The sequence below is a fragment of the Bombus affinis genome, chromosome 13, assembly GCF_024516045.1.
Source record: "Bombus affinis isolate iyBomAffi1 chromosome 13, iyBomAffi1.2, whole genome shotgun sequence".
Classification (NCBI taxonomy): Eukaryota; Metazoa; Arthropoda; class Insecta; order Hymenoptera; family Apidae; genus Bombus; species Bombus affinis.
Window position 1 is genome coordinate 3,500,453 of NC_066356.1, and position 144,179 is coordinate 3,644,631.

At 35.8% G+C, this 144,179-nt stretch overlaps 1 protein-coding gene across 1 annotated transcript; it reads left to right on the plus strand.

Annotated features, from left to right (window-relative positions):
* The first annotated feature begins 1,067 nt into the window (after positions 1-1,067).
* Positions 1,068-119,159, plus strand: LOC126923704 (lachesin-like). Its single transcript, XM_050737419.1, has 11 exons — positions 1,068-3,525; positions 3,709-3,911; positions 53,305-53,396; positions 66,590-66,696; positions 81,812-81,997; positions 92,138-92,221; positions 96,489-96,612; positions 100,626-100,763; positions 100,878-100,997; positions 104,513-104,680; positions 107,673-119,159. Exons 2-11 carry the CDS (start codon positions 3,886-3,888, stop codon positions 107,966-107,968), a joined length of 1,341 nt encoding a protein of 446 aa, XP_050593376.1. The 5' UTR covers positions 1,068-3,525; positions 3,709-3,885; the 3' UTR covers positions 107,969-119,159.
* Positions 119,160-144,179: the final 25,020 nt, after the last annotated feature.

The window sequence follows — 144,179 nt, forward strand, 5'->3', positions numbered from 1 at the left end:
TTCGTAATCATTAAAGCGTACTAAATCACACAACTGATTGATAACACGAGTTGCTTTGAGAAATAAGCGTCGATTTGATTATCATTTCTTTTTGAAATCAAACAAATCTCGTACATTAGTTAAACTATTGATCAATAATGTTCAACAGCTAATAAATATGTAAACGACATTTTATTTGAGTAAAGTTAAATAAATAATACAAAAATAGTAATCAAAGCCTTTTTAATGCAGCTTGGCGTATTTATAAGATACAACATATTGTATCTATAAATTATGTATATATAAATATACAATATACAATGTAAATTAATGTAAAAGATACAACAAATAATTCTTATGAAGTCGTAAAATACGAGTCATTGTTCATTGTAACTGATAATGTAGTAACGTATTTGAATTTTTGATAAAACGAGAAGTTAAACCTATGAATACTTTAATTTTCAAGTTTGCCAAATTTTACCATTTTCGTGTTTATCTTCGAATATGAAATTTCACAAACGTGTCGCATTCGAAAATATTTCCCATTTCAAAATTACGAAAATTTCGTATACGCGATATTCAACGCCGCGCGTTGATACAATATCACAATCCAAATTAGTCGTCGCACACATTTGGTGAACTCGAGTACAATTTTCAACGATGGTATTCCACACTGATTGACGACGAACCACCAACTCCGAGATTCCCTCCAATCAAGCTTTAACCAACATCTTCGCATATTAAGATTTCATAAATCTAATAACGATAATGCACTTTCCCCTGTGGAGCGGAATTCTCTTCTCTTCTCTGTTTGTAATCGACGTCGACCAACCTTCGCGATACCAATTGTCTTTCACGTTTCCCCTTGTCTGCGTTTCGGTGCAAATTACTGAAGCTTTTTATCCTTTGAAGGACTGCAGTCTTTGCGATTAGATCAAGACTGGTTTCTCTTTTTCAACTTTTTCATTCTCTCTCCTGTCCCTTCTCTTTTCCGGCTGCTTCCCATTTACTTCTTTTTTGTCTTTTGCTTTGATTTCGCGCATTTCTTCTTCTTTTTATTTTCTCCTTTTTCTTTCCGATGGTTACCCTGTTATCCTTCCAAGAACTTCCTCATTCTATTCCTCTTTAACTTTTGAATTTTGTTCTTACTCTCGTTTCCACCTTCCACCGTTTAGTTTTGTTTAGACGCTCTTTGTATCAGTTTCCGTTGTTTTTATGCAATGATTTTCTTCAGTGAGCAATGAATTGTGTAATGAAATGTTAACTACGATAGAAAATGTACAAAAGGAGAAAACAATATCTCGATCCTTCTTCGTTCGTAGTCGTCGATAATTAATTTAAGTCACAATGCTATATTTAAAAAGGATAGCGCAAAGCTGGATTTACATTAGTCCAGTCGCTAGATCGAGCAACTGCATTCCAGTGGTTTGATTAGAAATCGGTCGATATCCATTATTGCGGACTTTCGATTCAATTGTTTGACTGGATTACTTGCTGGAATGATGCATTGTACTGGAATAAAAACACTGTTTACATTAGTACGATTGCAATCCAATGCTGGATTGGATCACTGGATTGGAATGCTACTGGACTAATGCGAACCCAGTTTAATTCCAATTTTCTTTAATTTACGTATAGTCAAAAGTCACGGTTCTTTTATTTCTTCTTCATTTAAGAACAAGCGAATTAAGTTCTTTGAGAATTGAACGATAACAAAGTACGACTTATTTCTTTAGGCTCTTGTTCCACTTGTCTTTGTCTTCTCTTTTTTTCTACCACTTTCAACCAATTTTCCCATCTTCTTCACGTATCCCCTCTTTCCATTTTCTTTTGTTTTTGTCTCTTTTGAGCCTTCTCCATCTGTTTCCTCGACTTTCCATTAACTTCCAGCGTACGCTGTCCTTCCATCTCTTTTTATCTCCATTTTTCACCAATCATTTTTTCCGATCATCTTCAACAATCGTTCCTCTAGTCTGTCACTTGGTCGTTTCCTCTCTTCACATATTCTCCTCTCACGTACCATCTTTCTGTATTCTTTACTTTGCTATTCTAAACTTTTCATTTTCTTTACTTTTTCGTCTCAGCTTATTACTGAGTTTCACTTTTCAAGACGTCTCCGTTATTTCGTTTATGCTTTTCCTTTAAATATTCTTCGCTTCTACAAATTTTATCGTACCTACCACTTTACTGGTAGTTCACTCTATTATGTCATAGCGTTTTCATCTATTATATACATATCTATTCTATGGCTGACTTTTAACTTTGTCGAATAAGTTTTTGCACTTTCTCTTCTCCTCTTTTGATTAACTCTCTTTAATTTTCTTTCCTTCTCATATCTACAATTTTACCAGATCTTTTTAGACGATAGTCATCTTCACTCATCAGCTTATTTCTTTTTTTTGTATTTATATTCCCCTTCCTCAAAATTGTTTTATGATCCTTAGCCCTACTGGTATCTCTATCTCTATCTCTATCGTTATTTATCACACTCTTCCATTTTCGTCGTATCATACTATCACCCTCACCTTTCGCCTCCAAGACTCGACTTCTTTCACTTCTTTCTCCACTTTGGCCCTCATCCTAGCCCTCTTCTTACCCTTCTTTCTTTGTCGATCATTTCGATCATTATTTGCCCATTCTCTTCATCCTCTTATTTTTCTCTCGCTACGACTTAGAGACTTCCTACCTTACCTACAGACTTTCGCAAATCAATCAATTAGAAAGATATCAGTTTGACATAATTAGTCGTTTCGATTATTTTATCATTCCTACTCTAAAAATAACATAAGAGGAAATTAACTTTATTTCATGCTGCGAGATAACAGAATCAGAATGTGATTTGAGAGATTATTTCGAGGAATATTTATTTGAGTACGAAATATCAAATAAGATAGCTTAAAAATGAAATAATTCTAAGAATAATAATTTGCTTATTAAAATAGTGTAACACGTAATAACATTTACTGTTATTATTACTACATTTACTATTATTATTTAATTACTTCCAAACAGTTTTACTGATATAATGACGCATGATTTTGCTATATTGGGCTTTCGCGTATTTCAAACGTGGTCCAACGCCTTCTCGAAGTGGTCTCCCTTTCCTACCTTTTACACCCTCCGTTAGTTTCATTCTCGCCAACGTGACGGTCCTCCCTCTCTCGTGACCGCGTGTTACTCTTCGTCACTCCTGCGCTCCAGCGCTCCAGCGAGCTTGCGCGCCTCATCCTGTACAGAAGAGGCCTCCTCGACGAAGGAGGACCACCGTCAGGATTCCGATCAGTTTACCGGCATCCCTCAGTCCGTACGTACGCGTCTGGTACCAGCGATCCGCGTGCCGTTGATCACGTGCATCCACGCAAGACGCCGACTCTCACCGAGGCGACCGTGCAACCGTGCAAGCAAATAGGAAGAGAGAGAGAGAGAGAGTCCTTGGTTAGTTTTCACACAGGATTCAGGATGTTGGAGAAGTTTCCACATCCGAGGAATACCGACTCGCGATCCTCTGGGAAACCTTGAGAAACTTCTTCGAGGATAACGGTGCAGGTTTGAGATAAATTCATTTAGTCGGATCAGTCTGGTCCCCTTTATTTCACGCGTGAAATCTAGAAAGGGGCCGTCATTTTCGCATATTGGAAGATCTCCGCGTGTTCGTCGTATGTACATACGTGCAAACACAGTTCACTTGGTGACGAGTTGTTGACAACGAGGACGGGACGAATTTTCTAGGTTCGTTCAGGGGAATGTTTTTACATTGGAGGTAACTCTAAGATTCTGTGAATCGATGCATAACGATGGAGATCGATGGAGCTGAAGATTTACGTAAGTTTCATCGAACCTCGCACGGAACTCCGTCTCCATGCTGATAACTCGATTGCGGTGGTGTTAATGGAAGGCTGATCGGGAATGAGGAAACCATCCAACGTTTCACCGTAAGTAAATTAACGCGTACAGAGAAAGAAAGTGATAGATAGATACATAGAAATAGAAAGAGACAGAGAGGGAGGGAGAGAGAGAGAGAGAGAGACAGAGAGGGAGGAAAAGAGAGACAAGACCCAAGAGACAAGAGATAGAGAAATGCCCTTTCCGATCCGGTTTAAACATAAAGAAAAGAATTTCTTATTTCTTTATTTCGAAATAAAAATTAGTTTGTGGTAGTCATTGGTCATTCATGTTCAGGTTGGAAACGCGCGATCTTTATTTCCATATTCACGGTTATTCCTCGATCATTCCGTTTAACCTTACAACGTAGTCAGCTTCTCGTGTCATTTGTTCCATCACGCGGTTGAAACGATTTAAGTCGGATACACTAAACACGAGTCATGTGTGTTTTGGTTGGTGTGTTTTGAATAGATATATAGATATATAGATATATAGAATATAAAATATAGAATATACTTGGTGTGTTTTGAATATAGAATTTTATCTTGGAATAGATCTATAAACCTGAGGAAAAATGTAAATAGGTTTAACTACCATTACTTAGAAGCTATTTATTTTGGTTTAAAATATTTTGCAATATCTCACAAAAATAATTATAACTACATATGTATATGTATAAGAAGATAGTAAATACCGGTTGTAGCCACTAATTTGCCGTTTTTACTAGTATTCGCAAATCGATTAGAATATTTAGGATACGTAAGAGTAATAGGATACGTAAAATTAATTAGACTCGTCCAAGTTACTTTACTTTTTACGAAGCAAGAAAAAGGAGAAAAGGAAGGAAAAAAGTTTTATTAGACGACGCTAATGATTACACAGATGATATCCATGATTTAAACGGATTTAACAGCATTGATGTATCTAGTTGCTTTTTACGACAATTTATAATTGGAAAAACACAGGAACAAGTCAATGAATTACAGTGCAACGAAACTCGAATTTCCATCAAGAGGCCTCTCTTCGTGATTTCTCTCTACAGACTAGTTGTTTCTATCCCCACCTTATCTGGAAACTTTTAAACAAACCCATTCTTTTCGGCCAAGAAAACGCGCCTGCTCGTAAGACCCGTGGGATCGTTTCGTTAATCTATAAAAGAGCGATCGCGTTAACGTTAATGAAAGCTAGGCCGCGCGTCCGTGTGAAAATCATTTAATTAAAATTGCCGATTCGATGCGATACTCGACGGCTGGTGTAACGAAGTAGACTCGTGTTTCGGCCAAGAGAAGTTCTCTGGATTCTCTGAATTTTCCGAGCGAACTCGACAGATTTTCTCATTCTGTTAGATACCGGGCACGCATCTGTCGTCCCTGTTAGTTTCAACTGAAACGAAAAAAAGAAACGAGAAGCCAAAATCGCTTCCTCCTCCAAAAAAGAAAATCGTAAGAAGCAAAAAAAGAAAGAGGGAGAAAAAAGGTTGAGGAAAAATTATTGACCTCTTATCTCTTTCTTTCAGAAGTGTGTATCGAAATGCGAAGAAACACTGGTCGTTGAGTCCTTAGTCCTTAGACACAGAAATAAATGGCGAAAATGCCGCGAGGAATAATTGGATTGGTGCTTCTGCTCGGTATCTTCGTTATCTTTTTTAATTGAGACACATTGTACACGGAGGCACGCGCTCGCCAGGCGAGTCTGTATTTGCACGCTTGTCCAGGAAATATACGTACTAGACTGTAGACTACACAACGAAGCAAAGAGGATGGTTGGTATCGTTGTATCGGGGCCGGTTGTCGGGTCTTTGCGAAAATTAAAATTCCACGGCAATGTAGCTGCCGCGTCTTTCGAGGCCTCTCGATCGTCTCTGTAATTTACGATAATTGAGCAATTAGTAGGAGCCCTCTAATCACGGGGGATCGCGTAAAACAATACGGGAATTGATTTACACTGCACACGCCTCCATCAGATTTTCATGCGCTCATTTTCCTTCAAATTTTCTTGTCCTCGAGTCCGTATATGCGTTTATTCGTGTAATCCATGTGTGCAAGAGAGAAAATACGCCAGACACAAAGACATAGAATAAAATTTTGCAGTTCCTCGTTCCTCGCATTTCGTATTTATGCTTCGACGATTCTGAAATGTAATTCACGACACGGTGCTGTGGGTTTGTGGCTCTATGTTAACGATGGGTTCTGAATGCATTACTTTCGCAAGTTTATTCGCTTTTCGGATGCGTTTCTTCGTGTTCTCGACAGTTTCGTTGTTGAGAACGTACTTGACAGCACAGACAAATTTGTAAATATCAACGATCTAATCGTTTGTTTTTTATGGACCTAATTAACCATGCATCGATGAAGTTATAATGTGTAGTAAATATAGTGAAATAAAGTGAAATGTGGTGAATACAATGGAACAATGCGTTTATAACGTTACGTTGCTGTATATACAACTTACAAGGTATCCCGTCTATAATGCATATGTACAATTGGTGATACGTAATAACTGTCATTCCTACTTAAATGAAGCAGAATAGGATTATGCTTGTTCCTGAATTCAGTTCCTTTCAGTTTTCTTTCACGAGAAAAGCGAGATTTCTTTAACGCGAGTTACGTTATATTCGAAACAGAAGGAAAAGGAATGTTTTTTAATATCGAAAGTTTCAAGTATCAAGTTTATTGTTATATAACAATTTGTGGTTTTGCTAAAAAGGGCGATTAAAAGTTCGAATATATCCATTTGGAATTGAATAACTCTATTCTCCCATCGCCAAATTATTTTTAAACATGTACAGAATCGAGGTATTTATTATAGGTGTTGTATAGTACGTATAATTAGTAAATTGAAGCTAATTAGAAAATCGATATATGTATTTGTTATATGTTCAACATATGGCGTATTTACGTTATTATCATTCTAATATGAATATAAACGATTAAATAATCTAGCACTCGCTAGAATTACTGTCCGTTGTACGTAACACTTCCTACCTGCTTCTTACAATTAGTATCCATACTTGCTCGATACTTTAATTGGTTCAATTAATTCTTTCCTTTCTTATCGTCTTCCTTACTGTTTGCGCTTCTGCCATTATTTCGTAAAAATTTATCTATAACAAAATTGAATATAATAGTTATAATGGTTACCCTTAATCGTATCTACGTTCGTAATCGTTCAAATAATCTTTAATTACATTAACGAAATCGGAAGATTGAGAACAATACATCCAGTTCATTTCGATGAAACGATGACAGGTAATTCGCACAATCTATTGTACAATTACCTATACTATAACAAAGACTGATCAAATTAAACGATCAAATTACACAAACTATGTTTCAATACTCTCAATGGAAAATTTTATTTGTTTATATTCGCTCGATGCAAACTGTAATAAAAACAATTCTTGTTCCCAGAGAAATGGATCGCAAATGCTCGATCATTTCCCCTCGAATCATTAATTCCGTTATTTGTTAAGAACGTCGCGTTGCACCGTTTCTTTTTTCCATCCATTCGTTCATCCACTCGTTCATTCATTCGTTCATCCATTCGTTCATCCATTCGTTCATCTATTCCTTCATCCATCCGATCCAGGAACAACAACCACCGTAAAAGGCCCAGAACGCCATATTCGCGAGGAAAGGAATTATATAGCTTCTTCTGTTTCTACGTTCTTTGTGAATCGCTAGATCCGATGTTCACCGATGTACAAATTCGCCTTATAAATTTTACGGTTGTTTCGTGCTCTCGGATCCCGTCCAAGCGTATTCGCGAATTTCAAATACGGTTCACAAGTTTTTCCGACGCATCCAGCATAAATCAAACACGATTCACTTCTTTCCAGGTGTTTTTTTCGCGACTGAGAATAATTGCCGAGGCTGTACGTTCAAACGTTTAGCAGAATTTGGAAATCTTTCGTTTATGGCCGATATCGTAGCGAGGAATTTATTTATAACATATAACAACAGGACGCGTAGAACATTGGGCCGGGGTCGTTGAAAAGTTTTGTTAAAGTTCCTCGAATACGAAAGTTTTGTTTCACCGGGATAAAGTTATAATAGGAGGAAAGGAAGAAACAGCGATATTTGATCGAAATTACTCGTCCTTGTAGGCTCGTTTAATTTTAATAGAACAAAGCTTAAAGATTCTAATATGAAATTGTCATTTCAAAGGATTACGACCGATAAATTGGGAAACTTCAATGTAGGAGAAGCAGCAAGAACCAAAGACGAATCATTATTACACCAGAGGCATAGAAAGCCGAAAAGTAACTCAACTTGAAAACTTCCTTATCCCGAGACTAGTTTAACACATGAATCCCTCTAACCAACGCATTGCAACGTCCAAAGGAATACCATCGAAACAAAGGGATCGAAAGAAAAGCAGCAACTAGCTACGATTTCACGTTCCTGCACACGTTCACCAAGTTTTCTCGACAAATTTCTGAAGCGAAACCGGTCGATTATTCGCAAGGACAACGTGCTTACTAGAACCCACTATACTAGGCAACGAAGAAAGAAAGAAAGACCAGCAAGACGGGATAACAAATAAAAAACTTCCTCCGCAGCAAAATTTCGCGATTCGTTGAACTCTCCGGAAATTCACGCCCGGTTGCAATACAAACTGTGAAAAAAAAGACTTTCCTTCTACATCTATTCGGTTCACTGGTAATGAGCAGTTAATTCCTTTTTCTCTAGGCTACGTGCATGACCCACTGTTTCGAACTAACAAGTTAAATTGCGTTGTGGTTTATGGTTTTTCTGCTCGTGGAGCGAGTACCGATAATACCAGTCAAAGACCAATATGTATTCTTCCTTTAGATTTAAATAACCCATCTTAATTTGTACGTGTGTAATACCCATTATAATAATGAAAGTTGTATTACGATATTAATTTTAGATTCTTCCGTGTAGGGGACTATCTACTTTCAACCTAATTTAGTCCGTTACATTTAGCGTTGCACCAATTGCAAATAATAATTTTGTAAGAATAATATATTCCATTTTGTTGTTTTGTAACGCGTTCGTACTTTCACTGGTCTACGGGTATACGCGTTGCTGTTCTTTCTGTCTATTTCTGATCATGGATCGAAAAAATCGTGACGATGTTTTCCCTTTGATGTTCTCGTCGATCCTTTATTCGATTCGATAGTTATTTGCATAAATATCTCGAGTCTGGATGAAGCAACACAGCATGGCGGATGCTTGAATATCATTGTCAAGTTTCGATGGTATGGAAATAATATTTTATTATTGTATAAAGAAGAACGTGAAAAAAAGTTTCTCTCGCTTCTCATCTTAATCGATTTAATGATAAGTTGTGAATCAGCGATTAAATTGATTACGAACCGAGTAGTTTGTTAAATTTGAACAAATTTAATTTGTTTGTGAAATTTGAACAAACAGCTGGATATTTAATTTGATGTTACAGAAATTGTCAAGAGTGTCGGGGATACTAAGATCATTATTCCGACAAGTGTTTTCAATTTTTTAAACTACACGAAATTTCTTATTGCCGTTAAAATTAATCTTTGATCGGTATGGGTGGCATATTATACTTTTTATTTGATAATTTTATTGATCGAAATACTTATAAGCTATTAGCGTCTTTATTTTCCCACGCACGAATCATTCGTAATTGGTATTACAATAATGTAAAAAATCTCGATTTTCCAAACTTTTCTCTCAATTCAACGTATATTTTGCACAACAAATATAATCTGATGCAGTATCTTGCTGCATCCGATATGTTGGCAAAAGCCAGCACTTAATTGTATTATTCTGAAAATCAGCTGTCCTTGGTCACTACTACACACTTGTGGAGCTTAAAAAGAGAACGGGAGGGAGGGAGAAGAAAAAAGCTATAGTTCTATCATATTTCAAATAAATAGCTGAAACAGATCATCGAGTCGACGTACTCCCAAACCAGGACCAGTGTTCACGTCCAGGAAACTCGATTCCTTTAAGCTCATTATTCGTACCCGTTGCTATTCTCATTGCAGGCCCACGATTTATCTCAGCGCCCGTTTACTCACTATTTTGTAGACACACAAGAAACAACGTTCAGAAAGAATAACAGAAACAAGAAGGAGCATTTACCTTTCTTTCTGTAATTCCCTAAAATGCCCTCCCGTGTAATAATTATTTAGCAACCTTGTTTTTCTAGGCCATGGGTAAGAAACATCATTTCATTACTGTTAAGCCCGTTCGGCAAATATATGGGTCGAATCATCTTGATGTAATACCTTAAACGATTTCTTTATTACTAAAATTTTCTGGAGAGATTTGCCGGAAATACGATATGTATATATCTGTGAAACACAGAGTTCTCCCAATTCTTCAAACTTTTTACTTCATTTTTTAATATTTTTGAAATAATTATATATATATGAATTATATATAAATTACATATATAATAATTTATATTAATAACAAGATAATAGACATAAACAGATAAATATAAATATAATATATATAATAAAAAAAAGATTAAGATGTAATTGATATGCTTAGTTAAAATTAAGTGCCCCCCTCCCTCAAAACAAGAAGGGAAGAAATTCTAAATTGTTCAAACATACAAATGAGAATCTCTTTGCTTCTTTATTCCAAAGCCCTATATAACGTAAACCATTTAGTTAAACTACACTGAAACATCGTATATAGGGACATTGGCTGTTAGGAAACGAAAAAATTTCGATATTCATTCATTACACTTCGGTTGTTACCATCACATTTGTGCCATATATATTTCTATGAGATATGAAGCGTGGAGACCAGTCGTAACCGTTTCGGACAGTGAAAACATTTTTCTAGCATATTAAAGGCCAGGAATGCAGTGAACACTAAGGAATTCCAACTTCGTTTCCGAGCTTACTGTTTATCGACGAAAAAACAAAAAATAAAATAGAGGAAGTTAGGGGGAAGGAGAGAGGGGAACAGAAGGGGACGAAGGTAGCAAGAGAAAGTTCCACGAGCACAATTGCGATTCATGTTTATTATATACATAAAAACGTTAATAACGTTGGAACCGCGAGAATGGAGTTCGTTTCGTAGGGAAATAAATAACGATAGCGAATCGGTATCTTTCGATATTCATTTATCAGGAAAGAACGCTTTCCGGAGTTGCGGCACTTTCAGCTTTTGCAAAAGCTTCTTGCCTCTTTTTCATCTTTCTTTTTCTTTTTCCTACTTTTCCACCGACCGAAAAGAAGAAAGACGAAATGTTTTATGAACGGGATTCGTTTAATCCTGTGCACACTAATTTCTTCGGCGAATTATGCGTGCGGCATGCGAGAAACTCGATTACCTTGTCGTGAGCCATAATTATACTGCTTAGACAGTTTAATGAAACATAATTAAGGTTCTGATTGTAAGACAGGAAACAACGTAAATAAAAGAAAACGATACAAGATCGGGGTGAATCGTAATTCAAAACAAGTCATTACGAAATTATTTGTTATAGATAAATAAATAAATTCAGAAATAAATTTTTAGTTATAATAAAATAACATTTGTTTCCATTTTTGCTTCCCTTCCCTTCTCATCTTTTGTTATTCTTCTTTTTTCGTCACGATTTTTTGTACATTTTTCTTCTTTTTAGGAAATTAAACTAAACTTGAAAAATTATTTTTTTGCTGAATGTATATTTCTGATAGACAAATTTATCTTTCAATCCAAGGTGTTCTGTTACCTTCAAAAAATTAGTTCCCAGAACTCAGGGAAGAATTTTTGTAATTATGCAGAGCGCAAGTTCTCTCCTGGGAAAGTTCAGAATAATTTTTCAGCTTGCCAACGTTCAAGGAAACCAAGTGATTTTCAATGTGAAGTTTATTCAATTACAAAACGTTCTTTAAAATTTAAAGGGTTTGGTACATTGCATTACTTTTTAACTATACAAAAAATCTTCCTAAATCTTGGTAAACCATTAAAAATTGTATTTTCTTCGCTACTATTCTTATATTAAAAATGCGAAACAAATCTTCCGTTTGTTTAACAGAGTAATTAATATCATTTAATAAAATACCTAAATTCATATTTTAGAATTATATTTACTGAGACTTCGACATAAACAAATCGGACTATATATTTCAATAATATTATTACCCATTTATTATGTATTTATTTTGAGATGCGTTCAACGATACGATATACATGGGTATGAAGTGTATGTTTGAATAATAATTCATTAAATGTCATGTGTCAAGTTTGGTTGATATAAAAATTTGCGCATGATGTAAAAGTTAAATCGAAATTGAAGCAATGTTAATCACACTGAAAAAACACAGAAAGAATTTCTAACTGATGTCATCGAGACAAATTCAAGTGGAAACAAAATTAAGTCGATTTTCAAAACGAAATTAGATTGATGTCAAAAACCGACACTAATTTTATTAGAATTGATACTATAAATATTGCGTTGGACAGTGGCCAGGATTTATGGCTATTGCAATGACCCTTAATACTTATGAGTAGTTTGGCTGCATAACCCTCATAACTCTTACCAGGAGCAAACGTTGCTAATTTTCTTGCTCGTCTACCGCCGCTTAGATTGTCTTGTGCCACTAACCTACTCTCATTTCCGTAAAAACGTAAATTATACCGACGAAAGGTGAGATCATCGTTTTCATTCTTATCTGCCGTACCACTCGCCCTCGGCTTTAGGGGTTGATTCACGCGTGTTAGTGGCAATTGCGCTTAAGCGATCCTTCGTCTGTTCGCTTTTACGTGGTTCATTTTTAACCGTTTCGGTAACTCAACCATCAAATACAAATTTAAATTATCACTAGCCTCTATGATAGCTACATTCGTTCATTTTTGAAATCGATCGTGCCAAACTTCTTTAAACCAACAGACAACTTCAAAAATTTAGATGAAGCATTGCTTAAAGAGAACAACTGTTGAATTCTATCTGTTCGGTTTCGGTCATTTGAAGTTTAAACTTTCCAAATTTATTCGAATTTGTAGATTCATAATCGAATAGATTGAAATATATCGATACTGACAATTTAAGAACTTCCTTTCCACAACTTTGCATTTTTAACATTTCACAAAACGAATCGTTCAATGACTTTTGAAATATGTACGAAATTTAAACGATGGAGATTGACAATGGAAAAAGAAGTTTAAATTACCAATGTATCTTTTGAATTAAAATTAGAGCTATTATATAATCTACAAGAACTTTTCAAAAAAGATAATTGTCTAATTAATTTCGCGTAATGAGTCGTTAATAAGATGTGTCTTCTATGTTAATAGTGAATATAACCACTTAGCAAGGAATATGCGTTGTTTGCAGAAGGTGTATTATAATTTCGTGATGTCAAGTTTGGAGTATTAATTCCTCGACCATGTGCGTTACGCTTGGAAATAATTGTTACGAGCAACCAAATTGTTTAAAGCCAAGTTAAAAATATATAAAATTCAGCAAGAAAGAAGGGTGGATGGTGGAGATTTTGATGAAAGCGAGAAGAGAAGAAAATTGCAAACACTCGATCACTCGTACACAAGAAAAACTGAATTTTTTATGTTATATTAAAAGAAAGAAATAAATAATGACTTGGTTATCGATTATTAAAAATCTTACTTGGGGAAAATTTGATATTATTTGTATGTAACATTTCTACGATAAAAGTTGCAGATATAGAATAAAATAAAATGTCGACCAACAATAGGGTTTTCATTCAATTTTCATTACAAATTTTCACATCCTCCAAAAATGCAATAACAAAGGCGTTATTTGAGTTTTTAGTTTCCATATCAGTGGCATCGACATTCGTTTACCACGATCTCTGCCGTTATATATTGTAATTTCGGACGCATTTTAATCTCGTTAATTGCACCGATAATGTTGTAATCAGAGGATCGCAATTAATAACGACTATAAAACGAAACTTATCAAACGCGATCAATTTTTCTCCCTTTCCTAACAGCGAAATAATATAGATTCGATACACGAGCAAATACCCGATATTAGTTGTTAATTTTCCAACGATACTGCTACAAAAGACGGTACGTAACAGCATTTGATATCGATATATTGCTATGATCGACGTCATTCGTGATATAATTTGTGGCACTTCCGTTATTCGCTTGAACACGTGTACCACTGAGTAAATTATATATAATGCACGGATTCGTGAAATTATTTCCATGGTTTTCCTATTCGTTAGACATATTTTCCTCCCCTTTTCCCATTTTTTTAAATAACATTCTTTTCGCGTTTTAGTTTCTAAACATTTGAATTTTCATACGTATGTTTAGATCATCCGTTTGAATAACAAAATTTCCATGGAGAGATTTCAACTTTTTAATAGGTCCAAGGCAGTACACTGTATGCGATCTGTAATCACGATATAAATTGAGCGTCGTATCAACTATATCATAACTAACATCAAAAAATGGGAAAACAAGTTTTAAATGAAATTTTTTGTGTTTTATAAATCGTTAGAAAATTTAGTGAAAATTTTCCTTGTAATCGTGGGTGGTCTCGAGCGATGTACTCTCGTTGAAACTTCGACACAATTGTACAAAACGTAATATTTCGCCGCGTTGATAAATTCGCCAGGTGAAGATAACAAAGACAGTATGAAGGTTTAACCACTTATGTTTACATTTATGGCCGTTATGTGAGACACATTGGAAAGCTACAGTTGATTTTCCTCACCGCGTTTTTCTTAGGCGATGCTTTCGTCCCTTTTACCGAATTTTCCATCAACCTTTATTCTTTCTTTTATTTTCAATCTTTTGTTATTGATTTTTACGAATATAATAAGCAACTTCAACTTTTCTTGTATTTCACGTTCAATTTTTGATAATAATAAAACTCAAATGTAGAAATAGACGACAACGAATAACCGAAACAAATACTTTTCCCAATTTGCTAACTATACCATTATAAATATGGAATACTATGGAAGAGATACAAATTAATATTTTATATGCAATTTCAATCAAGGCGGTCGAAGCCGTTTTCTATTCGCATAAGTGATTATTGTAACTTTATTCTTAATTAAAGTCACAAGAAATGATAAATAATAGGAATAATTTATAAAAATAAGATATTCTTAATCGAATGTCGATTGAAGAATAGATTTGTATGAATTTGCTTAATCCAGAATCGGATCCATTTTGACCCAAGTCTCTTTCATTAAATCGCGATTGATGGAAGATACAACATAAATAAATAACTTTGCTTGCATTAATCGAATATTTGGAAAATTTTTATTACTTTTAATGGAAGATATCGATATAATCTGATTTCCAAATTAAGTTTATTAAAGTGTTGCATACGTAATGCGATTTGTGCAATGGAGAGCAAAGTAATAAACGTAAGATAGTTGCCATATTTCTGCTAGGTTCTACATAATATGTAGGTCCGTCGCTATAAATTCAATTCTCCTCGTTAAAGTACACATAACTTGTGGGATGGTTTAACAGATCATTCGAAAGAACCATTGTATTTTCGATCAGTCACGGAGAAACGCGATCGCGAGAAAGCGCGTCGACGGGAGTCGTAAATTCCCGTTACGATTATAATAATCGACGCCACGAACAGATCAATCTCCTTATTTCTTTCGGAATAATAGGGGTGTTTGATGTGATATAACACTGCAATTAACAAGTTATAGTATCTATATTTCCAATAACTTTCTTTTTTATTTATTAGAATATTTACAATCAATTCTCGTTGAGAATTTTCAGTTCACTTCATTTGGCATGATACAATGACATGGCTTTATATTTTTGGCTTTAGTAGGATCTAAGGATTTAATCTAAAGTGTATTTTCTTTTTAGTCTGCGGATCTGGTCCGTCGTGTCTAGTAGTTGGGTGACTAATGGGTTGTGGTGGTTGTTGACTCTTGCGTTATATCTGCTTCTGGACTTGTGTATTTCATCTTTGACAGTAGGTATCTTGAGGACGGGTTGGATTGTTTCGTTGGTAACATACCAGGGGGCATTTATTAGGGATCTTAGCGTTTTCGATTGGAAGCGTTGGAGTATTTCAATGTTGGAATTACTTGCTGTTCCCCATAGTTGGATTCCGTAGGTCCAGACAGGTTTTATTACGGTCTTATAGATCGTAATTTTGTTCTGCGTGTTTAGGTTGGAGCGACGGCCAATGAGCCAATAAAATTTTTTGAGTTTGTCCCTGAGTTGTTTAAATTTGTCCACGATATGTTGTTTCCATGTTAATCTCCTGTCCAGAGTCATGCCCAGGCATCTGACTGTGTCCTTGTTAGAAACTATTATATTGTTAATGAAGACCTGTGGGCAGATTTGTTTTCGTAGCATGAAGGTTACATGTGTGGATTTTTTTTCATTAATTTTGAAGCCCCATTTATAGAACGACTTTTCCATTGAGTCGAGACCTCGCTGGAGAGTGGATGAGGCAATTTTCGGGTTGGCATGGGACGCTAATAGCGCTATGTTGTCAGCAAATGTTGCTATAGTTATTTCTGTTGATATTAGTAAATCGGCAGTGTAGACGGAGAACAGAAGAGATCCGAGGACACTACCTTGGGGTATGACCGCTTCTATTGGGAAAGTTGTGGTAATGGTGTCTACGTATTTAACCATGAATTGTCTTTTGGTTAGGTAGGACTTGAGGCTGGAGTAGTAAGTGTGTGGTAGGACTTTTTTAAGTTTGTAAAGAAGCCCTTCATGCCATACTTTGTCGAATGCCTGTTGAATATCAAGGAATACCGCTGAGCAGTATTTTTTCTTTTCGAGGGTTTGGCTGATATTGTGTGTTATTCGGTGGATTTGCTCTATTGTGGAATGCTGCTTCCGAAAACCGAATTGATGATCTGGCAGTGTTTTCAAATCCTCTAGGAGTGGAAGGAGTCGATTCGTTAGCAACTTTTCAAATAGTTTTGACAAAGTGGGTAGAAGACTAATTGGGCGATAGGAGCTAGTTTCGTGTATTGGTTTTCCGGGTTTTGGGATGAGCGTAATCAGTGACGTTTTCCAGATTTTGGGATAGTATTCATGGCGAAGAATTGCGTTGAAGATTGAAAAAATGAGTGCAATCCCTTTTACGGGTAGTTCCTTAATTGCTTTATTACTTATTTGGTCATGTCCCGGTGCTTTCTTGGGGTTCAGACGATGGATTAATTCTGTAACCTCTAGAGAAGTAAAAGGTTTAATGGGGGGAGACATTTGGAAGGGAGAATGCAGGTATTCTGTTATTTCCGGAGCGGTATTGGAGAAATGAGGTTTAAAAACGTTGGATAGGTAGTTAGCGAACAGGTTGGTTTTTTCTATAGGGCTTCATGCCCATCCGCCTTGCGGACAGCGAATTGGAGGGATTATTTGCGGGGGACGCGTAAGTTTCCTGGAAGCCTTCCATAGTGAGTAGTTAGAGTCGGCAGAGGGGGACAAATTGACGAGATACGTTTGGAAACAGTCATTTTTGTATTTTTTAATGATTTTGGTTAACTTCCTGGTTGCGTTGTTTAGCTTGCGTTTGTCGTCCGGTGTTCTATGGGTTTGCCATACTCTTCTTAGTCTTCGTTTTTCTGTAATTTTGTTTAATATGTAATGGGGATATTTGTGTTTACTGATAGAAGTCTTAGTAGGCGTTGAGGAGCGGATAGCGTTTATTATGCTCGTGTTTAAGTATTCTGTGGCTGTTTCGATATCTTCCTTTGTTTTTAGTGAAATTGAAGCAGAGGTTGAGTGATTAAAGACTTCTCTAAAGAGTTGCCAGTTGGTGAGTTGGTTGTGAATAATGCCATTAGGTGGGTTCTCGATTATTGCTGAACTGACTGTTGCTACTACGGGGGAATGGTCGGAAGAGAGTTCAGGAGAGTTCAGAGAGGAGTTGATTTGGACATATCTCGGCGAGATATTTTTGGTTATGAAGAAGTCGAGTAAATCGGGGATTTTGTTAGTGTCAGTGGGCCAGTATGTGGGTTCATATGTGGTGAGGTAGTTGAGATTGTTGGTGGTTATGCTTTTCAAAAGGTTTGTGCCTCTTGCTGTGACAAGTCTGCTGCCCCATTGGTTATGTTTGGCGTTATATTCTCCTCCAGCCATGAATCTATTGCCTAGGGCGTCAAGGAAGCTGTCGAAGTTCTCTTTAGCAATCGAGTGTCTGGAAGGGCAGTATACTGCTGAGGCGGTGAGTGTACCATGGCGGTCTTCTATTACTACGCTTGTGGCTTGAAGGTAGTCTTTCTGGAATAATGGAAGCTCGTAGTGCTTAATGCTGGATTTGATGATGATCCCTGTTCCGCCGTGTGCCTTTCCATTAGGGTGTTGGATGTGGTAGAAGTTGTAGCCATGTATTTTGAGGTTGTTTTTGTCGGTGAAGTGGGTTTCAGATATGAGCATTACGTCGATTTGCTGTTGTTTTAAGAATAGTTCTAGTTCAAATTTGTGCTGAGCTAGACCGTTGGCGTTCCACAGAGCTATTCGCATTGGTTTTATTTTGCTTCTGTGCGTATGAATTTGTCCATGAAGAGTGTGAGTAGTGACAGCAAGTGGTTAATTTGCTCAGTTTGCTTCTCGATAAGTTTTTCGAGTCTGGTGAAGTTGTCTGTGTTTTGTGGGGAGGGAACACTATTTTCTGAGTGTACACTGTAGGTTTTCGAATTATTTATATTTCCTTGTGCTGCCTAGGCATGGGAGATTGATGGTGTGGAGAATTTTTGGGGTCTAGATTCTTGTGTGGTTATCTCCTTGGGTCTGGGTTTAGGGTACTTATTATTGTGCAGTGTTTCATAGGCTAAGCATCCTTTGTAGTTCGCATGATGCTCTCCTTGACAGTGGATGCACTTCGCGGGGGTTTCTGTGGATTTAGTGCATTGGTCAGTGGGGTGACTACCTGCACATTTTACGCACCGGAAATTATGGTTGCAGTATTTCTGCGTGTGCCCGTACCTTTTGCACCTTTTACATTGTACTAGTTCTTTCTTTACAAGAGGTAGTTCGATCTTAACTATAGAGTTCATCAGCCGGTTGACGTTGTAGATTTCTTTGTTATTCATTTTTTTTTATATCTATGAAAAATGGCGATAGTGGGTTTTTTGTGATTCTATGCCTTATGTTGCTGATGTTAGTTACTCCGTGGCCGTACTTTAACAGTTCGAACTTTAGTTCGCCTAGATCGGCTGAGTGGTGGATGTTGCGTAGCACCACACGAAATGGTCTTTCTTGCTTGAGATGGTAAGTGTGAAAGTTGGCATTCAGGGTTTTTAACAACTTTGTTAATTTTCTATAGGTGTCTGGGTTGGTCGGCAGGATTTTTACACGGTTGTTGCTGATTTTCAATTTATATTCCTCCTTGCTGATTTCTTTTTTCGATAGTCTTTGTCATTGTTTGAATGTCAATGACATCGTCAATGAAGATTGGTGGGGGAGAGGGAGTTTTTTGGGTGTGTTGTGTATTTACCGCTTCGGTTATGTCCATAGCGTCTTCTGTTGCCTCCAGTATCGCGAACCTGTTGTGAGTGGTCACTTGGCTAGCTGGTGGGTTGGTTTGACTCTTGTTCGCATTCGTCTTGAATGCTTCCAGCTTGCGTTTCTTTGTGTGTGGATCGTTTGCAAAGAGGGATGTTTTGCCCCTTTGCCACTGGAGAGGAAGAGCGGCGCTGTTGTAACTGAGCTCCGTAGAGCCCGTTTGGGATGATTGGGCCATCATCGATCTAGTTAATTCAATATGAAATAACTAGTCGAGAGGATGTGATTCGGGTCAGAGCTTAGTGGCGTTGGATTTTTCACTAGCACGTTTGCGAACACTTGGCTAGGTTTGTTAGATTCACTTTCGACAGATGGGCGTCACGTGTTGTTTTGTGAACTTCACAGGGCATTGGACACACTTCTGCACGCTTCGGCACTCACCAGCAAACTCTTCAATAACCTAGTACAAGAAAGAGTTACGCCGTTGCATAAGGTGTGTAAGTGTTATAGACGTTTGACGGGTGAAGACCCGATAAAGAGACGCTGATTGTTCTCAGGTTATAGAATCAGTGTAGATATGCTGACTGATCTATAGGCGCGATCGAGTCCGAGAAAATACGTTGACTGCCCTGTCGTTGTAGAACAAGTCCTGAGCAGTTGAATGTAGTAATGTAGTAGAAGCAGTACGAGATGTTGACCACCACTGATCACTTGTGGGAGGAATCCTGGGAAACATGGGAAAACCCGGATTTCCCCTATTTTTACCTAATCGAGCAATAACCGTAAGGAACTTGCTGGGTCGAAACTTTACGGCAATTCAAGAAGCCTCGTTTTATGGCCGTGCCTTAGTCTTATTGCGACCGGCTTAATTATATATACACAGCTTATAGACGCCTTGACCGTAGAGAGTCACCAGGCGTAACAACCATATTTCCCTTCGTTATTTTGTTTCTAGTTTACATTAACAAATTTTAAGAGTCTCCACTGTTCCACCAAAAAAAATTCCATTAATGGGTATAAGTTACATGTTTGCATACAGTGTGCAGCGTGGCGAAACGATAAAAATTTTTCCAAGATTTATGGGAGACGGTACATACACATATGTATAGAAGCTGCGATTTATATCTCTGAACTTAGACGCAAAGAGAACGCGTAGAAAACCGCGTGCTTGCGAATGAATAGTCGACAATGACCTGTCGTCATGGTAAATAAGACCCTTAACGTTGAAAGCCATTTTGTCAATATGCATTTATCCAATTTAAATGCTGCACGGATACATTCGTTCTGCACGAATTATTCTTTTCTTATTATTCTATTTAATTTTTAAAATATGTAAACGAAGTCACTAAAAAGTAGTATATCCTGCTGTGGAAATTAAAAACAGATGCAGCGTTTGATAAAGGATTAGTAAGTTATATTGTTTAGTAAGTTATATAAAAGGTTTTTATTTTCCTCTGTTTGCTGCGATATTGTCCAATGCTTTTTGTAAACGATCAATGCAAAATTCAACAACAAGCTCGTACTTCTACACAAGTTTTAGTTACCTAAATACATTTCCACCTTTCCCTCCGGAAAACTTGATTCCCTACAATTTGCCCTGACATTTGGGCGAATTCGAAATAGAATTCACTGCTAGAGCAGAAGAAGTGTAAAAGTAAGGGGAAGAGGAAGAAGGATAAAAAAAGATCTTACGGCATCGGAACGCTTTTTTCCATTTTTACGATTGCTGGAAACGGAGCGCGCAAAAGGACATGACTGTCAGTACACAAAGTTTCAAGGCGTGTGTGTTACAAAGAGCTCCAACCGAGAACTCGAACAAAACCTTAGTGGATAAGGATCTGGAGAACTGTCAAATTTTTTTCGCCAGAACTGCTGTGGAGATGCTCTTGAAATAATATAAGTCAGAATTTTCCTGTCTCAATGGCGAATGATTTAACTTTCGACCTGTTTCGTACGAGCTTTGTCAAAGAAACTAACATAAACCACTATTAATGTACGAAAAAAGAATTCAAAAATTATTTTTGCTACAAAACCATTGGGTAAAATTCTTTATGCATGTCGTACACATCGAAATATCCTCGATAATAAATACAGAGTGGAACTGTAATTGTAGTATAACCCAGCAGAGGGTGATTCTACATGAAAAAATAAGAAAATAATTTGGTATAACATTTTTTCATTTAACGCATCATTTTTGAAAAAAATTGACTTTGAATGTTTAGCAACTATACTAAATATTGCTAATTCTGTATTGAATAAGGGTAAATAATCGACAAAAGCTTAAACTATATTTAAAAATGAGGCAAAAATGTAGAATGCCATTTTTTCATAAAGTGCGTCATTTTTGAAGAAAATAAATTTGAAAATTTATCATGTGCAGACGTGTACACGCGAGATCAGCGTATATAATAATTTCGTGCTGGTTGTTTACTCATACCTACTCGGTACTTAGCCAAGTTAAAGCATACTTGACAAATTTTCAATCTTGATTTTCTCGGAAACGAAACGTCATATAAAAAAATTTTATCCCATATTTTCGACTTATTTTTTCTCATAGAATCACGCCTTGTCGGTTGTACCACGATTACCGCCCCATACTGTCTGTGCGATAAGCGCAATAAGAAGAATACGTTAAATTATTATTAGCGCAATTTAAGTAATTGGTGGGACTGTCAACGACAAATGAAAGTTTTCGATGCGAAGACTTTCTTTACTCCAATTTAGTTGTTCGAGTGACTTCCTTAAGCAGACAATCTTCTTCCGCGGAAAAGTTCTATTTAGCAAAAGACTAGTCGGAACTTGGAAGAATTTTCTCTAACTCTTTTCTTCATTCCACGATTGAATCTCTTAACTCTTTCTCTATTCGGTATCCCTCTTCTACGAACCATATACTTAGATAGTACTTCAAACACAAAAATTAACGTATCAGTAATAATTAATTTGAGATCTATCCAGAATTACTTTCCACGCGTTAGAAGCAAAGTTATAACGCTGTTCCAAAGCGGAGAGGTGACTCGACTAAATCCACGTAGTGAAATATTAAGTGGGTTGCTTTTAAAACAGACGCAAGTTGATTGTAGCAAGCTCGGCTGTCATAAAAGATAAAAACCAAGTCACATGGCCTCATACTTCTGACCAATAGAGTAGTATACGAGGAGGCGAATAACTACGATGTCGGAGAGGAATTCTTCTTCAAATATTTACAGCGAAATGTGGACGTATCCTAACTTGGATCGACTTCGACATTAGGAGCATATACAGGCTGACGTGGAAAAGAGGAATGGCGAGAGTTTAATAAGGATCAAGCCCATAATTCACCGCGTCAGACATTCTGACTCTGATAAAATTGCAAATGGAAAAAATTGACCTGATTATGAAGGATTAAATATTGAATCGCACTGTGAATGCGATCCAACGTTCGAAAAGATTCGAGTATTTTCGAACATGATCCTCCGTCACTAGGTATTAGTCCGTATTTCTCTTTATTTCCAGATTTTCACAATTTCTATACCGAACATATTTCTTTTCATTTTCATGCTTTATGCATATCGAAATATATGCACAAAGGATCAACTTTCTTCCCTACTTTTGGAATAATTCAAGAATAAGAATATCATGAACAGAATCCTACACAGGATCATATACCAAATGTTTAAATTAAATGGAAAAGTTCTACGAATAATAAACATCATGTTCTTACTATACGTCAATTTTTTCTATAGGTGCTAGTAAGTTTCATAGAATATTTAATCGTAATTATTTTACTACAAATACGTGAGCTTGAACAACGTTTTTACAAAGCACACCGTTTTGCAGAAATTCCTTAGAAATGTTTTTGCTAAATGTCATCCTAGGAACAGTGCAAACTTAACGTTGCGAACATTTATCATAAAATACGACCTCATTGCTCAGTTGGAATTCAAAGATAAGTATATATATAGAAAGCCACGTATATAGCCTCATGTGAGGATCCACGAAAAGAGGCAATACAATGTTCTACTTTAGGCACGTTTTCATCATTTAGCAAATTTTCATCATTTCAGAGAAGGGTGGTTTCATTTTAGGATGGAACAGAACAATGAAAAGAATGCTGTCCTACAGAATTTAAATGTTAATCGACTCAGCTTTAATTAATATGTATCCATTAATTTTTTTACTTTATAGAAATAGGTAATACTTCCTCTTTCCTATATGCTCTGGTCGAAGTAATACATCGAAAACAATATAGCTGTTCTTTTTTTGATTTTCTGAAGGGGGAATCACATTATTCGTCTTGTCGTTCAAAAAATTTCCAAGAATTACAAAGTGTAAGGATAATCTAGATGAAGGAATAAATTCCCTTCCTATGAATCTCGATAAATGAATATCACGTAGCGCTCTCGCTCTTAAATTACTTGATTCTTACGAAGTACGTATGACACTTGATAATTTGATTCTATTCGCATCAACATCGGGATTGATTGCATTCCCGTGCCACATATTCTTACGAATGCGATAATCGCTCTGAAGCGATGCACTCTTGAATCCAATACTAGTTGAGCTTGCTGTGTCACAGAAATTCAACGCGCAACAACGGCAGTTTGCGTTGTCCATCCTATGTTTTCTGCAAATCGATTAAAAGAAGAAACAAAAAATGTAGCATATTCCTAGACGAATTACAATTGAAAAAGATTGCTGTTATATTAAAACGCAGACACACTGGATCGGTTACGCATATCGCAAATTAACTAAATTTTAATTAATTAAATTTTTTAATTTGGAGATAATTTTTTGTTTGTTTTGAAGGATAGATGAACGAAAATTTTCATTGCACAAATGCGAACAAATCGCGGACGAACGAATATTGTCTGTTTTTTATGCACTTCAGAGAGTCAACTTCACAGATCTAGAGAACTTAAGGAGGAGCATATCTACATCTGACATGTCAGAATATATTATATATTCTAGATATATCGTCCGGTACATTTCTCGGTCTGTACTGTGATTTATTTTACGGCGACGATCTGGCGATAACCCCTTCCCTTGTCTCATCTATAATTTCGAAAAGTCAGCAGAGTTAACATAGCGAGGCAACGCATTACACTGCCTGTGTACGGGATTTACGGAATTTTGGGAATGGATACCTCTTGTTCCGGCGACTTCCCTGTTATTGTGACAGACGGGCGCACGCCTACATGCTAGCTATCACCTCGCGCTAACCCCTTTAACGAAATGTTATCCTTATAAGAGACTCCAGACGTTTGTTGTGCTTGCGAAAACGTGTTCTGTTCTCTTTGATTATAAATGTGGGGAATACCGTATTCCAAAAATTATTCACATGAAAAATGATATACATGTAAAAATAAAATTTGACAGATGTCGCAACCAACCATAGAGATAATATCAGGACGTACTATTCTTAGGATTAAACTCGCTTTCCGCACGCAGAATCGACCTTTTCCCTCCTCACGATGATTATTTTAGATTTCAATAAGGTTTCGATGGAACGATAAACTTGGGATTCGACACGTTCGCGTTGGCAAGAGTAGGAATAGATAGAAGTTTGGAGATGTGAAACTCGATCTGAAACCGAAACTGGCCTCGGAGGACGGTGTATAAGATTCGGTACGTCTGCCTGATTTAATTTTCTCACGGGAGCTGACTAATAGAGCGAACTACGATCGACGAATTAGTTCATTCAAACGTCTTTCACGTGAATTACTTAACTCTTTGCGATCATAATGTATCGTAAGGTTATTTTATTTACTGAAATAATGTTATATCCATTTGAGTGAAATTCAAGAGATTCAAGGTTAATGAATCGAGATAACAAAGGGATCATTATATTTTAAAAGCGAAGGGTAACAAATAAAATTACGATGAATTTTCGTTCTTTTTGACTATTATGAGACAAGATCCGTTTGAAACGTTTCGTGCGTGTAAAAACCTACGATTTGAACACAGATCTATCGCGAAATAGAATAGCCTTCAAAGATTGAAAAGAGAATACAACGTTGTACACGAGTCTTTTATTGTATGACTATTGTCGTCTAATACGTTTGTTATTTTAAGAAATAAATAAAAATACGACACATTCTATGTCAATCGTAAGCTTCCTTTGTAGTTTTTAATCAGAAAATTTTGTTTTTTATTATATTCAATTATTATTGTAATCAGTTAAACGTTAGTCGTTTCAGAACGACAAATTTGTCATAATATTCCGAGAAATAAAATTTTCACTTATTAACACTGAAAAACTACAATAATCTTTTCTCAAACATTTGCGAATACGCATCCGGTCGTTCTTTACAAAGCAAATATTTCCAAGCAAAGAAATTTACGATTCGAACAGGTACGCAAAAAGGTCGCGTGTTTTATCTCTTGAAGTTTTCAACGATCAATTTGATGAAACATCGTATAATGCTATATTTCAACGGCAAGGAAAATAGTAATAATAAAAAGAAAAAAGCGAGGAAAGAATCCCTAATGAAAACTCACTTTCATTAATTACCGCGGCAAGCTCCCTACCGTGCCTCGAGGAGGGTTCCTCCCTTGTTTAAGGAAAACAAAAAGAAACGTGTGTTACCCTACAGGTTAAAAATAAAAGGAAAAATGCTACAAAGATCCCGTTTATTCCAGAGTCAAAGGATAAACACGTATTACTTCCAGGTCCTTTGCGGTTTGTAATGTAACATTTTCGGAATTTTTCACTCTCCCACGTTGCTGATGATCAAACGTTCCATGGAAAAACTGTTTTCTGAGTTTCAAGTTTGTCGCGTGTGTACTTTCTGTACACCTGCACTGTAAGGAGAACCATGCCGGAATTGCCCTAATTGCTCCGAATGCGTTCTCAAGAAATTTAAATTTTAAGTAAACTACAAGGTCTCGAGTTCCATTCGACCAATCTATATAGACACTTGGACTGAGTAATTGTTGCGATTGGACGAGTTTCAAGAAATGAAGTTCCATCCACGTGTCGTATGATTACTCTTCCTCTTCTGGATTATCGTGTTTGATCATCTATCAATCTCTGATGTTGTGCTTGTGAAAGGGAAAGAAATCTAGCAACTTTCCTAATAACTTTCTCGTACCTATTTCTTTTACTACCCAAGCATTACAATTTTGGACAAACAAAGTAAATTACTTTAAGCACCCTTTTTATTATTTTCACTGCTTTATCCTTAAGGACGTAATGATTCTTTACTTATATCGCATTTGAACAAAATATTCGTAATCATATAGAAGAGAGGCATGTCTCAAATTCCTCGAGTTAACTTGGAACTTGAATTACAAACTATGAAGAAAGAAAACGCATAGAAAAGATAAATTTTAAAAGACCCCCGAGAAAGAAAGGACATTTGCCATTTCGGTTTTCGCTGCACGCGAAACCGACATCAAATTCGTTACTCAACCGCTCAACCCCTACGTCTCAATATCGGGATCTAAATTCTACATCGAGCCTGCTGTCACAAGGGGGTCACCAACACGTGGCTACGAGTTTTCCAAAACTTCCTGAAAATCATAAAATTACGAGCTGCAAGGTGTCAGGGAAGGGGTGGCTTTTACCGTCTAACGGTGTTGGTTTTCTAACCAAAGACCGAGAAGCAAAGAAGGGGGAGCGATAAGAAAAAAAGAGAGAAAGAAAGAAAGGGAGAGAGAGACAAAAAGGAGAGAATTGACGGATGGAAGAGATAGACAAGTTCTGGAAAAGTTTTCAGCATCGGACACGACTTCCTTCAGTTCCTTCGGAAACGAGCCTCTATTCCATTATGAGAAGGCGATCTCTACCGCATTTGTTTTCACGTTTCTCCCTTCTTTCTATTCTTTATGCATCAACCTCGTTTCTCTTTTCACCGTTATTTGCTCGTGAAATTTGTAAACCGAGCACCATGGTACTGCCAGTTTTTCTAATTTCGGGATACATTAATCAATCGATCACTAACCACGGAATTCAGCCCTCGGTTTGACCATTAGTCAACAAACGTCAGAGACAACGAGAGACTGAACCTCCATGACGACTTTCTCCTTGACGACTTGTTTTTCCCAACGTAGAACATCGTCCTATGGCGAATCTTGGAAAAAAAAGCAACGTGGTCTCTCCGCTTTACGATTCTTTTTCTATTGCGCTGCAGGTTTGATGGCGGAGTCTAAGCGACATGTGGGCTATTTCGTTGTAGACTCGAAGTTTCAAACTGCTTTACATTCTATTAGGATGTCCTAAAAATTTGTTTCGTTTTATAAGGAAATAATAGATACACGATATTTTTTGTTCCATATTATTTTATTGCATTATATACGATCCATTTTTTCCCAACAAAAAATGTGCATCTGTTATTTCCTTATAAAACGGAAGAAACTTTTGGGACAATGTAATATATGCTTGCCATTTTTTTCCTTCGTTTGATTCGTCCGAGAGTAGCTACCGCTTTGCAAATAGGAAGGTAAGAAAAATCTCCTCTTACTGACGGTTTGATAATTCTATTATCGATAGGAAAACGAAAAAGTTATATTTATCTTTATCGTCAGATAGGACGATTTCATTTATCCTTACTTATGTAACACAAAAACGTCATAAATTAAAATAAAAAATTAACAAGTTTCAGTAGTATTCGTAGGATCTAAAAATATAGTATTTATCAATTAGTAATACATTCAATGAAATTTGAATTATTTTCGATTGGTTAAAAAGGAGGTATTGCATTTGTAATCAAATTATTTCGAAAAACTTCGAATTTGTATTCCGTGAATAAAATAACTATTGTAACAAATATTGTTTAATCTATCTAATTCGATATCTTGGTCAATGTAAAAGTTGAAAGCGGAAAGAAAACTATAGGTGTACGTATGAATTGACTATGAATCATAAGAAAGTGAACATTTTGTATTCCTCTATTACGCTTACCAGTGCATCAGGTATTTACATATTTATTAAAAATGGAAATGGGAGAAATTAGTTTCTTTGTTGTACACTTTGCACGACTGTACAACTCTATATTTATGCATGAGATACTGCTGCTAGTAACAAAATTAATGTTAAGCCGTGCAATTTACAACATGCGGTAGTTTTTAGGTAAACAGCAATCTTTGTTTTACATGTAATTGCAAAAATTCTTTAAAAATCCTAAACTAATATTACAACGTTATGTTAAAATATTTTACACATGTAACCCTCGTCTAAATATATACGCCACGTATTGGAATAAATGAAATCGAATTAAATTAAAAAGTAATAAGACTACGAATTCTATTCTATTCTATTCTATTATATATATTATTATATATTATATTATATTATATTATATTATATATATGTCGGGTTAGCGTTCGATTTATGGGTGTGTAACGAATCTTTATTCGGGCTAGCCATCGTTGTTGTACAATAGAGATTATATTTACGGATATAAATATTGATTTTTACAAAGTTTGACAAATAACTGTGGTGATTAAACACTTGCGATGTTAGTGAAAATGTTCTTAGATTCAATAATGAATCCACGGTCAACGGGGTAACTCTTAGTTAGACGTAGAATATATTTTGAAGCACAAAGTAACGTTTGCTGTGACACTCGGTATAATAATGCACGTAAAGACGACATGTAAAACTCTCCAAGACGATCGCAAGAATAATGGACTGATAAAAATTTTCGTCTCTCCTTACGATAGCGTTTGTTCGTTGCATATTGGCTGGTGATATCAACAAAATTCCAGCCGCCGTTGCTAGGCAGACCCGCGTAGAGTTGACATTGCTCCAGCCCGGAGTTTGATTGTTAATACAACGCGTGTTCCACAATATTGGCACTTCTCTGTTAGATAAAAACATTCATCCCGTTCGGCGACCAGTTGTGTTACCTCGGGCCCAAGCCCACCGTCACAAATCTCGGGTAAACATAATAGGATTGAATCATAACAACTATTTCTAAATCTTATCATTTAAGTACAGCTATAACAAATAGTCGAGACTAAAGTATTGGGATCTTCCCAAAAATTCCAAAAGAAAGGCCCCGATGTTCCCTCATCTTCGACATATATATTATTATATATTATATTATATATTATATTTCATAAATTATGGAAAATTAAAGAAAATATATAGGAACACCAAGTTTTTCCAAAGTGTTTGTCGATAAACCTAAGGTTTCGATTATGTCTCGGAGATATAAAGTACAAAAAATATATAAAGCTAAACGAAACAAATAATGCTGGGCATAATTCAACTGTTCAGAACCAGGACGAACCCTGTCACATTTCGAAATTGAATAAAAGCTTTGAGCACCGCTATTGTTTTGTTTGTTTTAAGAGTAACCCGTAACTGCAACTTGAACGAAAGATATCATAAAAGCAGTGTTGATTCAACGGTGATTCATTTTTCACGGAGATAATTTAATTAAACCAAGAAGAATATTCGTAGCATCGAGTCGAGATCGACAGCCATTACACGTCGTGCTGGGCCGCGTCGTATTGCTCGAAATCGAGAGCAAGATCGAGATCGAAACTGAAAACGAAATGAAACAAATGTGCGTCGGTCGGAAATTTATTCCCTGCAACAAGCGAACATTAATTTTCCCACGGGTACATAAACGGGCTCGAGTTTCTCTTGAAACATTTTCAAAGTTGGTCGGATTGTTCGCTGCGAGCATCCTCCTTTCCTCTCCGTCAGCGCATAATGGCCAATTCGACCTTCATTTTTTATTTTTTCTTTTTTAACCCTCCGCCGTATTCAGCACGACAATTCAAATGTCGAGGATGACAACCGACGGAGGGTCCGTAATCGTAATTTGTTTGCAAGTGCCTTTTACTGAGCCGCTTAACGTCATAAACGAAAGAAAGAGACGGAAAGAAGAGCGGAGCTAACAAAATCGAGAGAAAAGGAAAAGAAAATCAGCGAATGGTAGACGAACAGACAGACTACAATGGTAGATAAGAAAACGCGTATATACATTGATAGCCGGGGAAGTTCTCTATCAAAGTTTTTGTTCGTAATGAGAAAAGGAATCTGTGATATTGTCACTGGTGACCCATGGCAAGGCCAACTCACATCTCCTTTAACATGCTTCCATTTTCAAATTTGAGTTCCACCGATCACGCTCTGTTCTCGAACGAGATCGAGTCACGGAGATTAAAAACCATTAACATCGTGTATTCGAGTGGTATTCAAACAATAATCGCATTCGAACACAATCCGGCCAACTTGGTCAGTTAAAAATTTCCTGTAAAGCAAAGCAAAACAGAGCTTTTGATTATGCCAGTGATACGATAAATGAATACTACTGTATGACAGATTTAATGGCGGATATTAAAGGAGTCTGGTGCAACAATGATTGGTCGTAACAGTGGCGCGTATTCGAAATGGAGACCGGCGCAGCATACCAACAATTGCGAACTTTTTGATAAAATTTCACTCGAAAACGTGGCTGAGATTGTGCTCCAAATGAAAATACATATCGCGGAACTCATTAGTTGAAGATTGTTCGTTACACGGTAAATGTATAAACTAATGAAATATTATACCAATGAGCAAAAATAAAATTAATAGCAAAATTAATATATAATAATATTATATATAATATTATATATAATATTATTTATAATAATATAATAATTAATAGCAAAATTAATTAATTAATAAAATTAATAGCAAAAAAAAGTGAAGTAAGTCCAAACAAGAACTATATTCTTTTCATTTATTTATTTATGGTTTATTTTCTACTTTACTTTCAAACCAATACTTTACAACTCATAACAACTTGGCAACTCAACTCTCGACTCCTCACAACTCGACACTTAGTTAACGACACTTCAAAATTCGACTCTCACTTAACAACTGCCGATTAATTCGTCTTTCTCGCTTAAACCTCCCTTTGTCTTTTCTCATACCCCCACCATGTACGTGTTCCGTAACCGTCCACGATCATGGTCACGTACGCCTTCTTCCGCGTAACTATTCGACTGAAGAACCGACGATACTTTGATGAGTCGCTTGGCCTATTGAAGTTTCCCGATCCTTTCGGCATTTAGGCTTTCTCGTAACATTGTTTATAGTTCACCTGATATTTCTTAGACAATCTGTCCACGATATTACAATTATATTATTGTATATATATATTATATTATATATATGAGTTACATTATATTACATATATAAATACATATATATGCCGGGTTGACGTTAAGATTCGAGTTAGGGTTAAGGGCGTGAAACGAATCCCCATTGGCATTAGACTTGATCATTATGCAATGGATATTTACTAGTGCAAATATGATTATAATAGAATTTGACAAGTAATCGCGATAATTAGAAACTCGAGAAGCTAATAACAATGATCCTAGGCTCAATAACGAATCCGCGGTCAACAGGATGATAGATGTACGTTCTCACAAAGTCCAAGTCTGACTCTTTGCTAACAAAACGTGAAATATTCACTGATCGTAAAGACGTCAGTCTTTTCGTCGATGGGGTCGCACGAGAGAAAGACTCTCCGTCCCGATGATGCCACCGAGGAAAAACTATATGGGGTGTGTCTAAGGACACGAGATCCTCGGATTCGTCAAGGAAAGCCTTCGCTCGGAAGGTGAGGGAAATTGGCGTTGTTGCTGTCACGACCAGCATACTTCGATGGAGTCGGCATCGGCAAATCCGATGGACCGGTGATGGAGGTAAAGATGCGGCGGCCTTGGCGACAATGTATATCGCCGAAGTGCCTAATGAGTCATCTATATCCTAACGGTCCTTCCACCGAATGTTCTAGAAGCGTGGCAACGGTCACGTACTCCTACAGGGTAGTGGGGATATTGAGGGATGACAAACAAAGAAGAAACAGATCCCACCGAAAGCCAAATTGTAAGAGCTTCAGTCTTAGAAAGTCACGGCTGGAGCTCAGAACCAAATCGCAGTCACTGTAAACTTAGAGTACAAGAAATAAATTCTCTTGTTTTTTTGTTACCTTTTATTTTTCTTTTCGTTCGAGCTACCCCTTTTTTCATTTTACGTGACACGAGCACTGAGAGACGAGTAGTCGACTTCCGATAACCTGCGTTAAGCATTGGTTGTTATCAAGCGTTGTTAATCGTTAACTGTTGTCAATTGTTGTTTGTTGTTAATTGTTATTAGTCGTCAGTTATTAAAAGTCAATAAACGTTTTTTGTTGAACATCTGAACATTCCTTCTGCACCTATCACGACTTACCACTTCAAAAATATTGCTGCTTTTCTAAAACTGTCAATTGATTACTATCCCTTTGTTATTAATAACGAAGTATCTTATTTAGAGAACGGAATATATTTAAAACATCATTTTTCTATTGTAATATATACTTCCTGATACATATTTATTTATAAATATTATGAATGTATTATTAATCTATTTGAGAGAGTTATGTGTACGTACTGTGAATATTCGTTATCAAATCCTGAAACGTAATAATCCATGTCGTGTTTTACAAATGTAGTATCGTGGGCAAAAGGCCTAAGATATCGGCCGAACCATAAACATGTCGCGAGAGCCGCGGCATCGTTGGGTACATCAATGTGTCGTCGGTCCTTTCAAGTGAATAGTTTCGTGGAAGGGGCCTGCGTGACTCTGGCCACGGGCGTTTTCGGGACACGTGCGCGATAGGGCGGGAAAAGACAAAGGGATGCTAAAGACAGTGTTAGTTGAGAAGCCGGAGAGAGTGAATGCAGAAGCCGGAGAGTGTGAATCGGGAAGTCGAGAGCTGAGTATAATAATAAGACGTGCGACAATATTGTAATCATTTCGTTGTTTTGAATATTATTTATTAAATCAAAACATCATTACTTGTCGTTTCCTCTAAGACCCATTTAAGATACTACACAAATATTCAAGAATCCTTGCAACAAATCAAAATTCCTTAGTAAACATAAATCCCCAAGGGCATCTCAGAGAGAACAGTGCGGAAAAGGAATATTTATTTTTTGTATCGAAACATCTCTTAACGCATCTAAAAATTGTTAACGAATATTTAACGACTTAATTAACGATTAAATTAATATTGAAAATTCGCCATTAAAATATAACAAAGTGTAAAAGTTATTTCAAGTTCTTTCAAGGTCTAAATATGACAAAATCTATATGGTCTATAACAAATTTAAAGATTTATTGAAAACCAAAGTTGAATTATTTTCCAAGCCTTCCTTTTCTAGTCGCATTGCATGTTGAATATGCATTATGAATTATTTATCCAGTCTATATTTATAATATGTTAATTATTTGTATATTGAATAGTTATTACGCATGGTTAAAAAAAGACAATAGAAACACATACATACGTCTGCCTTGATTGTCATAAATCAAATGTTATCAAATGTGCGTGAAAAACCGTCGAATATATTTACTATCAATTATCGACTATAAGTTTTCATTCCTTTCAAGTTATTTCTGCGATTAGTCGATGATATGTACAAAAAAAACTAGAGCTTTCACATACATAAACAAAACGGCGATAAGTTATGTATGTTCAAATAAAATAATAAATCATCATATTCCGTCTGAAAAACATATGATACAGGTTACCGATAACCTCAACTGTCAAATAGGCGATCAATGGAAACAATTATTCGTTTGTAAATAACGTTTAATAAATTAGTAACTTTTAATAATTAACGAACTTAGTAGTAGTGTATGAAAAGTAATGGAATAACGATGAAAGTATATGTAGTTCAAATGGCACACTTGAAATGAGGTGACATATATTTTGATACATTTTTTGAGCCCGGAGTGATACTCTTCGTTTTGCCAGTTCTTAATTGGTTGAGCCACTTATATTGAAATTCATGCAAGAAATTGAAGTGCTTACGTCGCGCTGTAGAAATTTTTCCAATGGATTAATTATACACACTTCTGATTACATACACATAAAAACCTTTTGCAATTTTGTATTTTCTGTTTGACAAAAGTGTACATATGCGAGTGCGCAATTTTCTAGGAAAGTTGAAATTGATTTTTTTGGAGAACGGTAGCAGGTTAAGGAACAGAGGATAAAAAATTGCAATTGTATTGTATTCTAAGTTTTGAAAGATTCTTTAATATTTTTGAAATTAATTTTTTTATCTAAATCAGAAATACTATTGCAATATGAAGTGAAATTGAAGAGTAGAGAGTGAAAAAAATTGTGAATATAAACAGCGATAATGTTTAACAATCGAATTTGAGTGTTCGATGTAGCAAAAGAAATGTTATTACTTTACAAAATCTTTCAATTGTAAACGGCGTGATAAAACTTGTCCTTTTTGTTTTGAACGATTGATATTTTAGAATATACAACATACTAACCTAACCCTAACATGCTAGATTTATTTTGTATTATATGTTTAACAAAGAAAGGATCTGAAAGATAGCTTTCACAATCATCAACGTAATTTAATCTCCCGTTACTTTTTATTCGAATAATATAGCAAAACTATGGAGTTACTTAGTACATAATTTTATAGAAATTTTTTATTTTGGTTAAATTCTTTGAAGAAAACGACACGTCATCGCGTTTCACTCGAGCTCAATAATGGGTAACATCACTGGTAAATAAAGTGCAAAACTGTGAGAACGAACTTCCCTTATCGCGTGGAAACATGCTAACTAAAAGTAATTAATTAACCTCTTTTTGTTCCGCGCAAAGTCGACTTGTTTGTTCAGCGGAAGTATGGCTAGATCACGATTAATCTCATTACTCATAGGTCACTAAACTTTTTGTCAAGTAATTGGGTTACTTTTAAGCATTACATCATGTTGAATATTTACAAAATTCATTCATTTATTCGCGCGATATAAAATTTGTTACGAAATATATATCTTGTTCCCTATTTGTCTCTTTCATTTCTTGAAATAAAGTGATGTTAAATTTTTCATAACGATGATAGAAATAACAAACTATATAACTTTCATCGCGTTCATTGCAGCACGGGACATGGAGGCGCCATGACGTATCGTACCTTGCTTGCTCTTGTACAACTTGTTTTTCATTGAATCTTTGCTACGTATGGAACTGATATTTTCGTCATTCTTCTACTATTTTTACCGCAATAAACATTACTTGAGTCTTTATAAGATGAAATAACATAACATAGCAAAAAATCGGGATTTATTGATCCCGTATTACCAAGAACATAGATATACATACATATAACAATTCGTCATAGGGGGCTTATCTCACTTCTAGTGGTATCATAAGAGGAGAGCGATACCTTTGCTTGTTCGACGTACGACGTACCAAACCCATACGACCTTGCGGTAACTGTATGGCCTCAAAACACAAAGACATCCACAAATCAATGTAAATTAAGAAAATGTATACGAGGTCACGTTAGCTCCGTCCCGTCAAATAGGGAAGTCCCTGGAAAAGTCGTCGCCAGTGTATTGTATTATAAGATGAAATTTAACATTAATTAATATGCCTTATAATATATTTCACAATACATAATTTATATTATTTTTTCTTACGTATTCTAAATTGGACTAGAATATTTTTTAAATTAAATCAATTGAAGAAACATGTACATACATCTCAAAAGGTACTTAGAATTCCAGTTGCACTAGATTAAAATTATTTGCACACTCTATTTTCTCTATAAAAGCATTTATTTCTCTACATTCTTCTCTTCCAACATTCTTCTCTTCCAACACTTTCTCAAATATTAATACACCGAACACAACCTTTTTTAAAATATTCGTCGTAATCTTTCATTCGTCAATGAAACAGAGAGTTTGGTTTTTCTTTTTTAATAAAACCGTTTCGATCATAACATGGTATTAGTTTTCAAATAAGGCAAAGACTATCCAATATCAATTAATGTCCATCCAACTGGAGTGACAGAGGGCTTTTTCCTTTTCTCTTTACCACGTTTCATTCGTTTCGACGTATTATAATACCATTGAAAAGTCGGAAACTGCGTTATGATACGTTGCCAACTAGGATTACTTTATTTTAATGAAAAATATCGACAGAAGGAAATCTAGTGAAAATAAAATGTTGAGGAAGTGGCTTTGAATCTCGAGTAATTCGGAAAATCTGTAATTATTAATTGAGGGAAGCGTCTTAATCGCTTAATCAATTTTTTTCACTTTCTGTTATTAAACACCATGGTAATACATCACGTTAAGTCTCGAAAGAACTTTATTGAGTTTTTGATAGAGAAATTTATTTTAGGATTTAGAACAACGCTCCAGAATAAATATATTTGTCCCAAATTTTCTTGATATTGGCAGATCAGTGAAAAATTAACGAGAGTTGAGTTAAAATTACATTTTTCACACAAATTTTTTCACACAAAGACAAAATTTTTCTTCCATTCATTCTTTTCCTGTATCTAACATTAAGTGGTAGTTGTTGTTTTATTCAAGAGTAACAATGATCCATAAATTAATATGTATCGTAGATGCAGAGATGTAGTATATATGCATAGAGTCTATACTCTATGTCTATACATACATATATGTATATATATACATGTATATATAAATAGGTACGTTAATACAGGTACGTTAAGCAAATATGTTAGTATAGCGAGTTAAGCGGTAATGGGGATAATGCCTCCAACAGTACCGAAGGGTACCGAAAATCAGTGACAATAAACAGTTTGAAGTGCGAATATATCATGTCTCATTACTTTTTTGGACTGACGCTAGAATAGCGATCTGTATTTATCGTCGCAGACTAAATGAGACACTTTTATCACTACTTCGTATCATTTTGAAAGATTTCATTTTTTTCGTAGTTATTTTCTCACTATCGTATAGCCCAGAAATAATAAATTATTAATTTCATTTATAATTCTATTTTTATAATGAGGGATATATATTTAAACGATATTATAGCAATATTATACCCGCTATGACAGTTAGGATATAGCATAATTTATTTTTGTCAGAAATGATAAGACGCATTAAAATCTAGGAAGTCTATACACATAAATGAAAAAATTGCTATATCCAAGAGATTGGCAATTCCAGGGGCATGTCCTCTTTGGTTAAACGTTAAAATATTCATAAAAAATAATATAAAATTGATATTGCGTACGAAGTCAACTTCCCCTACTGGAAAAAGTGTAATCACAAAGACAGAATATAAATTTCGTTTTAATCACGAACCAAATTAAAATTCCACGGGGTAAATCACTTTTCACGTGTTTTATGGGAGAGGAGAAAAAAAATATATGGGACGCGTCACATTTAGGCGAAACTTCGGTATATGTATGTATATGTAGGTACAATCTCTGGGTGGAAGCAGGATGAATTTCCCTTCTACACGGCTGATTGTTCGTGCGGTTTGATGTACGAGCGAACTTTATTTGAAAATTTCCTTAAATTAACGGATCGGTGGAACACGCTCAAAGAGGTCGGCTTGCCGGCAAGCTCATTCTAAATTCATCAGGAATGAAATTTCAAACGTGGATTAGCTTCTTGCGCGACTTTCTGTTTCCGTTTTAAAGAGATACGGAAAGTTACGGGAATTAAGAATAGACTGATGCAGGTAGTTTTAACAAGCAGTATTTGGACAGTCTTGAGGATACAATGTTACTTCGGGTCACGCGAACTCTGTCCTTGTAATTTCGTAATTCGCAACCATGAAAGAGCACATACTTCTACAAAAGCGATATGACACGCGAGCTTTGTCAATTTATTTCGACGTATTATTTATTTGCCGATATGACAAGACAAGAAACATCGATCAGATAATATTAATACGATGAAATATTTTTATTTTTTATTTTCGTTGAATAAAACTTTTACGAATGTAAGTAAATGTGAGGTTATACTGATTATAATAATAATATTTTGCTTTAGTTTAATGATATTGACTTAATTGTTTTGCTTAAATAAAATATATCGTGTTTAGTCTTAATTTAATCAGAAAAATCTCACAAGTACATTAGTAAAAGCTTAATTAAAAGAAAGCCGAAACTAAAGAAGTTTCAACATTGAGTTAATATTGTCTTATCGATATTTGAATTCGAATCAGTTGTACTGCCGCGTACTAAAGAAAACCCTGATGGAGACTTTTGACTTTTATTGCATGTATTTAAATATCTAGTAATCTTAAATAACTGATAAATACCTAATATTCAGTACGCGTAACGCAACGTACTGTAGTAACGTCCGAGAGTGTTGCGGTACAGCGTGACATGGCTCGTGCGTATCGAAGAAGTTGACGCGCAATTTTAAAGAAGTAGTTGAGGAAGGGTTTTAGGTGTAAAAGTGTTGTCCGTGGTAATTTTAGCTGCTGGCTGTAGATGTCGCGGCTGGGGACTGCTGTTTTTCTTTTAATTTAAGAATCGTGGAAGAAAAATCGGACTCCAGTCGCCGGGATTTGAATCCGAGTCCCGAACGTTCGTACCTAAGGCGCTAACTATTGCGCTGTCGTCGTCCAACACTAGTTAGTGTCGAGTGGTGGTATTTGCTGTTGAGTGCTGCCACAGGTCATAAATAGGTCTCGATATTCGCTAGGCAGAACTGTCTGAAAATTGAGTTATGAAAAATCAACATGGAAGCCAGCAAAGTTCTCGTTGTTGTGAAACAGACAGAGATGAGTAGAGCATCTCTGTTTCCATCTGAGATATTTAATTTTCGGATTGTTTCTTCTATCCGATTAATTACTTCTATCCTTTCGATATATTAGCGCTGAAGTATGTTTATGTGATCGTATGTTTATACATATTCTACTATGCTATCTAGTGAGCCATACGTACCGTTTCTGATACATGTAAGATGCAAGATATAACAAAAAGATGGCGAGTAGTGAATTTACACGATGATAAATGGCATTTAGAGTTTTACCTCACCGATTTCAATGATTTTCAAACATGTTGTTCGGGACATTATTTTCAGCAATTTCACTTACATATAATCACCGGCTTTAATCTCCAAGATATTGATAAAAATAATTTTTATCTTGGTATCAGTTAGACTTGGGGTAGCTTTATACACGAGGGGAACACGAGGCGGGTACAGGTTCTCAGGGCGTAGGACCACGCCCTGGGAAACCCCGATCAATCTGCGTTCTCCCATAGTTGGGTGGTGGCTGGTCGGCGCCTTTGGCACCCGCCTATAGTCGATCCGGCGTGGAGAACTTCGGAGAAGTTGGTGGGCCCATATCTGCCAAGACCACTCACCTCACCTTCTTGTGGGGCTGCCCGTCATCCTGCACCGGCCTTGACCGGAGTAGGGTGCGAAAGAGTCAGTGGTACCAGGATGGAAACCCTTGTTTAAGGTGCAGGGGAGGGATACCCCAGTACTGAGGCAGCCGCGGGTTGTAAAGTGGGCCCCGCTGCGTCGTCATCGAGCAACCGTGGCCGTCCGGGAGTGGCCACCAGGCCCCCGGACGCGTTCATGCGTCTGGCGAGGGAGACACGCGAATCGATGGGGTCTCGGAGAGGGTCGGAGGAACCCGACGTTATGAACATCGGCCCGGGATCTTCGTGGGATGGGGTGGGTGTCCCCTGAGAAATCCGAAGCAATGGTTCTGCTGCAGGGCCGATCACGGGACGCCTCCAGCGGGCTATCGCCTGAGGTTGGAGGGGGTTGAAATCGAAGTCGGAACTAGCATGAAGTATCTGGGCCTGACCATCGACAGCCACTGGAGTTTCGGCGCTCACTTTGAGTGCCTGGTACCGTCTGTCGAGGCGACAGCGAACGCATTAGGATGTTTGCTTCCTCGGCTGGGCGGGCCCGGCGTCAGAGAGCGCCGGCTGTACGCCAGCGTGGTGCGATCGAGGCTCCTCTACGAAGCTCCGATGGGCGGAGGATCTGATGGCCAACCGCTGCAGTCTCCCGAAGGTCTGGAGGCTGCACAGGACGGTGGCCATCAGGGTAGTGAGGGGCATCCGCACCATTTCGGCGGCAGCAATGGCGGTGTTCGCCGGGTTTCCCCCGTTCGAATTGCAGGCCCTGAGGTGTTACGAGATTTATTTCCACACTCGGAATCTGTCGGACGGGATCGGCCCTGTGGACGCCGACGTTAAGGTTCGGGCTCGACGGGTCTTGCTCGACAGATGGCGCGCCAGCCTCGACATGAGAGCGGGCGCGCCGGGGTCCTCGAGGCCGTCCTCCCAAATTGGGACGTTTGGTTGGACGGGGGCGGGCCTCTCCTGACCTACAGGGTGACGCAGGTGCTCACCGGACACGGGTGTTTTGGTGAATACCTGCACCGAATCAGGAAAGAGGCGACCGCACGTTGCCACTACTGCGATGCGAGCATGGATTCGGCGCAGCACACGCTGGAGTACTGTCCGGCGTGGGCGCAATCGCGTCGCGTCTTCATCGCGGAAATCGGATGGGACCTCTCGCCACCGGCGATCCTCGAGGCACTGTTGGTGAGCGATAGAGGGAGGAGGGCCGTGACCTCCTTCTGTGAGTAGGTTACGCTTCGGAAAGAGGCAGCGGAGAGGATGAGGGTGTGGAATTCCCACCCCGAGAGGATCGGCCGGCGAGGGCGCGGCAGAGGCCGTGGACTTGTTTCGACGAGGCGTGCTAGGTCCGCCGCGCTCCCCGGTGGGGGTCAAATTTAGGCGCTGGTAGATCAGCGCCTCGGGACCGCCAAGCAGTCCGGTAGGTGAACCAGACTGCCTTGCACGGCGGCTCCGACGACGAAGCGCGGTGTGACGTAACCCCATACCGCTCCATTAGGGGATGCATTTTGTGCGCGGGGAAGGGGGGCGGTGTATCGTTCACATCGGTTTCCGGGCCTCACTTGATCGCAGCCGGGACGGTCATCGTGGAGGTTTTAGTCGGTTGGAGTCCGGCACTACCATGCCGCTTCCCCCCAGAAGCGGCCTGGTGTCCGTGCGGATTTCCTCCACGTTAATAAAAAAAAAGCTTTATATACGAATATGGTGATATTATATGTATGTTTCGTGGCTCTTAGATAGTTAAAGTGATAATGAATATGAATATATCGCGGTATAAACACATTTATAATATCATCACGTCCATACGGATATATATATATACATAAACCTAACCCATGCTTAACTCATATTAAGGTAAAAATGAATACATAACGAAACATGAAGCTAACCCATACATTTTCTTTAAGACTGAACCTACCGGCGTGATCAAATTGACCGCTCTCGCGACTTGTACGCAAATTTAATCATATTTACATATCGCTTCACAATTTCTGACTTTTCCTAAAACATGCATACAATATATTTTTCGGTATTTACTTTTAGTTTGCTCTTTTATTTTCTGGGAAGAATTTGTACTTTGCCTCGCCTACCGTGAGCGGTCATTTTGACCGTCCGACAAAATATTTTCGTTATTCTTAAAGTAAATACAATCAGTACAAATAAAAGGTTATCTCAAAGTCAAATGACAAGCAAAATCAGTAATAACAAATAATAGTAGCTGTTACACCCGTAATCTTGTCATAAAATATAATCTATCCTTGATCAAGATGGACACCAGCTGTCAAGACATATCAACTCAGGTCTATAATAATCTTAAGGAACCGCCATAAAATTTAGCATTTTTTACAGTCTATTGTTACAAACATTTTAAAAGTCGAAAAGTTTCTTAGGGTTATTGCTTATTGCAATAAAACACGGGAAAAGCTTTCCCAACTCTACCCTCGAGTAACCGTTGATGGAGAACGGCCAATATTCATTAATATTTTTGTATAAATATCGCCGTCACAGGCCATATTCTTATTTGCTATTGTCCTTTCGACCAGAATACATCTCAGTTTGTTAGTCAATTAGTCGACATCTAAACTTGTTATCTCTAAAACTCAGACAGAAAGCATCTCAGAGCGTTTTGCGTAAAGTTGTTATAAAAGGAAAAGTAAAGCATATCAAATTTGACAATAATTTTGTATTCCGTACATGATATTATTCTGTGATAAATATTTACCTTAAAAATGGCAAGACTTTAAAAAAAAAGTTATAAAAAAGAAATTACGGACATAGAAGAAAACTGTTCAGTGTGTGATGAACAAGAAACTTCAGCAACTGAAAACGGCATGGAAACACATGAAAAGCTTTTTACAACGGAATCAGAGTTGAATATTATAAATAAGTCCAGGGCTGAAAGGTATGAAATTATCGTTGACAACAAAGGGTGAGACTGATGTAGAGAACCAACGTATCGAAACTGGACCCGATGGGACAGTTTGGAGGGAAATAAATGCAAGTCCCAAACCTGGCAGGACATCAATCCATCAGTTCCGCCTGTGCAGGCGACCTAAACGGACGTGCGAAACAGTGCTCCAGTGAAAGTGCGGCAAGAGGTAAACGCCCATTGACAAAACGTAGAAACATGCAGACTCCACCAATAAAAATAACCAACTCAGGAGACACATATTTTATAAATAGAGCTACAGACTCTACATATGTAGAGAAAAAAGACGATAACATGGAAACAACACAATTCCACGGAGAGGACAATGAACCAATACACCACGAAGAAAGCTGGACGGCGGCAACTTCCAGCAAAAAACGCAAGGTAACCCCGGTCGCAAGCGCGAGGAAAACTGAAACACTTAAAAAAAAAAACAATGGCTTCAAGATATCAAACTGCATAATCCATTCAGCGCACTGCCAGAAGAGGCAGCAACGGGCCCAACGGAAAGTCCGGCAAACCACATTCCTAAACCACCACCAATATACATAGATGCGAAAATAATTGACCCCCTCATCGAACTACTAAACAACACTGCAGGGAAAGATAACTATGTTATCAAACAGATAAAAATAGACCAGGTGAAAGTGCAAACCAACACCCCAGAAACATTCAGAAAAGTGACAAGATCACTAAAGGATAAAAACGCAGCGTATCACACCTTCCAGCTCAAAACTGACAAAAGCTACAAAGCAGTAATCAGGGGATTACACCCAAAAACAAATACCGACAAAATAAGCGAAGAACTTGCAAAAATCGGACACCAGGTAAGGTCAATTAATAACATTAACAAGTACGATACCAAACAAACATTACCGCTATTCCTAGTTGAACTAGAACCTAGAAACAACAACAAAAACATATACGATATAGAAAAATTACTAAACACAATAGTAAAAGTGGAGCCACCTAGACATAAAAAAGATATCCCACAATGCATAAGGTGCCAGCAATACGGCCACACAAAAAACTATTGCAATAGAACCTCGACATGCGTTAAATGCGCAAAAAATCATCTTACGATACACTACCCATCCACGGGAAAAATAGAGGAGGTTAGATGCTACAACTGCAACGGAAAACACCCAGCCAGTTATAAAGGTTGCGAAGCTAGGAAACAACTACAACGCAAACTGTTCCCGCCCCTACGAAGCAGGATAATCACTAACATACAAGCCCAACAGGACAGCACAAAACCCGAGATAATACCAAATACAGAGCAAGCAACAAACACCAAACCCATCAGCACCAACACCATTGGTAGTCGAAGCTACGCGCAAGTAACCAGCCAATCGACACACTCAGACAACCAATACCACAACAATAGTAACAACGACACTACAGAAATCAAAGAACTGCTCAAACAATCCACAAAGAACACCGAAATGCTAACCAGAATGATAAGCGAACAAAACGCAGTACTCAGACAGCAAACCCAACAAATCACAGGCGTGCTACAACTACTTACAAACGTGCTAAGCAAAAAATAAAAACGGACACGCTAAAAATAGCAGCCTGGAATTCAAACGGCCTACAACAACGGGCCCTTGAAATTAAAACATTCATATACAATAACAATATAGACATACTACTTGTCTCAGAAACACACTTCACTACAAAAAGCTACATGAAAATACCATATTACACCATATATGATACCAAACACCCCTCAGGAAAAGCTCACGGAGGGACAGCAGTGATAGTCAGAAACGATATCAAACATTATCTACACAGCCAAGTTAATAAAGAATATTTACAAGCAACCACCGTTACAGTTCAAACCAGCAGCAACTACTTCCAGTTGCCAGCAGTATATGTGCCTCCGCGACACAAAATAACATCACAAATATGGGTCAGTTTGTTGGTGAGTGCCGAGGCGTGCAGACGTGTGTCCAGTGCCCTGCGAAGTCCACAAAACAACACGTGACCATCCAGTTGCTGCTGAGTGCCGAGACGTGCAGACATGTGTTCAGTGCTCTGTGAAGTTCACAAAACTCCACGTGACGCCCATCTGTCGAAAGCGTATCCAACGAACCCAGCTAAGGGTTAACAGCCTCTCGACTAGTTCTTTCACACTGAATTAACTAGCTCGATGATGGCTCTATCATTCCAAACAGGCTCTCCGGAGCTAAATTATAACACCGCCGTTTTTCCACCCCCGTGGCAAGGGGGCAACACATCTCTCCTGGTAAACGACCATCACTCGAAAAAACGGAAGCGGGAACCAACCAAGACAAATGTGAATAAGAGTCAAACTAAACCACCAGCCAGCCAGGTGACCACTTTCAATAGATTCTCAATACTGGAGTCTACGGAAGACCCCATGAATACAACCGAAAAGGTAAATAATCTCCTTACTCAAAGAATTCCCCCTCCCCCCCAATATTCGTTGACGACGCAATCGACATACAGTCAATGATAAGGACCATTGAAAAAGACATCAGCAAAGAGGACTACAAGTTAAAAATTAACATAAACCACGTGAAAGTTCTGCCGACCCACTCAGACGCCTATAGAAAGTTAAATAAGTTGCTAAAAACGTTAAACGCAAAATTCCACATATATCAGCTCAAACAAGAAAGACCTTTTCGTGTGGTGCTACGCAACATCCACCACTCAGTCGACCTAGATGAACTAAAGTACGAACTTCAAAATCTTGGCCATGAGGTAACAAACATAAGCAACATTAAACATAGAATCTCAAAAAACCCACTATCACTATTCTTCATAGATTTAAAACAAAAAGGGAACAACAAAGAAATCTACAACGTTAATCGGCTGATGAACTCCATAGTTAAGTTCTAACCACCTCTTGTAAAGAAAGAAATAGTACAATGTAAAAGGTGCCAAAGGTACGGCCACACGCAGAAATACTGCAACCATAACTTCCGGTGCGTAAAATGTGCAGGTAATCACCCCACTTACCAATGCACTAAATCCCCTGAAACCCCCGCTAAGTGCATCCACTGTCAAGGAGAGCATTCTGCGAACTACAAAGGATGCTCATATAAAACACTACATAATATTAAGTATCCAAAACTGAGACCCAAGGACATAACCATACAAGAACCTAGACCCCAAAAACTCACCTCACCATCAGTATCCTATGCGTAAGCAACACAAGGAAACGTAAACAACTCGAAAACCCACAGTGTACACACAGAAAATAGAATTCCTACCCCACAAAACACAGACAACTTCACCAGACTCGAAAAACTTATCGAGAAGCAAACTGAGCAAATTAACAACTTGCTGTCACTACTCACACTCTTCACGGACAAAAAAAATACGCACAGAAGCAAAATAAAACCAATGCGAATAGCCCTGTGGAACGCCAACGGTCTAGCTCAGCACAAATTTGAACTAGAACTATTTTTAAAACAACAGCAAATCGATGTGATGCTCATATCCGAAACCCACTTCACCGACAAAAACTACCTCAAAATACACGGCTACAACTTCTACCACACCCAACACCCCAGCGGAAAGGCCCACGGCGGCACCGGAATTATAATCAAATCAAACATTAAGCACTACGAACTTCCACCATTCCAGAAATTCTACCTCCAAGCAACAAACGCAGCAATAGAAGACTGTCATGGTACAATCACCACTTCAGCTGTATACTGCCCTCCCAGACACTCCATCGCCAAAGAAGACTTTGAAAACTTCCTGGACACCCTGGACGATAGATTCATAGCTGCAGGAGACTACAAAGCCAAACACACCCAATGGGGCAGCAAACTGGTTACAGTAAGAGGCAAAAACCTTCTCAACAGCATAATAACCAACAACCTCAACTACCTTACTACATACGAACCCACACACTGGCCCACTGACACAAACAAAATACCCGATCTCCTTGATTTCCTCATAACTAAAAATATCTCGTCAAGACACGTCCAAATCAATTCCTCGGCTGATCTCTCCCCTGATCATTCCCCCGTGATAGTAACAGTCAGTTCAACTATCATCGAGAATACACCTAATGGCTCCATTCATAACCAACACACCAACTGGCAGCTCTTTAGAGAAGTCTTTACACACACAACTTCAGCCTTAACTTTACTAAAAACCAATGAAGAAATCGAAGCAGCCACGGAATACCTAAACACGAGCATAATAAACGCTATCCGCTTCTCCACACCGGCAAAAACGTCCATCAGCAATCACGAATACCCCCAGTACATATTAAAAAAATAGCAGAAAAACGTAGACTAAGAAGGATATGGCAGACCCATAGAACAGCGGAGGACAAACGCAAACTAAACAACGCAACTAGAAAACTATCCAAAACCATTAAAAAGTACAATAATGACCGTTTTCACAAATATCTCGTCAGCTTGTCCCCCACAGCCGACTCCAACTACTCACTATGGAAGGCCTCCAGGAAACTCACGCGCCCCCCACAAATAATACCTCCAATCCGACGTCCGCAGGGTGGATGGGCGTGTAGCCCTATAGAAAAAGCCAACCTATTTGCCAAACACTTGACTGAAGTATTCAAACCCCATTCCTCCATAGCTGCAGCGGACGTTACCGAATACCTGCACACTCCCTCCCAAATGTCCCCTCCTATTGAACCCTTCACTTCTGCAGAGATCATAGAAGCAATCAGTCGCCTAAACTCCAAGAAAGCAGCAGGTCACGACCAAATAGGAAATAAAGCAATCAAGGAACTTCCCATAAAAGGGATTGCACTCATCGCATCAATCATTAACGCTATCCTCCGCCTTGAACACTTTCCTAAGGCGTGGAAAATCTCACTGATCACCCTCATCCCTAAACCCAGTAAACCAATATATGAAACCAGCTCCTATCGCCCAATCAGTCTTTTACCTACCCTGTCTAAACTATTCGAGAGGATGCTCACGAATCCTCTCCTTCCACTCCTAGAAGAATTGAAATCACTCCCAGATCACCAATTCGGCTTCCGAAAACAACACTCAACAGTAGAGCAAATCCACCGCATAACCCACATGATCAGCCAAACCCTTGAAAAGAAAAAATACTGCTCAGCGGTATTCCTAGACATCCAACAGGCATTTGACAAAGTATGGCACGAAGGGCTACTCTACAAGCTTAAAAAGATCCTACCCCGCCCATACTACTCCATCTTAAAATCCTACCTAACCAACAGACAATTCATAGTTAAATGCCTAGACGCCACTTCCGCAACATTCCCAATAGAATCCGGCATACCCCAAGGTAGTGTCCTCGGACCTCTACTGTTCTCCATCTACACTGCCGACCTACCTATATCAAACGAGGTAACAATAGCAACATTTGCCGACGACACAGCACTATTAGCTACCCACGCAGACCCGGCAATTGCCTCATCCACTCTCCAGCGACGTCTCGACTCCATGGAAAAGTGGTTCCAAAAATGGGGCTTTAAAATAAACGAAAAAAATCCTCACATATATATCTTCACGCTCCGAAAACAAACCTGCCCCCAGGTCACCATTAACAACACAATAATCCCAAGCAAGGACTCCGTAAGATACCTGGGCATGATCCTGGACAGGAGGCTAACTTGGAAAAAACATATCTCAGAAAAATCAAAGCAACTAAAGGAAAAACTAAGAAAATTCTATTGGCTCACGGGCCGACGCTCCAAACTAAACATACAGAACTAAATAACCCTCTACAAGGTCGTAATAAAACCTGTCTGGACCTACGGAATCCAACTATGGGGAGCAGCAAGTAATTCCAACATTGAAATACTCCAACGCTTCCAATCGAAAACGCTAAAATCCCTATTAAATGCACCCTGGTATGTTACCAACGAAGCAATCCACCGTGACCTCAAGATACCTACAGTCAAAGATGAAATACACAAGTCCAGAAGCAGATATAACACAAGAGTCAACAACCACCATAACCCACTAGTCACCCAACTACTGGACACGACGGACCAGATCCGCAGACTAAAAAGAAAATACCCTCTAGATTAAATCCTTAGTTTCTACTAGAACCAACAATATAAAACTATTATAATCCATGTCATTGTATCACGCCAAATTAAGTTACTGAAAATTCTCAACGCGAATTGATTGTAAATATTCTAATAAATAAATAAAAAAAAAAAAAAATGTGGGACGAATACTTCCAGGACCTAGGGGACAAGTACATCGCATCGGGAGACTACAACTCAAAGCACACGCTATGGGGATCAAGAAACACTACACCTCGAGGCAGAACACTGGAAAAATACATCAGAAATAATAACCTCAATATATTATCCACAGGAACACCGACACATTGGCCGACTGACCTGAACAAAAAACCAGATCTTCTGGACTTTGCAGTTACAAGGGGACTAAACACAAATAAACTAAAAATGACAACCAACCTGGAGTTCAGCTCCGATCATACACCCATAATAATTGAATACAGAAACAAACCAATACTCTATGGCAAACCAGAAACACTATGCAATAAAACCACCAAATGGCAAACTTTCAAAGAAATAATAGAGAGCAAAATAAACTGCAACACCCCGTTGAAAACTCCTGAACACATAGAACAGGCAATAGCAACATTGACAGCAACTATTCAAGAAGCAGCAAGGACAACCTACGCAACTACAAGGACTACACCCGAATCAACCAGCAGACAAACAATAACAATTCCGCAAGAAATACTCGACAAAATTAGAGAAAAAAGAAAAGTGAAAGCAAAATGGCAAAAACACAGAACTCGAGAAAACAAAAACACCTAAACAAACTCGCAAAGGAAATAAAAAACAAAATAAAAGAGCACAACAATAACGAATTCACAAAGTTCATAAGGATGCTCTCTACACATGAGAACATCAACTACTCCCTATGGAAAGCCACGAGAAAAATAAAGAAGCCAATAATACCCGTCTCAGCAATCAGAAAGGCAGATAACAAATGGGCAAGAAGCAACGAAGAACAAGCTGAAGAATTCTCCAACCACCTCTGCAACACATTCACACCACACGTTATCAACAACAGCAACCTCAAAAGTCATATGGAGGAGGATGCGCAAACCACTATTATCACAACCGACAAGGAATACACCATACCTAAAACAACAGCACAAGAAATTAGAAACATAATCGATAAAACAAAAAACAACAGAGCACCAGGAATCGACCTAATCAATGGCAAAATCTTGAAGAACCTTCCGCAAAAGTAAGAAGACTAATGACAATAATATTCAATGCAATTCTAAGAATTCAATACTTCCCCAAACCATGGAAATTAGCACATATCAAAATGTTACATAAACCAGGCAAAGACCCGCACCAAACTGCATCTTAAAGACCAATATCACTGCTTCCAGTATTTTCCAAAATACACAAGGAAGCGTCCTAGGTCCAATACCATACACATTATACATGGCGAACATACCAACAACTACCAACAGCACAGTATTGACATTCGCGGGCGACACAGCTATACTGGTCAGGCATACGAACAGAGAAACGGCAGTCAAATTACTACAAGAACATATCACAAAAATAGAAAATTCGCTACAGGAAAAACAAATAAAAGCAAACCCCAATAAATGCAACTATATTACATTCACGCTACGAAAAAAGATACCACCAAATATCCTATTAAACGGCACGCATATAACACAAACAAAGCATGTCAAATACCTAGGACTCCACTTAGATACACAACTCACATGGAAACTACATATCAAATCAATAGTAGAAAAAATACAGAAAACAAGGAGACAAATGCATTGGCTAACAAGCCGAAAATCCAAATTATGCATAGAAAATAAATTAAAAATATATAAAACGATCGTAAAACCAATCTGGACGTACGGAATACAATTATGGGGGACGGCAACAATGAGCCATATAAACAAAATAGAGGTAATACAGGCCAAAATCCTTAGAACTGTAGTAAACGGACCTTGGTACGTCAGAAACGAAGACATACGGAGGGAATCCCAGCGGTCAAAGTAGAAATTAGCAGATACTCAGAAAAATACAAATCAAGAATAGCAACACACCCAAACCGGCTAGCTGCGGAAACGTACAAAACCATAAACATGGACAGAAGACTAAAAAGGAAGCACCCAGCATACCTCATAAAGGACATAACCTAGCAAACACGAGGATGGTACCCCGCTGGGGGTAGCCACCAACATGCTAATTTAACTGTTAAAACATTCCACCAAATGTCCAAATTGGACAAATTGTGAATTTCAATAAATAAATAAAAAAAAATCAATCCATAATATTTTCAGGAATATGCTAAATGGCATATTATGAAAAGACAAGTAAAGACGGCATTTTATCTTATCATTGATCACCGTATAAGGGATCATATAATAAAATGTACGGAGGAAGAAGAATTTAGAGTATTGGAGACTAAGAGGGAGCTAGATGCAACAAAACTAGATGTATTTATTGCTCTGCTATGCTATATGCTATATAAAAAATTTAGATGTCTCATATTTGTGGAATAAAATTTTAAGACCTGCATTTTTTTTCAAAAACAGTGAGCAGAAAAACTTTGCTGAAATTATGAGGTTTATACGATTTGATAAGAAAAGTGAAAGAAGCCAACATTTACGAACCAATAAATTTGCAATGGTATCTACAGTATGGGGCTAATTTACAGAGAATTCACAAAATTGTTATAAACCTGGTGCATACATTACTTTTATATAAAGAATCGCGGGAAAAAATCATGTAATAAAACTATCAAGAAGTTCAGACTCATTACTACAAAAAACTTGTCAAGTAAAAAGTTGTAAAGGTTTCAAAATTACGAAAATTTGTTTAAGATGCGGAAAATATTTATGCGGCAAATGTACATTTGATAATAAGATAATTTGTAAAAAATGCAGCAAAATTGAATAAGATATATCTCTATACAAATAAAAGTGTATTTCTATTTAAGTTGTATTTTCGAGCTATCGCGGGGAGACGCGGTCGTTAGACTACGCGTCAACGGGAGTCGTAAATTCCCGTTACGATTAAAATGATCGACACCACTAATAGTTTGATCCCCGTATTTCGGTTAGGATAATATGGGTGATTCAGTTAGTATAACACTGTGGTTCACAGAGTTAAAGTATATATATTTCCAACACTTTATACAATCACACAAAGTAGTAACGCCGTTGGTTAAGATACAGATAACGAAGAGAAGGATTATTCTTAGATGAGAGAGTGAGAGCTATAGGAGCTCTAGGCCCGTGAGAGCTATAGGAGCTGTCGGACTTGTGGGCACCGCGAGAGATGATGGAAAACTCTGAAGTTCGTTCTGACGTGATTACGGAGGAAAGCTCGGTATGGGTGTGCCCTTTGAACGAAGGACGCGGATTTGTTGCTTACATTTTTAGTTAGGAAAGGTGAGGACAAGGATCCGCGCTACCCATTGGCTAAGACGTTAACTCTTGAAGATGGGAGATGTAAGCACCCCATCGGCATGACTCGTGGGAAAATCCAGACATTTCTATTCTATAAATGCCTGGTTTTCCCTATCATATAATTACTAGTTCTTCCCGTTATAAATACCAGCTTTCTCCGTAATCTTTAAGCACGCTCAATAGACCTAATGACTTGTTTAAGTACCAGATATAAACCCAAAAAAACTTGCTGGATTCAAGGTTCCTGCAAGCTAATGAGACTCGGTTTATGGTGGGCCTTAGGTTTATTGAGGGTTTCTTTAACGACGCTTGGGCCTTTACGGTCAGACAATAGAAGACGTCGCGCGGACCTCTTCACGCGACGTAACATAAGTCTATAATTGAAATTAAATAAAAGTAAATTTGGATGAAATTTTATGAAAGTTCATCATTTTATATACATTTAGTTATAAATTAACCATTATCTAAGTTAAATCATAAAAAATATTACTTCTTTAATCAACGGTCATTTTGACCGCACACGGTAGAAATAGTTAAATAAGGGAAATCTTCAAAAGTCTTCTCGGGGAAGAAGTCGCTATTTTCATTTACTGCGTATCTACCAAATATCAAACAAATTTATTTGTCAATTTTTCGTGACTCGAAAATAGTTATCGCCAGTTGTTCATTTAAATGTACACACAGTGATCTATATTTTACAATCGATATGTAATCGATTTGTCCTTAAAGGGTTTCGTTATTCCCTAAAGAAACTGATGAAGAGTATAATAGTTTATCACTATATCCCCTATAAAGTAATCTCTTTCGCTTTTTCAATTCGGTTTAAAGTTTCTTCTAGTTTTGACTTCACTCAGTCTAATCGAACTATATTACGATTACTACGAGAAAAAAGACATCCGTTTTATTTCTATCGAGCTTTTTTCACCTCGTCTCGTAGGTAGAGGAAGAGAAACGAATTGGTATCAAATCGAAGCAAATTGCGGATTTTCTGCTAATATTTCGCATTTAATCAGATATTGATCGAACCAAATATTAGATTATCTCAAAAGTTTCTTTCGTTTCGTAAGGAAATATTAGATGCACAACATTTTTTATTTTATATTATTTTATTGAATTATGTATGATCCATTTTGTTCTATTGGAATTGATCCATTGATCCATTTTGTTCTATTATTTCCTTATAAACGAAAAAAACTTTTGGGATAACCTAATATATCCGTTTGAATGCTATAACGAGATATTTAGCGAACTCTGTTCTATGTAGATAGTTTTTAAAAGATGATAATCATTTTTTGGCGATCGGCAAATTACATTTAGTTTTGTGTTGTGTTTGTTTCTTTCGATCATTTATTTAACATATTTTCGACAAAGTGATAATGAAATATTCAAATCGTTTTAACAAAAGATGAAAGTTTTTAATTTATATTATAATAATAATGAAACCAGACGGAAATTTTAATACGTAAAGTTAAAAGTTCTGCTCATTAATAAGGGCAGAAACAATTAATTGCTGCTGTTTAATTATTTCAGATGTTGTGTTACCCACTTTCTCATGCCTTTAATTAACTTTTTCTATTGTTCCAGCTGGATCGATGACCGTGACAAAATGGTGGATCGGCAAAAAGCACTTCTAATGGTGTTAATAGCTCTCTTAATTTATCCAAATGACATTTTTGGTAAGTATCTCGCAAAAGAAAGATTTAATAAAACATTTTTATTTCACAATATACTTGAACATGCTTAACGTTATAAACATTTCAAATAATTCAATTAGTTGGCGCATTTTTTGACAAATATTAAAAATTACATGTACGATATATGTCAAAATACTACTTGAAATTTTATCAACGGTCCGGTATAAACACTTGGACTACGGCAACGGCAGTTATCTTATATGAAATAATCATATTTCCATCGACAAATATGAAATATAAATATTTCAAATAATATCAAGTAATTTGATTAATGTCCAACAAATAATGTAGAAACAATAATCAATGTCATTTTAATATATAGAGGACTTGTGTAGAGGATGTTTGATCATGAGATTCATTAGACGAGGTTGCTCGTTGTTGAAACCGTCGAAAATATTTAAAAACAATCAAATAAACTAATATACAGGTAGTATTCGCTGAGACGCTCGTACAGTGTATAAGTTGCAAAATAAGATCGCTGATAAATACTCGATAGATGCTCGATAGATTTTCGTAGATACTTGTAGACTCTGATTAATAACTGATGACTACTGATTATCTAACTGGATGATAACTGAATCGCAGGACTAGCGGATAACTCTTTTCGGTTGCGTCCGTTTATTTATGCTGATCGGAGGAGAGTCGAAAAATTCAAATTCGTCTTTGTTCGACGGTTGCACGTAGCGGCGACATTGTTTTGTCCGGAGTTTATTATTACATTACGTGTATCCTAACGATCTTGATACTCCGAGGCAAAACAACAACATGATTTGAATTGTCCTCTAGTTCATGCGTTGCTATAAATAGATCTAATAGGTTTAATAGGAAATTTTAGGTTTAAATAGGAAAAATAGGTTTAATAGGAATAAAACTTTCATACCGATACCTTGATTAATTTAAAACATACCTAAAATATTTTTTAAAAGGACGAGCATTATTTCCATCTGTTTCTTATCGATCTTGCTAATATCTCCAAATAAAACCTACAAATTGATAATATTTCAAATTGCAATCTCAACTTGGTCAAAATTTGTTGGTAAACAGTCACAATATCTCAGAGCTCTTAAACTGAAATTAAGCAAAATGACAGGTGTACCGCCGCGTGATTAATCTTCTGTATATATATAACAAATTATATAACAAATACAGTTAGATTTAAGTGGAAACAGTTAATCATTGCATAATATCACAAGTTCTTTTCATTCGTTCAAATAATACGATACTCCCACGCGATCAATTTTTTCTCATATATTTTTCGAAAAAGAGAAATAATATTGTCTCTACTCACAATATTCAGCAACCAGCTTTCGAGAGCGTCAATTATCGTGAAAAGTTGTTTCCATGAGGATTTGAAAAACCGTCGGAACACAACGAATGCCGCGAGTTATGATGCATCACGAACCGCACGACCAATTTTGCAACTAAGCCGTTCACTTCACGACCACCTGTAAATACAATACCGGAACTAATCCGCTTTTGAAACGCACGCTGTCACCGACGATATACGCTGATATTGGCCTTACGACCTTTCCTCCCGATGAAATATTACTTTTTACGGACCCAGTCAGCTATACCGTTCTCTTTACACAGACAAACCGGATGAATCGTCAACTTCTCGAAAATACTTATATCAACCGCGCGAAAAAGACACGGAGACCACTCTCGTTACAGATTCACACGCAGTTTACGACGCGTTTTTCTCTTTCTTCTTTTCTCCTTTTCTTCTTTTCCTCTACGCGTCTCGCGACTTTTCTTCAGAAAAGTTTTCAGTATTTTCGTGTGCATCTATATGGTGATTTTTAGCGAAAATTTTTAGGTAAAATAAATTTCTCTATATCTTTGGAGTGAATGCAAAAAGACAATCTAATATATTTACAAGTGGTGTTATAGGAGCTATGTGCTTCATAGTCGGAGAGATTCGTATTGTATATTCGCACCAATGTTTTATATCTTTTTCGGTATGGAATTAATCGTTTGCTTTTTCCAAAAATCTCTTATGCTCCTAATGTCAAGTAAAATTCATGAAAGAAGTGGCCGTTGATAACTTAAAAGTAAGCAAAAAAAAGAAAAGAGGACAATTCTTTAAAGATAGAGTCAAATGAAATCTCAAAAAATGGAAATTGGACTTGTAAAAATATATCGATCGTTCGATCTGTGAGTTTCAATATTTTCGAAAGAAATATAATGAAACTAAAACACAAGAATCTATCGAGAAATATTAAATACAATGCAATGCGCCGTTCCTAACAAAGGAATGCGAAGAGATGTACCTGTAATGTCAGATGACATTTAATTACAAACATCGTTCAATTTTTGCCTGCTTTAACCTGCATGAAAAATGAATTCATCCAGTGGAAAGACGCTCACTTTTTATATATTTTACATGTATAATGTAATAATGAATAATAAACTCGAGGTGCTCATATATTATATCCATCATTATGCATTGTGCAATAAAAGAGATAAAAATATGTTATCGATATATCGTAGTAAACTCAATTATCAACATCTTATTATTCTCTTTGAATATGTATAATTACTAGTTATTGTTTACAAGTAATCTAGCTATTTAAGCATTTATTGTATACGCATCAACAGCAGTTTATATGAATGTATTTCTCAAGTTTGCATTTTGATATTGAACCCATGTGCGGCTAAGATTATTTGTTTTCGAATACAAATTAAATTAACAAAGTCATGTGCATACAAGCAAAAAAGTCACAGCAAATACAAGCTAAAATCTAAGATATCGTGTAAATCGAATAGCTAATCCGTTTTAGATTATGCTTTACCGCTGATACTCCACTTCGCTGACTGTTGATCCATCCTAGTTCTCTACTATTGTAGAATGACGTTCGTCGCATGTTCTTTTCTCCCAGCAACTCACCGCGAAAGTAAGTTCATAGTTGGATCGCTTCCCTTTCACGCGTTCTGGAATCTTCTCGAAAAGATCCTTGCTAATTCGTTCCGGACGAATCATTCGTTCCTTCTTTTTCACGACTTCCTGATAAATAAATGAAGGACAACTGGCTTTTCAATTTCTCATTTAGCTATTTACAGAGTTCCATTAAGTAGAATTGTTACGAAAGCGAGTAATACAAGCGCGCATCGTGCACTCTTCAATCCAATACGTTTCTCGGAACGAATTGTGACTATACTCCAACTTTTCCTTCGTTTCATTATCCGTTAATTCTTTTGTAAAAGTTAATGAATATGGAGCGATCGTAGTAACCTTTGCACAGGTTACCAAAGCCTCGTACGATCAGCGAAACTCCACCGTGCTCCTTTTCGCGCTTTAGTTTCCATGCTTTACTTTCCGCGAAATTAATTATATTATCCTTGAGGCTCTGACAAGGGCTAATCCGATTGAAACTTCAGTAGAAATCATCGCGTTTGGAGGCCATTTACGAATGGTCGTCGTTATATTGCCGTCGAACTTACTCTCAATTGATACGTGTATCGATACGTGCGCTGATGTTGAGTATATTTATCAAAAATATAGGAAAACTTAATATCCATTGTCAGAAACGGTATGAACCTCCCAAAAATTGCCATTTAAGAAGGAGCACGTAATAAGGGAATTACAGCAGAGAAGCGCATATTCCTGTAATTCGAGACGCACACAGATTTGAATTATTTGACCATTTCACATGTTGTGTTTCCATTTCTTAAGCAATTTACAAACATGTATTATAGTTGCATTTAATGAACTAACTTTAACGAACTAACATTTCGCGATCGCGGTTATTTCGAGTACATATGTAGTTCCATTCTCACAGAAGCATCCATTCCGCAATAAGTGCAGATAGCATTTCTACGAAGAAAGAGAAAGAGGATGAGAAAGAAAGATACGGTGAAAGCGTGCAGCTCGATGATCCGCAATGACATTGCTTCCTCGGATCGAGTATCGATTCTTATCGATTAACCGAGGACGGCAAATTCACATTAATACTATAACAGAAACAATATCATGATTTTGTAGATTTTTTAATAGTTTCTTTAGTAGAAATGCCTGTTTTGTCGCGTGATGTGATTAGATTTTCCCCTAGACCTTCTGTTTTTGAAACAAATTGAAAAATATAAGGAGAAAATAATGCGTATTAGATGTTTCTTTCACTTTGATCATTATTTCAAAATATTGAAATGCTTGTAATATAATAACAATCCATATCATTATATTTGGAAGAGTCCAAAGAATTGTCATGTAAAGAAAAAATGCAAGAAAATGCAAGAAAAACGCGAAACATATTTACAGTCGAATATTTGAAATTAAAAAAAATTGATTTTTTTAAAACTGTACGTACCTGCTTGTTTGTAGATTCGTATTTAGCTCATAAAAATCTATAGAATCACCTACTGAAAGTTGCGAAATTAGGTATGAATCGAACGGTGTTATTCAACCGCACGTGTATTTCAAACTTGATTTTCTCGAATAAAATACAATGTTATTATTTTCTTCCTACTTAACTTTTTATGTAACATTACCCTTTGCTCGGTTGTATCACTCGTCCGGTCATATCCTACATACACATATATATGTATTGTATGTATGGATATACATGTAAAAGAAATAAATCCTTAATAAAATTATCATTGCTCGGGTAATTTTATAAAATCAAAGTTCTTTTGTAAATTAGATACAAATATACAAATATACATCCAAAAGGATATATAAGGAAAGGCTTGAGTAAATCATATACAGGATCCGATCCAATATCATGTAAAAGCGGACGCGACATGATCCCTTATGGAAAAATAAAATAATAATATACAATACAATTTTTTCATTTTCGACTTAGTTTTCGATAAAATTGACTTTGATAATCTATCAAGTATGCTTGAACATAGTTAATTATCAACTGGATGAGTTAACCATTAATAGGGTGTTATTGTCGATGCGAGAATAAGTATAATAAGAAATGTAAAATAAAATTTTTTCATTTAAGATTTTATTTTGAAGAAAATAGAATTTGAATATATTTAATTAAGAATTGGTTTAGTGCATGCGTGTAGTAAATTTTCAAATCTGTTTTTCTTAAAAAAACAAAGCGTCCTGTGAAAAGCTTTATTCTACATTTTCGATTTATTTTCACACATAGAGTGACTTTTTGTCGATTATTTAGTACTATCTAGTCCAGAATTAGCCATGTTTAAGTATAAATTTTCAAACTCGTTTTTTTCAAAAACTAAGCTGAGACAGAGCAAATTTTATTCTACATGTTTTTCTTATTTTTCCACAAGAAATCACGCGATGCGCGCTGTTACATGTTATTTAACTGGAATCTGTATAAAATGATTTTCGAGTGGGAGAGATTTATCACAAATAATAATTCCGGCTTAGTGAAGAGTGATAAAATTGTGAAAAGGTCAACGCGAAGGGTTCGGCATTTTCGTTTTATCGAATATCGAACGCTAATGGTCGATAGTGAAAGGGATAAATAAGGTCCTGAAGGAATGTGCGAAGTGCTGAAAGCAGACTTCCGGCCAATTGGGAACTTGTGCTTATCGGCTGCTTAACGAACGGTGAAACGAAAAGAGAGGGGCTATTCAACTTAAGAATAAGCAGTTAAACTCAAGACCAAATTAAGTTGAATCAGTTCTGGCTGTCACTTATGTACTTGCTCAAGTGTCGTTTTGCCAGCTGAAATGAAGAAATTTTTTATGGTTTAAAATGCAATCGAAAAAAGGTAAAAGCAGAAAGAAGAGTGAAGAAATATTTCACTCATAACATATCCCTTCCTTCTCTCTTACTCTCTATAATACAATATAACGGTATAATATCATAATAAAATTATGATGACTTTGTTTTTTTATTCAACCTCCGATTGCCTATTGCATACCCAACCTATGTATATAATTGTGTATTTTTGTTGTACGTAGATATGGATTTTGCTATTAGAACTTTTGAAATTTAGTATACAACTGTATTAGATATACAGACAAATTTTTATTTCAATTCTGTAACTGTTTGGATGGTGTTTAAGTTAATATAAACAGAAAAGAGCCACAATTTTGCACCACTTGCACTCTATTTACATTTCATAACACATTTCTTTTAAACATAATCCGTGTATTCAATTTTTCCAGAGATATCTTTATATCAAAATAAGTGTCATCTATAATGAAATACATGGAGACATTCTATAATTACTGTATAACACGTATAAAGAGGGGTGTTCTACCGCAGAATTTTGAACTAGAAAAATATTTTTTTCTTTGCATTTTCTTTAAGGAATATCATTTCAAAAGTGTAAAACTCTTATGTCAAAAGCTCCAAAAGTAACAGTGCGATAGTTACTCGTAGCTAATCGAAACTTTTCGAATTTATCGATCAAGTTAAAAAAAGAAAAAAGGTTCTCAAACATTCTTTCATAAAAAAGGTTCCTAAAAACTTTCGATTTTCGCAAGTTTCTTCTATCTGTTCATAAACACTCGCGTTAAAGGTATTGCAAACCTTTTCTCCAGTGTTAACATCGATATTTACGATTTGTGCAATCGAATGCGCCTAGCGTTAGCATGAGTGTTAACGTGACAGGATCGACTTGAAATCGAATTCATGCTCGTGTCCCCTCTTATCGTCTCTTTCAATCGGTATCTTGTTAGAATGGCCAAGGAAAGCAAATAAAATTTCGAAAAACAAGAAAAAGATAGAAAAAAATAACAAAATGAGTTGGATGGAAATAAGAAAGAAGATATGGCATAAAATACACAGAAAAAATTCGTAAATTAAGAGAAAACAAGCTAGTTATGGATCTGTGCAAGCGCGGAAGGAACTGCAAAAGGAAAAATGTCGATTAAAAAAAAAAGAAGCTGAGCGCATTGGAAAAAGACTAGATGGATTGGAAAGAGGCTAGATGGACAAACAAGACAAAAAGTGGAAAATCAATTCATTAGAAAGATGACAGAACTTTTGCTCGAAGATATTAAAGAAACTAAAATATAGAAAAGCAAGAAAGATGGACAAGTTGTAGAACGACGGAGAAACTGTTACGAAGAAGAACAAAGAAATTATAGAATTCCGAAGAATTGAAACGTCCAAAAGTGAAAATATAAAAGTGCGAGATTCAAAATGTGGAAATATATAGAAATAACAGTTACTGATATGGTTAAAGTGGTGGAAAAATGTTCCTTAATTTAGCAAGTATCAAGTAGGTATAGGAAAGCATGCAAAGCTACTAAAGTAAAGAAAGTAATTTTTCAACATTTTCACAAATCGACTTTGCTAACACTTTTCTACCTAAATGTGAATAACCGTTTATTCACCGTGCTCATAAAAATAGTTTTTCAGACAATTGTTGCATGTGATGTTATGAATGCTATGAAAGATAATTGGAATCTTTCTTTCAAACATTATGACTATGCCAATTCGCTCTCATAGAAATATTTCAGAAAATTCGCGAAAATTTCATAGTTTAAATTTATTTAAAGATTGCAATATTCTTAAATAATCTAGTTTGTAGTCTCGTGGAATTTTTTGTCACGTTTCTTCACTAGACTAGCGACAGTATAAGCATAAGAATTCAAAGCGTTCACGCCGCTTTATAAAAATATTTAGCTTAGAATTCTTAAGATAATTTAATCTCTGAGCATTAATTCGATACATAAATCTACGCATATAAAAAAGTCGTTTAAATATAATGAAGCAATGTCGTCGTAACATTATAATGTAATTTCTATCTTTTTATATTTTTCACTTTGTCAAACTGTTGATTTCCGGATATCAACGAAACTTGTACATTTGATGAAATGTGTCTAACGAATAAATAAAGATATAAATAAAGTTGGTCGCGAGCGTTTGGTAACTCGTTTATATCATTTTTTAATCTATTCTAACGTGGATTTATTTCAAGGAGTTAAAAAATTACAGGTCGATGACCCGCATGAATTTCCATGTACATACGTAACATACCAAAAGGAATGGTGTATTTGCAAAACGCTCTTAAACTATTTTCGGACAAATATACATAGAAGAGGAATGAAATGCCGCTTAATTTAATTCTATAGAAATAATTTCACGCCAGTTTCGCAATATTCTACCATGATACGTGATTGTTCTAGAGTTAAATGTTCACGCTTCGAAATATCGTGAATCAACGCTCTAAATGCCGATTGTGTGTCGTCTTATATTCTTCGGATTAATATAAGTAACGATTTCAATTTTATTTTTCAAGAGCCTTGCATTTCAATCGAGAATATACAACACACGAGCATTAAAAAAAATGGACGTATTGCGTTTTCATTGCATCGACTTCGCGTCAGAACATCTTCAATTTTACACTCAGCACGGTGCACATACTTGGTTCTATACTCAACGAACTTCTTTCATCGTAAAAGACACCACCAAGCTTCCGGAATAAATAACTCACGTGAAATCCTTCCACAGCTTTAATTAAAGTCATTCTTTTGGGTAAGAAAAAAGAAGGAAAAAGCCGGAGGAGAAGATAAAGAAAAAAGTCTATCATTAAAGTAGGCGTCGACATAGCGACATAAGATAAGTTAGCTCGGTAAAAATTTCAAATACTGGCATTAGCGAGTCTCTAAGCGTTTACTTAATCGTGTATATCACTTAGCTTAAGCGGGTGCACAGTGTACAGTGCCCAGTGTACATGCAGAGGAAGCAATAAAAACTGCAGGTTGCCATAATGCCGTATTCCGTACGCCTTTATCGTTGCGATATTGCGTATCACAGATTTATGGTTTCCTCTAGAACGTATTCCTTTAATATTGTTTGCGTTCGTTGCACCGTGATCTACTTTTCAGTTAAAGATAATAACGGATGCGGGGAAAACTTTTACTGCGCCTTGCGTATTTTCTGAGGCGAGGGACAACGAGCGAAGAAGGAAAAGTCTGGAAGGCGGAACAGAAACAAAGGAAACAAACGAGACAATTTCAATCTCGATTAGAAACATAAGATTACTTGAAAAGAGAACGATCAGCATGTTAACGACAAATAGATCGATAATGATAAATAAAAGGCTTATAGTCGAATTCGAGAATTTTTCTTGTCTCTTGGGTCGTACGAACACGAAATTATCGCAAATAGGTGGAAAATACCGTGAAAATCTTGCTGTATATTTCGAAAATATTCACATTCACAAATGTCGTATAAATTTTTCTCACGTTTTCTTAGGAAACCGTACTTTCCACGGACAGGTATAAACGAGTTGTTCTTATTTAATCAAAAGGAGGAACAATGCCTCGGTTGCTCTCATAAATCTCTCGTGTCCAACGGATTTATTCAGTATATAGTCGAGCAACAGGCAACTATCTTCCGCCACCAAAACTTTTCACGAACAGCTTATTATCGAACTTTCCGAGGTAGCTTATTACCTATATTAAATATCGTAAAATTCTTAACTTCCGCGGAATGTTCGCGTCAGCGTCGGATTAGTATCTTGGACATAACGTGCACTTCCTGTTTCGTAATAAGCCACTTTATTAATCGTAGCACGACAAAACTTTTCACTCACATTTACTATGTCCTTTTTCCTTTTTCAATAAATTTGTTCCCTTTTCAATAAATTTTTCTCGGTCTTCCTTTGCTCTATAATAAATTGGGACGTAAAAAAAATGTACCTAAAGAATAAAAAATTAACGGAGTAACTAATTTATTACACATACCTATAAGTATGGAAAGTCAACGTCAGAACACGAGATACACTACTGTTCAAAAATATCTACATAGACACTTGGTTATGTTTCACGAAATGTAATTCATGAGAACAGTAATATTATGAAAAGACATTTATACTATAAAGCTATTATCCTCTTTACGCAAGTCATATTCTGGAAGTAAAACGATTAGAAACATATCGTGGGAGATGTTTCGTATTCTCGATATATTTGACATAAAATCATTTAAAATTGAGCGGACCTGGTCGGGAATAACGCTTTATAAATAATTTAAGAAGCCATCCAATCGAGCAGCGGTATTAAGAAAGAGCAGGACTTGTCTTAATGCTTCGTCGTTCTGATATTTCAGTATCGGTATCCGATAGAAATTCAAAATCGATAAACTAACTCGTCTGAGTCGACGAATTTCAACACTTCTGGTATTTCAAATCCTGCCTAAACGTGTCAACCTTGCTAGTCAATCGTCTTCTTCGCATTGGTCTTAGTTCGATCATGCCAAACATAAGTTATTTACGATATTGCGCAAAAGTAATAGAATCAGCAATCAAGTTTCTCAAAATGTATTTTTAACATTTTAAGGATAGAACGTCCTTATCTTAAAACAAGTTTTCTATAAAGAGATACTAGTAAATACACATTTCGAAAATAAGAGTACTATGTAATATCAGATTAAACTTTTAGTACTCGTGTTTTTAAATTAGAGAACCGAAGTACTTTCAAAATAAATTAATGTAGTGACATATTCACATGACATAAACCGACATATTCGTTCAAATAACGGCTTCGAATACTTTGTTTTTGCAATTATTTAAACATGTAAATGTTGTCGATGCAAAACTATAATCATCTACATTCAATATATCACAGTATCTACGCGCTAATAGGTACACACGAAAGGTAATTCCTTCGTTCCAATTATTTTTTCAGGTATATGTCACTTTTTGAAAAATTGTGTTATCTTACAGCTATTATATTTTTTCTGCTTTTCGAGTGGAAAATCCACCCTTAGCGAGTGACTCTTGAAAATGGCTGGCACTCTGGTTGTCGGAGAAATGTAAAAACCCAGGCCATTTTCTTGTAACTTCTCGAAACCGGGACAAAACAAAGGATGTAAGCGCATCACGGGTCATTCGAGAATTAAATACCGACCTTAAATTACAATAATTTCCCGAAAGTTCCCGTTATAGACTCGATACAAGAATTTTATTTTTCCTCAGCTCGGTGTTGAGTAGACATTTATTCCTTGCTTTCATTTCCACGTAATGCCGCCACCATCAATTTACTTTGCTCCCGGCCACTCGACAGGCTGCTTGTCCCACGGCGATTGTCACTTCTACTTATAATACTTTCCGATCCTATTACCGTTGTTATGAGACAAATAGGTCAAGCTTGTCTCCTTCAGGACCCCACGGCTTGACTTTGAGCTTATCTTTGTTCCAGAATTCCTCTTTCTGTCCCTTTTGTCCTGCAGTTTACCTCACGAGTGCTACCTTACCCCCTTTAATTCAAAAGTGTCGTGCCTCTTATTTCATTATTCCGTGATTTCTCAGTTCGGCTCTTTTACTTAAACTTTCCATTCTTCTCTTCCTTCTTTCCGTATTTTCCTTTTTGCCATCCCTTTCCTTTCATTTTCTTTACGTTTCTTCTGTTTCTTTCCTTTTCTGTCGGTTGCTGTCGCTTAACATTTTTTCCTTTCCTTCCTCTGTACTTTTGACATGGCGCGGAAAAGAGGTTTAAAAGTCTCCAGCACGAACAGCATCCAGCTAATTATTGTAATTTCATGCTTTTGGGATACGATCTCCCGCTGGCCGCGGCGGCTTCTAATTGGACTTGCACTCTGTTCGTTGACAGCAGCTTTTGAATAGGAATTTTGCGCGACAGCGACAGCAAACCGAAGATTTATTCTGCCGCTTTTTCATCCAAAGACGTGATTCTAATAATTGTTATGAGAACGGTGGCGAGACGACATTTTCTCACCGGATTACGTCATGTCGCGTCGCATCGTTTGTGAAAGAGATCGAGAAAGAGTAGTTTCTAACACGTCGATATTGCGGGTGACAGTATAAAGGAAAGAACGGAACTAGTATTCTTATTTATACGATTTTTCGACTTTACAAAATTTTGATCTCTACAGTGGTTTTGTATTCTGAAATTTCTCCGAGTGCATTAATGATTTATTTACTACACACACGCAAAAAAGGAAAGCTGTTTGATAAAAAAGAGCGACCCAGGAAGGAATTTGATCCTTGTGAATTTTCATTCAATATTTCTTGTAGTTTCGTTGAACGATTATTATAGAATATTTCGATTTATTTCTTGGATACCGATAGGAAAGTTTAGCATTATTGAGGATCGAGGCGGAAAAACAGAGGGAGCAATACGTTCCCTAGATGAAAAGAAATGACAAGCAGTTACAAGTTACAATCAAATTGCATTCAACAGACTACGAAAAAGTCAGTATTTTTCTCCGGATTCGTTCATCTTGAAACAACCTTAAGAAACCACGAAACTTCTTTGCACTCAGACCTGATAGTTATATGTATGTATGTCTGTATGTAGAACGATTTTAAAGTTTTTCACGTGGAAAACAGGTTGTTTTCGAAAGAATAAATTAATAAAATTGGAAAATTTTATATCACGATACCAAATAGTACATTTAATAGATTGAGATTATCCAACAATAAGTGGAAAATTTGAATAAACGGCGATACCCTAATTTTTACCAAATATGTATGTATTTATGAAATTACATTTTTCTAAAATATAAATTAATCCCACATAAATAACGTAAAAGAAATTACTTTTAAATTCAGTTTAGGCAGTTAGAGCTATTAAAAGAAATAAAGTTATTGTATTATAATAAATATCGTAAATATCGTAATTTGTGTTATTACGTATGTCGTAAATGAATTAAATGTCCGTATCATTTTAAAATATATTAAATTGATGTCGTGTTGTGCTTTATCGCTTGTACTTCATCATTTCTGATGTATGTCTTTAAAGATTTATATGTTTGGAAGAGGATACTTTGTTAAACACCGAATGTACTACTACACATCAACGAGGCAAATAGTAACTGATACGAAACGTAAAAACATTTCATTAAGTCTAGATCAAATATTCCATTTGCCGATCTAGTAGCTTTACAAGTTTCGAGTCGACAAATTTTGCAACTGATATTGGAAAATTACTAGTAAATTTTAAATAAGGAAGGAACTTTGTTACGATCGAAATGACAATTAAAATTCCGTAAATATCTGGATGCTTTAAAAATTGTGTTTCATATTAACGTTGAGTTTGAGTAACTTTCATATTATTTAGTTATTAATTAGAATTACGGGATCGATTTTTCCAGGTCTTAACGACTATGAAATATTCTGTTTACTGGACAAAACTAATCTCGTTTCCTGCTCTCCGCTTCGGTTAGTCTTTAGAGTTGCTAAGCCTTGCCTAGTAAATGAACGTCATGTTGTTTTTTCTTTAAATTACAGCGAGCAAGATATGCAAATCTAAAAAGTTTCTCACATGCATATCTGTTTCAGGCGGTGCTTTTCCACCCGAATTCGCTGATACTATACAAAATGTAACAGTATCGCTGGGAAGGGATGCAACTTTTACGTGTCTGGTCAATCATTTGGGGGGCTACAGGGTAAGTTTCCCTTAGTAAAAATTCATCAACCGCAGACATACAAAATTCTTCTGACGAAGAATTTTCGTGTGGGACATACGATACTAACCACATTTTTGAATGAATACATTTAACTTTCTTTTCTCGTCTACCTTAGTATCATTTTATCCATCGCATAAAGGTTTTAGGAAAGATTCATTGCGAATCGCAATCTTGGAATTGCGATTTATTCAGATCTTTTTACGTTTCAGGATCAGACACAAAATCGTAGTAGCTCTTGAAGTAAAGGGATGAATTGGAACTTAATTTCTTTTATACAATTTTCTTTTCAAACTTTCGTTACATCTGCTACGCGGATTTATAAATGAAACACTGTGTAACTTTGTTTTAAGGAGATTTTCATATGATCATAAATATAATAATAATAGAAATATTTAAAAATGTCCTCTATCTTGTATGGTGCATCTAATCAATAGTAATTCAATCAATAGTAAATGCACATTAAAATAAATAGCTTATTAAACCCATGACTAGTAAATGTAGCATGTACTTGAGAATCTTTTCTGTACAAATCATGGTTTGGAATCTATTTCTCTGGACCGAATATATACGCACAGAAAGAAAAATCGATCATGGTAAATTTTAGACCACATTCTTTTGTCCAAGTAAAGAATCTTTGTCACGAAAATCAATTTCTCAAACAACTTATATGTCACTAAATTCACAAGCACTCTTTTTGATTCGATGTTCTTCCTGCCGCCACATCCTTATGTTTGAACACAAAAATAGAGCCATTTCCCCTGTCGTATTGGATTTCATATCCACAACAACGAAGACAATTTCGTTACGCATCATCGTGTGTACATTACTATCTACCCCTCCCTCATGAAGAGGAATATTATGACGGAAGGAATAACAGATTGAAAAATCTCAATTTTGCGCTTTAACAAGTTCGGCTGGAACGGTGTAAATTTAACTATATCGTTATCCATGTTATATAGATAACGACGCCAGATTATTCTTTGCGCGTTTTACCATTTTGTTTTAAGGAGGATTTAAATCGTAAACATAAGAACGCAGCTAGTATATCTTTTGGGAACACTAGCTAAATTAGCTAAACTAGCTAAAGCTCTCTTGCTATAATCAATTAATCAGTTGCTCCGAATCGTCGAAGCTTGTTTGACATCGAATACAATTACATATCCTAGTTGTAAATGAGTTTAAATTTAACGACTCAAACGCATCAAATTGATTAGAGCTAATTTATCGACGTTACGAATATGATTCAAGTATAGGGCTGTATTCTAATCGAACATCGCACAGCGACAAGTCTGAATGACTGTCTTACTATCGGTTACGTAACAATACGGCAGTGCCCATATACGCCAATCGCACGGCAATGTGAAGAAGAACAGCGCTGCAGATAGGAAAGGATAACAAGTTGGTCCTACGACAATATGATATAAAAAAAGGATAATATGTCGGTCATACGACAATTCGATGGGGAAAAGGCTAACCTAGAAAAAAGACTCGTAAGCCGAATCATTAGCGACCGGTTTATTACGAAAATAAATATTGACCAGATTCTAGGCACCTGAAAGTGTCGTACAGCAAAATTATACAGTAAGATCGTTTTTGCCTTTGTATCGGTGAGACAACATTAATTCAACGATATCTTTTTTGTTTTAAATTTGTTATTAATAAAAATTTCATTAACACATTGGTCAGATTTTTCTGCTTAATATAAAACGAAATACGATGTTGTCATAAAATTCGACAATACGACTGTATCCAACCTATATATTTATATAAAATTGCATAACATCGTATTTTTAATCAGAAACATTTCATCAATATGTTAATGAAATTTTGATTAATAACAAATTTAAAATAGAAGAGTTACGTCGTTGTTTTAGTGTTGTTCCGACCACATGATGGCGAAAGCGACCCTCTCGAGTACCCGAAATCTGGTTAATGTTTACAGCTTGTTATGAGCTTGTTGTCAGGTTCGAACGTTGTGCGTGAGGTTGAACAAAAAATAAAATGGTTCGATTTCCGTCGGTTAATTGTACAACAACGCCGCTACTAATATCTATACATGATATTAGTACATACATGATACAGTATATGATGTTATATACTAATTAAGTCCAACTACTTTAAAAATTTGCTATCATTTTTAGTAGCACTCTTAGGATTAAAAAATTTGATACTATGAAAACGGAATATAAAAAATTATAAAAAGACGCTCTATCGAATGGATATGTGCAAATAAGTTTTGTAGCCATTGCAAATCTTTTTTGTACTTAACAAATCAATAAAGTATGATTTCTATTCTATTACGAAAGTGTGCATTGTGATACGAAAGAGGATCAAATTTCAAACAGTTCGAGCAAGTCGAAATGCTGTTGCATCGTATGCGTTGTCAGTTTTGACACAGTTATAGAACATGCTATGTATATCTGTGCGATGTAGAGTTAGTCGGTCGATCGGTTTTGTCGTTGTACGACATTCAATTAGAACATGGGATAAGACTAACTTTTAAAGAAATTCTTTAAAGAAATTAAACTCTTAAAGAAATAAGAAAGATAGGACAACGTGGTGGGAACTATAACAGGATTAATACAAAATTTCTGTTGGCTATTATTAAATTTATTATTGCTCAGTTTTTCCAACGGCAGCTTTAATATCTTCTACGTTATCAGCATTTAAGCTAGCAATTTTCGAAGAAATTAGAAACAATCAGGTGAATAAATTGATGTTTGTTCGTTTAAAACAAATATCAGCCTATAAGTATCCGATTACACGTATGGAAGATCGCACGGTTTATCATAATGAGGACCGTCCGTGCAACGCCTGTTTTAATTTCGACGAATCAGAAAAATGGATAGGTGGATTATTATCCACTATTACTATTGCAAAGAGACGACGTTGAAAATTCAAAGGGTAGCGTTCACAGAAGATGAGGGGGAGGAGTTGTCTAGCAACAAGCCTGTTCCCTCTCGTTAGGAACGCTTTGGCACAGCTATAAAGAGATAAATAATCTGGTTACGAGCGTCTAATGACATTATGCGAGAGTAAAGTGGTAACGAGCAACTGTTGCTAATTTTTCATTTAAGGCTTAATGCTCAGTCATAGTAAGTCTGACGATACGGATGAAGCGTGCATTCGCAATTTTTGCTAGATTATTTCGTAATTCAATACTTTCTATCCGACGAATTTTAGGCCAGCTAATTAAACTGATTGCATCATATTCTGAAAATTCCATTAGAATTGTTCAAGTTACAAATTCATACTTACAGCGATAGAAATAAAACTAATATTAATAAAGAGATTCCAGAGAAGATTCGATTATTCAGAGATTAGAGATGATTATTATTAGAGAGATTAGAGAGAACAGAGGACAAAGTCTCAACTCTTATGAAATTAATTTACTATTTAACGATTTTTAGCATTGAATAGTTTATGTAACTCCTTTTCGTAACTAGCCGTTTAAATTTCTGCATCAGATACGAGTGATTTTACAGGAATGGAAATTATTTGACAGTGGTTGTGTCCATACACTTACTCACCTAATTTATGAATTGTAACAAGCTTCAAATTTGGCGGAGGACGTGTCACTATTGCTACAAAATGACCACACATTTAAATAACTATATGTGATTCTATCGGAACTTTTTTAAACGTTATCTACAGGGACTGAGAAGGTATCTGAGATAAAAATCTCGTTTAATCAACTGTATTTAAGACTCTATACTTGAAAAATAAACAAATGTTTTCTCACATATTTTATCACAAAGAATTAGTTAAAAGGTAATTAATTTTCTCAAGGATTATTTACGAAATTTGGACATCCAATATCATACATCACTAGTACGTAGCAATCACCTAGATTATAAACGAACTAACTATCAGTCTTGACAATTGTTAGTTAAACTTGATAGTGAAAAGAAATAATTAAATTTAAAAAACAATCAATATTTATTAATCATAAATGAAGTAGTTATAAATTTTGACTACTGTTAACACTAGGTTTACGGGCGTTTCGTATATACCTATCTCTACGGAATCCGTCAAATTGACGGGTAAACGAAAATACGCATTTTTCATTAAAAAATCGATTTATTCAAATTAAGTGAAAGGAACAATATTAGGTTTCACGTGTAAATAAATTATTAATAAATAAAAAGTCTTTTTTTTAAATTATCACTAAAAAATAACAATAACATTAACACTAGGTTTACGGAATCCGCCAATTTGACGGATTTTGAACTTCGAAATGAAATATCTCAAAAATCATAGCATTAATTTTCACCATTTTGCATCGTAAATTATCGTAGACATTTCCCATTATTGTCTCCGCTTATTGTAAGTATTTACAATAGGATAATTGAATTTGGGCACAGTATTTTCTTATTTTGAACAATCCCCCTTTTCTAGCAATCATGAGTAAATTCAAGAGATATAATAAGATATTGGACAAAATATCAACATCAATGAAGATTGTACTGAGGATACCTCCGAAGAAGATCAGTATGAATTAGGCCAAAGCGAAGCTGACAGTGAAAGCTTTGAATAAATTGAAAGTGGAGAGATAGAAGGATCTTCGGATAGTGAAGAGGAACACTTCTTGAAAGTGTGTCGTAACAAGAAAAGGATGCGTATTCTTTTTGGCGAAAGGATTCCAAGCATTTTGTGATATGTTCTTGTAGTATTTTGACTGCCGTTTCTGGGTTAGTATGCCTGACTAATATAGCTGTGTCGTCCGTTTGGTGTGGGTCTTTGCCTGGTTTAGGTAACATTTTGATCTGTGCTAATTTCCATGGTTTGGGGAAGTATTGAATTCTTAGAATTGCATTGAATATTATTATCATTAGTCTTATTGCTTTTGGCGGAAGGTTCTTCAAGATTTTGCCATTGATTAGGTCGATTTCTGGTGCTCTGTTGTTTTTTGTTTTATCGATTATGTTTCTAATTTCTTGTGCTGTTGTTTTAGGTATGGTGTATTCCATGTCGGTTGTGATAATAGTGGTTTGCGCATCCTCCTCCATATGACTTTTAAGGTTGCTGTTGTTGATAATGTGTGGTGTGAATGTGTTGCAGAGGTGGTTGGAGAATTCTTCAGCTTGTTCTTCGTTGCTTCTTGCCCATGTGTTATCTGCCTTTCTGATTGCTGGGACGGGTATTATTGGGATCTTTATTTTTCTCGTGGCTTTCCATAGGGAGTAGTTGATGTTCTCGTGTGTAGAGAGCGTCCCTATGAACTTTGTGAATTCGTTATTGTTGTGCTCTTTTATTTTGTTTTTTATTTCCTTTGCAAGTTTGTTTAGGTGTTTTTTGTTTTCTCGAGTTCTGTGTTTTTGCCATTTTGCTTTCACTTTTCTTTTTTCTCTAATTTTGTCGAGTATTTCTTGCGGAATTGTTATTGTTTGTCTGCTGGTTGATTCGGGTGTAGTGGTTGTCCTTGCTGCTTCTTGAATAGTTGCTGTCGATGTTGCTATTGTCTGTTCTATGTGTTCAGGAGTTTTCAACGGGGTGTTGCAGTTTATTTTGCTCTCTATTATTTCTTTGAAAGTTTGCCATTTGGTGGTTTTATTGCATAGTGTTTCTGGTTTGCTATAGAGTATTGGTTTGTTTCTGTATTCAATTATTATGGGTGTATGATCGGAGCTGAACTCGAGGTTGGTTGTCATTTTTAGTTTATTTGTGTTTAATCCCCTTGTAACTGCAAAGTCCAGAAGATCTGGTTTTTTGTTCAGGTCAGTCGGCCAATATGTAGGTGTTCCTGTGGATAATATAATGAGGTTATTATTTCTAATGTATTTTTCCAGTGTTCTGCCTCGAGGTGTAATGTTTCTTGACCCCCAAAGCGTGTTCTTCGAGTTGTAGTCTCCCGCTGCGATGTACTTGTCCCCTAGGTCCTGGAAGTATTCTTCCCACATTTGTTTTGTTATTTTGTGTCGCGGAGGCACATATACTGCTGACAACTGGAAGTAGTTGCTGCTAGTTTGAACTGTAACAGTGGTTGCTTGTAAATATTCTTTGTTAACTTGGCTGTGTAGATAATGTTTGATATCGTTTCTGACTATAACTGCTGTCCCTCCGTGAGCTTTTCCTGAGGAGTGTTTGGTATCATATATGGTGTAGTATGGTATTTTCAAGTAGCTTTTTGTAGTGAAGTGTGTTTCTGAGACAAGTAGTATGTCTATATTGTTATTGTATATGAATGTTTTAATTTCGAGGGCCCGTTGTTGTAGGCCGTTTGAGTTCCAGGCTGCTATTTTTAGAGTGTCCGTTTTTATTTTTTGCTTAGCACGTTTGTAATTAGTTGTAGCATGACTGTGATTTGTTGGGTTTGCTGTTTGAGTACTGCGTTTTGTTCGCTTATCATTCTAGTTAGCATTTCGGTGTTCTTTATGGATTGTTTGAGCATTTCTTTGATTTCTGCAGTGTCATTGTTACTATTGCTGTGGTATTGGTTGTGTGTATGTGTTGATTGGCTGGTTACTTGAGCATAGCTTAGACCACCAATGGTGTTGGTGCTGATAGGTTTAGTGTTTGTTGCTTGCTCTGTACTTGGAATTATTTCAGGATTTGTGCTGTCCTGTTGGGCTTGTGTGTTAGTGATTGTTCTGCTTCGTAGGGGCGGGAAAAGTTTACGTTGTAATTGTTTTCTTACTTCACATCCTTTATAGCTGGCTGGGTGGTTTCCGTTACAGTTGTAGCATTTAACCTCCTCAATTTTTCCCGTGGATGGGCAGTGTGTCGTGAGATGATTTTTTGCGCATTTAACGCATGCCGGGGTTCTATTGCAATAGTTTTTAGTGTGTCCGTATTGTTGGTACCTTATGCATTGTGGGATTTCTTTTTTATGTCTGGGTGGCTCCACTTTTACTATTGTGTTTAGTAATTTTTCTATATCGTATATTTCTTTATTGTTGTTTTTAGGTTCTAGTTCAACTAGGAATAGCGGTAATGGTATCGTATTTGTTGATGTTATTAATTGACCTTACCTGGTGTCCGATTTTTGCCAGTTCTTCACTTATTTTTCCGGTATTTGTTTTTGGGTGTAGTCCCCTGATTACTGCTTTGTAGCTTTTGTCGGTTTTGAGCTGAAAAGTGTGATATGCTGCATTTTTATCCTTTAGTGATCTTGTCACTTTTCTGAATGTTTCTGGGGTGTTGGTTTGCACTTTCACCTGGTCTATTTTTATCTGTTTGATAACATAGTTATCTTTCCCTGCAGTGTTGTTTAGTAGTTCGATGAGGGGGTCAATTATTTTTGCGTCTATGTATATCGGTGGTGGTTTGGGAGTGGTTTGTCGGACTTTCCGTTGGGTCCGTTGCTGCCTCTTCTGGCAGTGTGCTGAATGGATTGTGCAGCTTGATATCTTGTAGCCATTGTTTTTTTTCATATGTATCGATTTTCCTCACGCTTGCGAGCGGGGTTACCTTCCGTTTTTTGCTGGAGGTTGCCACCGTCCAGCTTTCTTCCTGGTGTATTGGTATGTTTTGTTCCCCGTCGGATTGTGTTGTTTCCATAATATCATCATTTTTCTCTACATATGTAGAGTCTGTAGCTTTATTTATGAAAAATGTTTCACCGGAGTTAATTATTTTTATTGGTGGAATCTGCATGATTCCACGTTTTGTCTATTTTTGGCGTTAACTTTGTCCCTTTCTCTTCTCTCTTGCCGCACTTTCACTGGAGCACTGTTTCGCACGTCCGTTTAGGTCGCCTGCCCAGGCGGAACTGGAATTGGACAAGTAATCGCGATAATTAGATACTCGCGAAGCTAATGACAATGATCCTAGGCTCAATAACGAATCCACGGTCAACGGGATGACGAACTCTACTCTTCTTTAGCGTCTAAGTTTTACTCAATGTTAATGCATGGGGCAATCACTACGTATCTGAGAGTTACTTGAATCGTCGTCGAGATCGTACCGGAGAGTGACTCTCCGTCTCGATAATGCCGTCGAGGAAAACTATAGTGGGTGTGTCTATGGACATGAGATCCTCGGATTCGTCAAAGAAAGCTTTCGTTCCAAAGGTGAGGGAAGTTAGCGCTGTTGCTAATTGGTCGATCTCCATATCGGCGTTTTGAAAGAGATGCTGGCCGCCTTTGTGGGGGGGGGGGGGGTTGTTGATGGGGGGCATCGTTCGTGGAAGATACGTTTCTCCTATCTTCCCGTACTTGCAACAAAGTCTATTTGAAGGACTTTGCTTGACTAAATCTTAGGATTTATAGCGGGTCCTCACGTTAGCTAAACATACACTGCAAAGGCATGTCGACACCCAGCGATCATCTTACCCGGAGGACAAGATCTGCGCGTGGCTGGCCGCGGGACAGAAACCATTGAAGTATTTACTGCCACGTGTCGCTACGACTATTTCTTTTAAGGAGAGGTATAGAGTTACTCTGTGCCTTTGTTAGATAAAACGTTCATCCCTTTGACCGCGGCTACGTTCGGCGACTGATTGTCGCCTCGAGCCCAAGCTCATGATTATAAATCTCGAACAAATACAATTAGATTGAATGACGACAGTTGCTTAATTACGGCTATGGTAGAATCTAGATGAAAGTGTTAAAGGATTTTCCCAAAATTCCGAACATAACCGCGGTCAAGAGATGAACGTTTTGTCTAGCAAAGGTATGGAGTTATTACTGCTCTCCTTACTGCTCTTACTTATTACTGCTTTTCTTAAAAAGAAAATGTTGTAGCAGCACTCGACAGTAAACATTTCAACGGTTTCTGTCCCATGGCTCGCCACACGCAGACTCTATTCTTCGGGTAAGATGATTACCAGATGTCGAAGCATCTCCACAGTACATGTTCAGCTAGCCTGAGGACCCGTTACAAATCTTAAGATTTAGTTAACTAAAGTCCTTCAAACAGACAAAGAGTCTTTGTCCTAACTGCGAGAAGATAGGGGAAATCTATTTTTCTCACGAACGACGCCTCCCACTAGCAACTTTCCCTCAAGGGCGGCTAACATCCTTCTCTAACCACTAACATGGAAATTGCCCAATTAGCAGCAACGTTAATTTCCCTCACTTTCTGAACGAAGGCTTTCCTCGACGAATCCGAGGATCTCGTGTCCTTAGACACATCCCATATAGTTTTCCTCTGCAGCATCATCGCGACAGAAAGTCACTCTCTCGTGAGGTCACATTAGCGAGTTACATAGATCTTTACGCTCGGTGGATATTCTGTTTTAACAAAGAGTTAGTTCAGTAATACTTGTACCATAGACAGAAGTTGGATACAACTTTTTTTTTTATTGTTTGTTTAAATTACAATCAATTCTCGTGTTGAGAATTTTCAGCAATTTTTCTGGCGTGGCACAGTAACATGGCTAGTATTTATAATACATTGATACATATTATAGATAAGTATAATTTGTGAGTAAGTATTATAAATAAGGATACAACTTGGACTTTAGAAGAAAACTCATTTTGTTATCCCGTTGACCGCGGATTCGTTATTGAACCTAGGATCATTGTCATTAGCTTCCCGAGTATTTATAATAATTACCACGGTTACTTGTCAAATTCTGTAATAATCATATTTGCACTAGTAAATATCTCTTCTATTACATAACAATAATGTCTAATCCAAATGAAGATTCGTTTCACGCCCCTAACCCTAATCATAATGTGAACTCAACATATATATATGTAGTATCGTGGACAAAAGGTCTAAGATATCGGCCGAACCGTAAACGAAGTGAGAACCGCGGCATCGTCAGGTACATCAACGTGCCGTTGGGTCTTTTTAAGTGGACAGTTTTCGTGGAAAGGACCTGCGTGACCCTGACTACGGGCGTTTCGGGACACGTGTTCCGAAGGACGGAAAAAGGCAAAGAGACGCTAGAGGGAGTGTTAATTGAGATGCCGGAGAGGACGGATGCAAAAGGTGTGCAGAGTGTGAGTTGAGAAGCGAGAGCGAGCGAGTGTAGAAGCCGAAGAGGGTGAATTGGGAAGTCGAAAGCCGCCCATGAGAATAAGACGTACAACAGCATTGTAATCATTTCGTTGCTTTGAATATCATTTATTAAATCAAAATATCATTACTTGTCCTTTCCTCTAAGACCCATTTGGATACTACATATATATATTGTAGTATCGGGGAAATTTAGGTATAAATTTTTCCTGATACTATTTATAATTTATTTACAATAAATTAACTAAATAGATATTAATTAGACAGAAAACGATGGTTGTTTAACTTGAACTAAACGTAACGACCTTATTTTACTTCAACCATTCTCGCAACTCGACAACGCTAACAACTCAATCTCTCAACAACCCTAGCAACTCACGCAACCCGACAACGCTAACAACTCAATCTCTCAACAGCGCTAACAACTCTCGCAACTCGACAACGCTAACAACTCAATCTCTCAACAACGCTAGCAATTCTCGCAACTTGACAAAGCTAACAACTCTACTCCTCGACTTCTCGACTCACTCTTTGAACCTAAATCGTTGTTAAGAAATGTTAAGTTGGTATGATCGCTAGTTACTAAAAGCTAAGTTGGTACGACTCCTAACGACGCTTCTTTGTCTTAGGAGTCGACCACGTGTTAATTGCTTAGACGCATCCTGTGTGATTAGACGTTTTGTACAAGAAACAGAAATAAAAGGTGTGATAATCAATCCGTGTGAATCAGCTTGAATATCAACCTCAACCTATATAAAATAACAGGTTATGGGCCCAGGACAGTAAACTGCGACAGGAGAGATATATATTTTTTTTCGAGCTTTAAGTTTTTGTGAAATTATCCGAGAAGAAAGCACACCATGTCCGACCAAGAGAATGTCACGTAAAATAAAAAAAGGGGGTAGCTCGAACGAAAAGAAAAAAATTAAGGTAACAAAAAAAAAAAAACAAGAGAATTTATTTCTTGTATTCTGAATTTACACTGACTGCGATTTTGTTCTGAGCTCCAGCCGTGACTTTCCAAGACTGAAGCTCTTAAAATTTGGCTTTCGGTGGGATCTGTTTCTTTTTTGTTTGTCATCCCTCAATATCCCCACTACCCTGTAGGCGTATGTGACCGTTGCCACGCTTCTAGAACATTCGGTGGAAGGACCGTTAGGGTATAGATGACTCATTAGGCACTTCGGCGATATATATTGTCGCCAAGGCCGCCACATCTTTATCTCCATCATCGGTCCATCGGATTTGAAGTATGCCGGTCGTGACAAGAACATGGCCGATGTGGACAAGGAGATGAATCCGATCTTGAGGAAAGGAAACTACGAATACTGGAGAACGATGACGGAAGCTTCGTTGGTTTTCCTGGGCTGCTGGGATGCCGTACAGCCAGGATTTACACCAGCGGAAAGGATGAAGACAGAATGCATCAAGATGGACAATAAAGCACGTGCGAACATTTTCCGGCATGTACGCCGCGAGTACCTTGGGGATATTAGAACCCTGAAAACAGCAAGGGAGTGCTGGAAGACATTGGAAGATATCCACGGGAGATCCACGTCGATGTATATCGTATTATGCATGCGGGAACTAGGCACAATTGAGAAGATCCCTAGCATGGGTGTGTCTGAGTACTACGGAAGGATACAAGACCTATGCGACAAACTATCCAGCGTAGGCATAAAGATCGAAGACCACGTTATGGCGTGTTTTCTTTTAGCCGGCCTCGTGGCGGATCCAGACTACGCAACGTATCTCAGAACAATGAGAATCGACAAGGATCTGAGCGCGAAGGTCGTGAAATCCGATCTACTAGTCGAGGAAAGAAGGCTCGACGCGGCGGAGGGATCATCCGAGAGGGGCAGCGCAATGGCGACTCGGAGACAAGGGAAGTTCAAGTAACACAAAGATGGCGCTAGGCCGAAGACCAGGGACGCACATGATCAAAAGTGCTACAAATGTGGTAAGATGGGCCACATATCATATCAATGCTAAGACCAAAAGAGAGATAAAGAGGAGAGGAATCAAAGGGAGAAGAAGAGACAGGAGGACAACAAGAGAGATAGAGGATCGGAAGAAAAGCCGAGGTCGAAGGGACTTATATCGACTTTGGCTTTGTCTTCGATCAGTCACATGAGCAGGGAGAGGATAAGCTACCTTGACTCAGGTGCCTCAAATCACAGGACCCCGGACAGGCATCGATTTGTGGAATTCACGCCTGCGACGGGACAGATCAGGATCGGCAAGGGATACCTGGAGGTCAAGGGAAGGGGAACAATCGTCGTAAAAATGGCCTGTGGTGGCTGGACGCTATCCCTATCAAACGTTCTGTGGGTGCCCGAGTTAGATGTGAATCTAATTTCGATCAGACAACTGACGAAGAAGGGTGTTACCACAGTGTGTACTAGGGATGAAGCCGTTGGAACACACAACGACAGAGACGTCGTATTCAACTCAAAGGTTGGAGACGACGTATACTATCTTGAGACGATACCTGCTGAGGAGCACATAGCAGGTCTCTCTGTGGAGCATGATCAGGAGGAACCTAGCCAAAATGACGGAGACGTTGAGATCATTGAGGCGAGGGCGTACAAGGGTACCACATCGTGGCATGAGAGACTGGGTCATTTGCATGGGAATGCAATGAGGAAGATTCCTATAGGGAGCGTGAAAGAGGAATCCAAGAAACAAAACGAACTATGCGGAGTTTGCGTGAAAGGAAAGATGACAAGGGTGCCATTTCCGAAGACAGCCCACCATATGTGCCAACGTCCTCTGGAAATTGTACACAGCGACGTTAGTGGCAGAGCTCAGTGCAGGTATTGGGCGGAGGTAACTATTTCGTAACATTCATAGATGATTTCTCCAGGTACATGTACGTTAGGATTATCAGTAGGAAGAGCGAGGTATTCAAGTGTTTCAAGGAATAACAGATGGAAGTGGAAGCCTTACATCAGTCGAGAATTTTTGCCCTCCAAACCGATAATGGAGGTGAATATACAGGAGTTGACTTTGAGAGCTACCTGAAGGAGAGAGGTATTCTACACAGGAAGACTGTTCCAAGGAACTCTGAGCAAAATGGAGTTTCAGAACGGGCAAACAGGACACTGGTTGAGATGTCTAGATGTCTACTAATCCAATCAGGACTTCCTGACTACCTTGTGGGGAGAAGCTGTGAACACTGCATGCCACATCAGGAACCTATGCTCATCCACCGCTATCGGAGATAAGATCCCACTAGAATTGTGGAAAGGTAAGGGATGCGACATCCAAGGGGAGATCAACAGGCTAAGGGTATTCGGATGCAAGGCCTGGTACCTGAAAAGCCCAGGAGAAGGTAAATTCGACAGCAGGGCGGATGATGGGATATTTGTAGGTTAGGACAGACAAGTCAAGGGATATAGAATCTACCTACCGAAGACCAAAAAAGTAATAATCTCTTGTCATGTCAGGTTCGAGGAAAATGTATTCCCCTATAAGAGCATGAAAGTGGACACAAGGAACATCAGGAAGAGATTCTCCGAATGGATATGGGACGTTTAAGACTTCGAACTTCAAGGAGGAGGTAATACAAGTGATATAGAGGCCCAAAGTGACGGTGAAAACGATGAAGGACACAGTGATTACTTTTTGGACAACCTAACAAATGAGAACAATCAGCAGGAGGTTGTGAATGTACCAACCGTACATAATAAATTTGGAATATAATACGAACCAGAAGACAGAAAAACTGATTGGCTGCAACAGGTGATTGCAATGAATCAATAATTTTACCTAACCGAAAATGACCACCGATTACAAAATATAAGAGTACAAAGTACATTGACTTCATTAGATTACTTTTGCCTTACTTCACGTGATTTCTTTCTCAGTCATAAATATTCTTTTTTTAGAAATAATTTCACAGGTAGGGAACTGGGACATAAAAGTGGTGACAAATATTGCAGATAGTTCTTATCAATAAAATGAAGTCGATTAAAATAAAAATAAATTTGAATGATAAATATGACTATTGTAAAATATATATAAAAGGAGAAAATTAGTAAAACACTTAAGATTCGTTCACTGAGTGTAGGTTTTAGAATAAATTTTGTAGTTGTGACATAGTAAGGGATTGAGAATTTTATGTATAAAAAGTAATTTTTGAATATTAATAAATTAAATTGTTAGTTCTTTATAATTTGTCTATGAAGTTACAGCTCTTATCTTCTTCTGTCATGCAAATATAATACAATCCAACATTCTTGAAAGTGTTAAAATGTCGGAGCCGCAAAAAACTCCCACTTCTGTAGAACCACTAGTAAACCACAGGTATTGTAGGAATAAATTTCAATTACATCTTTCTAGCAGCGGCAGCTACTCTCCGAAAACAATTTCGAACACCATTACGACATCCCTCAAGCACATCCGGTAACCCCTTTTCTGTTAATACAAGCGTTTCTCGAGATCCCCCATAGTATGCCTCTGCGACTTACCGAGATTTGGAATATTCTAAGGAAAATGCAAATATCACTCCGAAGTTTGGCCAAGGAGATAGAAGACGCGTACGCGCCGCCTATACGTGTCTCTCCGGTCGTGGCGTAGGTATCTGGCTTGTTTGTATTCCGTATTCGACCTATCTATAGGGAAATTGCGGTGTTCTCGACCGTCGAAATCCATGAACACGTCTGTGCTCTCAGATCGTTCTCGTTTGCTCGGTGTGCCACCGTCTCATTAACCCTTTCGATCTGACCGGGGGGAGGACTTACACTTGACTAATAGGTTCAACCTGCGTGGTTCTAGTAAATTGCTCGCTAAACTGAATTAAAGCCAACTTCAAAAAGCCGACGCTTTGCTACACCTCTCCGTCGCAAGTAACCGTCGTTTCATTGCGTCTGAAACGTCGCTTTACGGATGTTTTTTTCTAATTAAAAGCTATGTAACGATAAATAAATTAATTTTGTATGACGCAGCTTTTTCTTTAAGTTGTACGTTTGCTTGTGAACAAAGTTAAAGAATAGGATAGCAAATCGAATTTAGAAGAATAATTGATTTTCTTCCTGATTTATACGAAGAATAGCGCGAAACGATTTTTCCTAATTTTCATTGAATCCATCTTATCGAAAGTTTAAAATACTACAATACCGCATATTCAGGCTTTCAAATTAACTGTTTGCGTTGAATTTCTTGTAATAAATAAATATTTCCACAGGTTGGGTGGCTGAAAGTGGATACTAAGGCGATCCAGGCGATCCACGATCACGTAATAACTCACAATAACAGGGTCTCGGTATCTCATAGCGATCATACCACGTGGAATCTCCACATAAAGAACGTGCAAAAGGAAGACGAGGGGCTCTACATGTGTCAGATTAACACAGATCCGATGAAAAGTCAGGTAATTTCTTCGAAATTATTCTAATAGTAAAACTGTATAATAGTAACAGAAAACCCAACTAAATTACATCATAATACTTATAGTAATATATAAAGAGATGAACCAAAAACAGATAAAAATGAAAGATTATAAAAATAGTTAATTACGAACTTCGAATTTCAAAGATTTTCTATAATATTTAACCTTTCCTCAAGACTGAAAACTAATGCAAGAAACGGAGTATTTATTTAAATGCAGATTATTGAACGCGTTTAGTTGGTTGCTATTTTGAGCATTTTCAGTGATTAAACGGTTAGAGTCAGAACTTTTTGCACACAGTTTAACCGGTAGGACGTATCGTAGCAGGACGAGAAACTTGGTGAAATAACTAATTGGAAACGGTACCACCTACACTATTTAGATCGGTAAAGTTCTAGGATGCACGTCAATTGTGGGGCACATCAATCCCAATTAGGTGTTCGCTTCTGTACCCTTTCTCGAAACGATGTTCTACACGGTTCTTTTCACGTGACTAATGGAATTTGCATATTTTAATTTGTCGATACGCGATTCATGTATGAACAAGTTAAATAAATGGTCTTCGCGGAGTGGTTACTCGGACCATCGAACAAAGTAAATGGTTGAAAAAAGCTTATTTATATTTATAAAAGTAACAAAGAAAAGACACGGGAAATTTTGTTTTTCGGAGAGAAATGCCACATTACTTATTAATTGTCATTGCTCTTATTACTATTACTTTAGGAAATCTTTAAATCGCAGAAATGGGATATAATCAAATTTCTTTAACGGAACTCGTATCCATGTAATTCTGATTACGTAGCATTACTGCACGGTGAAATAATATTAGTTCAATGTTTATCTCATTAGTCGTACAATAATACAAACTATCGAATTAAGCGAACAATGTCATATTTGTGGCAGCTCCTAATGATTTTTATGATTGATGTCGTGATAGACACAAATAGCAGTTGCTATACTACATAACTGAAATATGGAAATTTAGTACGGGTAGCGGGGGCGACTGTATTAGTTACCTACGATGTTACAATCTCTGCAAGTATCGAAGGTATTTCTCTAGAAGCTGTAGGAGCATGGCATACCAGGAAACTTAACAAGCTGTCTCAGCTAGTTCAGGAATGTCAGCTCTCGCTTATGAACACCTTGGAAATAACACTTAGGCTTCGATCATTTTCTTCGTAACGAAGGGCAAACTTTATTAGATACTACTTAACTTCTGTTACAATTAATGAAAAATTTGCTATAAATCTCTTATTAGTATTTTTTATTTAAGAAAGTAAAACATGTCAATTGATTTTTTCTCATACTTAATGTTGATACATTCTTTTTCTAATAATTTGAACAGCGCATGGGTTATTCTACAATTCGGAAAATCATAGAACTTGTCTCGAAGCTAAATCTTATCGATGATCTGCGACACATAATCTTGTGATCTAAATGCGCGCGTAAAATTTGTATTTTTATCTATTCCACAAACTTGGTTCCTTTTAGAAGCGTGCAAGACAAATAACCTTGCATAAAATTGACGAGCAGCGGAACGACCCATTTCCTTTCCGCGCAAAAAATTTCAACGCAGCCGTGGACACAGAATTCACGGTGGAATAAAATTTGACTCTTAAAAAAAAAGGGTATAATGCATTCGTGATTCCAATAAAGCTGTAAAAATAATGACTTCCATGTAATTGGCAAATGACAGTCGCATTCTATTTAAGCAGTATTGATGTTTTTCGAAAGTATAATTAAACAAAAATCTCATCGCATAACTTTTAACGATCTTTCTTATATTTTCCAGATTCTATCATGCCTTAGATTAAACATTCTACGAAACTGACCAAGATTATTATTTATGATTATAATTCCAATGTATTTTGCAATTAACACTTTAAATATAATGTATCGATATTTTATAATGATGAAATTTCTATAAATATTAAGTCAAGTTTACTGTAAAATTAGATGTAACTTCCAATAGAATTGCTTTACTTTTAAACATGGTTGAGAAATATTTATTTCAAACTTTCTTTTATAAGCTAGTTTTCCTGTTGAAGGAACTTGTAAAAATAAAATCTGTTGGATTATCCTTCTTCGATAGCGATGACTACTTTCGTGTTTACTAGATGCGATGAAGCTAACTTTGCCATGAATATAATTAAACCATATATTAGTCATGATTACGCATATCATTCTTTATTGTTTTGTTTCATAAACGTGTATTCATTTATTACGCCACTTCTTTTATATTTCAGTTATATTAGATTCAAGAAAAATGCAGTGTTTTCCAAACCCCAGGCACGAGAAAAGTAGAGTGCTTAGAGGACAAATTTTTCTCCAACGGACAAACGTCATTTTTCGTTCCATCGACTTCTCACTAGACAGCTATACCTTCTAGTATTAAAGCATGGCTGTACTAACATACACACTACTGTGCAAAGTACGACTTTTTTCTATTCCCTATCCTTTCAACCATCTGGCCTGGGCACAGTGTGTTATTGCGCGAGATAGGGTCGAGTTTCTCTTTTGAGATCTAATTTTCTGACATTTCAGATTGAATCCAGGCTTCCATGCCTGTCCAGGAATGTTCCCTTTCTTTTGCTCCCTACCTCGCTTCCTTTCTTCCTTCTTTCCTTCCTTCCTTCCTTCCTTCCTTCCGAGAGAGAGAGAGAAAGAGAGAGAGAAAGAGAGAGAGAGAGAGAGAGAGAGAGAGAGAGAAGGAGCAGTAATCGTTGCCAACTTAAAGATCCACTTCTTCGCTTTGAGTGTTACAAGATCTCTAAGTACTAAACGCGAGGAATACTGTCGAAAATACCATAGTCCGTTGGTGGGAAACAGCTTGAATACAGATTTCATTCATCCCTCTCATTCCAATGATTTTAGACCGGTTTCAAATTCTTCACTCTCTCTCTCTCTCTGTATCTATCTCTATCTCCATCTTTTCCTCCATCCTTTCCTCCCATTCTGTACACTTTGGTCGAGTGGGAAAACTCGATGTCACCTTTCCGTAGGAAATGGGGGAATTTCTATAAGCAGTTTAGTTTCGGTTAATCATATTTTCCTGCTTGTTTTTGTGCGATTTGAACAGTGGTTCCTTTCGGATATACTTGTCGTGCCGAATGCATGGCAAACACAATGCACCCCGGAATGAAATATGTTTATGGGAGAGGCGGTGAAAGGGAATTTCATCTGGTTGCTTTGCATAGTACATTTAATGGAGGACAGTCTCTTTAATTATTAATATTCACGGAGTTGGCTCAAAATGAATGGTTTCAAGCAATTGACTCGGCTTTAGCTATAGTACTATTTTTCGATAATCGTCCCTCGGTAACGAAAAAAATGTTATCAGGACCTCCCATATTTCCCAGGCCTGTCAGCACTTTTACTGTTTTTTACCTGTAGTACATCGAGGTTTTCTCCAGGGGTTTTACCCGATACTACAATAATATAAATTCGATTGTGTGTAAAAAATAACTTTTTATATGTTATCAGACCACATATGTGCGATTTTTTCATGATGTTTTTTGAAATAATATTCATTACTTCCCCCCCCCCCCGTTTCTTTCCTTTCTCCTTTGTACTATTATCATCGAGACGAGCTGTTAATAAATATAGGTTGGGGTTAATATTTAATTGATCCACACAGTTTGAATATTGCACTTTATATTTCACTTCCTCGTACAAAAACGTCTGAACACACAGGATACGCTTAGGCAATTAAACACGTGGTTGACTTCTAAGACAAAAGAACGTCGTTGGAAGTCGTACCATCTTAGCTTATAGGAACTAGCGGTCATCCAACTTAGCGTTTCTCAACACGAGCTCAACAAACTGCGCAATTTTATTGTTTCTGTGATCGACAAATAGTCGACCACGGAAGTCAGTTGTAGGTATTAGCCATATGTTCTAAAAGAAATTGTCATATTGAGACTTGGGCAATTGCGTTATCGCATATAATGTTTCGAAACACGTAAAGATAATATAATAATAGGAAATTCCTAAGTAGTCTGATGTTACGTAATTACCCCTTTATTAATCATGATTGATTAACAGACGAGAGAAACCGTTTTGGAAAACAACTAAGTCAGAGCGGTGTTAACTTTTCACGGAATAAATCGCACTGTGGGCAAGAGCTAGAGAGTTAAACTTACTAACTCCTCGCTTTTTATCTACCATATATACACATATACAAGCTACCAAAATCTGTAAATCAGATGATTCGGAATAGTATTCTGCACGCAATCACAAGGTGCTGTTAGTTCTTTTAAGCAAAGTGGTTTCCATTAAGTGTACTATCTTCTAATTCCTTCTACCTCGGTGAATTTTCTACTTGTTCGTTACGCGTTTGTTTTTATAATTCTGCTTGTATGAATAACAAAATATGTTCTGTGGTGAAATGCATGTAATTAGTGTAAAGTTACTACGCGATATTTTTCAAGTGTGCGCTTTATGCTTGCAACAGAATAAAAGGATAATTAAAACTTGAGAATGTTGAACTGTGCATTGAATGGGAGGTTTAAATTTTGTCAAGAATCACAAGAAAGTACGCGAGGAGATATTTTTATTTTATAATATAACATAATTGTTGGAATACAACGATATTACGTACATACAGACACCTACATAGGTATTTGAATAGGACATTTTCACAGATCATACTCACTACTGTATAGAGAGTGGGGCTCAAAATCTCTAAGGGTCACTACCTACAGTCAGTCTGAGAGTAACTGGCCAACTGTCAACTCACTTATATATTAAATACATCTGATTCTGTAAATTTGTTTAATAAATATTACCTAATATTATTTCAACATAAACAATGTGTCTTCCACAGATTATTTATCTTAATTTTAAGATTAAATTCTAACAATAATATTATAAGAAAACGTGAATCTTTTCACAGTCGGAGCCGACGCCTGGATTTCGTTACCCTCGATTCTAGGAAGAGATAGCGAAGACTTGAGGGTACTGTAAATTACGTCCTTTGGCTTACTGCGTCGTGGACTAGCGGGTCCCAATGGTTTTGCAATTATGGTGCCTATAGTCTGTCTGAGGAGACGAGAGAATAGAGAAAAACGAAATGCGATTGCTGTCGCTATCTGTAGTTAACATCGCTATCAATGACTGCAGCTATTGTCTGTCGACTGGTGGCACTCAATTGACAAAACTAGAAGAATATTTAAATGAATGGGAAGAGGTAACATAGAATATATCTCAGGGTATACAATCAAGTTTCATGAAAAAACTAGTTAAATAGAACATCCACTCGCTAGGTTCAGCTAAACAGAACAAAAAAGGAAAAAGCCTACTTGTTCACATCATATATACATTCATAGAAATGAGGAATTATGCGATTTAAAATTCAATAAATTTAAATTAATTAAAATTCAATTGTACAAATGTTCGGTAGACTGAAGTATGACCTATTTACGACAATCATAAACGCAAAATGCAAGAAAATTTTCTCTTTGTTACTAGAACCAGGGGCTAGGGCAGTTGACGTCTTCACAATAAAATGGGCTGAGTTAAACTTCTGTGCATTTTCGTTATTCGCATTGATTCTGGAGATTCTAACAAAAATTAATAACAAAAAGGCTGAGGCTATCTTAGTTGTACTGGATTAGACTGGTCAACTATGACATCCCGTATTCAAACGACTATATGCGAGCGAACGTTTGACCCGAGCCCCAACCTTCTGCTGTCTCTATATAGAGGACAAAGCAGCACCCGAGAAGGGATTACCTCCAGCTGATTGTAGGAAGAGTATCAGGGACGCATTCCTACTGAAAGGACTACCGCAGAAAACGCTAGCTATCTTATTAGAATCGCTGGCATCATCGACGATGAGAGAATATCATAAACATTTTTAAGTCAATATAATATGGCGAAAATAATAAACTTCTGCGAAAAGAATAACGCAAACACCATAAGCTCGATTCGAGAAACTGCTCAAATTTCTGATGGAACGCTTCGAAATTGACGTATCTTACGGAACCTTAAACGTGCACAGATCGATGATACCACTCATTCCTAGCGACAAAGTAGAAGAAAATGCCATGGTGCTAATTCTCAAGAAGCGCCTACAGTCAATCAATTCTGAGTATACCTTGACATGGAATGCAGCTCTGATACCAGAATATTTAAAGACGTTATATCCATTAAAAAAATCAATCAATAAAGAACTTCATGGGGAAATATGTTGCAATGCTGTTAACACTGGCTACGGAATATATAGCGCATAAACATCACTTAGTATAAAAATTGAGAATATTTATATTCTGTTTTCTTTAGAAAACAGCGAAAAATGTGTAAAAAAAGGTCCCTGATATAATAAACTCCTCGGATCCAAATCGGTATCAATCCTTATTGATACTCTCGAAATTAGTACAGTCTATAGAATTATGCGTGTAACATCGACAATCCTCGAATATCCAGAGAGAACAAGAAAAGTTAGAGGCGAGATCATAAATCTGTTTATTTCGATAAAAGAGATCTATTAAAAAAATAACAACCTTCAGTCACTATTGTAGATCAAAGGAACACTATACAGAAGCGGGATAAAAATATCAATACTTTCGAACAATTCCACAAGGCATATGGTAACTTCAAAAGCGTTTGCCGAAGCTGTGTGTGTTACAGGGATAAAAAAGTATATAATTTCTGTTCGAGATGTAAGTTCACTGTCAAATCTTGTTTTACTTTTGTCGTTTGTGGAGAATGAGATATTTTTGATAATAACATTTAAAATATAAAATACAGATACTATGAAGTAAAAAACTGTTTCTGAACATTTCTGAACATATTCTAAAAAAATGACAATTGTGAGTGGGAGACGCGTGTAGGATAGCGATTTTTTCACTGTCAACGTTGCGACACCTTTATTATAATCGGCAAGAAGAAGATTACATATGTCATCTCTTTAAACGAAACTTCGACCGAACTTTGCTTCAGATAAGTTTGTTTGATCGTTTAATTACAGTCTCTTCCAGTTATTTAAGATGAATCCATAACACGAATTATCTAGTACCTACTTTTCGATACCATTCAAGAATAATGATTTATTATCGAATTAGCTGATTTAACTCTGTATCATAGATATCAACTGCTATCAATAAGCTATATCGTATTATGCAAAAGAAAGATTGATAATTAGAACCTGAAAGAAAAACAAGGCGAGTCGAATTGAACTAATAGCTGAAACAGAATCCGAATTGGATAAAATTATAATATCGGAAATAATTTTAATAGAACGGATGAGTTGCTCGAATGTATTCGAATAATTGAAATACAAATTGAACTTTGAATTCTCCAAATGGTTCAATTATAAATTACACTTGTCAAACTTAATTACTCTGATTAAATTTGCATATATTTGATAGGATCGAATTCTTAATTAATTGAATTCTTTAATGCGCACTTGGTAAAACCAATCTTATTGTTGAGATATAATCTCTGATGTATTTGATCGATATTCACAAGAGAAAGACAAAATAACAACAGCGAAGCATTTTCCAAGGGAATCGGCAATTCCTGATAGGAATTAATAGCCTCGTTGAACTTCGGATTATCATAAAGATGAACGATCCTTTAAAGCCGATTATAAGGTTGGCTCGGATTTGAAGCCGCTAAACGAATTGATCGATTAGGCGTTATTTCGATTAACACGTATATTTATCAACATCCTTGATAGAGTCCTATCCGACTAGACGATAATTAATTCGTGGAATGAAGCCAAGTTTCATAATTCACTCGTGACACCGGCAAGTTTACGCGCTTGGGCACGTGTCTGCCTGTCACTGAACTGTCACGTGGCAGGGATAAAGGATAACGGTACCACGAAGAAACAGAGAGGACGAGAAGGGCACACACCTCTGCCCGCCTGTCTCACCTTAATGACGTATTCGTTGAGACTGTTTTAAGCAGTTCAGTGACTTGCGAGACAACTTGGTTATAACGATTGAAGTTTCATCGTAGCATAGATTACATCCTCGTAATTACGCACACACCTCGCGGTAGGACGTATGAGCAGGTGCCTCCATCTTCTGTCGACTGTTGGATAGCTTCCTTAAATCGTGAGTGGAATGGAAAGATATTATAGAGTGAAACCAAGTCCTTCGACTATACCGACGACGGGACGCTACACGACGCGACGCGATGACCTGTCGTTTGATGCGCCATCATTTCGTAAAATCCAGACGCAGATTGAACTTGCATGTTCTATATCCCTTTCTCTACGAATCTCTGAAAGGAATTATAACAGTACGCTAAATAATGTAGTAGCTTGCTCGTTGGATAGATACTCGGCTAGTAAGACTTCGCGCTTACCGCGATTTTCCGTGTATGGTGCTACTTCAATAATGTCGATTATTTGAAACGATTACTTGCGTCAATAACCAGCATCGTTTTGTATTAGAACCTGCACTACTTGTATAGGTACTTATATAGGACGTTGTCCTACTTACCGAATGTCGTCAGTTCTTATATAGGATCGAAGAGAGTTTATCTTCAATTAAATAGCGTTGACGTTTTTTAAATACTGGAGATTTCAAGAAAATGAGCATTTCAAAATCTATTGCAATAATCGGCATTTATCGTGAAGAAGCGCAGAGAAGCTTACCTTCTTCGCACTGACCAGCTTAGGAATCATTCGCAAAAAGGAGAATATTTTAGTAAAACATTCTCGAACGAATCTTTCTGCAATCAATCAGTGAGCGTCAGGTGTAATAAATCTTCTAATGCAAGAAAGCGACGAACACATAGTTGGAAGAAACCAGTAAAAGACGTTCGTCCCACGTAAAACATCTGCGAGAAAGAGCGGACAAATAAAAGTTGCTGAGTTTTCGAACCTGGCGTAGTCAGAAGCGAAATCATACGGAAAATGAGTAACGAACGAGCGGTAGTTTCGCTGTGCAAATAGAAAAACTAGGTGAATCTATACGGAACTTTGTATTCTCTTTTCGCTGCCGTCTCTTTGTCACACCCATTTGCGTACGTGCAGTTCATGTTTAACCAGCGCGCGATCGGTGCGAGTTATGTGAAAATTCAAGCGAGGATTGTTAACCAGCGCAACAATGTTGGATAGCATCCACGTCGACTTACGTATTACATCGGCCGGTGGTGTATCGTTAATTAACGAAAAGTCATGGCATTCATCGACAACATTGTCGTCGGCACCAGTAGGGTTCGTACACTCCTTCTAGCTCCGCTTTACAACCCCATGATATGTTGCTCAAGCTTCGACTGCAGCAGAGGTTAAGGGAAGCGAAATACAGCCAGGATTTAGGAGATCTTACGTTATTCAGTTCCGCTCGCGAATACAGTAATGCCCATGGATATAATTTAGAGATTCAGTAAGAAAGGACTTGATGCATCGTGCAGCCGTTAAGCGTATCATTAACATTAAATTTCGGCTGGTTCCGGTGCGTGTCGGAAAATATATGTAGCGCGGAGCAAGTTTTGGCATGCTCGTTGAAATACCGTTACTCGGAGGAGTCAGAGGTAAGGTGCAGCAGCCCCCCGATAAAATTGTACGCTCGGCTTCCACCCCTAATTCTATGTACTCACATCAGGAAATTTATCTGAGTGCGTTCAAATTCTTTTCTTTTAGAGGTTTACTATCTTGGGAGCTTGATCGGGATAACAGAGAAATTGCCAATCTCCTATAATTCCAATGAAAATCCTGTTCTAAACGAAGAATGTTTCGTTAGAAAGAAATTTTCGTTTGCGATTTTCCATTTTTTTTTCAACGTGCATAAAATTTTTTTCCATCCACTTGTGGATTAATTAATCGACATAGAAAATATGCGGCAATTATATCGACTAGACACGGTATTTATAACGAAAATTCATAGTTATATTTTCAGTTTTAGCGCTTTTACTCCAAAACAGTAGCATATTATTATCAATGAAACGTGTTTTCATTAGTTATAACACGATGCTTGTTTATGGATTACTAACGCGGCCGATATTGAATAAAATGAAATATTTCTGATGAAATTTTCACAATAGATCAAAATTGATAATCGTTGTCTTTTTTAGAGAGAACGTTTCTTCGGGCTATTAATCCCCCTATTAGTAAAATAAATAAACGAATGAAGTTAACTGATAAAAGATAATGTTATATTTTTTCAGACAGGCATGTTGTCGGTCGTCGTGCCACCGGACTTTATTCCGGAAGAGACATCGAGCGATGTCATGATACGCGAAGGAGGACAGGTAAATTGACACTTAATCAATCCTTTCATCATACTATTTATTGTTAATCAAGAAATACGATGTGCCTACGCTTAACTCGCACTTTATCGTAACAGTTCGTAAAGATACCAATCTATTATAATTGGAGGGTATATGTATTCGGTTTAAAATTCGGTTAGGGTTATTTATTAGGGGTATTCGGTTAGTTTCATCGACTTTTCATTATGGAAGTTACTTCTCGGTTACACCGTAGTATACTTGGATATTATCATTTCCATAGATTAACAGAAATTCACAATGATTTATTGCATTATGAAAGAAGGAAAGAGGAATCCTATTACTAAGAGATCTCACTAACCTGTTGTCTGTTTATGTATCATAGGAGTGCGTATTTTTGAAGCATACATTTAGTGTACATAACGTATACAGATTTCCCTTTTTCCAGCTTTCTTATCAAAATTGATGCAGCGATGCAGGAAATATGTATTACTTCTCTCTGAATATCATTGATAAAATGCCTTTCAAAAGCTCCGTTCATTGTATTTCTTATATTGGTACATACATAGTGTTTCAGCGTATACGAATCGTAGATTACAAAGTTAAAGTTCTGTACGCATAGTCATAACGTATCATGTATATATCGCGTTAGTATCTAATCTCTGTGAAATTCGGCACTTAAAGCTAGTTCGCCTACTACATTTCACGAGAGTACAATTAAAAAATCACGATGAAATGACGTAATATATATTCTCTTTTACGAGAATTCATATAACGAGAGCAAAGGAGAATTTATATTTAGCTCTTGCCTGTTTTGCGATAAAATCACTCACCTAATTAGCGCAGAACGGATCGTTAAGATTTATTAAATTTTCCATATATTGTAACTTGTAACTTTAATAACCATCGTATACGCTAATGTATAATACATGAAATAGTTGAATTGAGATAACTGCTTTTTCCTTGTGGAAACGATGATTATTATTAGCGGATGTTCATGCAAACTCGTGTTTTTATAAATATGTCTAATCAAAGAAATGAAATCTGCGTGAATTTTTGAATAATCATTGTTTAATATTTTACGAATAAGTTTCAGTGTTCGTTTAAAAAATAAATTAAAATTTACAAACCAAAGTCCATAAAGAAAATCATAAGTTGGGAAAATAACAATCTCGGGATAGAGATCGTAGTAAGAAAAAACCATAAGTACATGAAAATAGACATCGACTTCGTATTTTGCTGTCGTAGGAAATATGTACATAGTTTCACGACAAATTTAGGGTCAGGCTTATACAAAACGAAAACTTCAATTGGAATCCGCGGCAATATTTGTCGTTGAAAGTATGGGATCGAACATTGAACCGAATAGAAGATACTTTTTCATCCAAATGCTAAGTATTGTTATTAATGGCACGTACTTAGCGCGGTTTCCACTGTTGCGATGGTTCTCGTGTTTATGAAATTCTCGTTGTGTGTCGAGATTCTCTGTTCCCCGACACGATACGTTTCCTACTTTATCTGAATTTCAATGCGACCTGGGGCTAAAACTTTGAAACTGGCTTCCTGTATCATCCCACATTTAGCATATCGCAACCTACCTGTGTCCTTAATTTAAAACTGATAAAGATATTTGCGAAGACGATCCTACAAACACGAGATGAGATCGAGAAAACGATCCGAGTGTGTTCGCAATACTTTCTTTACTGAAAAGGAAAAATTCCTCCCTAGCCTCGAACAACTCCAAATAACTATCGAAGCGAGTTGCTGAACGAATGTATTTTAACGTTAACAGGGCAAGCACATCCCGGAAACGAACAAAATACTAAGCTGATTCCATTTTCAGATACGCAACGTTCTTCAGATCAATCGAATTTCATTGATTTTCCAGCCGTGCACATGTTACATGATTTCGCTTTTGTTTTTTACTTTGAAACCTTGACTAAAACGAACGTTTGCTATTGTTTAATGCTAAATTGATTACAATTTGATCAGCGGTTACTCGATATTCTTTAAACCAATAGAGGAAACTTTACCTCGTTCCATTCGACGACAAAATTCTATTCGAAGAGAATCTCGATTATTTCAACTGTACCTCGTTTATTCGTTCACCGTAAAATCTCTTTCATCCTTGTTATTCTTCTGTTTTTCCATTTAGTAATAAAAATAAATTAACGCTATTACGTAATAACGATCTTATCTAATTAATTCTACTTCTCATTAAATTAATTCTTAAATGTCTATGCATGTCACACGTTGAAATAATGTGAAATATCATTTTTCACAATGCGTAATCACTTACCGTATTGAGAAATGTTAATGAAAGATTGAAAAGAGACAATTTTCATCGTCGAATTAAGCATCAGTTAAATTCTAATATTAAAGAAGAAATCTGATAAATTAAATCGTCCAATCATATAAATACCTCGATACTAACAACTTGATTTATTCATGTTCTTCAACAATTGGCGTCCTGCTGTATTTTCAAGCGTCTTCCATCGCCTTACACGATTTGAAAACACGTGCAGGACGAATATATTCATATATGGAGTGTAAAATAGTACATTTGTCACTCTTCATACACTACGGCGGACAGTCCGAGTGCTCAGGTGGCATGTTCGCGCGTCTCTCGGGTCCTTTCTTCAGCTGTGTTTTCTCACTGCATAACATACACACAAATACACACACACACACAAATACACACACACAAATACACACACACACACACACACACACGCACATACGCGCGCGGTTCAATGCTATAAATTTGCTTAATCCAAGCACCAAGCGCTACTGATTGTCTTCGACTCTATACGTTCTTTAACATAGATTTTTGCTATGGCCCTTAAACATATAATAATATAAACTAACTCTTTGAATTCGAAAGTGATATTCGCAAATATGAAACAGCGGTCGTGAATTTGGTGCAAAAAGTTGAGAGTAGCGCGTGGATATCGATCAATTTTCATCGAATAAATGTTCATTGAGTAAATGTATATCAAATTAAATTCCGATACTTATGTTACGAATGTAATATTTCAATTTAATATATCGAAGCTCAAAACTTTGCCGACATTTCATTGGTAATTATTGGTAACAACACGTAATATAATTTATGTTATGTGATTTAAGTATCAGACAATTGTAAGATTGAGAAAATCACACAATTTTAAAAGTTGGAGCACTTTTTTATGTCTGACAATTTTTAATTTATGTATAACGTCATAAATGAGATTTCTGTAACGATCGTACGTAATGGTTTTATATTTATTTTCAGCCATATAGATAATATATATGTATTTCCTTATTTGGGTTGTATGTTTCACCATTGAAATATTTATTGACTTAGTGATTATTGAAAATGATAGATTGCGAGAAGTGGTATGTATATTCTTGTTAGTATTGTTCGCTACGTACAATAAAAAATATTGGTTCCTTAGATGGTTGAACAATTTAATTTGTCCGCATGACATATTTTCGCTACAAAATCTCATGACAGCGAACTGGCGAAACAATGTACATTATTAATTCAAGCCACTTGTGGTTTTCTTTAACATGGCTTATCTTAAACAATTTAAAAATTTTTACGTCTATTCAATTGAATAAACAATCATTAAAATGTAGCGATAAAATTTATCATTCGATAATGGACAATATTCGAGAATAAAGTATGAATTTTTATTAACTGTTGTCTCGAATTTAGAATGAATTTGTAAAGAAGCGAGAAGAAAGCTCAACGGTCATTAACGTTCATGTCATACAGTTTTACATAAAAGTTTTGTAAATTTTCATTTCATAGTATAATAGCGTAGTAACATAATATCGGATCATGAAAATTTCGAAGTCAACGGCCTCCGTTGTCATTGAAAATTTATTTTTCACAACTAGATTACCACCTCCCTTTTATTATAAATTTTAGAATTTTTACTTTACAAATTACAAGATATGCTATGCATTTATCTATGTGAATTTTTGTAGAGTAAAATTTTGAATGAAAATGAGAATCGAAGGAACGTGCGTAGGAAAAGAACTAATCTTCCGCGAATTTTATGAGAATAGTGATTGTAAAGCATATCGCAATTTTAAGCATTTCTGTTCATTGGATTCTTAGCTAATTTATCGAATGATTGATTTACTTTGCGCGAGCAATTTTTCGACAAGTGGTATAATTTTAAGCAAATAAAATGGTTCTTGCTCAGATAGCTAATTTTTCCAAACATATTTATACGTGACTCCGCGGTCGGCAATAACGAACTCGATTCTCTTTATAATTTTGGTTTCATAACACGTACAGGTGAAGTTAACGTGCCGTGCAAGAGGCGTGCCTACACCCAGCATATCGTGGCGTAGAGAAGACGGGAAGAACATTATAATTCGGAAGCCATTTGCAGGAAGCGCCTTGAACCAAAAGTCTCATGGTAAGATTTAATATAGATGACGCTCCAACCATTTTGCCGATATAACGCGGAATATACAATTATGTTTTCCTCGAACCCAGTCGCTGGATTCACTTGGTATTTTAATTTCCTTATTTCACCGCGAACCGTTACGCTACGACGGACTCGCCCCAAACTGCCTGCAGGAGACGTAACTTTCTAGAAATTGTTAAGTAACAGTTTGTGCATCACCCTAAGGAATCAATAGAAGTCTTGGTTTTAACGGGTCACGTTAACGGTTCATCTGCGGAATTGATTTATCTTGGAACACAAACACGTTCGCGAATAATTTCGAGATATGCGTATCGTCAATTTACTACAAGCGTGATACTGGTAGAATAAGTTAATTTTTTAGGAAATCATAACACTCTCATGATAGTGTCACTGTACAGATTGAAACACATTAATTAACAACTAAATATCTATTTTTCTGAAATATTCTTGGTTTTGCTTCTTTTTCTACTTTATATTCCCATGCATAATCCATGCTCTGGCGAATTCAACTGTCGTAGTTACTAATTGCAAGGGCAATCAAGATCATGACTCATATTAATATTCGGATACCATGGTATTTCGGATATCATTGTTGTGTATGTAACTATGAAACATCTGCGTCAAAACTAAACATCAAACGAGGAAGAAGGAAAAATGATTTCTTTCCAATACTTAGTCCGCTTTTTAACAATATCATCGGCTATTCGTACAACTGTATAACGCTCTTGAAATGTTGTGTAATGATACGGTTGGATCGTCGTGACGATCGATAAAACGAAACTGTTGGACACCCCATGGCGTTACTTCACGTCGCGTCACGTCGGCGAAAAGGATCGGCCGATAGCGTTCATAAAATCGCGGGACACTTGATAGAGTATAGAGATGTCGCATCGCATCGCATCGCATCGGTCGGAGTTACTCCTCTTTGTCTCTCTACGCTCTGCGTTGATGCTTCGACCTAAACGACGTATTTAGTATTCACTTCAGCATGGTGTTACTAATAGCAGGCGAATTACAACGCCCTGTCGAGGATGCCACGGCAATATATGCGAATGAAACCCTTGCGACGCGACATGTGCTAAGTGCAGTAGCCCTAGCTGCGCGCAAACGGGAAAGCTTATTGTTGGCCTACAATGCCGATAATTATTAGATATCGTGGGGGAAACGTTGTCAATCTAACTACGAGGTCTGTAACTTTATCCATTGTAAGACGTTACTTCGATTTCGTGTATATGTCTATCAATAAACAGTAAAATAACGAGATATGATTCCAAACAAATTGATTACTAAACTGTGGATGTTAATACATTTATAGGAAGTTTAAACGTTCAAAAATCAACGGTTTGCATATAATATGAAAACATTTCGTTTCTTGATCTTAATTTGAATATGGAATTTCATTTTATCGTGACTGTGGGATATGCACTTTTTATAAAGATGAACTTTAACTTTTTAGTAATCTTTCACGATTTATCACACATTTTATAACCTTCACCATATTGTAGGTATAATTCTGTACTAAAAGTTGGCAGCTATTTCCATCTCAAGTCTCCATCTCTGTTGACGAGAAATATACAACGATTCTGAGAAACGTAAAATCTCAGTTATTTGAACATTGAAATATGATATATGCTATGAAATCTGAATTATAAAACATTGTGCAACATTTATGCATAAAATAAGATGTATAAAAATATCTAATATTGTCGTCCTTAAAGTTGCAGTAATAGCAATATCTTTTAGTATATCTTAGCTTTACCTTTATACCTTATTATATAAAAAAGTTAATTATTTGTTATGACGATCCTCCTTGCATTTCTGATTTTTGAGTTATAATATATATTAAAGGTTATCTATATTTTTTATGACAGTAATTATTATTAAAAGCTCCAAGTTTCTTAAGTTGTCTGGCTTGTATTTCCATCTTTAACTAATCATTCAATTTTAACTTTTAATTTGTTCAAGAAACGGTGTTTTCCTGATAAATCGCAGATCTTATATATTTGTAATTACTGATGTTATACCACGTAACATAACCTCGCCGGGAGTTTAAGCGAAACTCGATGATTTATGATTTACTAACTCATTAATTAGCGATTTCCGTTGGGACGGCTAGCAAGCAGTTCGACGGTTTTACGGAAGTTACCTTTTCAGTTACAGTTTTCTCTGTGAGAATTATATGTAACTTATTTAGCGAGTTGCTTATCCACATTTTTGTTAAAGAAGATAAAAAGATAGTATTTGGTTTGGATGTAAATTTGGATGTGAAATATGTATGTATTAATCTCATCTTAATGTGCCATAGAATTATAATTATGTGATGTTATTTAGGATTTGTAGAGAAATTTTCTATTTGTTATGAGTTATAAAAGAACATGTAAAATGGTGAATTCGAATTCTCGCCATAAAAAACACTTTTATTGTCGCGAAGAAATTTAATTGTCATGGTTAAATAGGGCCACCATCTTAATCGATAAGGTGTAACATAGTTTCCTTAATTAATCCTTACGGACAACACCTTAAATAAAGAACAAAAACGACAGCCTGGAGCACATTTGTAAATTTTAGTAATGAAAATTTCTGTTTAACGTCTGTAGATCTTAATAACATTGTTAACAGAGATTTTTATCCATCTCTAGATAGAGTCTTATGATCATTAATGAAACTATAGGAACGCACGATGTATGTTTGCTCCCAGCAAACGACTCTATCATTTTCTGCTCCTATACATTATAGTTAAATGAGAAATTATGATTTTTGTGAAGTAACACACTCTTACATCTCAAAATTATAAGAAAGTTGATATTTTCACGTGTTTAAGACACGGCAATACATATTAAGAATAGCATATAAGGATAGTTCGTTTCAGTGTATATTTTCGTTCGATATTTATTTCGATATTTTTACGTGTTTAAGACACAGCAATACACAATAAGAATAACATATGAGGATAGTGCGTTTCAGGGAAATATTCTCGCTGCCACAGAAAAAGAACAGGTGTAACCTGTTTATTACTGCAATACAACGCTTACATTAGGTATTTTGGTCAGTTTTCCTTATCAGTTTAAATATACTTTAAAAATAATTGAACGTGATGTTATCCTGAACGTGATCCTATTTCAAATTGGAGAATAAGTTTTAATTTTCAATGTCAAGATTTTTTCATTACCATAGCGATTTATTTTAAATTTATTTTAAAACTAAAAATAACCTTGTTCGAAACTATTTGATGAACTGTAAAAACTAAAGTATAAACTATTAAGTCATAACACATTGTCAAGTATATATTTAAAGAAATTTTGTATGTTTCTTAAACTTTCATCTCCACGTAAAAATTCTCTATTCTTAAATTGTTAAATTCTAAATTGTTAAATTAAATAATATTCATAAATTGTTAATACAATGGTAAAGAATTTTCTTTTTAATTTTTTCTTATCGCCTCACCTCTGTCACAAAGACTATGAAAATTCAAGTTAAACTTCGCTCGGTAACTCGATCAGTGTAACTTAGAAATTATTAAGCAGCGTTCTTATATTATTTCATAGTACAAAATCTTTTAATTGCGTAAAATTAAACGGAAATTCCAATTGTATATATTAAAAACGATAGATATTAAATACATATGTATAATAATAAAATAAATCATACATAAAGTACCGCATAGTCTTCACTGTTATGTATTTTACACGTACAATACATAATAATATAGCGTGACTTCATTTTTTTTTTTAATTTTCTGTTGCACTTTAAATTTTCTCCAAATGAATACCGTAATCTAGTTTTTATTCAACACACATTTGTAAGACTTATACTTTTGTAAATAAATCTTTTACGCTTTATTAAAAATAAGAACGCGTCTTTTACGAAAAATAAAGAAAATATCTATTTTATTTGTGTACATGTATATTTAATTGTGTTATTTAATTGTATCGAAAATTTAATTGTAGAAAATTTCTTAATATTGGATTAACAAAATGTTTATCGCTTTTTATTTGGTTTAGTGACTTCAGTAAACGAGTACCACGGCGAAGAACTAAAACTGACAAAGATCTCGAGAAACGAAATGGGAGTTTATCTCTGTATCGCCATCAACGGTGTGCCACCGGCGGTCAGCAAACGTATTTCTATCAACGTTCATTGTGAGTAATAGTGATTATCCTGGCCGATAATTTACTAATTTCTTTTGAAACGGTCGAAGAGAAATACACTAGTGTTCTACGTCTACAAACCCTATTTGAGATTCTGTTTCACAGTTTCGCCGGTAATTCATGTACCTAATCAACTGGTAGGTGCACCTCTGGGTACGGATGTTGTCCTGGAATGTTTTGTCGAGGCTTCGCCCAAGTCGATTAATTATTGGGTCAAGGATAATGGTAATATTTCTCTGTTGGCTATTTAGCTTTGTAATTTGATGTGACTTTGCAAAAGCCTCGCCACGCAGATAGTTTCATTTTCCGAGTTGCGTGTAAACTTCATCGTCTCTTTTCTTCACCTTTTCTATCGCTTTCATCGCTTTTCGAAGGTACCTTTCTCGCTTATGTTCTGCAACAATACTAACGCATACGCTGTTACGGACGAACAATTATAGGCGGAATTCACTGTAGTGGTACCAGTAGTACCTTGCGAATATTTGGGAAATTAGGGCCCAGCGGCACAGCGGTGACACGCAAGAAGAAATTTGATTTCTACAATATATCCAAAAATTATCCATATCAGTGAGGTCATGCCCTTTGATATAAATAATCACCTACAATAATTTTAAGCACGGAAGTATTACAACTTTGATTTGTTCCGGCTACATTTTATTATATACAAGCTAATGAATCGTCACGAAAAGGGTGTCTCTCCTTGGAACATCAATAGAGAAGTACTAATAATTTTGTGCCTTAAAGGACACCATTTCGGTGAACTTTTCGAAAAGCTATTTGTTTCGATTGCGATGATTCTAAAGTACGTTGCAAAGTTCAACATTTTGAACAACCTTTTTATGCGCAAAATATTCCACTGCTCGGCATTAGTTTCCAAGCTGTATTGATTTGGCAATCCGGATGCCGCGCCGTAAGGTGGCTGGCCAGCATTGTTTATATCAATATCAATAAGGAGATTCGCAGAGTCGACCAGTCGCTTCACAGCACGGTTGCTCGGATTAATATTAATATCAATACTAACCTAACCCATCTTGAAAACTAAGGCCGAGCAGCAGGATATTTTTCCGTGTATCTCGGAAACTAAGGCCGATCACCGGTTTTATGTACAGGAAAACATCGTCCAGAATGTTAAGCTCTACAACTTATTTTAATATCATCGAAATCGGACTTTTCGATAAGTTCACAAAACTAGAAATTTTTTAAATTTTCTACGTTTTTTACACAAAATCACTACTGTTATTTCTTTAGTAATACTCTAACAAATGAGGATCTTTTAATGAGAGTCCATCACCGTGCATATAATGAAATGTAGTAAATAAAACAATATAGGAATGCGTGACGGCGGGTGATAAAGAGCAGTACTGTGTCGCGGTGCGAGACTTCTTTCTAGCAATGATAATAGGTACATATTCTTCTCCTGTATATTTATTATTTTTAAAATCCAATTGATTTATTCGCCTTGTATTTTGGTATTTTCATCAAATTTAATTATAATCATTTAGCATAATACTAAAATATTTTATCGCGTAATGGTAATATCTATGCAATAAATTCTAATATTCTTTATACTTGTTGAATTTTGTAAAATTATCTATCTGTTACAACAAAGTAATTACTGTGAAACGATGAAACTGTAGAAAAGAAGATATGTTGTAGAAATCAATTGTACGTCCGTAACAGCGTCGTATTAGTATTCCTTGCTGCAAGCCTTGCGGTGGACGGGTATAGGTACCCAATTGAAACCTAGCATTTATCTTTTATTGTAACACATATGCAGTACATAAACATGAGAGTTGAGTAAGATTGGGTAAAGCTCCGTGCGTATGCAAGATCAAGAAATGTCTGTTTCAATCAAAAATGGATATCATCAATGTATCGGGTTTGAGTTTGCATATATAGACAAATAAGTATAAGTGCTACATTTCGACCAGATCATTCTATCCGACCGCTAATAACTATTATAATATACAGGCATATACGCTGTCACGGGCACACAATAATAGGCAGAATTCACTGTAGTGATATCGATAAATTTTTGCGATTATCACGGAAACTATAAACGACCGACAGTTACATAAACAGGAAAAAGTTGTTCAAAATGTTGAGTTGTACAATATATTAAAAAATCGTCGGAATTGGGCGGAGCTCTTCTACAGTTTCACTTCGTGGAGCAAAACAAAATTAATATTTAACAATCCATTATTTTAATAATCCAGTTGGATTCATTACTTGTCGATGAATGTAAACGCTACATAGCTTTCATCTATGTATTTTACATCGATATATTTTATATAATATAGAATTCGGTATTCCATACCGATCGGTTTACATACCCTGGCGACGCATTTCAAATAGATACGCGGCTTCCAAGAAGCTAAAAAGTACTTTATGTTAAAAACGAGAGATGGAATCAGAAATATGTTCGCAGTTGAAAATTACTACAGGAGAGTATCTTCGTTAGTTAAAATTAAGAGTATTAACTCGCACGATTTAAATAAAGCGGCCAGTAACATTTTATGGTCTTATTCTAGAACGTAGAAAGAAACTTTCACGTAGGAAGAAACAGAGAAAGAACGCGTTTTCTCTTTCCTTAAAAGTTCTAATATTTTCATGCAGAGTTGACAAAAAGTTACAGACAATCGTGAGAGTGAATTACACTCGATCGTTCGCAAATATATTCTTCGAGCATTTGTAGTTCTGGCAGCAAACATGCTTTCGCTTCAGCGCAACTCCTACGGAGCTGTTCGTTCTAATGTATTCGTATGTAATTTTTACCTAACACAGAAAATCCAATGTACCCTTTTTCCCTATCCTATTTATACATATATATACACACACATGTGTGTGTGTGCGCGCGCGTGTACAGGAACGTTTCAAACAGTAATAAAGAGACTCGTCAGAGGCTAAGAAGTGATTTTCGCATACTTTTATACGTCGTTACGTATTCTTTCTGCTTGTTTGTAATATTCTCAGGCTACGCCATATACTACGTCATATGTATTTATATAGATATACATACTACATAAGTACGCATCTTGTAGCCATGAATAGAATACGTGATACTTACTTAATTTATTAGTACTAATAGTACCAATGACTTCTTTTCATTTCTCGGATTCGTATTAATCCAGTAATTATTATTGTTTTTCAATTCCAAATTTGTAGAGTTCTGTTCGCACGTTCGCAGTGATTTTTCTAATGAAAATATTTCTTACAGTACCCTTGTTATCATTTCTTATATGGAGTCCAATTGTGATGTCATTGTAAAAGTAGAAAAACTGACTTCAGTAAGTTCGGTATAGCTTTTATCATGAATTAAAACACACCGTTAAAAATTCATATGGATTATCACTGGTATTCGTGTAGCCTTTTCTGATAATGATCTATATCGCAAACCAAATTAATCGTCAGGATCGATTTCGGTGTAGACGGCGTAGAACGATGAAGATCCAACAATAATTCGGGAAATGCATAAGTAGAAAAAACTATAGTGCATGATATCGCTTTGGTTACGCGTGGCAACAATCTCCATTACGAAGGATTGCAAGAATTATCCTATTCTTATTTATATTTTATTGTTAAATATAGATTAATTACCTTATTGTACATAAGCATATATATATAATGAGTGAAAATCTGCAGGTTTCTGTCAATATTCATACGATATGATTACAATACGTTTATTATGAGTAAATATATGCATATTCTGAATAAAAATAATATAAAATTTGTTTGCATAGCGATGATAATATCGAGTCAACAACATGACGTGCAGATGATCGAAAAATCAAAGTTCGAGGTCCGGATGGTGTTAACAATTCGCAATTTACAAAAAGACAACGTGGGTACTTACAAGTGTGTAGCCAAAAATTCTCTTGGTGATGTCGAGAGCAGTATTCGATTGTATGGTAAGTATGGCTGGAATTACGTATCTACTTCCTATCAATTTTATAAATAGCTATGGTCACATTAAAATTGTTTATTCTTAGTTTTCTTAAGGTTAACATTCTATTTTCATCATAAAAAAGATTTTTAACAAAATATTCATATTTTATTTATATGTATCTTGTTATTCTCTTGTCATTTTCTTTTTAATCGTTATTTCTTTGCTTTTTTTACATTTGCTTTTATTTACTTGTATTTCTTTGAACTATCGGTCCCAAAATTTTAACCTAACAAAATAAATTAATAAAAACGCGCTAATGTACAGAAATGCCCTTTTTTGGAATTATAGTACTTGTCGTGACTCGATCCTTTTTTGTGTGACTTTCGTATTCTCTTTGGCGATAGTTCTATCTCCGATAAATCATGAAATGTAGCTACTGTATTACACACATATATAAAAGTAAATGTATTTTCATTATTGTCATTAGGCTTCATTTTACACTGCAAGAAAAATTTAAAAGAAATGCCGAATCGAAAATTAACGACACGACGACAGTAATTGTGATCGTCGGACTGATACTAAGTAACGAGAAAAGATGAATAGCTACAAAAACGAGAATAGATGATTAGCTACATTCAAATAGCGTCGCACTTAACAAGACCAGCTGAAAGAATCGTTAAGCAAATCAAGCAAAGTAGGGCTTAGTCGGTTGATAGTTGTTACGCTCAATATCGGAAATTTGCCTCCGTTCTGATGTTATTACACGGCTGATAACAGCAGTCTAGGTGACGGATTAACGAATCTTTGCGGAATATCCAGGTGGAAATTGTTCTTGCTGGGTTGCATATTAGATAAAAGACTGATCGCGGTGTGATAGAAATAAGAAAGTGTTTCGCACGTTTCAAACACGCTCGCGTTTACAGGTATCCTCACTTTGTCATGGAATCCTCCAGAGGATTTACCCCCTGGCAGCATTCGGCTTCTTTCGGTCAATCCTTATCTTTTCGCATACGATCCTGAGGATTTCCCAATCGGGTCAGAGTCAGACTCAGGGGAATCACGAGCAGCCCGTGCACTTTGGTTCACTTCGGTCGCACGCTCGTGTCCTCCGTAAATCGTCACGAGAGCCTCTCGCGTTTTAGGAATCAATGTTGTTCCCTGACGCAGGGATTTACCTACTACTTTACTTATCGCACAGTGTACTGCAGTGTGCACATTCTTCTTTCTCGTGAGAGCATCGCCGATTATTCACTGCCACCATTCTTAATGCGCCAAAAATATTTTCTCTCCTCTCTCTTCCTATTCTGACGGAAAGTATCAACTGTCAAAATCGTTACCAACTTTTTGTACATAATAAGATAATTTTGCAAGAAATTTTTCACGTAAACTAATTACTTACCTTCTGAAAGATACTAGCGATTTTACCATACAAGCTGCAAAAAGGAAGGTAAACGAGAAAACTATGACGTATGTCATGAAAAGTATGACTAGAACTTTGATTAGTCAAAGTTTGTTAAGAATTTCATCTAATCGAAATGTTTTCTTCTTCTTGCCAGCCCTTCCCAAAATTTTGGTTTTCTCTGTAATTAATCAACTACAAAAATATTCTGTTTATCCACGATCCACACTTTACATCGACCTTGTTCTTAATTCTCTCATGAAAATTATTGATTTCTTGTTAAAGTTTTTTTTGTCGATGAAATAGGTATCTCTAAATAACAACAATTCGATGTATTATAATCATCACGTACGAAATCTCCGATGGAAAAATAAGAATCAAGTTCAATACGTAATTCTTCAGTTATCGATCATGTTAAAGGAAAAATTTTCTGTGAGCTTGATTATTCAACCATTCGCGGAGAAACGAATGAGAGAGAAAGCACGTCAATGCGAGTTCCCGTTACGATTAGATAATCGACGCCACGAACTGATCGATCGCCTGATTTCAGTTACGATAATAGGGGTGGTTCAAATGAGCTTACATTGAATTAACAGATATAAATTAATGTTTACTCCAACAACTTTGTAAGAAATCTAATTACACTGATACGTATGTATAAGTTAAGTAAGTGATTGATTTAAGAGTAGAAACCCGGTAATTACATGTTGACTATTCTAACGATGAAGAATAAGTGAGGTAAAAGTGACGATGCTGTGTCGGAGGAAAACCAGCGATGGGTGTGTCTAACGCAAGGGACCATTGGAATTGTTAATAACAATTTTGGTTGGGAAAGTATTTTTGGTTGAGGGTAGTAGACATTGCTTCTGATTGGATAAAAGAAAGTTGGTAGACTAGGAAAGGTCTTAGCCGCCCTCGACAGAATGTTGCTAGTGTGAAGTATCATACATGAGAAAAACTAACTTTCTCGTTTTTTTTTTTTTATTTTTTTTTTTATTTATTTATTTAAATTCACTATTTGTCCAAAACTTTCTCGTGTCTGCGCATAGTAAACAATAAGCTTTAGACACGAGTCAGTAAAGAGATGTTAGTTCGGTTTGAAGGACTTTAGCTAGAAAATTCCTGAGATTTATGATAGGTTCTTAAGACTATCGAGGGTACGCAGTGAAGATGTGCGGACATCTGGTTGCCATCTTGCCCGCGGTATGTGGTCTGGTCTAGGTAGAGTGTCGCCCGACGTAACAAAGCTTTTTACGTACATTAAATATTAGGAATATTAATAATAAAAATATCAAAGCCTTGTTATTGACTGTCGCAAATAATAATAATATTTGAGTGATTTTTTTGTATGAGTTTAAATGTGGAAGAAAAGGTATAGTAAGTGTTGCAAGCATAAATTTATCATTCGAGGAGAGTTAAATCTCTCATCTATTCCTTCTAGACAATTTTTCATTGCACAAGTTATTCTTAAAAATGTACCAGAATTTTTCATTCGAAGAATTTTAATCTCTTACATTTGATAAAATTCAAAGGAAAGTAAAACTATTTTTTCCTTTCAACATTATTTTCTAAAAAAGTAACTAAAATGAAATGCCTTTTCTGGTATTTATTTCAGAAATTTCAGGGCCTACAAAAACTCAAACAGTTGCTCGGCCATCTTTTTACGATGAAGAGGATGAGACTGTCTATGGTTCGGCAGAAATCGAGAAAATGGAGAACAAACCTCTATCCGTAGACAATACGATCAGTGGACACGTAGGATATCCATCGGTTGCAACTCCAGTGCCGACCGTAAGGATCGGTAAGAAGAGACCAACAATCAGCGCCAATTCTAACGCGAACCATCGTCGACAAGCCTCTGATCTCCTTATCATTCTAATGCTGATCATTGCTTGTGAGAGATGTCAGTGAACAAACAGGCAGATAAAGGTTTGGAAAATCTGCTGTTATTAGATATAGGGTATTGATATCGTAATAATGTAAGAAAGGATTGATGTACGATGCGCTTTATTTTACATTAATTCTGTGCAGACCAAGCACGTATTCACATTCCTCAGTGACTTATTCTTACATTGTAATTTTGATAAGAGAGCAAAGATGAATTGATTTTGGCGAATCGGTGAAACGATGGAAGGATTTGGATTAAAATGAGATTACGTTGCAATGCGTTGTACGTACAACGGATAGGAACAGGATTTTGAAATTGGGAAATTGTGAATGAAAAACCTTTCAAGACATTAAACGAATTTATATTAAGATCGTGTCTGTGAAAGAAATATCCTATAAAGAAAAGGAGATATCAGTAGTAGCGTAAGTTTTATTCATCGAACAATTAATAATTTTGAATTTAATGCTCAAATTATAAAAAAATGTAGGTGAACTTGTAGAATCGTTTTGTCCTCTCTGATTTTAATGATTTTTTAATATGTTGTAAAGTTCAATATTTTGAAAATTTTTCCCTATACATATAATCATCGGTCTCGTTTGGTTTCCGAGATATTTATATTTATATTTATAGTCTCCTAGCAAAAGTCTGTAGATACTACTACGATGTATTTCTGCCTATAGTTATGCGTCCGTGGCAGCATATGCATCAGCATTGGTTGTCGGTCACGTATCTTCTGTTTATATACGAGAGTCGGGCGAGTTTAAAGCCCTTGTGCACAACTGCATATGTGAGGCTGCAAGAAATGCCTATAATAATTCATTTAAAAATGAATATTATCAATTTATTGAGTTTAGGTTTTGATCTGGTTTAGTTTTTTTTAATCTGGTCATTGGGAGATGGCCGACAACGATTGCGTGAAATAATAACAAATTAATTATAATAGTAATAGGCGAATGAATAATTGATACTATTTTATGAAATCAAACAATCGTTATTAATTCACGCGAACTTAGACGTAATACATTGACGATATTCACTTTTAATTGAGTTATAAGTTATAACAAAACATTTCTTCGCATATGCATATTGTACACGAGGCCTTTAACCTTGCTAATTCTCGCTCATAAACAGACGATAAGCTGCCGATGGCCGGCAACTTATGCATCGTTGCGATAGACACACTATTAGAGGTAGAAATACATTGTAGTGGTACCTGCAGTTGTTTGCGAATGTCTCGTAAACTATGTCAGATCGACGGTTATATGTATAGAAAAAAGTGTTTAAAATGTTGATTCCTCTAAGATATTAAAAAATCATCAGAATCGGGTATGACGGAACACCTATAAATTCATCAGAATGTGCATATACATATGTAATGTGCTTTATATCCCATGACATTTCTGTCATGAGGTTCATACTGTAGACGTATTTTGTGGAGATAGCAAATAATTCTAGTAGCCACTTATTTGTTTGAAAACATCTTTTGTAATTAGTTTTAAGAGCAATTTAATAGTTTTATGGTGGTGTTAGAAAATCTTAAAGACTTTGGGATATGAAACCACCATTAGACGTTTTATTCTAATTGATAATTGATAAATTATTTCTTAAATATGCCCATAATTGGACTATGTTTTTATATTTCTGTAATCAATAATCACTTCTATGTAAGTAAACTTTAATATAAAATGATACGTTTCGTATCCTAAGATTGAAATGGTAGGATCCTTTAGTTTATTCTTTTTTTGCAATTAAATATTCTATTCATACAAATTCAAACAAATAAGTCTAAGTATCCCAAAGTGCTGCAAAATGAAGACTGTTATTCAAAAAATGACGCTTTGATACGTGCAGATGTGTGAAATCCGTGATTTACATTTTAGAGAAAAATCTAAAAAATTTTCTTGTTTTTGGTACTTGAAAATTTCTGAAAATATATCTCCTATAAAGGAAGATTCGTGAGATTGAGAAAAGATATTTCCCATTATAAAATGGTATATCGCTTAACTTTTACGTGACTAGTAGTCTACGAACGGACCACGGAATTTGTATTTTTATGTGAGTGGTATAATGTGTTCTATGCTATAAACATGGGCTTGCATTCTGCTTTTTAAGATCGTCGTCGTTCGAACGTTTCTTAACGCGAGTAAATAATGAAATTAAAGTAGCTACACCCTAAATTGTAGACAGCCCGAGATAAATGCAAATGTGGACAATCTAACTCGAGCATATAAGTATGTTTCACATATGTATGTATGTATTACATAGGTAAGTAACAGAGAAAACGAGACACGTGATTTGCAAGCGTATAGTGAAACGAGATGTTAAAGCTTTACTTTGAGTGAAAACAAAATGGATAAAATGATTATATTAATAAGATCATTCATACAGATATATGCGAATGTTATGTTTGGATCGATCTGATTATTCGTATCGATATGTATCCTGTTTCGTTTACTCGTTGAGAAAAAAGTGAGACTTTAAGACTTTTATAAGGTCTGTCATAGAGAATGCTACACATAAATATACGATACGATTGCATCGCGAATGTTCAATAAAACTATTAGATATATAAAAGTTATATCCTCGTTTCATACCTACACGAAAAATTTCATAAAAATTTATTTTTCTGGAATATTTTTAGCTCGTAGAATTTGATATCTTTAATAGGAAAAAATTTCTTTCCTACAAATCCCTGTTCCTTTATCAAATTAATACACAAAAGTCGTGTAAAAGTTTAGTTTTCTAACTAATTAGTTTTCTAGAAATTCATTTGATTTAAATTCGGTAAACTTTGTGAAAATCTTGATACTTTAACAACTTTAATCGTGAGTAATTTAAAGATTCATCGTTATCACCATTATCAATCCTTGTCATTCTACGCTCTGATTAAATTTATACAATAATAATGACTAATCTAAAAACTCTGAAAAGACACGATTCTGTTAATTTTGAACATGGTAATAAGCTAGCGAAGTAGAAAAGGTTTGAAACGACGATGTAAGAATAAGAAATTTAAGAGGAAACAAAGCAAGGAAGAGTAGAAGAAGATAAAATCTACAATCCTGGCAACATATAGACACGCATACACATATAATACACATACGTTATATTCACAAAACAAACTGCCAGGTGAGTACTTTTTATGTCAGTTTCAACGGCAATAAATTCGCGTGATGTGCATGTATATATGCTTGTACACGTATCTATGTATCATACACACGCAAGCTCGCACGTGTACATGTGTGTGTGCATATTGACACGTCAGGGTAACTAAGTTATCTGTATATGTAAGTAGACCTCGTAAGCAGCAAGTATTAATAGGGTGTATCGCGTTTTTAATCACTGTCGGCGGTAGCTTTTTATGCGTTGAGTATCAAACATCTTGGCCAAGCCGGATGCTTTAACAGACGGATTCCTTCGGTCGGACCAAATGATTTTAGGCATCGCGTATATACGTGTATCTATGTATATGTACACACACTCGCTCACGAACGACAGATCGAATCTTGATTAGGTACGTGCGATCTGTTGATTTAACTACATCAATTTAACGTTATTATATCTTTGTTTAGAAATAAACGTATACATCTTTTCGGAATATGGTACACTGGATAATGATATTATTTCAGATAGTGCACCATTTATGTGAATAGTTACGATTAGGTAGTGTTGTTGTACATTTGTCTTCCCACGTAATCGCCTTTGGTAAAAACTAAAATATTTACTTTTTCATAACTAATTGATTTTTCCATCAATACTTACAATAATCTTTTATTTTCTTTTTTTTTATTTTCCGCATTAAAGTCGAGCTCTTCCATCTGCCATAAACTTTGTAAATGAATGAATCGCGAGTCAATAGAACCGGTTCGGAACCAGTTCACTGTTTAATCGTATTGCAAACTTTCATATCGAAAAGATGAATGAAAAGGTATGAGTATGTGCATGTTAAAATGAAAATTTTCATTTGCGCTGCCTCGATTCGTTTGAAAACGAAGGTTTTCTGAACTTTGTTATCTAAAATATAACGTAGATCTATTTACAAAATAATACCTTTGAACAATAATTTTACTCCTTCTAACAATGCATATATGCTTTCGCATATTTCTAATAAAAAAGTTCGCAGACGACAACTTATTGGTAATCCTTTTCTATATTCATACAGATCGCACGGACCCTCATCGAGGATCCCGTTTGTTCGTTCATTCCTTCTAAACTCTAGATGAAGAGACATAGCGAGTGTATTGTGTTTTCTGTAAATGTGCGAATCCTGCTTTTTCTGAAGGATTTTGGTCGAATAGAAACAGGCGGCAATGGTAAATGAGCGTGAAAAAGAAAGATATGCGTGATATTTTTGTATATATTTTCGACCATTGATAGCGCTTTCTTTTGTGTTTCCTCCCGTTAATTGTTATTTGTCGACGCGGAAAGTTCGGTTTAATCCCTTCGTATCAGCAGGAAGAAGAATGAGAGTAGGAAGGAAAAGACCTTGTACAGCTAGTTGAAAATCGTGTAATCGGGATTAAAGCATGACAAGTTTAACGTCTGATTATGACTTCGCGTCATCGGACGCTTCTGACACGACAGTTACTAAATAGATGAATGTCCTCCAGATTTTTCGGTTCTCGAACCTCGAGATTTCTTCGTCGAGAGGCTGCGTAGATACTTCTCTACTGTGCTATTTCTATCGCTAGAGTAATTTTTTTTTTAGAATGTTTAAGCGTTTTTTTCTCTTGAAGGTAACGTCTTGAAGATTTAAAGAAGTTCCCAAGTCCTCAAATCAAATGGTTCATGGCTAACATCGAAACGTTACTAGGGATTAGAAGTAGGCTAAAAACACTTTTGCACAACAATTTGAACATAATTGAAAAGATGCAATGATACACGCTTTGGTTCCTAATATTATAATACGCATATGTACTTGCATGATATCGCGGTAAAAAAATTTTCCTTTTTTACCATTTAACAGCTAGGATGATAACTATGAGGTGAGACTGAGAAACTCAGAAATTATTGGTACGTTAATTGACTCTTTTTTCGTGTTACAAGTATTATATGTCATACATTGTCTGATTTCTTTATGTTATTTTATAAAAAGTGATAATTTATCATTTGTTTATTTGTTGTTGTTGTTGTAGTTATAAATATCATTTCTAAGAAGAATGTTATATTAAATTATAAATAAATATATTACTAAACTGTTACTTCTTGAAGTTGAAAATAGATAAAATGAATTGTCGTATAAAGGAGAAAATGATAGTACTCAAAAAAGATTTCACAATCAGTATCATGATATCATTAGAGACGACATTCAATTTACTGAGCTACCAAATGACACTAAAAATTTACATGATAATCCCTTCTGATTCCTTAAACGCTATTTTTTCGTAATTTACTTATTATTCTGTTTTGTTCTGACTTCTGTTGTTTATAAATCAATTAATAATTGATTTCTTTTATAATTTATATCGTTGCAATATCGCGTTTTGGAAAAGTAATGACACGATTCGTAAAATTGGATTGTTCTCGTTAACATGCACCATATTTATTGGATTTATGACTGATACAACTCGAAAGTAGGTTAAATATTTTAACATTTGCTTTGTTTTCAATGTTAATCAAACATATTTTTCATTACTCATTGTTCATTGTTCTTCCGTAATAATGGTATAATATTACGCATGTAAATTTTACAATTGAATAATTCAAAACAAAATGATTCAAAGCAAAATGATTCAAAATTGTTAACCGGTACTGTATTTCCGAAAAATCCACGTAGGTATATCTTCTAAATATTATCATTTCTGAACTATTCTATGTTAACGTAACATCAATGGGAAGTTCCTTGTCCTATGTTGTTTTGCACGATACATTTCCCTGCAGGCTGTCCAAGAATTCCCCAAGTTTATGAGTTCAGCCATCAAGAAAGCTAACGTGGCGAGGCGTGTCGACTAAAAGGAAGAGAAAGAATTCGGTCGTCGCAGGGAATTATATGGGCGGAATCCGGCTTTAAGGACTACGCGAAGAAGATCTTAGTTCCTTCATAAATAAACACAACTGTCCGAACAGCTGGCGCGGACGTAATTCATCGCGAATTAATTTAAGGGCCGGCCCCTTCTTCTTTACCCCGGTTTTCGCGCCGCTATTCCTTATGCCTTTCCTTCTCCTCCGCCACTGGTACTTTCATTAAAGGTCTGCCGGCACCATTTGGTGGCTCACTTTATGCTGATTTTATTTCCTTTCTTTCGAGAACTCGAGATCCACGGTAATTGTGCGGTATTATTACCCCCGCGCCGGCGTAATGGTCTTGTGAAATATGGCCCATCGAACGAGCCTGTACACCATTGCACGTCGTCAACAGGATATCATAGCCCGCTGAAAATCATCAACGTTGATCCCAGTAGTCCTAGAGGATTCTATCTTCTCGATTACTTTCGTTCGATTAACAATTTATTTTCTTCCGCCTGTGTCCAAGGATGTTCGTGGTTATCCTAATGAAAACCTTTTCTTTCCAAAGCGGGTTTCGTAGATTTTCAGACAGGTAGGTCGATGGTCTTTAAAGCTCTATAAAATTTGCCTCAAGTCGTTATTTACTCACTTAGCAAATACTGAAGACGGCGCACGGTGCGGCACTTTGCTTCGTCATCTAGAAATTTGCTTTGGAATTTAACCTGTGTTAAGTATATGAAATAGTTGAGGTTTGTTTTTGCGAAAAATCAGAATTTTCGATTACTTTCGTTAAAAACTAATAGTCAATCGAGTGAAATGAAGTTTGGTTTCTATTCGATAGATTTACTAAATCGAATGTAATAGCGTGAAAAAGAAATTCATGAAATTTCGCTTTTTAAGTTTTCTGACATTAAAAGCTTAAGGAGAAAGTTTGTACATCGGTACGAAATAATTGTGAATATTTCTTAGTAAATGTATATCGTGAAAAAGATTTCTTTTCATTCGAAATTTGAAATCAACACGAAGCTCATAATATTTCAAGGCTCGACGTTATATTCACATTTTTTTTAGACGATTTTTTTGTTATCGAGGACAATATTTCTAGGTAGAGCTTTTAAATACAGTCTCTGTGCTCGCCTAGAGTGAATGATTTGTTTGCCACTCGATTTAAGAAAACTTACATTTTACACATTCCTTTCAAATATTGTCTATCTTTGTTTTTATTACAATTAGTAAAAGTCGAATAAATTGAAACGTGAAATTATGTACAAAATATTAGGTACAAACCTTTCATACCTAATAAATGTTATAATTAAAAAGTACGCCAAGGAGCAACAGTTTAATCGTTTCTTGAGATTTCTGCGCAGGATTTCAATTATTTATTTACTTAAACCAATTTCTCAACATTTACTTAATAGTGTGTTTTTAAGAGCTTCTCAATGTTGTCAAATTCAATCTCTACCTCTCCGATATTTCCTAATTGTAAATAACTTCAAAATAGTTTACGGAAGTTCAATACGATATTAACCAAGATAAATGCCTATTATCGATCAGGGAGACAATTACAATACATTCTTCACCCTTACCGTCCTAGGACAATAATCTTGAATGGAATGTTCGAAGCTTGCCACGTTGGTTGGCATGTCGCTCGCACCTGTCTACCAATGATTCAAATAAGGCAAAAAAATCAAATTAACAATACTGCTATTTAGGTATTGAAATTAGGACTGTCACTTTTAACGTTCATCTATACTTTCCTATGTTTATACACACACACATAGTTAAAGTGTAAGATGCACAGTGGACGTATGCACTAATCAAATCTCCTCGAGCAATGAACATGCTCGATAATTCATCAACATATACAGAATGTATTACATTTTCTGACAACATGTTACAATTAATTAAAATAAAATGATACTTGAATCACATTACCAAGAAAATTATTAAAAAGTTATTTATTCTTAAAACGTGTATTCATCGTATATATCTGCAAAAAATATTCGCTTTTATCATGATGTTGCATTTTTTTATCATAACACAGTGCGCTAAAAGCGAGTATAACCATCCTATCTATATGTAAAACATGTGTTTTCTCATGTGTTTCTCCGCTACATGCAAATAATAAATGCATACGTTTACCAATGAGCGTACACTTTAACTATACTCACGCTTTAACTCCAACATATCTTCCTAAACATATCTTTCCTTCGGCAATTACAGACGTAGAAGACTTATTTTTCTGTAATTATAAGCGTCTACAAAGAAAGATCGAACGTATGTAAGTATTTATTTTTAAGAATGTCTCATAGCATATCGAAGCAACACTTGTATGTATCTCTAGGTGATCATCGAGTGATTCTCATGTCTGACCATTCACGCTCTGTCTCTACTTTTGAATTCTCTTGTAAAAGAAGACAATATCCACGCGTAAGTGAATTTTGCATGATTGAACTAAAACTAAAACAATAACAAGGAATTTTGTAAAGAAACAGAAAAGGGCAAAGAATAAGTTTATGTTGCACATGTGAGGAATAATTTATATTATATAAAATTCTACTTAGATAAATGTATATATAATTTATAGAAGTCGTAGTTCTGCAATTTGCATGTGAACAAACAAACGAGCAACAGAATGTATGTTATAGGCAAAAATAATACGAACAATCAGAGGATCCAGTATCCGAGTTTCTTCGTCGATAAAGACTAACCGACATCGATTACCCAGTAGCCTCTGTTTAATCGAGTTTTATTCTTTAATCGAATTTCACTTTTGTTCAAACTATTAGTTTTACTGTTTGTATGTCTAAGAAATCTAAGAAGTTTGAAAGTCTAAGGGTCTAAGAAGAATCCAAGAAGTTTAAGTGATCCAAGTATTCATCAAGAAAAACAAAAAATGTTTAATCAACATGGGTTCTAAAATCGGTACTTTTAATGCAAAATATAATTTGTATGTACCTTCCGCGAAGGTTCTTAACCAGCTTGATTTATGTAAAATAATGTAAATTACAACAATGAAAAAATAATAACAATAATAATAGTTTGAATTCATAATACATACATCGAATCAATGGAATTTTGTACTATTAGCGCCTTCAAAGACTTACAAACCTAAAAGAATGTAAGAAAATTTGTTTTCCAAAGATATCGACAAGTATTATAAGTTAAAAAAACGTTGATAACTATAGTGATAAATCTTGCGGAATTTGACATAAAGTGGGCTCATCCGACTCTCTGACTACATATCGGGAGAAAGCCTTTTTGTATGATACATACTGGAATAATCTTTGCCTGTAACATATACATACGAACAAGTACACGAGCCGGATCTTTGAATCGTCCTCGGCATCTGTAATGTCTAACCCGTGTCAAGGAGGATTATTTATACATCATAGTCAACTCTGGATGATGATCTGAAAGCTGACGCTTTAAATCGTTTTTCCGATTATTACACTAGACCAGAATCTGCCGTATGTACATTATCGCAATCAATTGATTATTTTTTATATTGATTATTATTTTCTCCATTCCTTCGAAATATTTAATTGATCAGTTATTGGATTATCTATAGGCACGACAGCGAATTCATACTTACGTATATTAGAGAGGACTATAAAGTTAATTGCAATAGGCCCCGTTGCCTGCCGCGGGATTTGTTCTTATTTTTTCCGCAAAAGGAAAAATCTTCACGAAGAAGAAAGAAAGAGAGAGAGAGAGAGAGAGAGAGAGAGAGAGAGAGAGAGAGAAGTTATTTTATGACTACGAAGTCTGAAGCGAATTTTTGCGCGACTAGAATTGTACAGTAACTTGTACAAGTTTCTCGTTGGTTAATACTAACCTTACCAGGGCCGGTCAAATGACCGACTTCAAAATTTAATTAAAAATTGTACGTTCACTGTTACTTCTTTTGTTCGTCTAACTTTATATAAATTCCTGTATTAGCTGATTAATCAATTTTTCAATTTTTGTTAATATAAGAATTTACATAAAGTTGGATGAAAGAAAGAAATAACAATGAATGTACAATTTTAATTTAAATTTTGAAACCGGTCATTTGACCGGCCCTGGTAAGGTTAGTGTTAACATATAGCTTTCTGTCTTTTCTTTCTATTTAATTTTTCTTATTTTTCTTTGGTTGTTGTTTTGAAACTTGTTGTTAAAAGAAAAGAGAATATTTGATGCGACGCGACGAACGTTGCAAATCCATGGCTTCCATGTATTAACATTTTTCTATATAACGAATATGACGATAAATGCAGCGAACGAACATATTTAAGGAAGGAAATAAAGTTAATGTAAATCATCGATGGCAAAAACATCTTCAATGTTCAAACATTCGAGATATTGAAGAGTTTTCTTCCCAACGAATATAGTTATGTACACATCCCAGTGAAAGAGGTATTTAAATATTGTCCGAGTTCTTTCCTCCAGTTTTTCCCAGTTTCTTTTTCAACAAAATGCATAATTTTATATACGTATGTAAGTACATGCGAAGTAAATGAGGGTATGTATTTACTTTTCTTTGTTTCGTGTTTCGCTTGTGAAATGGGATGCAATGAAATTACGTATGTAATGATTAATTGCACAGATGGCGAACATTGCAGAGATCGTAAACAAAATTTTTGTCGGTAAAGAAAAAGAAATTGATAGGATTTCGATAATTTGGGCAGTATAGTAATTAAATTACAGTATGAGACGAAGTAATTGATAATTTGTTGGGATCGTTGAAATTACAAGTATTTTGCTATCCGTTGACTGAGAATGAACGTAATATTCGGATGTGCATCCATCTGTACTCGATATCTGTTTATCAAACATAACAATTAAGTCAATCGCAATTTTCATAGGGTATGATAATGGAGATTCAATTACTTTATATTATAACATTTATTTCGTGAATAATGTTCGATTAATGACATTTGTTAGGTATAATTATAACTGATCCTTTAATTTGTCAGCGAAAAAAGGAAACAAGAAATACATATTTGATTGTATAAATGAAACAAGCAAGCGTACGGTCCTATTAGTCTGACAATGCAATGTATGTATATTAGGTGTGTACGATAATTTTATATACCCACTTGTGTCGTAACGGCCGATTTCTCTGCAGGAAGATGGCAAAAATTATCGACGAATACAGAACTCTGTATAAAAGATATAGAATGATGCAACGGAATCCTGTAAATATTTGTGAATACATATATTGTAGTCAGTATCAGGAAGAAATAAAGACAGAGACATACTTCGTATGTCCCATATGAAGCTGTACGATATAGATTATTTCGTTACCTTTTTCTTTTTGTCTTTTTGCTGTATTCACCTAATTAGGTTACAATTACGTTACGACTGCTAGTCGTAATTTTATTTTTTACATTTTACTATTTTACATTTGATTTTTTTCAAAATGTCATTAGTTTCAGTAACTATCGATACTTATCGTAATTTGAATTTAGTTCCATGATATTGAATGTAAAGGAAAGAAGGATAACAGAAGGTGATCAAATTTTATGCAGCCCAGGCACTAAAAACATTTATAGGACATCATTCTAGGGTTTCAAGGAATTATAAAAGCACAATTTTTTACCGGCAATATGATGGGAAAATTATAAAAAAGCAGTTGAAGTATGAAGTGAACAGAGCGAAAAATTGGTAATTGTTAACTTCGATTATAATTTTATAACAAATGCATGAAATTAAAAAATTCAAATGCTATTTTGTAGATAAAAGTTGGTCTTTATATCATACGTTGAAAATAATTGGCAATAATATATTTCAATATTACATTTATTCGGAGGAATATATTCGTAATTATACTATGATTTACCTAGTAAAGGAAACTGTAATGTATTAACTCCTTCCGGTCGTAATTGCGTAAGATATAGGCCTCTCGTAACACTAAACAATATTTTGTCAAAATAGATAATATAGAATATTAGTAATAGAAGAGAATAGTAGTAGTATAGTAAGTAGGATAGTAATAAAACTAAGAATAACAGAAGTTCACTAAATAAAACTGAAACATGGAGAAAAACCAATTTTTCCATTTCGAGATACTATATCTTCCTGCTAATCATTTGTTTCTAATTCACAAGATAAATACGTGTGCCAATATTTTATGTCGACTAAATTGTTTATTTTGTTTATCTATTTATTTTATGTTACACATCCGATTAGGATATCTGTGATTATAAAAAATTGCGAAATTGTAGAAAAGTTACTTCCTTTCCGATTTAGACTTTTGAATATGTTGTAAACTTAACATTTTGAACAATCTTTTCCTTTTGGTACATGTAACTGATATGAATCGGTCGGCCATAGCTTTCGAGATATTTACAACAAACTATGGATACCACTACCGTGAATTCTGCCTATAATTATGCATCCGTCGCAGTGTTTGTAACAGCTTCTGTTTACGTATACAAGATTACGTAGAGTGAGGTTGGATAAAGCTCCGTACACAACTGCAAATGTTATAATTCAATTAAAAATGAATATCATGAGTGACAGTATTGGGAGTTATATCTTTTCAATCCAGGGAAGGCGACCAACAAGGCTTGTATGAAACAATAACAATTCTCCTATTTCATGAAATAACATTAATTAAATGCCTAGCATTTTTCTAATTAATTTGTTACTATCTTACGAGAACGCTGACAGCCGTCCCGTGGATTAAAAAATCGAATTGAAACCCAAATTCAATACATTGATGATATTCATTTTTAATTGAGTTATAATGGACATTCTTACAACCTCGCATACACAGTTGTGTACGGAGCTTTATGCACGCACAACTCTCATTGTTGTCGTATATACCATAAAAAAAAAGGTAATCGGCAACCAATGCTAACGTATGTGCTGTCACGAACACACAACTACAGGCAATATTCACTGTAGTGAATTGTAGAAATCACGACCGACCGAGTGTTACATGTATAGGAAACAGTTGTGCAAAATGTTGATTTCCACAAAATATCCAAAAATCATTGAAACTAGAGAAGAAGTAACTTCTCTATAGTTTCATCTAAAAAAAACTGATGTATAATTTAAATCTATTCCTTTGAAACAAAGAAATTTCTATGCTGTATTTTACCAATCTGTTGATACCAGTATTAAAGTAATGAGATATAACTGAACACCGAGAGAATGTCCGATGCCTCTTCATTGATGGTAAGTAACGAATAACTGAGAATGTATTTGGAAATTTCAGATGCGTAATAGTAATTTTATTCTTTTAGCTTTTGCTTACATGTATATGTAAACATCAAGTGTATTAATTAATACACTTAATACTAATAAAATATTAAGTGTATGTCAATGCGGTGTGAGATTGGTAACGGAAGAGAATAAAACAAGTAAAAATAAAACGGAAAAATAAAGTCGTAGCAGCTGATCAGGTTTATTCATATGTATCAGAAATGAAGCGAAACGAAATCAAATGGAAGAAAATATGCGTAAGGTAGGTATCAATTTTATATTTTATATTACATTTATTCCACAGAGATATTTATCGCAAAAGGAACGTACTTCTTGAAGTAACAGAGAAAAATGATAGATATCGTTTTCATTTGAATTTAATGAAATATTTTTATACGCGTTTTCTGGGTTTTACATTCTGTTTGGTATGCGTCTGCCGATAGATCGATACAGTCCAGCAATTTGATATCGGATACACATGTGAAATACGTGCTCGTAAAGCAAAGCAAGACAAGCAACACGAATCTTTGGAGGTGAAGAAAATTCCGTGGATGTTCACAGAAAGCGGAAAATAAACTCTGCAGATATAAATACTACCACGGAAGTGATACTTTTAAATAAAACGGAACGAAATTAATTCTCTGCCAATGTTATTCTCCTTTATAACTCGAAGCGATTTAAATTGAAGCAATCTATTGATCGAGAACAAATTTCAACATGAAACATCCTGCATATTTCCACGAATGTTTTACATTGGTATAATACGTTGTATTCGAAATCAAAATGAAATTTTTAATGTGAAAGAGTTATTTGTTTCTTAGATTAATAAAAAATTTCTTAAGTGTTTTTCTTTTTTTTTTGTTAATCTACTAATAAATTAAACTACTGAATAAATTAAATATGGCAAAACTGCAGAAATATTAGCTCCATTCCGATTTCAATAATTTTCAAATACGCTGTAAAGCTTAATATTTTGACCGACTTTTTCCTATGCGATTTTATAACTGGCGATCGTACTTAGTTTCCGAGATATTTGAAAAAAATTATCAGTGCCACTATGAATTCTGCTTACAATTGTGCGTCCGTGGCAGCGTATGCGCCATTTTGGTAACCGGCGGTATTACAGTGGCGACATACGCTACCACGGACGTACAATTATGGGCAGAATTCACTGTAGTAATATCGACAGTATTTTGTAGCTATCTCGGAAACTAAAGCCGATCGTCGGTTACATATCTAAGGAGAAAAAGTTGTTCAATACTGTTGATTTTTATAACATAATTCAAAATTGACGAAATTTGAGAAAAGGTAGCTTTTCTGCAATTTCATCTTAAACATTTTACTTATTTGCTTCTTATAAACTTGGAAATTATTGGATCTTCGAATTTCCTTCGTGTTCTTCGTACAAATAAAACAGTTCTTAACTAAGAAATTTTCCTAGAAATCAAGAGAACTTCACATCCCAGAAAGCCCTGTCAGCAATTCCATTGGTTTTTAAAGATGTTTGTAGGGATAGATGTTTGTAAATTAATTTCAAGAACTAAAGGAACCACAGGTTTAAACTAGAAATTAATTAATATAAAATTATAAACAGAAATGTACTATATTTGACATCCACATTTTTACAATCATACGATCTATTGTGATGTGGCTAGAGAAGTGACACAGCTATTTATTCGAGAAAAGTAAATTATTTTAGAAAATCGGTTTGAGATAGAATGTTTCGGGTACTTGAAGAAAGGAAAAGCAAATAAAAGGAAAATCAAAGTTCGGGTGTAAAATCAAAATACAACAGTGAAGCAAGGAAACTGTGATTGTGCAATTGAAACGATATGTTCCGATGTGCATGAAATTAATTCCAGAGAAGAGGTTCAAACAAAAATATCCGCAATTCGATACGCATAGATACTGTAAGATTTGGAAATTGAATGTTATTTAATAGGCCTACTGAGAAATGTTATCTGGAGAAGAAAAAGAATATTCGATTACGCATTATGCATGAAATGGAAAGGCATAAGAAGATTCCACGACGTGGAAGGAAAAATTCGTTCAATATTATTTTAAACTTCTCTGAAACACGGTCGAAGGATATGCCGGGTCTTTCACGCACGTGCAACGTGCCGTAACAGTCAAACACTTGGCACCAGCCGGCACCGGGTATGTGACATGAATATTTGTTTCTAATAAAATATGCCGAGTCGGCGGGTGCGTCCATTTGACGTACGTTTCGTCGTGCTTACGTTAAAACTATTAGGCAACTAAAGAAGAAGAAGAAGGAGAAGAGAGAGAAGATGGAAAAAAAGAAATTTTATCTCATTATGGAGTTTTTTTTTCGTCGTTTTTTTTGCAATTTATATGGTGAAATTTGAAAATTTTGTTGCTTCCTATTAGCGCGTTCATGGAGTAGGATGTGAGTGATTCTGATTCATATATTTTCTTGAAAAGTAAAATTCTGTTCATCGGCAGTGTTAGATACTTTTGGGAGCAATGAACTTCGAAATCTGTTCACTCAGAAGGAGGAAACACATGAACACGTGAATCTTTGTTAATAAAGCTTATAGCATAAATGACGAGGAAAGGCTATTTTTCAGTTAGAATATTTAAATTTAAAGGAGAATTAATAAACAGCATAGGTAGTTTTTAGAATTTTTAGTTTGTTTCATATTCGCAATCGATGAAAACGTGATACAAATTTGGTATTTCCAAAAAGTAATTTAATAAGATGTCATGTAACGATACTGGAAGAAAATCCGCTTTCTTTTTTGAAAAATACACAACGCTTCGCGTCAGTTTAGATATCGTATCATCAGGAGAAGGCGCACACGGAAAAGTGGCGACTATCAACACGTGCAATAATGTGCAATAACGTGTATATTATTACATATGCAAATCCTAGAGAGCTAGTCAAAAAACACTAATTGGCTATTACTCCGTTACCTACGTTCAAAGCACTTCAAGCAAATTCTGGAGACACAAGTTGGAATTTAATTAGTGGTCGAATTAAATTATATTACTTAACGGAACGGTTTAACATTATTCATAGACTATTCATAGACTATAATTGTTCTAGGCGAAATATTTTACTTTGTCTTCATAGGAATTTAATCTCCATAAGAATTTACGAACTCCAATTTTTTCATTTTTCACTACTTAAATACATGCATCTAAAAATATGGAAATAGGAAATAATAATTTTATCTGAATAAATGAGACCAAGAGCTATTGAAAATTATTACTATCGTGCTTATTTGAATAATCAGCGCCCAATTATACATTTACGAGAAATCAATATTTGATAATCAGAGCATAATTATTAGTTTATAGTCGTTATTTTATCTCTGATCTTTCCATAATGTTTGTAACGTCAAGAGTCAAACGAATTGTTCATCAGAGAAATGAAATACTTCGGCAAACAGCTACTTTTATTTTTCTAAAAGTTACATTAATTGTATTATTGAAACTGATACCGACATTATAATCCATTAAAAGAGTTTGATAACATTGAAATTGATTTATTAATAATACGAAAGAGCTTTCAAAATAAAAGTTATTTATTCTAGTACTTATCGCTATTACAATTTTACTATTATATTTCTTTAACTGTTTCAAATCAATCTTTGAAACTTTCTACTTACCTGTAATGAAATATCAAAATTTAAATTATTACTTGAAAGAAAATTGTTTAAATACATTTTGTAACATATCATGTATTAGTTAATCCATTTGATAATCAATACAAATTCAACGCGAATGAAACGTGTAGATTTTTGGTAGACGTAGAAAATTATCATTGTCGGCGTATAATTTGGGATAAATACCAGAAGAATTCTCATTTGGAAATTCAATCTCATTTACTCTGAATTCCATCTCCGATGTAAAATCGGTTTGTTCGTGTGTTGGTCGAACAGCAGATACGCAAATGCCTTGCTCTTGTTCCAACTTTGATTAATCTGTCAAAAAGTCACATCTATTTCAAAGATATTCCGACGATAATTTGAAAGGGGATTGACTGTGCAGGCTCATTACTAATTCACATCCTTCAGGCAAATTTGATAAGAAGAATAGTGTTTTATTAAAGGAGTATCGATAATCTTATCCGCCCACTAACTATTATTACAGCAGTTTCAAATACAATTATCTTGATTATTTTTATTCGCAATTAAATTGCTACTTTAAGATTTCTCTTTCATAACTAAATATATACAACTATTATAATTGTTAAAACTAATTAAATAATTACAAAATTTCTACTTAAAATTTGATGAATTCATTATCTAGTTTATGAATATTTGTATGTATTTACACATTATAATACCTACAAACATTATAATAGTACGAATTTGTCATATTTTATGTTATATTTAATATGTTAGTTTAGCTAGCAAGTAATATACAAATCAGAACATTTAACAAAAGTGGACTTGTCACTTTTTCTTGCGATAATCATATACTTGGCGTATATCATCTATGTTATATAATAAATCGGAAAACAAGTTGATCGTTTCACAATTATTCGTTGCTGTTTGTACAAATGAAATAGTAAAAGATCGGAATGGAGTCTCAGAAAAAATGTAGTATATAGACGACCGACGTATACTACGACATTTTAAACTGCACCAAATTAATCAGTAATATCATAAAATACGTAGGATAAGAATACGTATCCTCTTGTTTAACGAATAAACGTGTATTTCCTTTTCCATATTGAACTGGTCACAGATGAACGTAATAGTAGGATTGACGGACGGTAAATGACAGTAAAGGACTGTTGTTCATTTTATATTACTCACTCCTTGTTTGACACTTAGGAAAGTCCTTTTCCATTTCTGAATTTGAATAACTCCAACGATACGGGAAGCAAGGACAGTAGAACGCGATTATAATTATCAAGCGAATATTTCATGTAAAAAGGAATTTATCCGACGTTCGGTTATGTAATGCAAGTGAACGTGGCTCTTCATGATAAAAGATAAAATCAACGTTACACCGATAAATGATGAATTTATAGATGTTTGAATGAATTTATAATTTATAGACGTTTGAAATATCAAGAAATAATTCAAGTGATAATTTTATTTTATTTTAATTGTAGATTAAATTAAAATAAAATAGAATTAAAATTAATTATACAAATTTTTGTATATATATGTATCGATGATACTAGGTTAGACATATAGGATTTAATGTATATACGAGAAAAGGCAAGATTTCGTACGAATATTTCATACATAGCATATATGGAATTTATCCTTTTACATATATTCTTATTTATATTCTTAAAGTGTAAATATCTTTTGGTATACAAGAAATATCGCATAAATATTATCCTCATCTTTAAACAAAAATTATGTTGTGAAAGTATTATTAGGACATAAACATATATACGTGTACAATTCGGTGGAAATAGTACTTTATAAACATAACTGTTGAAAATAACAACGTGAGTTCTCGCTCGTCATCTATATGCTGACGGCTAGTTACAAAAGGAGTAACTAGAAGTTATTACTAGACACGGTCGATAGACCTGATCGATAGTTTTAAGACTTCTCTTGTTTTTTCTTTCATTCGTTCGTGTTCCTTCCAAGTGTGTGCAATAAAGGTTTTTTTGCTGCGAGAAGTGTGGATTTATTATCCAGATAATATAATAATAACTAACGTGATTCTACCTCTAAAATATAAAATAACAACAATAACTCTATAAATTGGAAGAACTTGAGTAAGGTTATACGCTTATATATATGTCGGATTAGGGTCAGGATTATGGAGAGGGGCGTTTGATGAGTTCTCATTACAATTAGCCATTGCCGTGATACAATAAAGAGTTTACTAGCACAGGCTTATCAACAAGATTGGGCACTCGTAGCACTAGTGATAATGACCTTAGGTTCGAAACGAATCCGCGGTCACGGGATGGTGAACGTATGTTCTCGCACAGTTCAAGTCTAACTCTTTGTTAACTAGATGTGAGGTATTCACTGGTTGTAAGGTGGTACTGTCATTCGTCGATGAGATTGTACGAAAGAATGACTCTCCGTCTCGATGATGCCGTCGAGGAAAACTATAATGGGTGTGTCTAAGGGTACGAGGTCATCGGATTCGTGGAGAAAAGCCTTCGTTCGGAAAGTGAGGGAAATTGACGTTACTGTTAATTGGTCAATTTCCATGTTGGTGGTTAGGGAAGGGTGCCAGCCGCCCTTAAGAGAAAGTTGCTATCGGGTAGCGTCGTTCGTGAGAAAAAAATAGATTTCTCCAAGTCCCCGTAGTCGGAACAAAGACTATTTGTCGGTCTGAAGGACTTTCGTTAAATAAATCTTAAGATTTATAGCGGGCCTTCGAGCTAGCTGAACATGTGGTGTGAAAATGCGTCAACATCTGGCAATTGTCTTACTCGAAGAATAGAGTCTGCGTGTGGCGGGCCGCGGGATAGAAACTATTGAAGTATTTACTGCCACGTGTCGCTACGACTATTTCTTTTAAGGAGAGGTATAGAGTTACTCTGTGCCTTTGTTAGATAAAACGTTCATCCCTTTGACCGCGGCTACGTTCGGCGACTGATTGTCGCCTCGAGCCCAAGCTCATGATCATAAATCTCGAATAGTCGGAGCGGCATTTGTTTAATCTAAGTTACAACGTTACGGTATTCCCGCGAATCCAGGGAGGGGTTCCGGTGTTCTTTCATCTCCGACATATAGAAATATTCAGTAATCCTTGAAAGTGAAACATATTATGTTTGTCTAAATTAGAAACCGGAGATTAAAATCCGGAACAATAGATAATTCATAAGAATTCAATCTGCTATTTGGTGAACTTATATTACGTTCTCGCCGGTTTGAATGATTTTTAGACATGCGTAGAAATCGATATTTTGAGCAACTTTTCCCTATACATATAACCGGCGGTCTCGTTTAGTTCTCGGCATATTTGCAGAAAACTGTGACAAAATATGCGTCGGTATTATTTGTTGCTCATCTCATGGCGGTCATGATATATGTTTATAGTTTATATAAAGATTAGAATTTGATTTAGATTAGTCTAGGCGTCGTTTAGGCTCGGTGCAGGCGAGCGACATTTTATCGTATCGCACTGTTGCCCTGCCGCTGAAAGAACGGAGAAACAATGTTCCTTTGTCTCACAAAAGAAAAATAAATATATATGTATTTCCTTGTTTGCCCAACCCGCTACCGCTGCGGCGATTTGTCCCAAATCGCTCGTCTGCATCGGGTCTTAATGTCGTTCGACTGCACCGAGTCTTAATTCAATTATCGTAAGCGTGAGTACCTCGGAAACTAAGTGAGACCGTTGGTCATATGTATAGGAAAAAGTTGTTCAAAATGTTAATTTCTACAACATATCCAAAATTTATCCAAATCGTCGAGGGCGTAACATATTTTCAATATTTTATATCGGAATTGAAATTTTCATGTTTGTTAAAGAATAGAAATTATTAATGAAAAATGAGATAAATCGTTCCTGCATGATTGATTAATAAATAAATGTTTTGTATTTCGTTTCTCAACACAGCGAAAAATTATGCACGAAAGCTGCGTTATGCCCGATGTAAATAAAAATTCGTTCGCGAAAGCGCAGATCGAGAACCAAACAAATACGTGACCGTCTTATTTTCAATCTTCAAACGTTTTTTGCAGCGACGTGATTTATACGAAAAAAAGTCTGCTGCAGTGATAAAGCGCCGTAAATTTGACTGGCTGGCTGAATTTAACGTCTTCCCCAGCGAGTAAAAGCCAGCGCAGGCTCGGTGATAAGACGATTCCTTGTCTGGTTTGTGCGTCGAGGAAAGTAATCCTGAGTTATGCGATATTTCTGCATCTCGAAACATGTCTCAGCATGGCCCGGGCCTGGCCTACATTTTCAATGCAACCATTTCGCGAGGATAACGCTTGCGAATGAATAATTTGATAATCATAATTCGATCTGAATAGAAAGGGAATAAAAGAAGCCTGATGCGATTAATAAACAAAATAGTACCGAAATAAATATTACATTGCTATCACATTGCTTTGATCGTTATTTATATTCTGTAGTTAAATTTTACTTTTTTTCTGTTGTTACATTTAGGTATAACTTTACTTAAAGATTTCCATACATTGCTTGACAAAAGGTTCTTACATATGTACATAATATTACATGTTGAAATGTCGTATATTTTAACTGCCGATCGAAAATTTGTTTAAAATATTTATTCAAAATATTATGGAATTTATTGACAGGTAGTAAATTTAATATCAGTGATCGGGCAGTTACATGTGGAGACACTGGAAAAATATCTAAATAATAAAAATGGAAAGTTCAGAAGGAATAATGGTTAACAACAAGCAGATGGAAAACACACGTAGCAATAGGTATTATATACAATATATCGAATCCTAATCAATGGGATAAAGAAGTGAGTTAAAACAATCAATTAGTTTCTTGTGAAGGAGAAAGAAAAAGATGAACAAAATATTAGCGATCATACAAATAATTCTTGTTACTTGGAAGAATGGAATATTCTGGAGGTATTTTAGTGAGAAAATAATGGAAAATATATAATAAATCCATTTTAGACTGCGATGGAAATTTTCTTAGATATATTAACGGGGCGGTAGGACGGTATAAATGAGTGATGTTAGTTGAATTTATTACGTAAATGCAAAAAGCAGTGTAAAATAAAATTTTGTTGCGCGAGATCGAAGCTCGATCAATATTTATGGAAAAACGAATTTTCTATAGTCCATACTATGACGGCAGAATATATAATATACATTCCTATTCAACGTTTTCGCAACTCGCAACAAAATGTTGGACCACGTATACCGTAACATAAATCCAAATAAAAATTATCAAATATTTCACCAAGGTACTGCATCGAATCGTAAAAGTTCCGAATTGTATTGTGACATCCAAATATTGTAAAGATGTTGGAGATAAAAAAATATACAACGTAAACATTATCTAAAATCGAACTTGTTCGCTTCACATAACAAATACATATACATACATGAGAGAGGAAGTATTTTATTTGGAAAGAAATGCGGGGTAACTATATACAAATGAAATATTTATGTTGATGACGATCACGTTGAAATATGTTGAAAAATCTTAATTTTCGAGATATTCACAAAAATATTATATTTATATTCGAAATTATATGTACATCATATCTTTAACGTTTGGGACATTTGTATCAACTTGTGTCAACTTTGGGTTGGGTATACGGGAATAGGGATTAGTCATGAAATTAAGTCAGATTTGAGTTACAGAAGAAATTTTACTTCTCAATTATCATTAAATCCGAAAAATGAACTGTTACATTGAGAAATGCGCGTATTCAAGTATCATAACATTATAGGATTTAAAGGAGTACAGAATATGCTAATAGCGGTTTTTTGACAAGTGGATACGTAGAAGAGACACGCAGATCACTTTTGTTTCTTTTTTTTTAATGGAATTATGCGTACTTTAAAATACATTAGTCGATCCATCTCTGTATTCTCTACAAAAAAGTATTAACCTATGTATATCGAAAAACTACCAGTTTAGCAGATATTTTGACTTTAATTTACCATTTTTAATATATGAGAGACAATTTAAACACAAGAACACCGCTTCGTGTCCTTCCCTGTCATTCATATTTCTTCAATTCTTCGATTCTGATCGATTATAGAAAAATAAAATAATACCATTTGCCACAAATTCTCAACATCAATCTTCCTTTTCGAAGCTATTCCGAAATAGAGCCGAAATTCGTTTTCCGAGCACAGTCAAAAGCAGACGTTCTCTACGATGGGAAATAAAAGATCTAAGATTGTCCATGAAATGGAAACGAATCCCATAATACTCGGAGGACCAAAGGAGCGACGACACGGTCGAACAATTGGTGGACTCGGAACTGCTAAGGGAAGTGGACGAGAAACGCAAGAAATCGGCGCAGCAGCGCGCGGACTGTGTTTAATGAAAGAAGCGCGTTAATTAACAGTCGCTCCCGATCACGATATAGAGACCGTACTATAAAGATAACAGTATATGCCAGTGCAAGGAGGTACTTCTCTCTCTCTCTTTCTCTTTCTCTATACTGGGTAAATGGGAAGCAGCTATGCAAGCTTGTTGTTGAAGTAGTCACGGCACCATATCCGACGACAAAGTCCTGCGACACCATCGGGTCTGGGATGTCGGTTGTTGTTGTTATCTCGAGCTGTTTCCTGGTAATTGTCTTCCCTCTTAGTGGTACGAACCGCGGTGGCTTGTTATCTAGTGAATAATTCAATAAACTGCCGCATGGAGTTTGTAAAGCGAAAATTTCACGGTTTAAGGGTGAAAAACAATGAGACCATCCTTTCAAAGACGTGGACGTCATTAGATCCTGGATCAAACCCTGAGCCACAAACTTAAACACGTTTTACAACGAACTTCCTGTTATCCGTTTGTTCCAATTTTCTTTCAACGTTCACCTACTTATCGTATTTCTTCTTTGCTGTATGGTTTGTTTTCGATTACCGTATTTAGACTTCGAGCGCGGTCCAGGCTTAGCTTCTGACACGATCAAGTTTCAGATATTTTTATGTTCCGAAATTGTATGAATCGCATACAGTATGATTTTTTGTAGATCAAGATTGTACTTTCAGAGAAATTATATACACATATACATGTATATTACAAAGTTTAATGAATAAAAGTATTAACACAAACTAAGACTTGACCTTTTTTCTGCAAAATTCTCTATCAACTCCTAGTAATCGCAATTATGTTTTTGTTTAGCGTAAGTTTCGAGTATAATCGATATTTGCTGCAATACATTGTAAGCTGGGGTTGAAAAGAGATGTATGTATGATGATGGGAAGATACACTTTATAGAGATACATTTATAGAGAAGTAATACACGAAAAGAAAAAAGAGATCAGGTCCGTATTCGCGACAACTTTATTCGACGAGGGATGTGAATACACTATATAATCGTTCGTTACTTTGTTGTTTCTTTGTTATTCGTTCTTTCGACAAATATCTAGGATGTGATGCGGTGCGGCGTGGTGCGGCGTCGATCATCAAATGGGGCGGCACCAAGACAACATATGTGCTTAGATATAAATGTTCTCTGAACTGTGTAGAGCAATTCACTTATATTTTGGGCATTTTATATTTTTAAATTTTCTATAAATACATGCATTTCCCAAGAGTAGAAGACGGTTTATAATATTAGGTTGCATCAAACGTTTCTTTCGTTTTATACGGAAACAATAGAGGCACAACATTTTTTGTTTTATATTGTTTTATTAAATTTGGTACGATTAATTTTGTTCTATTGAAATACATGTATTGGATCATACAAAATTCAATAAAATAATATAAAACAAAAATGTGCATTTAGTATTTCTTTATAAAACGAGAGAAACTTTTAAGAAAACCTAATACATAGTATCACATACCATGTCGCTAGTTGGAGCTAACTAGACACTAACTAACGCTAACTAGCTATAACATATCTATGTATATAGTATGTAGTAATATATAATATATATACACAAAGTTTAGCATGTAACTGAAACCATTTCGGTTACTGCGCAAGTAATAATTTTAATGAAACATGCGTCGAATAAAAATTGGCTGGTTTCGAGAGGAACATAATTTGGCGTTTTTTAAAAGAGGATGAGCAGAGGATATATAGAGATCAGGTTTATCTTTTTAAATGAAACTACAATATATATCCTTTTGTACATATCAACTTTTCGGAACATTCTACGCCGACAAGTACAATATCAAAAAGATCAATAACTCTCGAGATATTTTTAATTGAAAAGTAAGATACTTCATATAAAAATTTGAAATATCTTATGAATTATTGATTTTGTTGACATTGCATCTTTATGCTTTGTAGGACAGGATGTTTCGAGGAACACATCTGTCATAGAAAATAACAGAAGATTTGTATGAAAAAAGTTAATTTGTTCAATTTCGTATAAAAAAGATGAAGTTTCTGCTTTTTTAAGAGATCGGTATATTTATTATTATGCAACAATCCTTTCGAATATTTTGCATAATTCATTATTACGGTACAATGTCAATAAAATTCATAATTCCTGAGATATTTGAGATTTTTGTATACAATATTTTACTTTTTAGTTTAAAATATCTCACGAGTTGTTGATTTCTTTAATATTATACCTGAATACCTTTTGACGTAAAATGTTCCGAAGAATTGATATACATAAAAAAGAGATTGTAGTTCCATTTAAAAAAGCAAATGTAATCTACAAAAGAATCTAAAAATCCTGCAAAAGAAGATAATTATGTCAAATTATGTCTCCTTAGAAACCATTCAACTTCTATCTGAAACATATTTCAGTAATATCATTACTTATGCAATAATTAAAGTGGTTCCGGTTACGTACCTTGCTCTGTACAAGGTTTCAAAAAATTATTTGTCGTGGCTTTGGTAGACGATTCTACAGCTTCGGATCGGTGGAGATCTGTTTAAGAAAGTGGAACGCAAAATTGACCTTGAGCCCTATACGCCCAAATTTTGGCGATTGAGATGATTACTGTTATAAGAACTGCTCTCATCCGTAAAAGGTGGTTTGCCTTCTAACTTCCTTAACATCCAGCGATAAAATTTTTCTCGAACAGCATAATATATCTTATGAAGTTCTTGCATGAACGTAAGGATGTAGACCTTCACGTAGTATTCTTTTCACTGCTTCCTGTGAAATCCCTACTGATCTCGGATAAGCTATTATTTGTAAACATACTAATGGGTACATACGTGACACGTATGTGCTCTTTTTTGCGCTAATGGACACGAGGACCATCAAGTAAGAAATTGGTGTAACAATAGTGCATCGTCGAACATTTTTGGAAATCATAACTATGTAAAACTTCTCCTCGACGCTGCGATCTTCCATTAATTCTTGCCGATTGTATATATATGTCGGGTTGGCGTTAAGATTAGAGTTAGGGTTAAGGGCGTGAAACGAATCCCTATTGGCGCTAGACGTGATCATTATGCAATAGAGGAGATATTTACTAGTGCAAATATGACTATGATGGAATTGGACAAGTAATCGCGATAATTAGATACTCGAGAAGCTAATGACAATGATCCTAGACTCAATAACGAATCCGCGGTCAACGGGATGACGAACTCTACTTTTCTTCAGCGTCTAAGTTGTACTCAATGTTAAAACGTGGAGTAATCACTGCGTGTAAGAACGATACTTCGTTTCGGTACGAAAGAGTACCGAGTCTCCGTCAAGGTGACGCTGTCGAGGAAAACTATGATGGGTGTGTCTAAGGGCACGAAATCATCGGATTCGTGGAGAAAAGCCTTCGTTCAGAGGGTGAGAGAAATTGACGTTACTGTTAACCGGTCAATTTCCATGTTGGTGGTTAGAAAAGGATGCTAGCCGCCCTTGAGGGAAAGTTGCTAGCGAGAAGCGTCGTTCGTGGAAAAATAGATTTCTCCTATCTTCCCGTAATTGGAACGAGGACTGTTTGTCTGTTTGAAGGACTTTAGTTAACTAAATCTTGAGATTCATAACGGGTCCTCGGGCTAGCTGAACATGTACTGTGGAGACGCGTCGACATCTGGTAATCATCTTACTCAAAGAATAGAGTCTGCGTGTGGCGAGCCACCGGACAGAAATCGTTGAAATGCTTACCGTCGTGCCCCGTCCCAAGTATTTCTTTTAAGGAGAGCTATAGAGCTACTTCATGCCTTTGTTATACAAAACGTTCATCCCTTGACCGCGACTACGTTCGGCGACTGGTTGTCGCCTCGAGCCCGAGCTCACTATTATAAATCTCAAATAAGTACAGTCGGATCGAATGACAACAGTTTCTTAATACGGCTATGGTGAAATCTAAATTACAGTACTAGGGGTCTTTCCAAAGTTCCGAAGGGAAGGTTCCGGTGTTCTTTCATCTCCGACATATACATATTACATATCACAGAATGAAGAATAATTCACATTAGATTCACATAGAGAATAATTCATATTACTGCATCCATTATATTATGTTATGCTATTTAATTAATTTATTTAGTTCCAGTTTACTTTTCAATTTATTTACTTTGATGCTTATATTATCTGTTCGAGATTTGGAGTGGTCGTCCGTTTATGACTCGGACAGCACCTCTCCCTTTTTTGGGAAAGCCCGAATTGTCTACCTCCCCAAGCTGTAAACCATATGCTGCGGACATCATTAAGAGGCTAAAAAGTACCTTAAGTATCGATGGGTCAGATTGTAGGTAAAAAGCTGGTAATACCAGATGATATGCGCCCACGAAAGGACAATAAACCATGGAAAACCCGGGGGCGTAAAATCAGTATATAAGGACAAGATGAAGCTTCCGGGGGCAGTATCCACAACATCTTACGACAGTCTTCATCAGAGCGTCTTACCGGTCGTGAAAAACTACATTTTATTTAGTCTCAATAAGATCGTACAACCGTCGTGATCAGAACATCAAACTCTGCTTGTATACTAAAAGTGCAAATGAAGTGCCAAACTATACTAACATTCGATATATTAAATATACCCCCACCTTGAGTGTTAATTCATTCAAGATTCGCGATATCAACCGATCGGTTGATCTGACCGGTCGCTAGTTAGCTGAGATTTCGCAAAATTATCTTTTATTGTTAATATATTATCACAATATAATAAATACAATCAATTTAAGGACTGATGACAATTTAACCACTTTTTCCCAAGAAATCGGATCTCTCGCGTCCCACTGTAACTGTGAGAATTTTGTTCCTCGTAGTGAGTATTATACGATACAAGAGACAAAAATTTGACCGTGAAAGTCATGCTCAGTCAATTTTATGGTCCATCTCTTAAGCAAATCTCCACCGATTCGAAAGTGTAGAATCATCTCCCAAACCCATGACAAATAATTTTTTGACACTCTGTACATATACACATGTATGTGCTATTAATTGGTGTGCCAAATATCAACAGATTGCGTGTAACACGGATTCTAAACATATTAGAATCGTACTTATTGTATACCTGAAAATTATTGGAAATTATTAAAACTTTTAAGAATTATAATCTTATTGAATTTTTTCGAAGTTAGAAAGGAAAGTTACGAATGGAATTTATTCTACTTACGTTCTGTTCCTACATTCAAACAACAATCAGCTTTATCTTCCAACTATATATTTTCCAATAATTTTATCGAGATTTTCACTACCAAAACCCCTCTTTAAGACATAGAACAATCTATTATGAATATTGGCTGTCAGAGGGTCATGGATTCCCTCTAAGATTGCGACATAAGGAAACACAGATTGGAGATTAGTAAAACAAAATTAATAGGACTCGGTCTGACAGGAGAATACCAGGATCCACCTGGGGCTGCTACATCCTCTATGATGTGTCCTACAAGCGGGAGAGTGGTTTTTAAATAACTTGTAAATATGAATTATTAAGAGATGGGCACATGTGGCATCACTGGCAAAAGTATCGACCCGCCCTCCGTGGACTACTCATTTATATTTCCTATATACTTATATTATATATAGTCAGGCGCATCACGAAAATAATTAATGGCCAAACTTTCATAATTGTGCAGCCACGAAAGATAAAAATAGAGAACTGATAGAGGGGAGACCGAAGGAGCAAGTTTCGATTTTTTCGAACGGTGTCATTAATCTTTCTGGATTCCCACTGATTTTTCGTTGGTTCTCCACAAATTAGTAGATTAATGTGTATACTTGAAATAGGTTCGTGGAAACGAATTTAATAGTTTAAAATTGTTTTTTGATATACTTGATACATAGTTAATGTTAAGTGACAAAAGATATGTGAACACTGATTTTGGAAAGTTTGATCGTTCTACTTCTTGTATTAGATTTAAAATTTTATCCCGATAATAATCCAAAACAATTAAAAGTTTTATAACTAGATGAAATATTAGTATTCTTTTACGCGTTACATATTTTTCTGTACTTAATTAGAACAATCTGGAATTCTAGGAACGTAAATAGTATAAAATATAACACATTAGTCTAAAAGACTTGGCCAAGAATACAGGGAAGAATTTGTTTTCTGAAACGCAACTAAAGAATCAGTACCGTACTTATGAATGTTCATCTTTGGACAATGATGACAAAGGTACGGCCGATTTCGTAAAATGTTATAAAACACTTGTCATTATCCGTAAAGCACCGTTCGCTCCTCATTCCTTACTACCCTGTTCGACACATTTATGGAAGTATTGTTCCACTCACTGGCTATGCATTTTATTTCCTTTTAAGGGGGAGTGGAGTCGTATTTTTTATCATCCTAGAAACTCGACGCCATGTGTAACTGGATCGTCTATCGCAGTCTGACATCTCCTGCTGCAACTACTGTACGTGGAATATGTCCGCACCTAAACGGCCCCTATGTACAAGGAGCAGCACGACCACCATAATGCTATGTAGTATGCCAGCGCGAGAGATAACGCGGTATAACCTGAGTGACACATATCGGAGGTTTGAGCTGCTATGTACGTAGAGAATATCCTAATGTTCAGGAGGGATCAGGATGTTATGCTGATTAACGAGGAATCTCGAAGGAGTCAGCCCATTGTTGCCCACTACATATTGTGCCACCACCCTCATATTATATTAGCAATGTTAATTTAACATGAAATTTTTGTTTCTTTCTGCAAATAAAAGGAAATTTTTCTAGTAGATTATCCAACACAGCTGTATTTAAAATAATTACCTTTTCGTCTTTTAGAGAATATTTCAAATAGGGTATATACATCATCGTTCTAAGGAGGCAATAGAAAGCAGATGACAAGGCAATAAAAAGCACTGAACATTTAGAGATCATGCAATTTGCAAAATTTGAAAATGGCGAGAGAACTGCCTATCCTAATATTTCAAAATTAATCGCGTTCAAATCGATTGTTCTTGAACATGCTCGGCCATATTTTCTGCTTAAAAGATTTTACAGTTTAATCGTTCCATTGAACTGATAATGAACGAATAACGTGAATAAACGAATTTGTTGATTCGGTACCATTTAGTCGTAAAATATTAAATCAACGTAATATACAAAAAAGTACCTTAAAAGTAATTTTTAAGTTTTAAAATAGGGTATGGGTATCGAATATCTCGACTTTCTTGTGTAATCGAACTAGACACCAAAGAAATTTTACAATTAATTTATAATTTCTGTTAGATGACAAGAATAAGTTAGATAATGATGCAAATGAAAATAATTAATTATTATCCGAGCGAATTTTTGCAAATCTCACCCTAGTTGTTTATCATATATTGTTTGTACAGCAAAAATATTTAATCTAGCAATTGTTCTTTGTCAATTAATTAATATCGTTAGGTGACACATTATTGTACATTTTGAGAATTTTGGATCTTAATAGCCGAAATAATGGTATAGGAACACTAAATTTACGCTTGGAACTAATATTAGAATAATTATATATTTATTTGATGGACGATTTCAAAGATATTCATCGATACACACTTGTACGCGTCTCAGCACTTTTTTCCATACCCGGATGTTAACCGACTGAACAGTTTACATTCATCAGTTTTAGAGACGCCGCGGACACAGATACCTCCACACACTGATATTCACATACAAGTATTTCTACTTCTCATCTAACCTAGTCCAGCACATAAAATTATACATAGCTTGATAGTACAATAAGAACCTGACCATGTGAAGCTGGACATTTACATATATTATGTGGGATAATTAGTGATGTTCGTTTATTATCAATAATGCAATGTGTATTATAAGAATGTATTGGAAAACTGTTAATGTACTATCTGCTGAACTTGTTAATATACTATCTAATGAACTATCTGCTGCTTTTGTATCGCATCTGAAAATCAAATTCGTTTCTTTAATTTTCCCATAAATGTAGGTCCCCAATTTAATTAACCTCTTCGTTACATTACCTCTAAAAGTACAGCATAAAATTAAAAAAAAGCATATATATTTCAAGATAAAATTCACTGTAGCAGGAAATCTTAATTGCTTCGATTGGAACTTCGTTTGGCGCGAACACCATTCTTCAACGCAATATTTTACGCGTGTAATCGTACGAGGTGTCGTGAAAGCAATGTCGGTCAAACATTTTCGGCTTGAAATGGAGAAGAGGAGTTGTGTGTGCTTGTTTCGCAAAAATGCAATAAAATGTCTCTTGACACATGGTGTCGCGTCATCGAACGGGATATTCGAAACAAAAAATCCGCGTCGCTTTTGTTATCTGGCCGATACATTCCGTGCGCGAAATAAAAGAAAGGCAATGGTCTAGTGCGCGTCCGCGCATTCGGCTAAGTATAAAAGGGGGAACCTGCCGAGAGTTAATAAAAAAACTTAATAATAAAGTAACTGATCTATAAAACGCATCGTGTATTGGTCGCAATTCGTCATAATGATTTAATTCCTTAACCTACAACGTCGAGCTAGACTCGCGGTACATTCTTCGGGCCAAATTTAAGAAACACGAATTAGACTCGTGTTATGTCCTTCGGGGTACATGCGACGAACATTTTTTTTTCTTGGCCGTATTCGGACGTGCAGATATATTTTCTTGAAAAATATTAAAAAGATACCCTTAAAAATCTTGTTCAATGATCTAATTGATAGTAAGTATTTATCAAACATCTTGCAACATAAAATTAGTTGTATCGACGTCTGATCGACCCTGCCGATGATTACGGCACGCGCTGTTGGTATTTAAATTATAAGGGGTTAAAAAACCAAAAATATAAAAAACTAAAAACAAAAGGCAAAGAAGAAGAGAAAAAGAAAGAAAATTAAGAAAAAGAAATTAAACATGATTATATATTATAGTACTTCATAATCATTATATTCCATTATTCTAATGTTAAATGTATTTTGATACAGAGCGTGTATTTAAAACGTGTGCCTAACAGCAAAATCCTTTTGGAGTATACGTTTCAATTTCTTCTCAAATGCTGGTGCATTCAGAGTTCGTTTTAAAGGCCAAAACAAGAAACACGTAAATTTGGAAGGGTTATATGCAAGGTTTGATGTTAAAAAAAAAAAAAAAAAAAAACAAACGAGGAAAGAGGCGATGGTTGTTGCGTCATTCGGAATTCGGTATTTGAATTTCTTTTATAATTAAAAAAATTGCTGAAAACAGAAGTTTCGGTTATTATAAATTGGTAATTCATATCTTCGTCACATATGTCTACTTATTAATCAAAATAATTAAATTACAACTTTGTTGATATTTTGGCGGCGTAGATACAGGTGTTTCTTGGCCATCATCTTTGTGACAATTGTTTCGATTCTGCCTATTTGATGCACAATCAAATACAATGGCTCACGAAGTTATTCGAACGATAAAGATATTCAAAATAGAATGACCTTTTAAGAATTGGATCAAACGACTTAAGTGTTTTGAGAGTTTAGAGGAGAATTAGTTAATAGATGACGTGTAAAAGAAATGTTGAAACAACGCAATTGATCGAAATCGCGAAGAAAATAGTAAAGCTCACTTCTTTCAAATCTTTTATCTGGACCTGTAATGCAAATTTAACCAATACATTTCGAAGAGCTATGATAGCTATCAACTGAAAATTTCATCGAAATCGGTTAACGTTATTACGAACTACAAATGGTTAAAAATAATGAACATCGTAGCTTTCTTCGACTTTCGGCTTATAATTGTAATAAATCTACATTTTTGTCTATATCTCGATGTCTGTTGTTTGTTTCTGCATCAATCGATTTCGATAAAATTCTCAGCATGTGCATATCCGACATAACTCTTCAAATTTTATTGTTTAGATTTTCCGTACAAGCCGAAATGAAAAAAGTTGTAGGAAGCGACCTTCATCAATATTTTCTTCGCGATCCCGACGAATTGAATTTATTCAAAATTCTTTTACACGTTATCTAGTCAACTAATCCATCTAACCTCCCAAAAAATACAAATCGTTTGGTCTGGTTTTAAAAGAATTATTTTGTTTTGAAGGGTGTTCGTATACTTTCATGAACTACGGTACTTACACGACCATGCGGTGGTGTGTCGCGTGCCGATTGTCGGAGTTAAGAAAGTGTGTAGCGCCGTTAGGTTTATGACGTCACGCGTTCTTCGGGTACATTCAATACATATGGTTAGAGAATTTTTGAAAAAAATAGCGAAATCTTTTGTTTCATGAATTCATATGGATAATTAGCGAAACATGCGCAGATACCGAATTGAACTGTGTGGATTCCCTCTTGTAAAAATAATTCTGTACAGATAATATCCTCCCAATTTACGGTATGTTCTTAAAAAGTACCTAGAGAAGATATCCATATTGTTTTATTTATTTCTTTTTGTTTCTTACTAGTTCTTACCTTTGATTGATGCGACGTATATTTGACAAAAGCAACAAAATGAAACCATTGATAAAAATGGTTGTTTAAGAAACCCATCCCAATGACCTTGATCCTGACATGTTATTAACGTCATCCTCTTGAGTGATCTTCAGAACATTTTAGACGTCTCTCGTTGTTAAAGGGCTATTAAGGCTTCGTGTAAAAAGGGAGGTACCAATATTGGATCTATAGGTACATAATTGTTTTATTCTATATAGGTCAGGCAGGTAAAAATGCCTAAACTTAACCCAAACCTAATTATGATAACGTAGTTAGGAGACTCACAGTTACTGTCGTAGTTTACCCATGCTATCTTGTCGTTCTCCATGTTGGCATTCAGAGCATTGACCAGAAATCACATTGCGTTTTCGGCTGAAGTTTGTAATATATTTCGGCTTACTTCTATGTTTTCTCAACCGCAGTTTCTAGGATTTTGTGCGTTTCTTTCTCTGATATGGAAAAAGTTGGGGTTAGACAATAATTTAAACCGTGTAACCAGCAATGAGCAAACTGACCCGAACCGAAACAGAATGGTAAGCGTGGAAATATTTGTATACAACACATATATATCACATACTGGCGCCTTAACCCCTTGCCTTACTGTTTAAGTTAAAATAGTGCGTGCCATAAGCAACAACATGGTCGGTCATACATCGAGCCATTTCATGGTTTGGCTGAGTGCTCGAAGTTGTACAAATCACACATGTCGTTTGATATATAAATGCATATGTAAGGTACAACTAATTTTATTCTGCAAGATGTTGGGTAAATTATTACTACCAATTGATCATTAAACAAGAAAGATTTATTATCTTAAAGTAAATAATAAATCAATAACATCGACGTACCACGTCTCTCACACGATGCTGTAAGTTAAGGGGTTAAACGTGTACTCAGTGTCGAAAAGGTATGGTCCACTTATAAAAATTATATTGTTAATAACTTCTTAACAAGTAATGAACGAAGTCTAAAATTTCGAAGCGTCATCCTAGAAGGGGTGGTTGACAAAATATAAGAAGGTTAAGGTCATTGAAGGTAAGTAACCTAAATAGTATTTTTACTAGCTTATTAAAGCAAAATGATGACGTAGGTTGATCTAGTCTCCTCTATAATCATGCGCGTTCTGAACGCACGTAGGTAGGTTAAATATCAAGGTTAATTTTTTGGACTCAAATTTTACTATCGGTAGTAATGATGTGTGTAGAAATAAACATAATCATCTTATTCATCATAAGAACCTTGTAAGAATATAACATTTTTCAAATATTACCTGTAATGCTGCTTTTCTATTGTATTATAACATTGTATGATATTGAAACGATAGATGAAACGAGTAGATGAAAGGGAGGAAAAGACGTTGTGTAAAGATGCTAGCTCATTTTGTAAACGATAGACATTAATTCGAAAAACAGGACGAAAATGACAGAACGAAGAAGTTTTGTACCCGGACAAGTTGTATCTAATCGTAAGTGGAATAACACACCATCTCGTAGAATATGAGACGCCTGTTTGCAAAAGAATTTGCGCTAATTACGTTAGATCGACATAATGTAACGATGGAGATTGCCAGAAGGAAAAGATTACCGAAAATGAATTCCATACAAGAGAGGGTTACGGGAGATTTCGTTTGTTGGAATTAGAGCATTGTTTTCTGGATTTAATTAACATTATAAGCTTCAAAGACACTTATTATCGAGCACTGTATCTTTGAAGCGACTGAGGATTGTGATTTTATAAGTTTATCATTTTTGGCGTTGTCGATATTTTATATTCTCTTTCCTCAAGACCAATAATAATTTTTCTATCTTTTTTATAGAAAATCTTTATTATTTTCAGATTTGTTATTAATTATTGTAGTAAAACTACTTAGGTAAACTCATAAAAAACCAATTACGATAACATGTGTACTTATTGTTGCGGTACGATATCTTCCTTTTAAGTGTCAAGATATGACAGCAACGAGTGTTCGATAAAAATAATGCAATGCTCATGTTAGCAGCACAATTTAAACAATCAATGAAATGCGATGTGATTGCGTTAATAGCAACAAAAGTATTAAGAACAAACATGTTCATACATGAAAAAGCAGGTGTCTCCTAGTCACAAAACTTACCTATCATACACGTTTTCAACGTCGGTTGAAGGAAAGAAAGATATAAAATGTCATTAAACAAATTCATTTCGAGAAAGTCACGGAACATTTTATTTGTCGAGTTCCCGAAGCAGTTACAAGTCGACTATATTTTTTTCCATTGGCTAGGTATCTACATGCAAAATTGGCGCCCCTTTCCGTTACCTACTGTAGACAAACAGCAAAGCAATCCTGCCATTTCTTGGCGGATGAGAATAGCGTAAAAACTTAATGTATCCTTGGGTAACGCTGACTTAAAACGCCGCATTTATTATTTCGAGAAAAACGCGATAATATTGCGCGTGAAATTTCCAGCACGGCATCATTGAAACGTGGTATCGCTAGTCTGGCAGCGTAAAGCGTAAAGCGTAAAGCGTTCCCTAGTTCTTATCATACGCAGTTTCCAGTTAGTACAATTGTAAAATGTGCATCTCTGTTGTAAAACGCTCGAGGCCGCATCTCCCTCGGTGCGTATATTGCAAGTAATGTCATGTAAATACAGGACGATATTAAAACTGGTGCGAATTCCCGTGGAAAGCGACGTGTATATTCTTTAGGAGAGGATCTTTTAGCTCGTCCCCGATGAGAAGTCAAAACAAATATTT

Coding starts and splice junctions, on each gene's coding strand:
- LOC126923704 (XM_050737419.1), top strand. CDS start 3,886: ATGAGGAAACCATCCAACGTTTCACC. Junction 3,912..53,304: donor AAACCATCCAACGTTTCACC/GTAAGTAAATTA, acceptor CTATTGTTCCAG/CTGGATCGATGACCGTGACA. Junction 53,397..66,589: donor TTATCCAAATGACATTTTTG/GTAAGTATCTCG, acceptor TATCTGTTTCAG/GCGGTGCTTTTCCACCCGAA.